Source organism: Juglans regia, chromosome 6 (assembly GCF_001411555.2).
Source record: "Juglans regia cultivar Chandler chromosome 6, Walnut 2.0, whole genome shotgun sequence".
Classification (NCBI taxonomy): domain Eukaryota; kingdom Viridiplantae; phylum Streptophyta; class Magnoliopsida; order Fagales; family Juglandaceae; genus Juglans; species Juglans regia.
Window position 1 is genome coordinate 35,923,164 of NC_049906.1, and position 142,292 is coordinate 36,065,455.

Here is a 142,292-nt window from a genome sequence, read left to right on the forward strand (position 1 = left end):
TCAATTGATTTTTGAAACATTGCGCATTGTGTCTGTCCAAGTCCAACACTTCACAAAATTATAAATCAAATTGCACTTGTGGAGTTTTGAACTCCTACCCTTTCATTTGAAACAACATACCCTTACCATTGAACCAATGCATCTCTTGGAGATAATAGTTCACTAAAATAAATAATAACCCACATTCAATAAATTCACATATTTAATATCACAATCTATAATAAATATAACAGAGTTAAAGAATTGCAAGAAACTTCAAGAAATTCCTGCACTGCCACCAAAAATAAAAGTCGTAAACGCAACTGGATGCATGTCATTGGAAAGATTTCCAGACGGATTAAAAATACCTCACTTCTTTAAAAGTCAACCACGAGACCCACGATGGACTAAGCTGGCACAAAATTCCAATGGTGGTATCTATCTTGCTCATTCGTCTCTAGCAGGCACAAAATTTCAACAATGAGGTTTTGTTGAAATTTATCGATATATTTTTGTTTTGAGATGAGATGGGTTGAGAGTCTTTGTTTTTGTTTTCTTTTCAATATTTTTGTTTTTGTTTTCAATTTAGTTTTGAACTTCTTTGAATCTAATTTCTCTTTTTGTTTTCCTGATCTGCAGAATTTTCAGAACTTGAAGTTTACCGAGTTTTTCTGATTGTAAAGTCCTAACAAAATTTTAATCCATCAAATAGTATTGTGTTTCAAAGGATACTGATCATGATCCATTCTGCAGAATCATCTGCATTTTTTGCATTATAAATGTTTCTGTGTGTGATGTATTCCAAGACATCTGCTGTTATGCTTTTCAAAAAGATGCTGTGTGAGGATTGTATATATGTTTGGTTGGATATATATATATATATATATATATATATATATATATATATATAATTTGGCCCCAAAAGGCATACTTTCTTGTAGTCGCTACTGATCATCAGCCTTATCACCGAGAGTTGCAAATCCAAAACCGTCAAGTTTATAAACATCATTCTTTACATAAATAAATATTATCAGATTGTGTAAACTGCAATCCTCTTTCATGTATAAACAACAATGTCTTTGCAATTGTGTAAATCAGGTATCAGAAATGACATAATAATGGTAAAAGAAAATTCATATTTAAGATGTTCTGATCAGTTGAAGATCAGTATGGAGCACCAAGTTCAGAAAAATTAAAATAAAAGATTGTGCATTTCAATAACAGGCCCTGCATCAAGATCTTCGGTCATAAAGTGGCGTACAAAATGGTACTGAGAGAAGATAACCTGATGCAAGGCTAGCAATACTTATTACTCAGTTAATAATACTTATTAATCTTTAAGCATATAATCACCACTTTAAGCTTTAGAAGATAGTCACGAATGGAGGTAAAATGGCTGTAAACAATCTTGCAATCACCATCTGTTCAATAACAGGGCCTGCAAAACAGACATCCTAATAACACAAAAAAGACACAAAAAGGCTTTATAAAAATTACAATAGTCCAAAACAATATTAAGAATCTCCAACCCTAGACAAAACAATAAAACCTGCAAAACAAAACACTCACAAGTAAAGATCAGAGGAAACAAATAAATAAGAAAATAGGAACTAGGAAAATCTTTAAGAGATCCGCAAATAAGAAAGATTAATTCTGTCCAGACGAAAAAGACCTCTGAGATTAATAGGCAACAAATGATCTCCAAACTAATTCATATTAGAGCCATCAGCTCCCCACTTGGCAAGAAGGTCTGCCACAACATTACATTTCTGAAAAATATGTTTTATTCTATAATTCATGCAATTCAAATATATATAAAATTCGTTCCAAAAATCCTCTAAGTTTCAAATATTACATTCACCCTTGATGATCCAATTAACGAGAATTTGAGAGTCACTCTCAAACTCAACCCGAGTAAAACCCAAGTGATAGCAACGACAGACACCTTCCAACAAACTTCTCATTTAAGCAAAATTATTGAAACCCGAGCCCAAGGCCATAGAATAAGCCACAAGAAGCCAGCCACAATCATCACGAATGACACCCCCTGCTCCTGCTAGGCCCAAGTTACCAAAACTACTGACATCCATAATAAGCTTAACCCAGTCCTGACGGGGCCGAATCCACCTGGCCACACAAACCTTCTTAGGTCTAGGTTCGAGAAAGGGGATTTTCAATCTTCTTAAAATAACAACATCCTTAGAAGAAATGGTAGAAACTTTTATGATCAAATCCATAATACGGCAAAGCCATAATTTAATAACATGCCATACCGACTCTACCGTTTCCTCCTTACCTTCGTGTCGAGCCTTGCAACGCCTGTTCCAAAGCTTCCAAGAAACAATAGACGGGAGAAGACAAAAAATAATCCGAACCTGGGTAGATTTCCCACCCTGCGAAATTAAAAATTAATTTGTTCCTGCCATGTATGAAAAACACTCATATGCACACCAAGATGGGTCGCAACCAGCCTCCAAGTACGTCTAGCAAATTCCCCAGTACAAAGCACGTGATTCAAATCCTCTATCTTGCTCCTAGAACAACAATTACACTTAGAGACCACAGGAATACCAACTCTTTTAATCCTCTCGCCGACACTCAAATAGTTATTAGCAGCCTTCCACATCATAATGAAAATTTTTTTTAGAAGATTATTGAGTCAAATCCACTCAGCCCAAGGTAAAGGAGGGGCTCTGACCCTAATAAAATCCCACGCACTTTTGGTTTTGAAAACCCCATCATTATTATTCACCCAAAGTAAAATATCTTGGCCCTCTTTTCGTCAAGCCAAAAAACTGAAACAGATCAGAAGCTTTTTGATGACCCAGAAGACTTTCCAATAACAAAGTATCCCACCCATTTTCAATATGATAGTCTTTGATTTTCAGTATAGGATTTCCAGTCATAGGAAAAAGTCCATTGAGAGGGCCTCCCTCCTCCCATTTATCATACCAGAAAGAAATATTGTTCTCTTTCACAATCCATTGCGAACCATTTAAAACATCCTGAATACTACGAACAATAGATTTCCAAAAATGGGTTCCCTTATTAAGCACCAAGTGGGATAAGTCATTATCTTTAACATATTTGCCTCTAAAGAAATCAGCCCATAAAGACTAACGTCCATGCATGAGCCTCCAAACAAATTTCATATAAAGAGCTCTTTGAATGTCCCCAAAGTCCCAAACACCCAATGGGCCAATCCCCCTTCATCAGTTGGTCTTCACACGACTTTGAGCCTTTGAAGTAAGAGTTGGCGGTTTGGTTACACAAAATTAAATCATTTCATCTCATATCATCTTATATAATTATTACAATTTTTTTAAATTCTCATACAAAATGTAATAAACAATTCAATTTATTCAAATTCTGAAATAAAACTAATATTAAAAAATTATATTATAATAATATTTTATTTAATTTTTAATAAAATATCTCATCCCATCTCATTTTAATTATGTAATCAAACAAGCCTAGGTGTGGGAACTGGTCCGCCCTAATGCCATTGCCAAAACTATCCCCCACACGCTCCCCAATTTCATTTTCTTAATTTGTTTTTTACAAAGTTTTGTATTGATAAAAATAAAATAAAAACGAAACGCAATGATCGCACAAGCTATGCGTACGAAAGATGTTGACATGTTTTAAAAATTAGAGTCAGGCTACTTTACCGTCCAGAGTAATCTGTTCATTTTCACAGATAATTATTTTGTAATTTTTCTTTTATTTTTTTATTCATATTTTTTTAATATATTTAATTTTTTTTTTTTAAAAAAATACACCAATACAAAAAAAAATATTTTTTTAATCACTAAGTAAAAAAAAAATTCAAGCGGTCAATTTGAGTGGTCAAATTAAGGAGGTAAAATAGTATTTTCTTAAAAATTATACTATGTTTCCCGTTTCTAACGCTGCCTCTTTCTCTCTCCTATGTGTTTTTACATCTTTTTTTTTTCTTCGCTTTATTTTCTCTTTTGGAAATATACTTTTTCGAGTTTAACTATACAGCTACCTACTGTTCATCCATCCTCCGCACTCCATCCGACGTGTATTTTTTTTTTTAGAGAAAACGTACATTTTGGGTTCCAAAGTTTTGTTTCAATTTTCCCCCCTCCCCCCGCGTTCTTCTTCACTTCTACTCTCAAAAATCATTCCCCCTCCTTCCCCCGCGTTCTCTCCTCCACTCCCCCAGCTCGTGTCCTTTCGCCGGCTTCACCCTCTGCCCGTCCCGTGCGTCTCCATCACTCCGGAACTGTGTGGCTCCATCACGCCGCACCGGGTAACAAATATTCTCCTCTGGGTTCACCATTTCTGTACAACTTCACCATTTCCTCACGGCTTCAGTCCTCTGCTGGTATTGTAGCTACTGAGAGCCACCGTATGTCGTCTTGCAAGGGTAGAAATTAAAGAAAAGAGGTTTCTATTTTTCTCTTTTCGTTTTATCTCTCTGATCGTCTTACAGATCCATTCCTGTTTGTTTGATCTATGTTTTGTGGGGTTTTTGGGTTTTTGATGTTGTATGTATGCCACTGATTTTTTGGTTGTTGATAACATCTGAAATGAGCCGATTTGATGTTTATTTGATTGTGTTTTGTGGAGTTTTTGGGTTGTTGATAACATCTGAAGATATTTATGAAGACACCATCGATATTGCAAGCAGTGGTCAACTGGTTGTGAATGCTAAATATATGGCCCTTATTTTTTCCAGTAAAAATAAACTATCTTTAGAAGTTCTGGAAAAAATTTGGTCCCATTAAGCCATCCTTATTGGTATGTATGAGGCTATATATGCTATACAATAGTTTGTGTAAAACAAATTGGTCCACTAATATTTAGTTGGATGGGGTTGTTTGTTGCCTTTGTGCAAGTAAATGAAGTACAGTCAGTAAATGATTTAGTTATTAGTTTGAACAAGCTTGCATGATTTCCTCCTAAAAAAGCTCTTAAATTTATGGCCTTTAAATGCCTATTTCTTAGTAATGTTATGGGGTTTCACATCAGAGAGCCTGATTCAAACTTGGCTTTATAATTTTATTATAGAAAATGTTATAAATTAGATGCTCTTTACAAACAGCTATACAACTCTGCATAACTAAATGAAACATGAAGCTAGAAATTACAAAAACTTCAGACCAGACTAGGGAAGAACCAAAATTACAAATGTAGATTTTTGAAATGCGCCAACCCAATAGCGTCCATTCGAAATTCAGCCAAGGCCGTTCTAGGCAGCTGAGAAGCATGAAAATTCCTGCGACTCCTGACTTGGATGGGCAATCTGTAATTTTGTCTGAAAAAATAAGTTTATATCAGACAAAATACACGGGGAACCTTGAGAAAGATTGAACTTTTGGAGCTATCCCAACTACAGTTTTCTTGTCCCTACCTTAATGTTTTAGGGAGAGATTCATGGACAGAATTACTTTGTATTGAAAAAAGTGGAACAAATAGATACCATAAGAAAGAAGAACACTATCCCAGAAAGGTTCTTGACTGAGCAGTACAAATACATGATGAGGTATCATCTTTGTTGAGCATTTTCAAGAACTTCTAAGATATTTTGGTTTTTTCATTGTATTTAGAATTCAATCTACAACCCTTATAAGTATAACTCTTCTTCTATTAAATGTTATATCAAGCAATTTAACAAAAGACTACTAATTGATACCTGAAAGAACAAACATTTCCATCTGATTGAGTGTTTTTCTTTTCCTAGCAATTTTTACTCTACAGGATGATTGTAGGAGTCTCACCTCACCCCTCCCTATATATTCTAACAGCTTTTTTTTTTTTTTAAATATAATAGTCCCTTGCCCAAAAAACGAAAGGAGACACAAACCAACATATTGCAGAACTCAATGAACAACATACAATGGGCTGTATTTAACCAAAAAATGCATGCTTTTTAGTTACTTTTTATGTTCCCTGTATGATTAAATGTGCATTTAGAACTAAGAAACGTAATGGGATTTAACCAATGACAGGTAATGATAAACACAGCCCATATATACATATTATATACATAATACATGTATGTATATATAATATATGGACATCTAGTTCTAGACTTCTAGTATAAATAGAACTTCTCCTAAAGTGAAAAAAAGGAAGAAGCAATCTCTGTTCCTTGCTTTTTCTTTTTCTTTGCTTCCTTTTCCTGATTTGATTTTGATTGGTTCGAGAAGTTAAGACTGGGTCCAAAGTAACTGAGATTCAAATTTAATGGCCTTTTTGTTGCATGGGATACGGATTTCAATCTCGGGCAGTTCCTTTTATATATTGAGGATAGATTTACACATAAATCTTAGATAAAGAAGTATATATACTAATTTAAGTTAATGTAATAAGTCAGATCTACTTTGTTATGAAAATAGTTTTATAATTTAATGGATCATATTAAATCACGTCATTAACTAAATTTGCAGAGACATTTAAATATTTTAACATTAACAGATGTCTACCACATGCAACTGAACATCGGATCCCAGTTGTGTCTTCCAGTCCTATAGTATAGCCCTTTATCTGATCTAAACACCTGCACTAACAATGAGCTAGCTTCCCATCACACAAAAATTGCATTGTCATCAAGGAAGAAACGGGATGATAAAAGTGGTTCTCTCGATGATCCATGTCCCTAAATATGGTGAGTGTAGAGAATATTATCTCGGATCCGATCCCATTTGAAGTCAAGCATAACATGCCAATATTTGGAGATATTTTATTTCTTGGGATTTAGAAGCTTGCGTTCGCATCCCACTGTGCCTTAAATATTTGTGAATGCATTCTAAATATCTGAGTCCGGTTCATTATATATGTGTAGGAATATGTACATGTTTCTCTTTGCATTTACTATCTTGTTGATAATCTTGCAGAAGCAAATGGGTGATTCCGTTTGGTCCTTATCAACTCTTCTGGCATTTGTATATAAGTTTTGGCAGAATCAACCTATAGGAGGTTATGGCAGGGCATACAAAGTGGGAAACTTTCAGATTTTGGAGGTGATGAATGAAGTTGAAATGAATAGTCAACATAAAAAGCGCACAGATTATTTACAAAGGGAGAATGACTTTTGTAAAGATATTTGTATAACCACTTGATGAATTGTGAAGTTACAATAGATACAATCTTGCTAAATCTGTAAAGGGATTTGTATATGAAGAGCCTTTGGTTTTGTTGAGGAAAAATATTTAGTACTAAATATATAATAATATATATATATAAGGATATACTAATAAAATAAATCTAGATTTGCGACCCAGGTATGCGATTTCCAGAACCTTAGAAGTGTAAAGAAGCATGAGCAATATGGATATTACCAAATTATAGATGTAAAGAACCTGTAATTTGAAGTGTAAAGAACCTGTAATTTGAGTTGTTATACATAATTTGAATAGACATTACCAAATTTGAATAGACATCGCAAGTTGAGACATAAAGCCAACTAAGTCCCAAAATATTGGCAACTCCAAAGATCAATAAAAACTGTCATAGTTATATCCTTCTGGGCTGTCATAATTATATCCATATAAGCTGTCATGCCAACAACACAAGCTGTCATGCCAACTATAAATGCAGAACATTGAAGTTAATATCCATATAAGTTGTCATATGAGTATTCATAAATAATATATCATACATGTAAGGATCCGATCTGTCATAATTACATTTAAAACTAACATTATACATCTACAGTCAAAACCAACCAAAAACTATAATAAGAGATACAATCCAATATAGACACAACAATATACGTACGACCCTATTCTCTACTATCCTACTTTGAAGGTCGTCTTCTTGCTTCTTCAGCGAATTCTCTCTCTCTATTAGTTTGTCCTTTTCTTTTTGAGCTTCGTACTCACACAACAATAAAGTATCCTCCCTCTTCCGAATTTCATTCTCTCTTGTCAGGTTCTTCTTAGATACTACAGATTGAAGTAGATCTGCCCAAATGAAGAATTGACATTTTGTTTCTCCTTGTGTCCAAAATAAGGAATGTTCAATCTTCATGTATGAATATATTTACCCATGCATTCAAAAGCAATAGAAAAAATGCAGATACTCTGAGAGATGCAGCATTGACACAAAGATAGACATTTTAAACATTCTTGGAAAAAAAAACATACCTTTGATGAAGATTTCTTCTACTAAAGGGGGTGAGGCAGATGGGTCTTCAAAGGTTGTGGTGAATTAGTTGTCTCCAAAAAAAATGCAGAAACTCCAAGAGAGAGAGACACAGTAGTCAAACAGAAGCCTTAATAGTAGTTTTCATCACCATAAACTTATGCCAGCAACAATAGCAGAAATATGCAACAGCTGCAGCAAGAATTTTTCAGCTTTCATACCTACACCTTGTAAGCTCTAAACCGATGGTTTAAGGCTTTCTCTCTTAAACAAATCCTCTTTCTTTCTTCTTAAGTAAGTGTAAAGTGACTATTATATGATAAATATTTAGTTATAGCTACAGATTTAAGAGCTTTTAACATTAGAAGCAAGTGAAAATAGAGGGAATCAATGCAGACATCAGTAAGCATTTTATACCTTTCAGATCTACTTTTTATAGTTTGGCCTTGCTAATTTCCTTTTAGTTTTCATCATCATCACTTTATTTGTTAGCCGTAATAGAACAAACGTGATATTTTTCCAAGAGAGCAAAAAAATCAAACAAAAAAATGAAGAATATGTAAGATTCACTCAAATACATGATTCATTCCGCTCCAAAATACCGAATGTTGAGAGGAAATTTTTTTCGAAAAGATGTTTACTTTCAGACTAAAAAGTAAAATTCAACTTCCAGGTCTTCCCGACTTCTAATCAAGCGGACTCAAGTTAAAATTAAACATTCCAGATAATTTTTCCTCCATTTCTGTCCACCTTTCTAGGAAACCAAACAAAGAAAGCAATTTAAGAATAGACCAGAAAATGCCTTCACACAATCACTTAAATAATGCATAGAATTCAAAATCAGATTCGCAGAAGCTTGGATTGACTACAAGTGCTTAACTTTTAAAACGAATTGGAAAAAAAAATCCCTTTGACGAAGATTCCTTCTACTGAAGGGGGTGAGGGAGATGGGTCTTCAAAAGTTGTGGTGAATCGGTCCAGTGGCTCGGGGCTGAAGGGGTGAGAGAGAGAATGGCTTCGGGTTGCTGAATTTTTCTAGGGTTCGGGACTGATTGGGGTGAGGGCGTCGGGGTGAGAAAGAAGGCGTGTGAGAGTTCACTCTGAGATTCGAGAGGGAGAAGAGGGAGAGTTGAGAGGTCTGAGGGAGAACGAGGGTGAGAGGTTGAGAGAGAAGAGGGAGATGCGTCGAGTGAGTCTGAGGGAGAACTGAGAAGGGTATGCGTCGAGTGAGATAGAGGGAGAAGAGGGAGATTGAAGCAGCTCGGGAGGGATATTTGATAAACCGTGACGTGGAGTAGAACCGGATTCGGCCACGTCAGGAGTGTGGCGTGCGGTTAGGGAACCGGGGGTTGGATAGAATATTTCTACTTTTTTGGTTCACACACACCAATAATAAAGAAAGAACCTTACCCATTCGTTTGATCGTAATACGCGCTCTCTCTCTCCCTCTCTCTTATGACTTTTCCACCGTCTGAAATCATCTTTTTAACACGTCTGAGACATTTGTCTATTGCGTAAAGAGTAGATACGTTCATATTTTTTTTCTATTATTATCTGGTTATTTCTTAATATGAGATAAGATAATAATTTTATAAGTAAAATATAATAAATAAATTTTAATTATTTAATGACATATCATAAAATTATAAAAAAATAATAAGAATTGAGATTATGAATAACATTACTTTTATATAAAATAAACATTTTTTTTTTCTTTTTAACAAATAGATGTTATTGCTCAACCAACAAACTACAAAGATTCTTGCAAAACAATAAATACAATCAGGAATAGATTCAACATCAATTAACGCCACTCTGTGAGATTGAGCATCTTTGGCAAGAATTAAGCGACAGTTTTGTGTCTTCCAGAAGTAATCCAACTGGACTCCATTCATGCACCTACTTTTGGATATCAAAATTACTTCAAATATTTTCAATATTTTTTATTATTATTTATTATTTTATTATTATTATTTATTATTTTATTATTATTTTTTATCTATTTTTTATTATTATTTATTATTATTTAATATTTTATTATTACTATTTTATTTTTTTACACTATTATTTATAAACATTCTAATACTTCTAAAATATTCTACCCAAATGCGTTTGTTTTCAGAGATGAGATTAGATGAATTGAAATTAAAGTTAAAAAGTTAAATAAAATATTGTTAAAATATATTTTTTAATATTATTGTTGTTTTAGGATTTAAAAAAGTTGAATTGTTTATTTTATTTTGTATGAAAATTTGAAAAATTTGTAATGATAAAATGAGATGAGATGAGATGAGATGAGACAAGATGTTTTTAGAAAACAAGGCCTTAGTATTTCACTACCAACTGCACTGCAATAGCAAACGTCCAGATCTGACACCCATTAGGATTATTCTGAGATATTTCATTTATGTATGGGGGAATTAAATTGAGACGAAGATCTGACATCGGGAAAATTGGTGAAGCCCACCTAGCCATGTGCATCGGTGTGTCCTATGAATTTTGATCGACATGCACGTAATAGCCGAGAAGTTACCGCGCGAGATGTTTTCGGGATGTTTTTTCGGTCAATGTAGCAGTTCTCTTTACATAATTTCATGATGCTCTGTAGACTTTGGATTCCTCTTTATCGATTTCCTGAAGGGAAGATTTAACACGTTTCCATCTCTCCTTTCTTTACCCACATCTCTATAATTGCACCTCTGTTGTGATCATTTATCACACATACAGAGGAGAAACCACTTCTTCCATGGCCTTACAAGGAGCTTCTTCCACGCTCTCTTCCGCTTTAACTTCTTCCATACATCCGTGGACTCACGATGTATTCTTGAGCTTTAGAGGTAAAGATGTTCGCCAAAAATTTATTTCTCATCTATATAATGCTTTGGATAAAAGAGGAATCAACACTTACATAGACGACAAGCTCGAAAGAGGAGAGGAAATTCCGCAAGCACTTTTCCAAGCTATCGAAGGATCAATGATTTCCATCATTGTATTTTCTAAAAACTATGCAGAATCAAAATGGTGTTTGAACGAATTGTTGAAGATCCTTGAGTGTATGGGTACAACAAAACAAATTGTTCTACCAGTATTTTATGACGTAGATCCATCACATGTAAGACATCAAAAAGAAAGTTTTGGAGATGCATTCGCTAAACTTAAAGACAGGTTCGAGGGCAAGGTAGAAGTGCAGAAGTGGGAGGCAGCATTAGAAGAACTAGCCAATATCGCGGGGTTTGAATTAAAGAATTACAGGTACTTCTGATTTCTTTGATTATATATATATATATATATATATATATATATATATGTTGTGTGTGTTTGTCTATATGATGTTAAAGCGAACTTTATGAAGAAAACTGAGACAATTACGGCATTGATAAAGATATGATACTACCATATTAATTTCACCTAAAATTTATTGGAGAAACCATGAAAAATTCAAATCTCTAAATAACTGAATGATAGTTAGAAAAAAAATACTTGAGAAAAAGTATGGGAATTTTTTATTATTTGGATTCTATATATAAAGAACAAGATTTGGAATCATAGTACCGGCCTGACAAGAAAACAAACAACTTTAAAAAAGTAGTGATTTTTAGTTTCAATTTGTTTCTAGATATAAAGACTCACAATTTCTCTCAAATTATAAGTTTCAGATTAAGTTTGTTATGAAACAATGTTCAGATTAAGGAAGTAGCAAGACTACCCTTATACATCGTAATCTATAGCTGTCACTTTGTTATGGAGAGAAAAAAAAATTGAAAAACACTATATATTTTAACTTAATTATATTCATATGTCATCTATGTAAAAAGTACTCTTAACTATTTCTGTTTGTCTTCTCTTTAATATTGATAGGAAAGAGTCAGAATTTATCCAGGAAATTATTCGATGGGTGGACTTAAGAATGGTAAACCAAACACTTCTAAGCGTTGCCAAGTATCCAATTGGGATAGAGTCTCGTATACGACATATTTATCAGCATTTAAGTATTGGAAAGAATGATATTAGACGCATTGTAGGGATATTTGGGACCGGTGGAATTGGAAAGACAACTATTTCAAAAGATATCTACAACCGGATTTCTTCTCAATTTGAAGGAAGTTGTTTCTTGAAAGACGTTAGAGAAACTTCAAAACAGGCAGGAGGTCTAATTAAGCTGCAAAATACCCTTCTTTATGATATTTTAGAAGAAAATTTGGATGTTCGTGATGTTGACAGAGGCATCAATGTGATAAGGCATAGACTTTCCTCTAAAAGAGTTCTACTAATTCTTGATGATGTGGATGAGTTGGTCCAAATAGAAAAGTTAGCTGGAGATCGTGATTGGTTTGGCTCAGGAAGTAGAATCATTATAACGACAAGAGATCAATGTTTACTCAATAAGTCTAAAGTTGATTCAAAGCACGAGGTGATGATTTTGGATGACAATGAAGCTCTTCAACTCTTTAGCTTGCATGCTTTCGAGGAAAAAGAACCATTGAAGGATTATATGGACCTATCTAAAGAAGTAACAAAATATGCTCAAGGTCTTCCACTAGCTTTAACAGTGTTAGGTTCGGATCTAAAAGGTCAAAGTATACATCAATGGAGAAGTGCATTGGATAAATATAAAAAAATTCCCAACTGTAATATTCAGAAAGTACTCTTAGTGAGTTATGAAGGTCTAGATGATACTGAGAGGGAAATGTTCCTTGATATTGCATTTTTCTTCAAAGGAGAATCCTTGGCTAATGTCATGAAAATTTTTGATGGTTGTGGTTTTTTTCCGGTTCATGGAATCAAGAGGCTTATAGACAAGTGTCTTATTAGTACTATTGAAAGGCATTATGAAGGGCGTAATGAATCATGTGTTCAGATGCACGACTTGCTACAAGATATGGGACGAGAAATTGTTCGACTAGAATCACCCAAAGAACCTAGCAAACGTAGTAGATTGTGGTTTCATGAGGATATCCGTGAAGTGTTGGAAGAAAGTACGGTAAGAGTAAAAACGAATATCTTGGGTTTTACATTTATTTCTTTTTCCAAAAGTGAAACCTAATGGATTTTTTTCTTTTTTGAGAAAATATAAATCATATGAATTTATACCTAAATAAATATATATACATAAAAGTACTAATTCCACAAATTGACGTAACTTGATATGGTTCATCAGATTATAAAATTATTTTTATTGTAAAATAGATCAAATGAACCAGATGAAGACACGTCAGTTTGTGAGATTGTTTTTGTATCATTTTTTTGTGCATATAGCATTAAAATGAGTCAATAAAAGTACCAAATCTAGATGTCCTTTTTTCGTTCCAAATATCCTATATTTTCTAATTTCATGTCTACTATCTCCTTAAGCTAGTGTTTGTTTTATTGAAAGTTATAGGAGAGTACGTAAGTTGGTAAAAAGACAATCTTTGATATTTTAGCATGCGACTATTATTTAGTATTGGAGATTTCAACAATCGATAAATACTACTTATTTTTAAAATATCTTAAAGAAAAATAGTGTGTAATATTAATTGATAAGTACATAGTACTATTTTTCGTAAAATATCTTAAGCAACTTCATGCACTTATATCAGGGACCAAACAAAATTGAAGGCATAGTAGTAGATTTACCTGAAGGCGATGAGGAGATAAGCTTGCATCCGGATGCATTTCGACATATGAAAAGACTTAGAGTCTTTATAAATTGTAATGCACATTTTTTTTGTGGACCCAGTTATCTCTCGGACAAGTTAAGAGTCCTTAATTGGTATAAATATCCTGTAGATTCTTTGCCACATGATTTCCAAGGAAAGAAACTCATTGTCTTTAACATGCGTGATAGCTTGGTCAAGGAGTTAGGGGATGGATTCAAGCCCAAGGTATGCACAAAATTATAATCATCAATGATTTTTTTTTCTTTAAATTATGTAGTAAACTCCATTAAACTTTTCCTCTTTTTCTTTTACAGAATTTGATGACTATGACTTTCTATAATTGTAAATTCTTAAAAAAGATTCCGGATCTTTCAATCATCTCAAATTTGAAGGAATTGATTGTCCAAAATTGTACAAGATTAGTTGAGGTGCATGATTCTGTTGGATCTTTGAGAAATCTTTCTAAGTTGGATTTTGGGGGATGCTCTGAACTCCAAATTCTTCCAAGAAGCCTCAATTTGAGATCTTTACGCGAGCTTCTTCTTGCTTATTGCTCAAGCCTTCGTTATCTTCCTGAAATCGAGTGTAAAATGGAATCTTTAATTTTATTGGATCTACTTGGCACCGCAATAGAAGAACTACCTTTATCCATCAGGAACCTCGTTGGACTCCAGAGTTTACGGCTATCACACTGCAAAAACCTTATTCGTCTCCCAATTGCTTGCATTCTATGGCAACATTTAGGGGAACTCGTGATTGGTGGTTGTCCAAATCTTGTAAAGAAGATGAGGAATGATGGGCTATCCCTTCTAGACATTGAGTCTACAAAAATGGAAGAGGAGATATCATTAGGTGAAAAACGACTCCATGAATTGGTGCCTCCAACGAATTCAAGTAATGGGAGCACTGCATTACAATTGTTGAATCTTCAACGTTGTTTCCAATCAGAAACAAATTTCTTTCCAATATCTAGTTTGTTTACCATGTTTAACTCCTCCACCAGTTTGCGTCGTTTAGATCTATCGAAGAGTAAAATTGTTAGCCTTCCCACGAGCATCAAAGAACTCGTTACACTAGCTACACTTTCCTTGTGCAATTGTGAGAAACTTGAAGAAATACTAGAGCTTCCACCAAATATAAGAGATGTAGATGTTGAAGGATGCAAGTCCTTAGAGAGATTTCAAGAAGTATCAAAAATATTGGAATTCAATGGAAGCCACATCAGATCGCTTGAACGTATTTCATTGGAAGGCTGCTACAAAATGCATAAGAATATATGGAACGATAAAGTGCAAAATCCTTTATTGTGGAAGGTATGTATGTGTGATCTCATTTTTAATAGCATGCATGACTGAAATTAAATTGATATTGATGATGATGATATTGGTTTAACAGGGACTCTATGAATATGATGCTACTTTGTTTCCGGAAAATCATGAGTTTTTAAAAGATAATGAAATAGTGAAGGGGCATGATGATTATGTCAGACCAAGGGGAGAAGAAGAGTGGGCAATAGATATCGAGGGGCCGCACTATTTGGAGGAGATAAGCGGGATTGTATTATATCTTGTAATATTTTTTAAAGATGCTGCAGGCTATGATATTGATATTGGTGGTGCTAAGATAACCAGTAACAGCTCAAATCATGTATGTTGTATTCAAGAAGGGGTAAAATTGGTTAATATGGATTGGTTGAAAGAGGAAAATATGACTGGATATGCTGTATGGGTGGGGTACTCCAATTTACAATCTTTTGAACTAAAGATTTTGGACAATTTGCTTGTTCAATTTGATGACTTCCATCATCCTTATGGTCCAATGGTGGAGTTTTATAAAAGTTGCAGAGCCAAAGTGGTATACAAGAATGAAAGGAGAGCAAATAAAAAAAGAAAAACTGATGAAGTGAGTAAGTCACCCCTGTTCCTTTGATTTTCAAGTAAGATTTAATTTCCTCCTCTCTGCGTATTATATTTTTTTCCCTTTCTTTTTTGATACCAAAAAAAAAAAAAGGTGCTGGTGTTGACATTATTGCTCTGACTAGAATACACATACATCATATCTAGTTTACAATCTTTTCACTTTGTACATTTAATTTTGTTTCTTGGATGATGATTTTACTTATAGCCATTCCATAGTCGATGCCATGGTGCTTCTTCGAAGATTCACAATGTATCGCCACCAAAATAACTTGCATCTCTATGCTGTTTTTGAGACATTGCCCTGTTTAGACCCCAATAAAAACATAGCTTCATTTGGTATTATTTTTTGCATTTCAACCTTGGTATTCTTCAAAGCCATATAATAGAAAAGCATGAAGAGAGAGTGAAAAATCATCCAGGTGTCCTGCATGAATATGGTTGTTTAGACGGAATCTTCAATTTTTGTTTTCTATTCCCCTGTTGTCTCAACAAAAAACTGTGTATGGAAAGATGCATGCACATGAGGAGATTGAATGAGAGCAATGAATGTATGGAATGAATGAAGTTGGGACTGTACTTTTGCCTTTTGTCTGGTAATTTTCTTTTGGGCTTTTCCTTGTTTGCAGCATTGGAGCCTTACCACCCACTATTGATGCTACAATGACACTAAGCTCCGTCCAGCATTTGACTGAGAACAAGTTTGTGCAGGGCAACCCAACTATTGAATGTCACCTGCAATGCCACATGTATGGTTTTGGTTTTGGTTTTGCTCCGAGTTTTGCACTATTTGTGTAATATTGCAAAGGCAAGTATTACCCTTAAGATCTCTTTATCATTATTTTTGCCAATGATATATATGGGCAATTTGTATAAGAAATTCTAACCACGTACATGCATTTCTTTCCAAATCATTACCTACAGTTACATAAGACTATGAGTATTCTTTCTATTTTCTGAGAAAGTAAACCAGATTTTGAGATTCCTGAGTACGTGTATGCGTAAAACACAAATAGTTGTTGCTATTGATGCTACAATGACAATTAGCTCCAGTATTTTACTGAGAACAAGTTAGTGCAGGGTAACCTAACTATTTCAGGCAGTTTCAGTAGCTTTAGTACTTGTGCTAAGGTTTGAATGTGACCTACAATGCTATTATATGCATGGTTTTGGTCTGTGTTTTGCAGCATTTGTGTAATCTGGCAAAGGCATTTAAATCTTAGATATCAAGCTAGTGGCTTTACTCTGCAAGACCTCTTTTTCATTATTTTTGCTAATGATATGGTCACTTTGTATATGCAATTCTGGCTATTGAGTCTATGTGGTAAACTCCTTTTAAAATTTTATTGTCTTTTTAACCGAATGTGACAACTATGACTTCAAAATTGGTATTCTTCTGAATTTGCAGTTGTTGGGGCTATTTTAAGGAATGAAAAATGTGATGTCTTATTTGCTTTGAGTCTGGAAGGAATTTGGGTTGTTTGAAGTAGATGATATAGAAGCTTTGACAGCTTTAAGGGGTCTTTACATGATCTTGACTTTAGGTTTCTCAAGTTTGTTATTGGAAAGGGATTCATTGTCAGTTATTGGGGCTATTGGTTCTAAAGAACCTAATTTTTCAAGCCAAGAGAATTTGATTTCTGAAATTCAAAGTCTCATTTCTCGGTTTGTAGTGTATGATGTGATTCATGTTGGTAGACAAGGAAGTGAAGCAGCTCATTTACTTGCAAGACACGCTCGCTTTGTGGATGATACTATTCAATGGTGTCATCAATGTCCAAATTTTATTCATTCTAGGGTCTTGCTTGATTCTAATTTGTAATTGTCTGGTATTAACTTTGTTATTGTTTCTAATAATATGAATGCCAAAGGTTCATTTAAAAAAACAAAAAAATTGGTATTCTTCAAAATTTGCTAGCTGATCTTGTTAAACATTTATAATTTTTTTATTGTAGGGGCATCCTAAGCACCATAGATTTGGCAGAATCTTTGTGGGAAACAGGATTCCAGATTCAATTCCGTCAATTCAGATCATGAAATGTGTTCAGAACATGTCTGGCTGGACTACTTTGTTGGAGAATCTTGAAGATAGAGGGAGACAACCTCCAAGTTAAACTTTTTTGCACTTCAAAATTGGTGTTCTTCAAAGTTTTCATAATCCATATGATACAAAAGCATGAAGAGAGAGTGAAAAATCATCCAGGTGTGCTGCGTGAAGATGAATGTTTAGGTGGAATCTTCAATTTTTGTTTTCTGTTCCCCTGTTTTATCAACAACCAAACTATGGTTGAGGAGACGGATGAGCATTGAATGTATTGGATGAATAAAGTTGGGAATGTACTTTTGCCTTTTGTTCCAGGGGTTGAACTGTACAAGTTTTTAGGTAAATATTGCTCTGCTATCACTATCAGGGTCTTGTTCCATTTTATAGTTTTTCTGCATTCTAGGCACTAATTCATCACCAATGATAAATGATGTTGATGTTGGAAATTCGTAGTAGGCATATTCCAAGGGTTTCATTTTGTCTTCGGATTGTGTATTTTGTAGAATTTGTGTGATTTGGAAATTCAGAAGGCAGCAACTTCCACTTTGAACACCATAGAGTTTCAAGGTTTATAGGGCATTTGAAATTAATGGGATCCAGTGTTCGAGTGAGATTAGAGGAATCGCCGTACGTGTGGTTAGTCATGTTCTTTGGAAAAAATAACCACACTGGTATTGGAAAGGAAAGAGATTCTTGGATTTCAACATTGAACAACATAATATATTTTCTCTGATGGGTGGATACATGAGATTATGAGGTTTCTTTTCTATTTTTGGAGAAATCAAACCAGGTATCTGAGTATAGGAATTGAGTACTCATGATACACAGCATTTTAATAGGTTCAAATACCATACCTAGCTACAATAACTTAAAAAAACTCATAAATCCATGACCTTTTGAAGGTCAAACTCATAAATCATAATGTGTACTTTTTATTTGTATAATACTAAAACAATATAAACATATTTTAAGATACAAATATATTTATCAATAAAGAAATATATTGCTCAACAATTTTTTTTAAAGAAGGGGATTGTACCCAATTTTATTGATTATCATCATTAATGGTAGAGGGATACCTTATACAAAAAGAGGAGACTTGGGGGTTAAATGCAGGGTAAAAAGAGAAAATCTCAAAACCAAGTTCCTATAAAATAACTAAATACTATATATAAAAACAGAAAACATTGATCTTAAGAATTAACATAGATATGTTAGTGCCGAATAGAAGGAAGACCTTCATGATCCATAGAGAAATGAACAACCATATGTTTAGGGAGTTGAAGAAGAGACGAAAAACTAAAATAATAATTGGGTGATTGTGCTATTTAACAGTCAGTGATGGTCATAAGCTGGTAGAAAGTACAAAGTTACCAATTATCATATTTAATAGGATGATGAATATTTTTGTTCTTTTTTATTAAATAAACTTGCACCATATTGGAATTTTAGACTTTGGATACTTCTTTATCAATTTCCAGACTAAAGCAGCAAAACAGAGTAAAGCCAACTAAATGAAGAAATATATAGTGCATGAGAATTGTAATTAAGCAGCAATTAATAGTACGAATTACATATAAAATGGAAATAAATGCTGCCATTGTATTTGACACAATATTCCCTACTTATTTCAACCAGGTAAGCTGCGTCAATCCACTCAGGCCCCAGCAGGAATAAATGCTGCCATTGTATTCACAATACCTCTTTTCCATGACCTGTTGTCTCACTGGATTTCCATGACATTTCATACACTACCTGTTGGAGTATAGCATCCCAAAGAAGAAAAGGCCAAGGCTAAAGTAGACAATATACATTAGTTAGTTATTTTCTATTTTCAGTATAAATAGATGTAAACACAAATGATCACTAACTTGATTCATTCAATACAATTCCTTTCAGATAGTCTACGTACATCATACTTTTTCTGTTCTTCATACTTTTCATTTCCAGTTTATCAGATGGGATCCTGTGTTAGAGTGAGATTAGAAGAATCACCATATGTGTGGTTAGTCGTGTTCTTTGGAAAAAATAACCACACTGGTACTGGAAAGGAAAGAGATTCATGGATTTCAACATTGAACAACATAATATATTTTCTCTCATGGATGGATACATAAGATTATGAGGTTTCTTTTCTATTTTTGGAGAAATCAAACGGCCAGGTATCGAGTATAGGAATTGAACAGCATAATATATTTTCTCTGATGGATGGATGGATTCAAAGTTACCGATTATCATATTTAATAGGATGATGAATAGAATGATGATTTTCATGATCATCTTTTTCAACATGCATCTGTGCTAAAACAGGAAAACAGAGTAAAGTCAATTGCATATAGCAGAGTGAGAAAACCATTGGGCACATAATTTTGCGATGACTTGAAATTATGTAGTTTAGTGGTCGATTTGTTTGGGATTTTGTTCACGGTGTGGCTGGTTTTTGAGTATTTCACTTATTTCCTCAAACTGTTCAGAGTGCCTAATCGACACCTCAGAGTCAAAATGCAAATGCTTATTGAGAGTTTAGTTTTGTTGGATCCATTTGGGAGTATTGGTTTTTGAGAAATGAAATTGGTCCTCAACTGTTCATTAAATGTTGAGGACAATACAAATGTTACTCCCATGGAAATAGGCAACAGGCCTGCCATAAATCAGTGAGAAAAAAAGACAGAAAAAAGTAGCAGCATTAAGCCTATTTTTATTTTTTAGCCCTCCTTCGGAAGTAGTCCTTCCCACCCAGCAAAACAAAACAAATTTTGACTTCAACTATCTTCTTGGTTTATGCCTTTTGTAATTTTGAATGAATGTCTCAGCCTTGGCTGTACTGTACTGTGTTCTCTAGTCTGAAAAGCAGTGTTTTTGCTTCTCTGGTCTGGAATGTAGTAAGAAACGTTGGCATTTTATGTAGAGCAGTCTTAGGTGCAGGCAGAGAATTAAGATCCGATGGGCGAAGTTCTGAATCCCAAGATGTAATGGAAGATGCTGAAAGCTACAAGTTAGAAACCGGTAAGATTCACATATGAAAATTATTTTCATATAGTCTTTTCAAATGAAGAATATTTTAAATGAGGTCGATTGAAGATTACTTGAAGTACTTTTGGACCAAAACTAACTAATCCAAGAGTAAGACCATTACATTTTTATCTTTGCTCGTCATTTTTGCTTGCAAGTTGCTGTGATCAGGAGAAATTATTTAGTAGAATTGGAATAAGACACGACTATATGAAGATAAGAACAAGAGGGACCAAATGCCGGTTGATCCTTTGGCCACAACTCACAAGGGACTTTGTGAGCCACATAAATAAGATAAATTGGCAGGATCGATTAAAGATATGGAAGTTGCGCTTGTTTCATTCTGTACAACTATATGAAGGAAAGACACAGCCTGTTGGACCCAAATGTCCATGAGCTGCCTAGCAAAAGAACTTGTGGTTCGTATATCTATACCTGTGTGATATTTAAAATTATTACAATTAAGAAAGGTGGAAAGAAGAAAAAAAGAGAGAGAGACACTCCCCCTTGAAATTTACATTTGGGTTTTGTGTTGTCTACAGACTGCAGGCAACTTACTCTGTATACGTCTCTGCTTCTATTTCTAGCATTTAATTAATCAGTGCTCTCTATACCTGCTGTGGCCTGAATTTGACATGTAAAAAGTTAAAAACAGCCCCATATTCTTGCAGGCCTAATTAAACTCATGCAGTAACATTTTACCTCCCATTGAAGAGTAGAATGACAACTACTTCTCAGGAGAACTTTATAGTGTCCTTATCTGGTTAGTTTTCAGTTTTCAGTGATGACAATTTGCTGTATCATGTAACCAGCTATCCTTGTACAGTTATTTTCTAACCTTATCTTTTACAATTTCAAAATTCTCACAAGCTAATCCAAGAATTGGATTTTCTAGAGCAGGGAATCTTGATGTTAGTGGAAACAGAGTGAGGCCCTTCATTTAAAACAAGATGCAACAACAGCTCTCTTGTGATAAAGGTTGTGATCAAATGAAACCGAGGCATGCAGGCCAGCAAGCATGTCCAACTTGACCTCCTCAGAATCCTTTATATTAATACCTGCACATCAAGAAGTTGCCTTTCAGGATTGATGGTGGATTTCCGGCTTACGTCATAATTGATGGTGGATTTCTATGGATTGTTGCTCCAATTGGAGAGGGCTTAGTTATGGATTTTCCTTGTGGATCTTTCGGGATTGATGTAACTAGGATATTGCTCTTTTTGCCCTTTGGTATAACCAGGAAGTTGCCTTTGGTTGGATTTTTCTTTTTGATGTAAACAGTTGTTAATTGTGTGTCGAATGCTTTAACAAACAGATTTGTAAATGGATTTTTTCTCATTGAAATGTACAAATGATGATTTGGAATCTATCGAAGCAGGCCAGGAAGTAACATGAATCATTGACCAATTATCTAGAGTTTTGTGCATGTAATTAACAAAAAGAACTGATTTTTAACTGAGAGAGACATGCAATGCATACAGACAGAAGTGTCCCCATTTGGGACCAGCGAAAGATGGGAGATTTCTAATACCTCCTGACCAATCCCATGTTCATGCCGAAGCATCGCACTGGGCGCTTCCAGACAATGTTATTATCGTTCAAAATCAAAATGCCAAGAAAACTGAAAAGCATTTAAAGATCTTCCTTCTAGTGATTCAAAATCAAAATAGTTTTCTATTTTTCTAGATCATAAAGAATTTATATATATAAAATATATATATATATATATATATATATATATATATCGAAATACTCGGTATTTCAAAATCAAATTCGGGTTGGGTAATCAGGTATTGGGTAAATGGAAGTGTACTGAATCGTGTCGAGTCGGAATAGCTAATTTTGGGTCGGGTCGGGTCGGGTCAGATGAACAGTCCTACCGACGATGGACTAAGTTGGCAAAAAATTCCAATGATGGTATCTATGATTCTATCTTGCTCATTCGTCTCTAGCAGGCACAAAATTTCAACAATGAGGTTTTGTTGAAATTTATTGATATATTTTTGTTTTGAGATGAGATGGGTTGACAGTGTTTGTTTTTGTTTTCTTTTCAATATTTTTCTTTTCAATTTAGTTTTGAACTTCTTTGAATCTAATTTCTCTTTTTTTTTTTTTTTTTTTTCCTGATCTGCAGAATTTTCAGAACTTGAAGTTTACGAGTTTTTCTGATTGTAAAGTCCTAACAAAATTATAATCCATCAAATATGTAGAAGCCGACCAGGTATTGTGTTTGAGAGGATATGAAAGCCACATATAACATTGTTTATATGCATTTTGAATATTCATCAATCAAATGATCATCATCTATTAGCATTAGGATTGATCTTTAAGTTCCAAGAATTCCAATTAGTAAAAAAGAAACATCCAAACATTGAAACCGACAAAAAAAAAAAAAAAACAAGTACCGGATTGTAAACCCGGGTTCCGAGTTTAAAGCCCGGTATCCACACCAGGCGTACCCGGATTTTTCTATGCGTTAAGAGCATTCAATCATATCTACTGATATATGTTTTTTGAAAAACTCTATTTGCACCCGGGAGGTGTACCCCCCGCGTACACGGGCCTCCACGTGGATGCCAGAAATGCTGCGTTTCATTTGCAGCCCTCAACTGATAGCCCCTCCTCCGTCTTCGTCATAGACACCCAACAATAAACGAGCCACTGCAAGTGTTGGTGAGGCACGAAGAGTCTGAAATCAAGACTAACGAAACGAAATCAACAGAGCTTCAGACGAAGATGATTGAACTCGCGAATGACCCATGGAAGAACGCTTCGGTCTCCACTCTTCACCTCACACCGTTCAAACCTCCAAGCTTCCCACGGCCGTGCTGCCAGACGAAAGACGAAGGGACTAAAACAGAGCATACCCACACTCCACATTTGCGCTGTGTTTGCTTCTGAAATCATATTTCGGCGAGGGAATCTGCTTCCCACAAGCCACGAAAATAGATTATGCTTCTTAACTTCATCTCCTCTTCTTCTTCTTCGTTTTTTGTCTTCGCATTCGTGGACCCAACCGTGTACCTCCCTGCCATCGTCTTTCGCAATTTTTGAAAGCCCGGAACCCTAACCCACGAAGAGCTTCATTTCGATGAATGTGAAGGGTGAATCTGCTTCCCACAGTCTTTGCATCCGAGCTCGCTGCCTGGTTGTTCACTGGCACTGCATGAATCCAGTTCCTCAGTTTTTCAAGAATTTTTTGGATAATAAGAATGTTTGTTTCGTGGGAATGGAAGATGAACTGAGAAAATTACTAGAATGGCCAACTAAATGTAATCATTTTCACACGAGAGCTGTAGGACTGGGTCATTTGGCTGCTAGGGTTCTTAAGGATCCCGACCTTCAATGGCTTGGTTTGGCTGGGTTAGCAGCTGCAGTTGGGCTGCGCTATAAGGAACCAAAAAATGGAACTTTCTCCGACTTGAGTTCTTATACGTTTTTTTCGAAGGAAGAGGTCGAGTGACTAAGGAATGAAGAGGACGAAGAAAATTTCTGAGATGAAAAACAGGGATGAGTTGTTTGGCGCTAGATGATGAGATGATTTCTCAAATCGAGTTTTTTTTTTAATTCATTTATTAAAATAATAATATAAAAGTGACGTGGCTAATACCACGTCACACGATTCCGCAACAGGTACCCAATGCCGGGTACCTGTAGCAGAATTGATGTTTTTTAGGGTAAAAGACAGGAAAGATATAGCAGTAGACGTATCTTCTCAGTCATATTCTTCAAAAAGTATTCTAGATTAGAGGTCCATAATCATGTTCCTTTTGCAAAAAAAATAATAAATAAAATAAAATTAATACAACGTACACTGTTCTATGTGGTCAGTCTAGTTATGACTTCAGGTACTGCATGTGCAACGTGTTATATGGCCATAATATATTTTCAACTGTAAGGTTGGCGTACAAAATGGTACTGAGAGAAGATAACAACCTGATGCAAGGCTAGCAATACTTATTGCTCCGTTAATAATGGAGAAGAGTTAGTCATAATCATTATTATCTGTAAGCATATAATCCCCAGTTTAAGCTTTAGAAGATAGTCACGAATGGAGGTAAAATGGCTGTTAACAATCTTGCAATCACCATCTGTTCAATAACAGGCCCTGCATCAAGATCTTCGGTCATAAAGTGGCTTGTTGCACCGATCGATTTCACCCCGGCGTCAAAAGCCTGCCAACATAATCTAGCTAGTTAAACATTAATCAACAATTATGAAGGAAGCACAAATGATTGCAAGGTGAGAAAACATATAAATTATGGATAAGACAATCATCGAACATGTGTAGATGGATTCCCACCTTTGAATGATGCCAAAAGGCCGCGGTGAATGTTTATTATATCATCTCCAGAACTCTTCAAGAAATTGCCAAAAAGTATCTACAAAGATAATCCTAATACTAAAATATCGACTATTGAAATGATCGTTCACTTACATCTCTCCATGAGCATTTCTAGTTCTGGTCTTCATATTTGATAAAATGAACACCAGTAAAGAAACAAGTAGAAGAAAATATTGATTACGTCAATTTTCCACCGACTCGGAGACTGAAAAATTGGACAGGGCAAATTATACCCTTCAAATCAGAAAATGGAAAATAAAAATAACACAGTGAAAATCTAGAACCACAAAAATTGATTTACCTGCATATACCAAGCAAGAACTAAAACTTGAGTATTCTGAACCAATTCCAGGTTGTACGTATATGATGATAGAGAATACAATGCCTTTCAAGCAATCTAGTTATATCTCAAGCAACAAATCACACATCACTCATTAAGCCAAATTACCCACACACGTAGAGCTAAAAATACAATTAATATATTAGTATGAATTATATATTGACAGATGAAAGGAGCTTATTTTCTGCACATGTTTATTTTTCCCGCATGTTTCATTTTTTATTTCCTTCTCTTTCGGTCTTTTATCTCTTATTTCCCGTAAAGTTTTTTTTTCTCTCGTTCACGTCGTGCATGCTCACACACAACACAAACTTTCATCCGCGCGCACGACTCTCTTCCCATCCCCATGCATGTCTCCTACGGCTCTAGGGTTTCCTTTTTTTACGTTCAATCACCCTTATATATATATACATACTTTCTGCAAAACAGCAAGCCGCAACACCTCCTCATAGTCACCACAAGAGAACCCAGACCAACCAACATTTTTTTTCCTTGCCATACACGCAGAGCTGCCTTGCACCACCACTAGCCACCGTGACTGCCTCCCATTACTTGCTAGCACAGCCACTCCTCACGTAGCAACTCCTCTTGCAAACAGTCCAGCCCGGTCCTCATCCACTCGGAAAACACCCTGCCAACCCACAGGAAGCCTCTGCCTTCCTACTCCGCATAATGTGCACCGCGTTGCATGCCGCATGAAGCCATCGTAGTCGCCGTGACCCACTCAACCACCAAAACCGTAAGATAGCCACTGCAGAACACTCCTCCGCCTTGGTCTCGTAGAACCACCCCAAGCCGTGCAACACCCAATCACTGGCCAAGCCCGTAGCGCAACATGGGTTGATTCTCCGTGACGCTGTTGCCCTGCCACCCGAACTCACTGACAGCAACTCCTCTGTGCAACAGCGCACCACCCTCCAGCCGTCCTCACCACCATGGAAAGCCAACCACCGTCGCCAGCCGTTGAAGGAGGAACACACGACATACTCTGTTTTAGCTCCCGAAAACAGAGCATCAACAGCTCAATGTTTTTCTCGTCCGGAGCCACCACGCGTCGCCACCGTACAGCCCTCTCTTCTTCTCGGTATTATCTTCTTCCTCATGCCGTGATCACTCTCTCTCTCTGTTCTCCCATCACTTTTTCTTTTGCTTATCACCCTCTCACTTCCTCTCGGTTGCTCTCTCTCTTTCTTTCTTTCGTGCTCAGCCCAACTCGACGGCATCTCCGTCGCACTCCTGCTCCTCAGCCGCGCCACTGCAGTCCCTCCAGCCAGCCCCGTCGCGTCTCACCCTCGACGCTTGCCTCGGTTTCCCTTGGGTAAGTTCCTGTCGTCGCATATATGTTAATCCCGTGTGTTTGTTTGTTTGGTTTATGCTTATAAATTTTATATACGTACTTTATATACAGATTATATATATGGAAAGTTTTAACCTAAGTTGGGTACTTACTAGTTTTGACCTATTATATATATACTAGTTAAGGGCAACATGCGCTGCACGTATATCCAGTTGTCTACCATTAAATATTGCAAGATATATAATAGGCAGTAAAATATGACCAACTTCAGATAGAATCATCGTGTAAAACAAATCATCATATTATCACAAGCAGCATATGAATAAGGATTTTTAACTAAATCATTTTCTTTTTTATCTCGTATTATAAACCATAATATCAATGCTTATATCCAATAGTATTTTTATGAGTTCCAGATAAAATAACATATAATGAGAATCTTGGATCTTGTTAGGCAGCAAACTCAAGAATTGAATGCATTTAAATAAAATGTAACATCCATAAGCAAATTAAGATTATTTCTTTTACTAAAAATAAAATATTGTTAGGTTAACCTTACCAAAATCTCTTGTTTAAAAGACTAATGTTTCTATAATATTAAAAAATAATATTCTAACAATATTTTATTTAACTTTTAATTTTCATTTCAACTAATCTCATCTCAATTAGGATCTAAGCTATCAAAAAAAAAAAAAAAAACCTCAGTATCCAAACTCACCTAATCGGCAAAAGAGCAAAAACATAAGAGAATCGGATTTGATGAGAAAAAAGGAAAAAAGAGAGAGAGAAATTGATAAGAACATTGTTAATCCCTTCCTTATTTTCAAAGAAAAGTTTATTTGAAAATAGATTTTATTCCAAAATTTTCATATCATATCCTATCTCCTTTTTAAACATAACTGAAATACAAAATTTTAAAAATAATCATTACAACTTTCTCAAAATTTCAAATTTTAAATAAAATATAATTTATCTTTTTAAATTTTAAAATAAAAATAATATTATAAAATTATAATCTAAGTGTCTGATAATATTTTAATTTTATAATATTTTTTATTTAACTCTTTCTCTCTTTCAATTATTTTTTATAAAATTTCATGTCATCTAATTCTCTCCAACATTATATAAATTTTCAGAGAAGGAAAAAATTAAAAATGTTCTAATATATATTAACATATTCTAGACCATATTATTTAACACTACAAATAATGTTAAATTATTACGTTAGTTCAAAGGCAGTTTAGCTTTTAATTTAAAAATGCAAACCAGATTATCTTAATTTACTTTAAAAGTTTTCATAACTCTTTTTAATATTATTAAAACAGAAACACTATAAAAAATAATAACAATAAAAAGCATTAATTTATTTAACATTTTCACATTTGGCTAAATAAAATAATAATAATGACATATTATATTTTTAAATTATTAAGAAGTTATAATTTATTTCCTTATGAAAATTTGTAATTATACTAACCAATCTACTATTATTACTCTTAATAATTATAGTTGGATGCGCATGTTGTATATTTGTTATTTTCAAAATAAATATATAATGTGTCAGTTTTAAAATTCAAAACTACAGTGGTAAGTATTAAATAATTTAATCATATATTTTATAAAGTCTCATCCTTTACATTTAAAAAAAGGTAATGATAGGGTTACTACCCTATTACTACCCAATTACTACTCATAGTTAATTTCAAGTTTTTTATTTTTTTATCATTTTCTTTGAAATATTTTTTTAACATCCTTAATCGAAAAAATTAAAAAATATATATAATTTAATTAATAATCACTTCCTTAACCATTAAGTAAAATAAAAAATTTCAAAAAAAATCAAGTATAAAAAGAATAGTAAATGAGTAGTAGGAGAGTAGTAACCCTATCATTTTCCTTTAAAAAAAATTAAACAAACTATAGTACATTAAAAATTATAGATCTACTTCAAATAGTGTAATTAATTTCAAGTTAATTAATAAACTATTCAATTTATCCAAAAATGAAAAAAAAATATTTAAGTTTATTTCTTAATAAATCATTTAACAAAAACCATTAATAAAAGAAAAAAATTAGATTTATACTGAAACTGTAACAATTCAATTCAATATTTACATAATTCAAAATTAAAGGAAATAAAACACAATAAAGACACAACGCTCCTATCAATAAAATAAAATTAAAAAAAAAAATGGTGCCGCGGCGGCTTGGATTCCTCGTGGCGGTTAACGGCGGCACGATAGGAGCTGATATTGGAAGGGGAGGAACGCCGGACGGAGGGGAAGAGAATGGGTGGGGCGGTGTTAGCCACGCCGGTGTGCGGCGGAGCACTGGAGGCGACGAAGAATCGGACGGGCCGCGGCTTCGATTCGCTCGTGGCGGTCAACGGCGGCACGAGAGGGGCTGAGATTGGAAGGGAATGGACGCCGGTCGGAGGGGAAGAGAATGAGAGCGGCGGTGCCGAGCACGACGACGTGCGGCGGCGCACCGTAGCAGATGAAGAAACGAACGGGGGAGAGGGGAGGAGGGGCTCGCGCGCGGGAGAGACAGGGGCAAAATGGGAAAATTTTCAGTGGCAAAACCGTAATTTTGGAATAAAAGCAGGGGCAAAATTGGAAATGAAAATATTAGACGAAAACACTGTTCATGAGCGATTCGCACTTTTTATATATATAGATATATATGTATATGAAAGGTAGGTTTAACCTAATGTTTTCGGATGAGAAGTTTTATTTTTTTTTTGGGGTTTATGTTTAAATGAGTTTTGCTTCAAGTTTCAATAAATATTATATTTGTATTTTAATAATATTGTTAATTAAAGGAAGTAAACCTATTTTTTTAAGAGAAGAGTTTTTTTTCATGACTTATTTTATGGAAATTTTAGAAACCAATGTATTCTTTTTATTTATAAAATGTTGCTGGTATTTTAAATATTTTGAATATTAATTTTTATTGAGTTTTATATCTATTTTAATACTTGCTCGATTAATCTCTTATTCGGTACGAATTCGATTAAGTGGATATTGATGGTTTTGGAAAATGATGGGATTTTGGGAATTATGAGAATTTTAGGTTTTGAGGAATAATAAAATAGGTCATTTTAGCATCTTAGGCTTAAATATTGAAATACGTGTTTGATTGGAAATTTATGAAAATTATGTGATTATGTTATAGGTAACGATCAATATTTGTTTCGACATTTCTTGAGGAAAATTCTGAAAAGCTAAGAAGTCCAGGTAAGCGGGGTTCCTATGCTAGACTTTGCATTAAAATAAAATGAGCTAAGGTTGATTTTGGAAAATATACATATTTGGTTGTGAAAATAAATTTGAACTACCTCAGTTATTTGTTCTGCATTACTCATGAGATTCTGTATAAGAAGAAAGTATTTTCTGTCATGACTGGTGTAGACACACTAGTATATGTCCTCTGCTTACTGAGTTGTTGATAACTCACCCCTTATCTCCATATATTTTTCAGATAATTTTGATGATTCAGCTGGAGAACAAGAGTAGAAAGTTTAGCCAGGTGTGATGATCGTAGTGAAATAAGTGCCTGAGGGTACAAATGCTTATTTGAGAGTCGTAGTTAGTAGATTGATTTATTTTTCGGGTATTTGATTTGATGAGTTGAGGATGTTTTCGAGTTTTTGGAGAATTTCTAATTTATGTTATTGGGGATTTCTTTATTGTTGCCATAGAGGAACTTAGATTTTTGGTTTGATTAAGTGGATTAATATTTTATGGAATTTCTGGATTTTATAGTTGTGTTATTTAAGTAAATTTTAAGTATTATGAGCTAACTCTCCGGACCTATGGGATCGGGGCGTTACATTTGCAGTATTGCTCATGTTGGAAGGGAAAAAGCACAACCACATTGATGCAAAGAATATTATTGCTCTAATGGTGGTTTACTTTCGAGTAAGGTTGCATTTCTTCAATATCTGGTTTCTCTCTCTAGAGTATATGTACTTGGAAACTGAGATATAGATTTTTGGAGTTACCTCATACGGACTTCTTTTATAGATTTTAATAATCTGTCTTGTCTAGGATGCTTTGGTGAGACTTAATGATGTCATTATACAAGAGAAATCAGATGGGAAATCCAAAATAATGTATCTCAGTTATTAAAGATTTTAATGATGTCATTAAAGAAGTGCCAAGATGAGACTTAATGATGTCATTATACAAGAGAAATCAGTTTCTGGTCCATTCCTTTAGTTCAAGTTCTTACCTGGGTTCAATTTTCATTCAGATGGAAAAAGATATTGAAGTTTCATGTAGCAGTGAGAGAACATACAAGCACTTGTGCAGCAGTGGGACGAAACAACTCTGGGGGGCCTTCATATTTGCCAAAACCTGTCAACTCCATTCAATGCATCCAAATCAGAGTGAAGAAACTCTTCCAGTAATCACTGAAGCAGTCAACAGAAAACTGGATAAGATGATCATTGAAGGAGATTTTCTAGTGCTAACCACAGCATTTCAAAAACTCCCCCATAAATTTCGTTTCTCATAGACCATATATGTTGATACCAATCACTGTCATTTGCTAATTGCTGGAATTTCCACCGACATATTGAGTCTATGTGGTAAATTCCTTTCAAATTTGTTGCCTTTTTTAACCGATCGAATGTGTACTTGTGCCTTTTGTCTGGTAATATTCTTTTGGGCTTTTCCATGTTTGCAGCATTGGAGCCTTACCACCCACTATTGATGCTACAATGACACTGAGCCCCGTCCAGCATTTAGCATTTGATTGAGAACAAGTTTGTGCAGGGCAACCCAATAGTGAATGGCTTTGGTTTTGGTTTTGCTCTGAGTTTTACACTATTTGTGTAATCTTGCAAAGGCAAGTATTACCCTTAAGATCTCTTTATCATTATTTTTGCCAATGATATATATGGGCAATTTTATTATATTTTATTTTTGATGGTAAGTCAAGTAGCACCCCTGCAATGCTAGTATATGTATGGTTTAGATATCAAGCTTGTTGCTTTACTCTGCAAGACCTCTTTTTCATTATTTTTACTAATGATACTGTCAATTTGTATATGCAATTCTGGCTATTGAGTCTATGTGGTAAATTCCTTTCATTTTTTTTTTTATTTTTTGAAGAAAATACGGTAAGATGCATGACTTTCAAAAATTATTTTAGAGTAAAAGGTGATGAAGAAATGCATTTCAAAGTGCATATATAAACACGCATGAACATCCGCCTGTCATAATAAACCAAAATAGTAATTAAATATTTCACCTTTTGTCGTACAAGCTGTGAGTAAGATAGTAAGTTGAAGAAGTAACCATGTTTGATTGGTTCACACAGAGATCGCAAAAAAAAATATATATATATAGTAGGTGAAAGTGAAAAAGTCGGTGTTTGAATTCCTGTCCCACATGATAATAAGCTCGAAAGAAGTTGCCATTCTCATATTTCTTTTTACCAATTTTTTTTTTTTTTTTTTGAAGAAGCAAGGTATATATAAATAATAAGTAGAAGAATTTAATTAAAATAAAAAAATAATATTTAAAAATAAAAAAATATTATACATAATATATAGTGTGTGAGAATAATATACATTTAAAAGAATTTGAATTTAAATTTATTTTTTTTTTAAATTTAAAAAAATTTAAAAATATAAATAATGAGAACAATGACTTGATAATAAGGAAGTTGCCAACAACTTTCTTCTTTTACTTATTTATTTTTAGGAATTGTTGCGTGACAATCATCATTATTTGTATTTTCTTGTTTTTTGTAATCATGTCGACGACTTCAGGCACTCATTGTTGACCGCAAAAGGCATACTTTCAGCTTGTAGTCGCTACTGATCAACCTTAATTTCATACACTGTAATTTCTTCCATGGCTATTGGAGCAGCATGCATCACCTACTTCCACTACCTTGGAGCTGCAGGATCAGAATAATTCCCTCACTCGTGGTAACAACCCTGCACCAGATTTGCTGCAGCACGCACCACATTCAGCACCAACAAGTGAAGATTCCTTTGTAAATAAATTACTAGAAAGTCCTTCAAATGGATGAGGTGTCATGTACTTTTCTGTATTTACAAAATTAGTCAGTAAATTGTACAAATATTTCTATTCCTAGTCTGTTAGATTACTTGCTATATATAGATAGCAGTACCTTGTAAAGAATATACGGAATGAATGAAAGATAGTTGCATTTTTCATCAACTTTTCACTCTTGGCAATCCTTCCTTCTATCCTTCCTCTTCTTCTATTTTTTGCTTTTCTTTTTATTCTTATATGGTACTAGAGCCATAAGAGTGAATTTTTTTTCCCATGGCTGAAGACTCAAACACCTTATTTACAGACTTCACCAACATCATCAACCCTTACAGATTTGACCATGGGGACAACCCCTCTATTTCTCTGGTTAATGACCACCTCACCACAGAAAACTACACCACCTGGTCTAGAGCTATATGCAGAGCTCTTCGAGCCAAATATAAACTTGGTTTTATCAATGACACTTTGTTAAAACCACAAGACCTCACTGACCCTCTACATGAAGCATGGGAGCGTTGTAATGCTCTTGTTGTTTCTTGGCTTCAAAATTCAATCAACTCCTCTCTGAAATCTAGCATTGCACTTGTTGATGATGCTAGACATATTTGGGTTGAGCTCAAGGATAGATTTACTCAACAAAATAGCCATCGTATTTTTCAATTGAAAAAGGCCTTGACAGGTTTGAACCAAGAAAATGATTCTGTGAGTATTTATTTTGGCAAACTTAAGATATTATGGGATGAACTCCACATATATGATCCTTTGCCTGATTGCACTTGTGGAAAGCTCACTGTTCTCCTTGACAGATATCAAAGAGATTGTGTTATACAATTCCTCATGGGTCTTAATGAGTCTTTTCATGCCACTCGTGACCAAATCATGTTGTTAGACCCTTTGCCTCCCATCAACAAAATTTGCCTTCCACTCGTGACCAAATTGCCTCCCAGCAACAGGAAATGCAGAATCACATGCTTCATGTTTTGCCTTCCCCTGACTCTATGGCACTTGCTGTTAGACAGCCATATATCCCATCCAAAACACCTTTCAAACCACCCAACTCATACAAATGTGATAGACCATTTTGCACACATTGCAAAATACAAGGCCATAACCTTGAAAATTGTTTCAAAGCAGGCAATGCACAACCTCCGCTTTGCACTTATTGTCACTTAACAGGTCATGTGGCTGATAAATGATATAAACTTCATGGGTATCCACTTGGGCATAAATTTCATGCTAAAAATAACTCTCCCAATTTTTCATCTGCTCATCTCACCTCAGTTGAACCAGTAGCATCTGCAGATGAGAAACTGGCATTTACAAAGGACCAATATCAGCAACTATTGTCTTTATTGCAGACAAATGAGGCCTCCATTGCCAACCACTCAGTTAGCACTGTCCAAACAGATTGTTCTTCTCCATCTCTCATGAATGGTACTCATTTTTGCCTCACTTCATCTACTCAAGCACACAACAAAGCACATCAAACACCATGGATAATTGACACTGGTGCTACAGACCACATGGTCTGTAACACATCTTTTCTCTCAGCCATAACTTCCAATGTCTCTTTTGTGGTCAGACTTCCCAATGGTAGCACAGCACCTGTTTCTCACATAGGCACTGTCAAACTCACCAACACCTTGGTATTACAAAATGTGCTATGTGTTCCACCTTTCAATTTTAACTTGATTTTAGCAAAACAATTGACTAACTCTCTCTCTTGTTGCTTCCTATTTTTCTCACAATTTTGCTTTATTCAGGACCTTTTATCATGGACCACGATTGGCATGGGTGAGATAAAGAATGGTCTATATCATTTGGTTACTGCTGCAGTTCCACCAACAGCTCTTCTTCATCATTTTCTTGTTCCTCTATCTTCAAGTTTTTCTGTTTCCACTACTTTCAACAATGTTGATTCCATTTAAGATATTTGGCATTGTAGAATGGGCCACACACCCATTTCAAAATTACATGTAATTTCGGAGTCCTCTATCAAAAATCACTTATCTTCTATTTCTAGTGATAAACCTTGTCTTATATGTCCAATTGCTAAGCATCATAGACTTCCTTTTCCCATTAGCACTCATAAAAGCAAAAAAATATTTGAGCACATACACTGTGACATTTGGGGACCCAACTCAATTACAGTTTATGATGGTTCCAATTACTTTCTAACCATTGTAGATTATTTTTCTAGAAGTACTTGGATCTATTTACTCAAAACCAAGTCACATACTAGGCCTTGTATAGAAGCTTTCTACAACTTAGTAGAAACTCAGTTTTCTACCAAAGTTCAAATTTTAAGAAGTGATAATGAACTTGAATTTCAAATGACAGATTTCTTCAATAAAAAAGGAATTATACACCATAAAACCTGTGTGGAGACTCCACAGCAAAATGGCATTCCAGAGAGAAAGTACCAACATCTCTTAAATATTGCTCGAGCCATAAAAATACAGTCCAATCTCCCACAAAAATATTGGAGTGACTGCATTCTTACTGCAACCTACATTATTAATAGGGTTCCTAGTCCATTGCTGTCCAATAAAACACCATTCGAGCTCTTGTTTAATTTCCCTCCCACTTATTCACACATGAGAATTTTTGGTTGTTTATGTTTTGCCTCAACCCTATCTCAAAACAGAAAAAAGTTTGATCCTCGAGGCAGGAAATGCATTTCCTTGGCTATCCTTTTGGAGTTAAAGGATATAAACTACTTGATCTTGACACCAATGCAATTTTTCTTTCTAGAGATGTCACCTTTTATGAGAATATCTTTCCTTTTCATCATCAAAATTTTTTCTCACCCACTTCCTAGCTACCAGTTTTTAATGATCCTTCATTTTCTCCTTCATATTCTTCTAATCATATCCCTTTACCTTCTCTGACTTCTCCTCAAACAACCATCAATTCTATCTTCTCCATTATCACCTCCATCCCCTGCCCCTAACTCCTCCTCTCCACCTGCTCTCAGAAGATCAACAAGAACCAGAAGAGCTCCTCAATATCTTCAAGATTTTCACTGTCAGCAGATTTCTTCTATCTCACCTATTCAATCACTGGTTTCATTACCTCCTTCCTCAGGTATTTCATTCCCTATATCTGCATCTCTTTCTTATGATAAATTATCACCTACTTTTCCATTCTTTTCTGCCACAATCTCTTCACACACTGATCCCACAACTTATAAACAAGCTGTTAAAGACTCTGACTGGTGTAAGGCAATGGAGACTGAGATTGAGGCTCTAGAAGTAAACAAAACCTGGGTCCTCACTGATTTACCCCTGGAAAAATTCCCATTGACTGTAAATATGTCTACAAAACTAAATACCACTCAAATGGTACTGTTGAGAGAAAAAAGGCTAGGTTAGTTGCTAGAGGTTTCACTCAACAAGAAGGTATAGACTACCATGAGACTTTTTCACCCGTTGTGAAAATGGTTACTGTCAGAACCCTTCTTGCATTAGCAGCAATCAAAGGATGGCACCTTCAACAGTTTGATGTAAACAATGCTTTCCTCCATGGTGACCTCCAAGAAAGAAATCTATATGAAAAGACCCCTTGGCTATCACAAAGGCTCTCCAAATCAAGTATGCAAACTGCTCAAAAGCCTTTATGGCCTCAAACAAGCTTCACGCCAATGGTATGACAAGTTTTCTCACTCCCTCATTCAGTTGGCTTCATTCAATCTAAGGCAGATTATAGCCTTTTTACTTATAGAAATGGTGACATTTTCACAGCCCTTCTAGTCTATGTGGATGACATAGTCGTGGCTAGTAATTCTCTTCATTCTATTTCTGTTCTAAAAGCTTTTCTCAATCACCATTTTAAAATCAAAGACCTTGGGCCCTTAAGATATTTTCTTGGCATTGAGGTTGCAAGATCACCATCTGGTATCCACCTTTGTCAAAGAAAATATACCTTAGACATTCTTGCAGATTCTGGTCATTTAGCCTCCAAACCTTTAAAAATCCCAATGGATCAAAATCACAAACTTAGCAAGTCCTCTGGTCTTCCTATACCTGATCCCACTGTTTATAGGCGCCTCATAGGCAGATTGCTATACCTAACATTAACTAGACCAGATATCTGCTATCCCACTCATGTTCTTAGTCAATTTTTAGATCATCCCACTTCCACTCACCTTGCAGCAGCCTACAAAATTCTCAGATATATTAAAAATGCTCCTGGCCAAGGCATTTTTTTATCTTCAACATCTTCAATCCACCTTAAAGGATATTGTGACTCAGACTGGGCATCTTGCCCTGACACAAGAAAATCTATCACTAGTTATTGCATCTTCTTAGGCCACTCCCTCATTTCTTGGAAATCAAAAAAACAAACTGTTGTATCTAGATCTTCTGCTAAGGCAGAATATCGTGCTATGGCCTCCATCTCCACAGAATTTACTTGGCTTAGACAACTTTTTTCTGACCTCTCTATACTTCATCCACAAGCGGCTGACTTATATTGTGACAATCAAGCTGCAATTCATATAGTAGCCAATCCTATTTTCCATGAGAGAACCAAACATATCGAAGTAGACTGTCACCTTATCAGAGACAAAATTCTTGAAGGCAGCATCAAGACTGCTCATGTTTCAACAAATTCTCAACTTGCTGACATATTCACAAAATCCTTACCCTCTTATCTTCTGTACTTACACCTGTCCAAGATGGGAATAGTAAATTTATATTCTCCATCTTGCGGGGGGGTATTGGAGCAGCATGCATCACCTACTTCCACTACCTTGGAGCTGCAGGATCAGAATAATTCCCTCACTCGTGGTAACAACCCTGCACCAGATTTGCTGCAGCACGCACCACATTCAGCACCAGCAAGTGAAGATTCCTTTGTAAATAAATTACTAGAAAGTCCTTCAAATGGATGAGGTGTCATGTACTTTTCTGTATTTACAAAATTAGTCAGTAAATTGTACAAATATTTCTATTCCTAGTCTGTTAGATTACTTGCTATATATATAGATAGCAGTACCTTGTAAAGAATATACGGAATGAATGAAAGATAGTTGCATTTTTCATCAACTTTTCACTCTTGGCAATCCTTCCTTCTATCCTTCTTCTTCTTCTTCTATTTTTTGCTTTTCTTTTTATTCTTACAATGGCCTTGCGAGCAGCTTATGATGTGTTCTTGAGTTTTAGAGGTGAAGATGTTCGACAAAACTTTATTTCTCATCTATATGATGCTTTGTGTCAAAAGGGAATCAATACTTACATTGATAAACATCTTGAAAGAGGGAAGGAAATTTCACCAGGACTTCTCAAAGCTATTGGGGAGTCAAGGATTTCGATTATCGTTCTTTCTGAAAACTATGCATCATCCACGTGGTGTTTAGACGAGCTGACGAAGATTCTCGAGTGCAAAGAAAAGAAACAACAAATTGTTATACCAGTATTTTACAAAGTGGATCCATCAATAGTACGGAACCAAAAGGAAAACTATGGAGAGGCATTGGCCAACTACACAGACAAGTTGAATGATGATACGAAGGTGGATAGCTGGAAGTCTGCACTGAAAGAATTGGCCAATTTGTCTGGGTTCCATTTAAAGAAGGATGGGTATTTGAACCACTCTAATGCCTTTCAACTAAGATTTTCGAATATTTATTTTATATCCTCATACATCTAAATCATAGATACATACACGTGCGTGGCTATGTATGTTTGTGTGTGTGTGTGTGTGTGATATATATATATATATATGCATGTATGTATATTAACTCCAAACTCTTATTGTTTGTTAATCTCATTGATCTCTGTTTATTTTTGTGCCTTTTTCTTATGTCGTTATAATATGATAATTAATTATTTCTATTAAAAGGATCGCGTTAGTAATGATCATATATAATAGCTCTTGTATGTTTAATAATTTCGTAATAAGTATAACCGTTAATAATTCTTATTTCTCTTTTGAATTGATAGGAATGAATCTGAATTTATCCTTAGAATCATTCAATTGGTGGACTCAAAAATAATAAATCAAACGTACTTTGAGGTTGCCAATCATCCAATTGGAGTGGTGTCTCGTGTGCAGCATGTATATTCCCGTTTAAGCATCGGAAAGAATGATATTGTACGTATGGTAGGGATCTTCGGAGTTGGTGGAATTGGAAAGACAACTATTACAAAAGCAGTATATAACAGGATTTCTTCTAAATTTGAAAGTAGTTGTTTCTTGAAAAACATCAGAGAAACTTCAAAGAGCGAGTATGGTCTAGTCCAACTGCAAGAGACTCTTCTTTCTAATATCCTAGGAGCATCTTGGGTTCATGATATTGGCTACATTGACAGAGGAATCAATGTGATAAAGAATAGACTTCGTTCTAAAAGAGTTCTTCTAATTCTTGATGATGTGGATGAGTGGGGACAGTTGAAAGCTTTGGCTGGAAATCGTGATTGGTTTGGTTTAGGAAGTAGAATCATTATAACAACAAGGGATCGAAATTTACTGAGTACTAATGAAGTTGATGCAACATATGAAGTGGAGGAATTGAACAATGATGAAGCTCTAAAGCTATTTAGTTTGTGTGCCTCTGAAAGAGAGAAACCGCTTGATCATAAGTACTTGGAACTTTCCAAACGTATAATACGTTATGCAGGGGGCCTTCCTCTTGCTTTGGAAGTGCTTGGTTTGGATCTACGTGGTAGAAGTATACATGAATGGGAAAGTGCTTTGAAAGAATACAAAAGAATTCCTCACAAGAAGATTCACAAAATACTTAGAATGAGCTATGATGATTTGCGTGAAAGTGAGAAGAATATTTTTCTTGACATTGCATGTTTCTTTAAGTGAGAGAACGTAGATTATGTTGTGAAAATATTGGATAGTTGTGGTTTAAATCCAAATATTGGAATCAAAAAACTGATGGATAAGTGTCTCATTACCATTGATGCTTGTAATAAATTTGAGATGCATGACTTGCTACAAGATATGGGTAGAGAAATTGTTCAAGAAGAATCACCAGCAGAGCCCGGTGGACGCAGTAGATTGTGGTATCATGAAGATATTCGCCATGTACTTGAAGAAAATACGGTAAGAATAACTTCCAAAAGAGAAAATATACTTACAACCGTGAATTGTGTAACCACCGCGTAATCACTTTGAAAAAAATGAATAAAACATGAGATCCACATGAAAAAAATTAATTTTTTAATAGTGAACCCCACTTTTTTTCAAAGCGATTACGTGGTGATTACGCACTTCATAATTGTATGTAGAATTACTCAAATAATTATAAGAAAAATATACATTTTTCTAATTGGTTTCACTGCAACATAAATGAATTTTGTGGACAAAGTTTTTGGTTGCAAAAAATCCGTATTTTCTTGTAAATTACCAAATATGCTTAAACTAAAATCATTTTTGGTAATTTAAGCATATTTGGTAATTTACAAGAAAATACGGATTTTTTGCAACCAAAAACTTTGTCCACAAAATTCATTTATGTTGCAGTGAAACCAATTAGAAAAATGTATATTTTTCTTATAATTATTTTCGAGTAAATGGTGATCATGAAGAAATGCATTTTTTGTAAGTGCATATATTACAATTCTAGCAGTTACTGAACTATTATATAGAGGATTTAATGCTTTACTGTATTGTCTCACCATGCAGGGAACAAACCAAGTTGAAGGCATACTGATAGATTTACCTAAAGAAGACTTGATACGCTTGAGTTCGGAGGCATTCATGAAGATGAAAAACCTGAGATATTTCATAAATCGTAATGCACGCTTCTCTGAGGCTCCTAGTTATCTTTCTAACGAGTTAAGGGTGCTCAATTGGGTGGAATATCCTTCACAATCGTTGCCATATAGTTTCCATGGAAATAAGCTAGTTGATCTTCGAATAAGTGATAGCCTCTTCAAGGAATTGGGAGTGGGATTGCAGGTACAACCATTAATTAAAATATTTCTTTCCTTAATTTTAATTATGTTGTAATCATATTTGAAGTGAACTTTATCTCCAATTTTGCTTTACAGAATTTCCAGAACTTGGCCAGAATGGACTTCTCTCGTTCTGAATTTCTGACAAAAATCCCTAATCTTTCTCGGATTCCAAATTTAGAGTGGTTGGATTTTGCTGATTGTACAAACTTAGTTGAGGTGCATGCTTCTGTTGGATCCCTTAATAAGCTTGAGCATCTCTCATTTGCCCGTTGCACTAAGCTTACCAGTTTGCCAACAAGCCTCAAGTTTAGGTGTCTTAAATTCCTCGCCATTGAAGGTTGCTTAAGACTTCAAAATTTCCCTGAAATCGAGTTTGAAAGGGAATGTTTAAGGAAGCTTAGTTTAGCATACACAGATATAAAAGAATTGCCTTTATCCATTAGGCACTTCTCTGGGCTTGAAGTATTAGATCTAAGTGGCTGCAAAAATCTTGTGCATCTCCCGACTGGCATTCTTCGATTTCAACATCTGAACGCTCTTCATCTCACTGGCTGTTCAAAACTTGTTTTTGTTCCAAATATGTTGAAGGATGATTACTGCTCAATAGACCTTCCGGAGCTGGAATGTTTGGATCTTGAAAATTGTCACCTGCCAGACCCAGATATCCTGATGAGCTTCAATGGCTACTTTACTCTGCAGCGTTTAAATCTATCAGGGAGTGATGTTATTAGGCTTCCTAAAAGCTTGAACAAGTTTGATGAGTTGAGGACCCTTGAGTTAAAGAATTGCAAGAAACTTCAAGAAATTCCTGCACTGCCACCAAAAATAGAAGTCGTAGATACAACTGGATGCATGTCATTGGAAAGATTTCCAGATGTATTAAAAATACTGCACTTCTTTAAAAGTCAACCACGAGACCAACGATGGACTAATCTGGCACAAAATTCCAATGAGGTATCTATCTTGCTCATTCGTCTCTTTCTTATTTGATATATTGGTTGTTTTGTTGAAATTTATTGATATATTTTTGTTTTGAGATGAGATGGGTTGAAAATATTTGTTTTTGTATCCAAACGGGACCCAAATGAAGAAAAAAAAGACTAATTTTACTCTTTTTTATGAGCATCTTCTGTTTCATTTATGAACAGTTTTTAATGATATGCAGATTTTGAAGAGACATTAATTTTTAATATTTTGAATGTGATTAATATCTTCTGGAAACTCAAATATTATAAAAAATTACTCAATTTGGAAAATATTAGCACTCTAGATGTGAGTTTGCTAATAAATGTTGTATATGTTGTTGCATCCTAAAGCATTTCGACATATGAGAAGACTAGAGTCTTTATAAATCGTAATGCACGTCTTTATAAATCGTAATACGTTTTTCTTGCGGACCCAATTATCTCTCCGAGAAATTAAAATCTTATTTGTTTTCAGGAAACATCCCATCTCATTTCATCATTACAACTTTTTCAAATCTTCACATAAAATAAAATAAACAATTCAACTTTTTCAAATCCCAAAACAAAAATAAAATAAACAATTCAATTTTTTCAAATCCTAAAACAAAAATAATATTAAAAAATATATTCTAATAATATTTTATTCAATTTTTTAATTTTAATCTCAACTCATCTCATCTCATCACTGAAAACAAAAGAGCCCTAAGAGTACTTGATTGGCCTCAATATCTTGGAGAGTCTTTGCCACGTAATTTTCAAGGAAAGAAACTCATTATTTTGAGAATGCGTGATAGCCTGGTAAAGGAGTTGGGGGATGGATTGAAACCCAAAATACGTACACAATTATAATCATCATCAATAATTTTTTTATTCTTTGAATTATGTAGTAAAGTCCATTAAACTTTTCCTCTTTTTCTTTTACAGAATTTGACGACCATGACTTTCTATGATTGTGAATTCTTAGAAAAGATTCCGGATCTTTCAAGCATCTCAAATTTGAAGAAATTGCGACAAAATGCATGTGAATATATGGAATGATAAAGTGCAAAATCCATTATTGTGGAAGGTATGTATGTAAGTGTGATCTCATTTTTAATAGTATGCATGTATTGCTTAAATTAAATTAAATTAAATTAAATTGATGATGATATTTAACGTTTAACAGGGAGTCTATGAATATGATGCTACTTTGTTTCCAGAAAATCAGATTCCAGAGTGGTTGAGTTATGTTCATGAGTTTTTAAAAGATAATGATGATGGCAGGCGGAGGAAAAAAGAAGAGTGGGTAATAGATATTGAGGGGCCACACTATTTGGAGGAGATAAGCGGAGTTGTATTATATCTCGTAATGTTTTTGAAAGATACTTCAAGCTGGACTGGTGGTAAGTGTGATGCTAAGATAACCACTAACGGCTCAAATCATGTATGTTGTATTAAAGGAGTACAATTGCTTAATATGGATTGGTTCAACTCAACGGAAAAGACGCCTGGATATATTGTATGGGTGGGGTACTCTAATTTACAATCTTTTGAACTAAAGGTTTTGGACAATTTGCGAGTTCAATTTGATAGTTTCCATGGGGGAAGGTGCCGTATTATAAAAGTTGCAGAGCCAAAGTGGTATACAGGTGAGAGCAAACAAAAAAAGAAAAATGGATGAAGAAAGTAAGTCGCCCCTGCTCTTCTGATTTTCAAGTAATATTCGATATCCTTCTCTTTGAGTATTATATTTTTTTCCCTTTCTTTTTCATTTTGTACATTTAATTTTGAATCTTGGATGATGATTTAGTTATAGCCATTTCATAGTCGATTCCATGGTGCTTGTTTAAAGCATCACATTGTATTCTTTTTGAAGAATACCAAAATAGCTACATTTTGGTATTCTTTTTTGCACTTAAATTGGTATTCTTCAATTTTTGTTTTCTATTCCTCTGTTGTCTCAGAAACCAAACTGTGTATGGAGAGAGAGACGCATGCGCATGAGGAGATTGAATCAGAGCAATGAATGAAGTTTGGAGTGTACTTTTGCCTTCCGACTGGTAATATTCTTTTGGGCTTTTCCATGTTTGCAGCATTGGGGCCTTACCACCCACTATTGATGCTACAATGAATGAGAACAAGTTTGTGCAGGGCAACCCAATATCAATCAGAGCAATGAATGTGTGGAATGAATGCAGCATTTGAGCCTTACGACCCACTATTGATATTGCTGCAATGACATTGAGCTCCGTCCAGCATTTCACTGAGAACAAGTTTATTTTTCGGAGAAAGCAAACCAGGCATCAAGAATACGAACTGAGTACTCATTATACAGAGCCAAAATTCGGTATTTTATCTGACCGCTAATTATTAAAAATAATTTAACATTTTATTATATTTTATTTTTTATGGTAAGTCAAGTAGCACCCATATATACAATGCAAGTATATGTATGGTTTTGGTCTGAGTTTTGCAGCATTTGTGTAATCTGGCAAAGGCATTTAAATGTTAGATATCAAGCTTGTTGCTTTACTCTGCAAGACCTCTTTTTCATTATTTTTTCTAGTGATACGGTCACTTTGTATATGCAATTCTGGCTATTGAGTCTATGTGGTAAATTCCTTTCAAATTTTTTGTCTTTTTTAACCGAGTGTGACAACTATAACTTCAAAATTGGTATTCTTCTGACTGAAAAATGTGATGTCTTACTTGCTTTAGAGTCGGGAAGGAATTCTTGACTTTAGGTTTCTCAAGTTTGCTGTTGATAAGATTATGAGTATTCTTTTATATTTTTGGAGAAATCAAACCAGGTATCGAATATAGGAATTGAGTACTCATAATAATTTTGTTCTTTTTTAATTAAATAAACATGCACCGTATGGGAATTTTAGAGTTTGGATACTTCTTTATCAATTTCCAGACGAGGGAATAGCACAGAATGATTTTCATGATCATCTTTTCCAACAAGCATCTGTGCTAAAACAGAGTAAAGCCAATTGCTGTGGGACCAATTAATTGATCATTTTAATTTAAAGTTCTATCTTTGTGGTATATTCTCATCTATGAAAACAAACGAGGCGTCTCTTATGCCTACTGTTGGAGAAACGGGACAGTTGGTAGGAGTATAGACCATGTGGCTTGGCCTATACTCCAACCAACCATCCCAAGCATAGACTAAAGCATTTTGAAAATTAATCCAAAGCCATATCAAACAGAACAATCAGCAAAACAAGCCATTTCACACCATGTTGATAACAATTTATATTTTAGTATAATGACTTTATCATAGAGCTATATATACTCTAGCAATGAAATCTGATCTTGAAGAATTAATTTGACCTTTTTGGTTCTGGGACACTGTCTGCAAAAACAATTTAAACTTCCTCGTTTTTAGAAGATTTAAAACTAGTTGATACAGAGTAGTTAAGGATCCGCTATGGGAATCTAATAGGCATTTTGGGGTTTTCTTAAGGGTATGAAGGCTGCAGCCAAATAATGTTGACTTGAAATGATCTTCATTTCGACTCGCACTGCTTTTAAAAATGGATGAATTAATGATATCCCAACTCGCCCATGTTGGTCACTGATGATGACCTTGGATTGCAGGTAGGATTTCCCATTAAAATGTGTCCGTTCTCTCTTTTTTGTTTTTGTTTTAGTTTCTTTCTAGATACCAAAAGAGGAGAAAGAAACCGGCGGTGGCATTTTCCAAAATTAGCTTGCATATCTGTCCTTTTTTTGACATTGCCCTATTCTATGCCCCATGAACTTGGTGATGCTCGATATAACATATTCCTTCACATATTGACTTCTGTGACCTTTGCTTAAAGCAATATTGACTTGTTATTGGAGTATTGCTCATGTTGGATGAGAAAAAACACAACCACATTGATGCAAAGAATATTATTGCTCAAATGGTGGTTTACTTTCGAGTAAGGTTGTCATTTCTTCAATATCCGGTATCTCTCTCTAGAGTATGTGTACTTGGAAACTGAGATATAGATTTTTGGATTTACCTCATACGGACTTCTTTTATAGATTTTTTTAATAATCTGTCTTGTCTAGGATGCTTTGGTGAGACTTAATGATGTCATTATACAAGAGAAATCAGATGGGAAATCCAAAAAAATATATCTCAGTTATTAAAGATTTTAATGATGTCATTAAAGAAGTGCCAAGGTGAGACTTAATGATGTCATTATACAAGAGAAATCAGTTTCTGGTCCATTCCTTTAGCTCAAGTTCTTACCTGGGTTCAATTTTCATTCAGATGGGAAAAGATATTGAAGTTTCATGTAGCAGTGAGAGAACATACAAGCACTTGTGCAGCAGTGGGAGGAAACAACTCTGGGGGGCCATCATATTTGCCAAAACCTGTCAACTCCATTCAATGCATCCAAATCAGAGTGAAGAAACTCTTCCAGTAATCACTGAAGCAGTCAACAGAAAACTGGATAAGATGATCATAGAAGGAGATTTTCTAGTGCTAACCACAGCATTTCAAAAACGCCCACATAAACTTCGTTTCTCATAGACCATATATGTTGATACCAATCACTGTCATTTGCTAATTGCTGGAATTTCCATCGACAAAAACTCATGATATCTCAGTTGGAGTTGTTTTAGCTATAAATTATTCTGAGGGGTTCTAGCTGATTATTCATATCAAGAGCATTTGCATAATTTCAAGATGATCCCAGGCATGTGGAGAACGTACGTTAGACCAGATTTAGAACAAGTTAGTGCAGGGTAACCTAACTATTTCAGGCAGTTTCAGTAGCTTTAGTACTTGTGCAAAGTTTGAATGTGACCCCTGCAGTGCTAGTATATGTATGGTTTTGGTCCGAGGTTTGCAGCATTTGTGTAATCTGGCAAAGGCATTTAAATGTTAGATATCAAGCTTGTTGCTTTACTCTGCAAGATCTCTTTTACATTATTTTTGCTAATGATACTGTCAATTTGTATATGCAATTCTGGCTATTGAGTCTATGTGGTAAATTCCTTCGATAATAATTTTTTTTTTTGTTGTCTTTTTTAACCGAATGTGACAACTATAACTTCCAATGATTGTCATTCCTTAACAAATTTGAAGGAATTGATTGTCGAATGGTGTACAAGTTTAGTTATATTATATCTCGTAATATTTTTTAAAGATGCTTCAAGCTCGAGGAGAGATATTGGTTGTGATGCTAAGATAACCATAACCAGTAACAGCTCAAATCATGTATGCTGTATTAAAGGAGTACAATTGGTTAATATGGATTTTGACAGAGCAACGGAAAATACGCCTGGATATATTGTATGGGTGGGGTACTCCACTTTACAATCTTTTGAACTAAAGGTTTTGGACAATTTGCAAGTTCAATTTGAGAAGGTGCCATTTTATAAAAGTTGCAGAGCCAAAGTGAGAGCAAACAAAAAAAGAAAAGTTGGAGGTACTCCAAGCACTGCAGAAAGTGTTCAGGAGAATGTTAGGATGCTTTCTGAGGTACTCCAAGCACCAGAACCAGCAAAGTTGGAGGTTAGTCATATATTTTTTTCTGATGGGTGGATACATAAGATTATAAGGTTTCTTTTCTAGTTTTGGAGTATAGGAATTGAGTAGTCATGATACACAGCATTTTAACAGGTTCAAATACCATACCAAGCTACGGTAACTAAAATAACTCATAAATTCATGATCTTTTGAAGGTCAAACTAATTTAACATTAACTACACAATCTTTTTTTAACTAATGCGTACTAAATGTTCTTGACTTTAGGTTTCTCAAGTTTGCTATCAGTGTTAAAGGGAGATGTAAAAGTAAAGAATGGATGCATTTGAGCTATCAGTACAATAAAGAGCACACATTTCTGTAAATGGGATTGAAAAGGTAAAAAACAGCATTGAAGTTATAAAACTCTTTTGGCATCTCTGAAGGATATAAAAATCCAATACCTGAAATCTGTATTCGTTTCGTTAGGTATTGGGCCTTCTAAGTCAAATCTTTCTGGCACAAACTCTTCAGCTTTCTCCCAGACCTAGAAAAATAACAACGAGATTGCCAAAATGTGGGTTTTTTTTTTTTTCCCGATAAGTACCAAAATGTAGAAATGTGGAAAGACAAGTAAATCAGACATCTCAGGTCCGTTTCAATTATGCATTAAATTACTGAATTGCACAATAAAAGAAGTTACATTTGACCATAAAAAGGGAAGTTTAAACAACATAAGCCGATACCTGTGAGGAATGATGGATATTATATACAGAAATCATAATGTCTTGACCAGCATTAACCTTGAAAGCTCCAGGAAGCACGTCAGCAACTTGAGCTCTTCTTAATAAGACCTAGAAGATTTGAAAGAGTGAAATAAGCAACAAATTGAGTCAGCAGAATTACCACATACTCTTTCTATTTCATATTATTTTGATATAAGTGGAAGAGAAAGAACGCAACTGACAGGAGGATGTGGATATAGACGGAGTGACTCAATTATCCAGCGGGTCAAGAACTTTAGATCCTTAATATCTTCATAAGCAGGAGGTTTTCCTTGTAGAACTCCGTCAACTTCCTCTTGTGCTTTCACCAATGAGGTCGAGTCCTGCAAAGGATGATGAACAATAAACAGTTTCTCCACATACCACATTCAAGGGAAAAGATAGTCTGAATCACGTCCAAATTTATTACTGCAATCAAAGTAGCATATCAATATTTTACACATGTTCTATAGTTCACCAGATCCACAATACAAATCATAAGAACTTAAGCAAGGGTCCATGAATCGGTAAGGATCGGGCTGTGATAGTAACTTAAGGGCTACAACCTCTTATAAATTACTTCTTAACACATATATTGGACCCATTTGAATAGCAACAGAACCCAATTACCTATGTTGAGCCAACATTTCGAGCCAACAGGCAGTTTAGGGGTCAAAACATTGGTACAAGGCATACACGGACCACAGATGAGAACGGTATTGTTCAATTAGGACAAAAAAATCAAAAGAAATCTTTCAAGTATCGAGAGATGGGTATAAATCGGTGTGATGTTATATATTTATTCTGAATCAGCAACACAGAGCCTGCCTATGCAGTCAGATGCTAAAGTTAGCATCAATTTATCATACAAATGGCAGACTCAAATAATAAAGAGAGAAGTGAAGATGGAAAGGATACCTTACTCAGAAGATAGAGTGTCCACGTCAACACTGAACCATTGTGCTAAACTAAAATAATAATTGGGCCATTGTGCTATTTAACAGTCAGTGTCGGAATAGCATAGAATGATTTTCATGATCATCTTTTTCAACAAGCATCTGTGCTAAAACAGAGTAAAGTCAATCGCTGTGGGACCAACTTGATCATTCTAAACAACTTTGAAAGTTAAAAGTTGTATCTTTGTGGGATATTCTTCTGTCTTTTTACAACAAAGTCATCATCTAATCGAAATCAATGGACCAAATTGAACATTTTTTTTTTTTTTGTCAATGTTCAGAACATGTCTGGCTGGACTACTTTGTTGGAGAGTCTTTGAAGATAGAGGGAGACAACCTCCAAGTTAAACTTTTTTGCACTTCAAAATCGGTGTTCTTCAAAGCTTTCAGAATCCATATCATACAAAAGCATGAAGAGAGAGTGAAAAATCATCCAGGTGTGCTGCGTGAAGATGAATGTTTAGGTGGAATCTTCAATTTTTGTTTTCTATTCCCCTGTTTTATCAGCAACCAAACTGTGGATGGGGAGACAGATGAGCATGAGGAGATTGAATTAGAGCAATGAATGTATTGGATGGTACTTTTGCCTTTTGTTCCATAGGTTGAACTGTACTAGTTTTTAGGTAAAGATTGCTCTGCTATCACTATCAGGGTCTTGTTCCATTTTATAGTTTTTCTGCGTTTTAGCATTCTAGGCACAAATTCATCACCAATGATAAATGATGTTGATGTTGGAAGTTCCATATGCCAAGGTTTTATTTTGTCTTTGGACTCTGTATTTTGTAGAATTTGTGTGATTTGGAAATTCAAAAGGCTGTAAACTTCCACTTTGAACACCATTGAATTTCAAGGTTTATAGGGCATTTTCTTGTGGTGATTTTGACTTGTCTAATTGCAACAAAATGCATGCTTGTAGGGAATCATGTAAAAAATCCTTAATTGGATGATCAGGTATGTCTCTGTCCATGTTTCTGTCTCTTTATTATATCTCTCTTTTATGCATATATATGATTTGGTTTATTGGTTACTTTAGGTGGCATTATATTTTCTGGAAATAGGGTTCCAGACTGGTTTAGCCATTGCAAAGAGACCTCAAAAAATAATTCATTTGAAATTAATGGGATCCTGCGTTCGAATGAGATTAAAGGAATCGCCATTGGAAAGGAAAGAGATTCTTGGATATCAACATTGACCAACATGATATATTTTTTTTCTGATGGGTGGATACATAATATTATGAGGATTCTTTTCTATTTTGGGAGAAATCAAACCAAGTTTCGAGTATAGGAATTGAGTACTCATGATACACAGCATTTTAACAGGTTCAAATGCCATACGAAGCTATAGTAACATTAACTCATAAATTGAGTGCTCATGGTAGGTGAATACCTTATGCAAAGAGAGGAAACTTGGCAGTTACATGGATGAAAAGAGGGAGTCGTTCCTATAAAATAACTAAAGACTACATATAAAAACAAAGAACATCGAGCCTAAGAATTTATGTATATATGTTAGTACCGAATAGAAGGAAGACTTGCACGGATAAAAAAAAGGAGATGGTATCCAATTTTATTGACAAAAAGAGGAGAGGAAACGTGAGAATTGTTTTTTATAAGAAATGAATTAACTTCATTAGAGATAACAATTACAGACATTTATCAAGTCAAAGGGCTTGAGAAAGAAAGTCTAAAATACAATCTCACCACATTTGAATACTCTCAACACTCCATGCATAACGGGCAAGCTTATGAGCTGTCATATTCTCCTCTCTATACACATGGTTAAAAATACAAGAGCTGAAACAACTCTTAAGTTTATAAATTTCAGTGTATAGAGCGCCTTTAAAAGAGTCCACCATATTACTTTATTGTAGAGATTGTATCAACAGCAAGCAATCACTCTCAACAATTATATTAGAAATACCCATAGTGGAACACAGTTGAAGGCCTCGAAATACTGCCAGGAGCTCTATTACTTCTGGATTTTCAACCTCAAACTCAACTTTACTAGCTGCCATTAAGACCTGCCCATGTTCATCTCTCAAAATAACACCAGTCCCAGCTTTCTGAAGATCCATGAACATTGCCCCATCTGTATTAAGCTTCAGACTAGCCTCTGGGGGTGGTTTCCAACCAAAATGTGCTCAGAGCTGCACCTGAACTTTAACTAACACTGCTTTATAACTGTGCTTCAATGAGATCTTGAATCACCATGAGAAATGGGGAGGTCGACCTAGACCCGAGTGTCAACTTTCTGCATTTAGGGAGGTGGTTGATGTGTGTTCTCTTAGGGATATGGGGCATCGAAGGAATAAATTCACTTGGAACAACCGAAGGGAAGGTTCTCACTGTATTAGATGGATAAAATGACAAAGTCCTAAAACCAAGTTCCTATAAAAATAAAGACTAGATAAAAAAAATATTAATCATAAGAATTAACTTAGATATGTTTGTGCAGAATAGAAGAAAGACAGAAATCAGCAACCATATGTTTAAGGAGTTAAAAATGAGACGAAAAACTAAAAAATTGGGCGATTGTGCTATTTAACAGTCAGTGTCGGTCATAAGGTGCAATGTGCGAACAGGATGATGAATATTTTTGTAGACTTTGGTTACTTCTTTATCAATTTCCAGACGTGGGTATGGCAAAGAATGATTTTCATGATCATCTTTTTCAACAAGCATATGTGCTAAAACAGAGTAAAGTCAATCGCTGTGGGACCAACTTGATCATTCTAAACAACTTTGAAAGTTAAAAGTTCTATCTTTGTGAGATACTCTTCTTATCTTTTACATCAAAGTCATCATCTAATAAAAATCAATGGACCGAATTGAACATCTTTTTTTTTTTTCAAAAAGTATCAACTTGCTTTGAGACCAAAGTGATTACTTTAAGGACGGCAATGGGCCAACGAAATGAAAACATACATTGAATTGTGATTAAGCAGCAATTAATAAAATGAAAATAACTAATATCCCTACTCATTTCAATCCACTCAGGCCCCAGCAGAAATAAATGCTCCCATTGTATTCACAAAACCTCTTTTCCATGACCTGCTGTCTCACTAGATTTCCATGACATTTCGTACACAACCTTCTCATGATCTTTTGTTTTACCACTGCGTGTTAACAACATCATGCATTAGAGAATCGGAAGTACTGCTGAGTTGTAATCAGGCTTAATTGCGTGAATACTACGTTACTTCTTCCATGGCCTTGCAAGGAGCTGCTTCTTCTTCTTCTTCCTTTTTTTCTTTCACCGACCGCTGGGCATACGATGTATTCTTGAGTTTTAGAGGTGAAGATACTCGCAATAATTTTACTGCCCATCTATATGATGCTCTAGATCGAAAGGGAATCAACACTTACATAGACTATGAACTTAGAAGAGGAAAGGAAATTTCACAGGCACTTCTCAAAGCTATTGAAGAATCGAGAATTGCGATCATTATACTCTCTCAAAACTATGCATCATCCACATGGTGCTTAGACGAGCTGATGAAGATCCTTGATTGTAATAAAACAAGGCAACAAATCATTCTTCCTGTGTTTTACAACGTAGATCCATCAGAAGTACGACATCAAAGAAAGAGTTTTGGTGAAGCATTTGCAAAACATCAACATAGGTTTAATGATGACATGAAGGTGCGGAGGTGGAAGGAAACACTCGAAGAGGTGGCCAACTTGTCCGGGTTTCATTTAGGGAACAGGTACTACTTAATTCTAATGTAATGATCATCGTGTGACTTCAGAATTAAACTCTTCTTTTTCTTTTTTTTTTTGCAGTAGATGACGAAATACCTTATATATATATATATATATATATATATATATATATATATATATATATATATATATATATATATTAGCAATTTCACTATATTTATTTGTATGTTATGTTACTGTCTCTTTTCATTTGAAGAGTCCATCTCATTAATTGTTTCTTATGATCTTCTCTATTGGTAGGAACGAATCTGAATTCATCAACGAAATTGTTGAAGAGGTTTTGAGAATAGTAAATCGTATATACTTAAGCGTTGCCAAGTATCCAGTTGGAATAGAATCTCATATAAAAGATATTAATTTGCTTCTAAGTATTGGGATGAATGACATACGCATGATAGGGATCCTTGGAGTTGGTGGAATTGGAAAGACAACCATCGCCAAAGCAATCTACAACTCAATTGCTTATCAGTTTGAAGCTAGCTGTTTTCTTGCAAATATTCGAGAAACTTCAAATCGAGAGGGTGGTCTAATGCACCTGCAGGAGACACTTCTTTATGAGATCTTAGGAGACTCTAAGAATTTCAAAGTTGGTAGTGTTGATAGGGGAATCAATGTGATAAAGCATAGGCTTTGCTCTAAAAAGATTCTACTGATTCTTGACGATGTGGATAAGTTGGTCCAATTAGAAACTCTAGCCGGAGATCATGATTGGTTTGGTTTAGGAAGTAGAATCATCATAACAACAAGAGATCAAAATTTATTGACTAGTCATGAAGTTGATTCAACATACATGATGAATGAGTTGGATCACGACAAAGCTCTTCAGCTCTTTAGTTTACATGCCTTCAAGAGAGAAAAGCCTATTGATGATTTTGCAGAACTAACAGAAGATGCAGTAAGATATGCAGGGGGTCTTCCACTAGCTTTAACGGTTCTAGGTTCAGATCTAAAAGGTAGAAGCATACATCAATGGAAAAGTGCATTGGATAAGCTCAAGAGAATTCCTAACAAAGATATTCAAATGATACTTAGAACAAGTTATGATGGATTGGATGATAATGAGAAGGATATTTTCCTTGATATTGCTTGTTTCTTCAAAACAAAAGATGTAGATTATGTCATCAAAGTATTAGATAGTTGTCGTTTCTTTCCAGATGATGGCATTCAAAGGCTTATGGATAAGTGTCTCATGAGTGTTGATGAAAGTGGAAAATTGTGGATGCATGACTTGCTACAAGATATGGGTAGAGAAATTGTTCGACAAGAATCACCTAAAGAACCTGGAAAACGTAGTAGATTATGGTTTCATGAAGATGTTCGTTCTGTACTAGAAGAAAATACGGTAAGAGAGTAAATGAAGAAAACACGACTAATTTTACTTTTTTTATGAGCATCTTCCATTTTCATTTATGAACAGTTTTCAATGATATGCAGATTTTGAAGAGACATTATTTTTTTATATTTTGAATGTGATTAATTGTTTTTGGAAACTCAAATATTAGAAAAAATTACTCAATTTGAAAAATATTAGCAGAAAAGCAAGATATAAAGACAGTCTAGATGTGAGTTAATTTGCTAATACATGTTGTATATGTTGTTGCACTAGGTAACAAACAAAATTGAAGGGATATTGATAGATTTGCCAGAACGAGACTTGATATGCTTAGGTTCCAAAGCATTCATGAAGATGAAAAGACTCAGAATATTTATAAATCGCAATGCATGTTTATCTGGAGGGCCTAATTACCTTTCTAATGAGTTAAGCTTGCTTGATTTGGGTGAATGCCCTTTGCAATCTTTGCCATCCAATTTTCATGGAAAAAAACTCATCGACTTTCAAATCCGTAGTAGCCTCATAAAAGAATTAGGGGAGGGAATCAAGGTAAAACTTATGTTCTCAATATTTTTCTTTTCAATTTAGTTTTGAACTTCTTTGAATCTAATTTCTCTTTTTTTTTTTACTGATCTGCAGAATTTTCAGAACCTGAAGTTTATGAGTTTCTATGATTGTAAATTCCTAACAAAAATTCCTGATATCTCAAGGATCCCAAATTTAGAGGAACTGTATCTTCGTAATTGTGAAAGTTTAATTGAAGTTCATGATTCTGTTGGTTCCCATGATCATCTGACCTCTTTATCATTCTTCGGATGCTCAAGCCTTAAAAGTTTTCCAAGAAGCCTCAGGATGAGATCTCTAGAATCTCTTGTCCTTGAAGATTGTTCAAGCCTTCAAAGTTTTCCTGATATTGAGTGTCAGATGGAATGCTTAAGATTCATTAAATTCGACCAAGCTCCTATAAAAGAATTGCCTTCATCCATTGGGTATCTCACTGGCCTGCAGGATGTATACATAAAAGGCTGCAAAAACCTTATTCATCTCCCAACTAACATTCTTGAGCTGCAGCATTTACGCAATCTTTGTGTCGAAAATTTTTCAGAACTTGTTAAGCTTCCAAAGAAGGAGAAGGAGAAGGAGAAAAGATGCTCCACGCCCTGTGTCATGTCAACAGAAGAATGTGAAATTTCATCAAATGAAGAACTGCTCTCAAGGCTGCCACCTCCATTGCCAGCACTAGAATATTTGAATCTCTGTGATTGTGTCCTATCAAAGTCTGACTTCTTTACAGCATTTAATTTCTCATCCACTTTGGAAACTTTAGAACTGTCAAGGAGTGATATCGTTATTCTTCCAGCAAGCATCAAAAGATTTGTTGGATTGAGGTGCCTTATGTTGTTGGATTGCAAGCAACTTGAACAAATTCTAGAACTTCCACCAAATATAGAAGAGGTGTTTGCCAGTGGATGCATTTCATTGGAAACCTTTCCGGAAGTATCAAAAAAATTTGAGTTCAATACAAGCACCTTACCATCACTACATTGGATTGACTTGTCTGCATGCAATAAAATGCTTGTGAATATCAGGAATCATGTCACGAATCCTTCATTGGTTGAGGTCTCTCTCTCTCTCTCTCTCTCTCTCTCTCTCTAATACGTATTTGTGTATGCCATTAATATTTATGGGTTGTATTACTGAAAGTTATAATAATATTCATTCAACAGGGACAACTTGAGGAGGCACTTTTAGGTGGAATTATTTTTCCGGGGAATAGGATTCCAGACTGGTTTAGCCATCGCAAAGAGGTTTCAAACAGTGAATCTTGTGAAATACAAATTAATGGACCCTTGTATCTGGATCAGATCAAAGGAATTGCTTTGTGTGCTGTTATTGGACCCATTATTGGGATCACCCAGCCAGATACACCCCCTGCTGATATTAGTGCTAAAATCATTGGCAATGGAGTCGAAAGGTTCCTTAGAGAAAGAACAATTCCTTCAATGGATCATGTTTGGCTAGAGTACTCCATGCTGGAATCTTTTAACCAAAAGGAGAACAGTTTGCGAGTTGAGTTTTATTGTGAATCAAAGATGGTGTTCTTTAAAAGTTGCGGGTTGCATCTGATAAACAAGCTCGAAGAAAATGTGCAAGTTCATCCAAGTGTGCTCCCTAATAGTGTTGATGTCGAGATTGAAGATTCAGTGGCCTCAATGGCTGGTATTCAAGTTACTAAGAGACTCCGTGATGGTGATGATTACAGCTTGGAATCCAATTGGTACCCACAACAGAAGAGTGTAAAATCCACTCATGATGCCGCTGATCTATAGAATGAAACTGATTTTGTCATAGAATTGTTGGTTGTTTTAAGAATGTCATTAACGAGGATGAATAACTTTAGCCCCCTCATTATCTATGTTGATCAGATTGCCTAATAATTTTCTTTCATATAGAGAAATGCTGGGCACCAGCCGGAAGCCGCAACACACCCTTAACAAAATTTTTATTTTTTTTTTCAACCCAGCACGTTAGGTTTGCTGGGGCTTCTACTAACAGTAGAGTGTTATCAAGATTTTTTCTTTCGTATAACCCAACAATGTTGACAAAGCTGCGCACCAACCTACATCCTCTGTCAGCAACTGATATCAACTAATGGCAGAAGTTTGGTGGATGACTCTTTCTATAACATATTCCTCCGCTATCAATAAAGAAATAAAGAGTAATAGTTTATACAAATTTCGAACAGTCTCTTTCTAAAAAAAAGTGAATCCTATCATGAAGTGTTAAAAAAATCTTTTTTTTTTTAATAGACTACTTTTTTAATAAAAGATTTAAACAAGACTTATCTATTTGAAATTTTATATTTATAAATTAGTGTGCAAAGCACACCTTTTATTTAATTGACACGATAAGACTTGATTTGTCAAGAAAACTTAAAATTAAAATATCTAATTAATTTGGCAGTTTGGATTTGGCAATTTGGAAGAGCCAGGAAGTACTGACAAAGTACTAAAACCAAGCATCTAATTAAATTACTTTTTATGTGTAATTTATTCCAAGACATCTGCTTTTATGCTTTTCAAAAGCATCTGCTTTGTAAAAGGTTCTGTTGATGTATTCCAAGACATCTTCTATTAGGCTTTTCAAAAGCATCTGCTTTATAAAAGGTTATGTGGGTGATTTATTCCAAGACATTTGCTTTTTTGCTTTACAAAAGATGCTGTGTGTGATTTATTCCAATTAGTTTTCTTTGAAAGGAAGTTGCTGCGTTTTTGTATATATATTACTAACTAGTATGACCAAGTTGTTCTACGAGGACTACTTCAATGGCTTTCCATGGTGGCTCTTCCTCTTCCTCTTTCCCTAGTTCTGCTTCTTTAAGTCCTCAGCAGACTTACGATGTGTTCATTAGCTTTAGAGGTGAAGATACCTGCAATAATTTTATTGCCCGTCTACACAATGCTTTGCATCGAAAGGGTGTGATCACCTACATTGATGATAAGCTTAGAAGAGGAGAGGAAATTTCACAAGCACTTCTTAGAGCCATTGAAGAGTCAAGAATTTCAATAACTGTACTCTCCAAAAACTATGCATCATCCACTTGGTGCCTGGATGAGTTAACGAAGATTCTAGAGTGTAGAAAAACAAAATAGCAAATGGTTTTACCAGTATTTTATAACGTAAATCCATCGGAAGGACGACATCAGACAAAGAGTTCTGGAGAAGCATTGGCGAAACTTGAAGAAAGGTTCAAAGATAGTGCGAGAGTGCAGAGGTGGAAGGCATGCGTAAAAGAAGTGGCCAATTTGTCAAGGTGGCAGTTAGAAGGGAACGGGTACTTCTAACCATTCTTGTCTCTCACACAAGAAATTTACATATTCTGTTCAATTTCACACCATGCATTCATACAATGCATGTCCGCTCTTGGACTAGAGAGCAGGAAGTTAAAAAGAGATTAATTCGATTCAAATTCTGAGACAAATCCATCCTTCATCCTGGATCGGGGGGTCTAAGTTTCCTCTTCTCTGTTTTTTTTCCTGTCTTTTTTGTTTTGCCTTTCATCTATTCACATTTTCTTGTGGAGGCGTCAACAAAGTGAAGTTTAATAGCGCATATAAGACTACCATTGTCATCTATTATTGGAGAAAAGATGACACTAGATCATGTTCTTATTTCTTTTCATAAGTGTTATTCATTTGATGTTTTGGTATTGGTAGGAATGAATCCAAATTTATTCAAGAAATTGCTCAAGCAATCACAAGAATAGTAAATTGTACATACTTGAATGTTGCCAAGCATCCGATTGGAGTAGAATCTCGTGTACATGCCATCAATATGCTTCTAAGTGTTGGGATGAATGACATACGCATGATAGGAGTCTTTGGAGTTGGTGGAATTGGCAAGACAACAATTACCAAAGCAATCTATAACTTGAATGCTTATCAATTTGAAGATAGTTGTTTTCTTGCAAATGTAAGAGAAACTTCAAAGAGGGAGTGCGGTCTTGTCCAATTACAAGAGAAGCTTCTTTATGACATCTTAGGAGACTCAAGTTTGAAGGTTGACAATGTTGATAGAGGAATCAACATCATAAAAGAGAGGCTTTGCTGTAAAAGGATTCTTTTAGTTCTTGATGATGTAGATCAGTTGGCCCAGTTAGAAGCATTATCTGGAGAAAGTGGTTGGTTTGGTTTGGGAAGTAGAATCATCATAACAACAAGAGATAAACATTTACTAACCAAACATAAAGTTGATTTAACATACAAGGTGAAGGAAATGGATCACGATGAAGCTCTTCAGCTCTTCAGTTGGCATGCCTTCAAAAAAGACAAGCCCATTGATGGGTTTGTACAACTCTCAGAGCATGCATTGCGTTGTGCTAGAGGCCTTCCACTGGCTTTAGTAGTGCTTGGCTCAAATCTATATGGTAGAAGTTTGCATGAATGGAAAAGTGCATTAGATAAGTGCAAAAGGCTTCCTAACAAAAATATACACAACATACTTAGAATCAGTTATGATGATCTGGATGACAATGAGAAGGATATTTTTCTTGACATTGCATGTTTTTTCAAAGGTGAGGATGCAGATTATGTCGTTAAAATATTAGACAGTTGTGGGTTTTTCCCTGATATTGGGATCAGAGTTCTTACTGATAAGTCTCTTGTAACTATTGAAGAGAATAACCGATTGGTGATGTATGACTTGATACAAGAAATGGGTAGAGAAATTGTTCGTCAAGAATCACCCAAAGAACCTGGCAGACATAGTAGGTTATGGTTTCATGAAGATGTTTGCTATGTACTAGAAGAAAACACGGTAAGAGTTTAACTCTTCTCTTAAAAAAAAAAGTTTAAAATTGTTTCCTTTCCACAAGAGAAGCTTACTAGAAAAATCTACTGGTTGTGTGTATATCTATAGACATTCATTCTTGTATATATATACTGCCATTTTGGAAGTAATCTTACTTTGGAGTTTGGTACATGCCAATAATAAAAACAATATTCCCTTTGTGAAAATAGGAAAAGAAAAAGAAAAAAAATACAAACTGTTTAACTTTATGTTTCTGTATATAAACAAAACAATAGTTTCAAGCACATGATGAAAGGATGGAGAAGTTAAATGTTTTGATTTTGTTAGCTTTTATTTTGTCTTACTAGGGAACAAACAAAATTGAAGGCATATTGGTGGAGTTGCCTGAACGCGACTTGATACACTTGAGTTCCAAAGCCTTCACGAAGATGAAAAGGCTCCGGCTCTTTATAAATCGTAATGCATGTTTTTCTGAAGGGCCTAATTATCTCTCTAACGAGTTAAGATTGATTGGCCTGAATATCCGTTACAAGCTTTGCCATCCAATTTTCATGGAAAGAAACTCTCTGTTTTTAGGATCAGCAATAGCCTTTTCAAGGAATTGAAGGAGGTATTCGAGGTACATTCAATCTTATTATCGATGTTCTTATCCCCTAAATTTTGATGTAAACCACTTTGAAGCTAATTTATACCCCTTTTTCTTTACAGAATTTCCAAAACTTGAAGATCATGGAATTATCTGATTGTAAGTTCCTAACAAAAATCCCTGATATTTCAAGGATCCCAGGTCTTGAGAAATTAACTCTTTCTAGTTGTGAAAGTTTAGTTGAATGGAAAAGTGCATTAGATAAGTGCAAAAGGCTTCCTAACAAAAATATACACAACATACTTAGAATCAGTTATGATGATCTGGATGACAATGAGAAGGATATCTTTCTTGACTTTGCATGTTTTTTCAAAGGTGAGGATGCAGATTATGTCATTAAAATATTAGACAGTTGTGGGTTTTTCCCTGATATTGGGATCAGAGTTCTTACAGATAAGTCTCTTATAACTATTGAATAGAATAACAGATTGGTGATGCATGACTTGATACAAGAAATGGGTAGAGAAATTGTTCGTCAAGGATCACCCAAAGAACCTGGCAGACGTAGTAGGTTTTGGTTTCATGAAGATGTTCGCTATGTACTAGAAGAAAACACGATAAGAGTTTAACTCTTCTCTTAAAAAAAAAAAGTTTAAAATTGTTTCCTTTCCACAAGAGAAGCTAACTAGAAACATCTACTGGTTGTGTGTATATCTATAGACATTCATTCTTGTATATATATATACTACCATTTTGGAAGTAGTCTTACTTTGGTACATGCCAATAATAAAAACAGTTTTCCTTTTGTGAAAATAGTGAAAGAAAAAGAAAAAATATACAAACTGTTTAACTCTATGTTTCTATATATAAACAAAACAATAGTTTCTAGCACATGATGAAAGGATGGAGAAGTTAAATGTTTTGATTTTGTTAGCTTTTATTTTGTCTTACTAGGGAACAAACAAAATTGAAGGCATATTGGTGGAGTTGCCTGAATGAGACTTGATACACTTGAGTTCCAAAGCCTTCACGAAGATGAAAAGGCTCCGGCTCTTTATAAATCGTAATGCATGTTTTTCTGAAGGGCCTAATTATCTCTCTAACAAGTTAAGATTGCTTGATTGGCCTGAATATCCGTTACAAGCTTTGCCGTCCAATTTTCATGGAAAGAAACTCTCTGTTTTTAGGGTCAGTAATAGCCTTTTCAAAGAATTGAAGGAGGTATTCGAGGTACAATCAATCTTATTATCGATGTTCTTATCCTCTAAATTTTTATGTAAACCACTTTGAAGCTAATTTATACCCCTTTTCCTTACAGAATTTCCAAAACATGAAGATCATGGAATTATCTGATTGTAAGTTCCTAACAAAAATCCCTGATATTTCAAGGATCCCAAGTCTTGAGAAATTAACTCTTTCTAGTTGTGAAAGTTTAGTTGAGGTTCATGATTCTGTTGGCTACCTGAATAAACTTACCCATTTGTCATTTTCCAAGTGCTCTAACCTAATCACTTTACCAAGAAGCCTCAAGTTGAGATCTCTAGAATGGCTTGACATTAGAGATTGCTTAAGCCTTCAGAACTTTCCTGAAATTGAGTGTGAAATGCATTTTTTGAGTTCCATTTCATTAGAGCCTACACTGCTATAAAAGAATTGCCTTCATCCATTGGATACATCACTGGCCTTGAAGATTTATGTCTAGATGGGTGCAAAAGTCTTTTGAATCTACCAAGTTCCATTCTTCAGTTGCAAAATCTAAGGTCTCTTTCCTTCAAGGATCGTTTCCTATTGAAGGTGAGGAATAAAAGACAATCCATACCCTCTTTTGTGTCCACAAAGGGATCAGAAATTTTATCAGGTGTAAAACTACTCTCTTTGCAAACTCCAAAGAATTCAAGCGTTTCTAATGATGATTGTTCCTCAACAGTGTTTCTGGCATTGCAATTTTTGAATCTTGGGAAGTGTGTCCTATCAGAATCGAATTTGTTTAAGCTATTTAACTGCTCTTCCACATTACAAGATTTAGATTTCTCGGGATCTGATATTGTGAGCCTTCCTCCAAGCATAAAAAGATTTATTGGATTGAACTGCCTTATATTGCAAGATTGCAAACAACTTCAAGAAATTGTAGAACTTCCACCAAATATCAAGGAGGTAGATGCTAGTGGGTGTCTGTCATTGGAAATTTTTCCTGAAGCATCACAGAAATTTCAATTCAATGCATGCAACTTAAAAGCACTAGAATGTATTGACTTGTGTGGATGCCATAAAATGCTTGTGAACATAGGGAATCATGTGGTAGATCCTTTAATGGGTAAGGTATGTCTCTCTCTTTCTCTCTCTCTCTCTCTCAAACATTTTCTTGTGCCCCTTGGTGTGTAGGTTGTACTGCTGAAAAGCTTATGATATTTGTTAACAGGGTCAATTTAAGGACCTTTTAGGCGGCATAATACTTCCAGGAAATAGGATCCCGGACTGGTTCAGCCATCGTAAAGAGACTTCAAATATTAATTCTTGTGAAATGGATATTAATGGACTTCTGTACATGGATGAGGTCGTGGGAATTGTTCTATGTGCTATTATTGGACCCAATATTTTGATTGGCCGGGAAAGGCCGCTTCATTCTATTGGTGTTAAGATCAATGATAATGAAGTCCAAGAAAGAGTGGTTGATTTAATGGGATCAGATCATGTATGGCTAGAGTATGTCGTTCTAGAATCTTTTAAGCCAAAGGAGGACAATATGCAAGTAAAGTTCTATAGATATTTAGATGAACTGGTGTTCTTCAAAAGTTGTGGAGTCCATCTAGTACACAAGCATGAAGAGAATGTGAAAGATCATGATCCAGCTCTACTCCATGAGAATGTTGATGTGCATTTGGATGTACCCAATGAAGAGATTGAAAACTCTTGAGTCGGATTTAGTCGATGGTATTCAACTTTCTAAGAGGCATCAGGAGGATGAAGATGATGGCATCAGGGAGTCCATTATGTACCCTCAACACAAGAGGGGTCCTTTTGGGCGTGCAAATTTCAGATTTGTGAAAACCCTCTAGCATTTCTCAACTAAGGAGCCTCTATAGACTTCCTTCAAGCTAATATATTTTTCTTCTTTTTTTTTTTTTAACAGGGTTCTCAAAACTTAACAGTTATGGAATTCTATAATTGTAAATCCCAGATCTTTCAAGGGGTCCAAATTTAAAGGAACTGACTCTTTATGGTTGTGAAAATTTAGTGGAGGTTCATAATTCTGTTGGATTCCTTAATAAGCTTAGTTGTTTGCGTTTGGATGGATGTTGTAGCCTTAAGATCAGTTTTCCAAGAAGCCTCAATTTGAAATCTCTAGAATGGCTTGACACTGAAGGACACTGCCATAAAAGAACTGCCTCCATCTGTTGGGAACCTCAGTGGGCTTCGCATTTTGAATTTTGGAGGCTGTAAAGATCTTATGCATTTACCAAGCAGTATGTTTTAGTTTTAAGCACCTAAAGGAACTTTATGCCTATGATTGTTCAAATCTTACTCCATCTTCCTCAATAGTTTTTCCAGCACTAGAAATTTTCAATCTTTAAGAACTCTGCCATATCAAAATTGGATTTCTTTGTAACACTTAATTGTAATTCCACGTTGCAAGAATTAGATCTTGCAGGGACTGATATTGTTAGCCTGCCAACAACCGTAAGAACATTTGATGCTTTGAATATCCTGATCTTGGAGGATTGCAAGAAACTTAAAGGAATCCTAGAACTCCCACCAAATATAAAAAAAAAAAAAGGTACATGCTAGTGGATGCATATCATTTGAGATTTTTCCAGAAATGTCGAAAAGACTGGTATTCAATACAAGCAACTTGCGAGATCTGTGTTGGATTGGCTTGTCAGGATGTCACAAAATGCTTGTGAATGTAGCAGAGAATTCTGTGCCAAGTTCTTCATTTGTTGAGGTAACGACTTTGATCTCTGCTTGTGTCTCTCTGATCTCTCTCTCCTTTGTATAAATTTGCTCATGCCGAAAATTTGTTATATTTTTTTGGCAGGGACATCTTAAGAACTGTGGCATTATATTTCCAGGAAATAGGATTCCAGACTAGTTCAGCCATGGTAAGGATCAGACTTCAAATGGTAAATCATGTAAAATAGATGTTAGTTTTGATGGGATCAGTACTAGAATTGCTTTATGTGCTGTTATTGGGCAAAATCCCACGATCTCTCGGGAAAGACCCCTTCCTCATGATCATGTGGAAAGTGATTTCCATGTTGTGTTCTGCACTCTTAGTTCACTGCATGGAATCCAAAGTGTTGCAGAGAGAGAATGGTTGGAGAAAGAATAGTTTCTTCAAGGGATCATGTATGGTTAGAGTACTACAATGGAGAATATGTTGGAATGGAGATGAATGATTTGATAGTACTTGAGTATCCTCCTACTATAGATTCAGTGATCCTTAAAAGTTATGGAGTTCATCTGGTACATGACAAGCATGATGAGAGAATTAAACATCATCCAAATGTGCTCATGAGGAAGAAGATGATGATGATGTCAATTTGAATGTACCTGATCATGAGAAAATTGGAAATTCAGGAGATTTGATCGATGCTATTCGACTATCGAAGAGGCCCATGATGATGATGATGATTACAACTTTAAATACACCTCGTACCCACAACAAGAGAGGTGTTCTTCAACCTCGGGTGTCAAAGAAACAAAGGAAGATTTGGATTTACATGAGAAGTATACTAATCAATGGTTAGTTGGATGAATACTCATGGATCATGAATAGTGGTGCTGGTGGTTGTGATTTTCACTCTTGCTTGTTCGGCACCATGGATTACGTCTATATATATGTTTGTATGGGACTTTGGAAAAAAAATTGTAGTATGAAATAGATGTAAATCCAAACTTTGGGCTCTCATTTTTAGCTCTCTATTACAGGGTTTGACATAGAGAAAGAATGAGATGTTCAAGAAAAAGAAACGCAGCTAGAGGAAGAAACCATTGCCTCTATCTTTGCCTTCCTTTTCTTGTCTTTTCTACCCATTTTTGCTCCCTTCCCCGTTGGTGCCTGTCTGTTCCTTATACTAGGAACATTGGCAATGGTTTATATATTTTCATGTTATCTTCATATTTGCATAATATCTTTCTAAATTAATCTGTAATAAATTATGCATATTTAAAATTTGAAGAAATACTATTCACTCTCCAAATATTATTTTACTATTTTTTTCTCTCTCCTACCCATTTCAATAGCAGCTCTTAAAGCATAAAATTTATATTAAGTTGATGATACAAAGTATTTTTAGCACATGTTAATATTTATTGATAAAATTGCTCATTTTAATATATGAAATTGGTAATATTTGGATATATGAAATTGGTATTTTTGAGCACAGGTTAAATAATAGAATTTACTGTGGTTGCTAATTGCAAAATATATAAAAATAATAATTTTAGGAAAAAAATAAAAAATAAAAATATTTTTTTATTATTTGGTCCAAAAATACATAATCTAATGTATGAGTTTTTCTTTATATGTAAAATCAATATTCAAAAGATATGATTTTGAAGATGCATACAGAAAAACTAATGTTAGTGCTCTCGAGTTCTATTTGCAAACATCTAATAAGTCAGGTTTTGCCTCCAATATCTTGGATTATAATGTTTTGCTTTTTGCATTATAACATAACAATTAGAGTTCAATTGTAAAATTGCCTCATTTGGTTACAGAAAAAATTAGATATTTTGTTGAAAATTTAATAAAATATTATTATAATATAATTTTTTAATATTATTATTATTTTAAAATTTAAAAAAGTTGAATTATATATTATATTTTATATAAAAGTTTGAGAAAATTATAATAATTATGTGAGATGAGATGAGATAGTCATGAGTTTTCACGTTATAATAATTCAACGTCTCAATTTTTATAAAATTGATATTTAGATTTTCAAAAAACTCATAATTAAATACTTTTATTAATCTTCCCTTAGAAAATTAACTTTAAAAAGCACTAAATTAAAGCTGTAGATTTACGCTAAAAATCCACTATAACTAACTTTAATAGCACTTTAGCTATATATTTATCAAACAAACATAACTTTTTAATGGTAGAATATTATAACAAAACTCTACGATAAAAATAGAGTAGTGCTATTTAAAGGCATTTATATCATATATTATCTACATGTCATAATTTAATTTGTAACATTCAAATTTTAAAATTTATCTTTTAAATCAAATTATGTCACATGAATTGTGTATGGTATAAAAGATTTTAAATACAATTATTCATTTTAAGGCCCCGTTTGGATTGAGAGATGAGAAATGATTTTTTAGATGAGTTGAATAAAATATTATTTTTTAATATTATTATAATATTATTTTTTAATATTATTATTGTTTTCTGATTTGAAAAAATTGTCTCGTATTTTTATTAAGTTTCTAAAAGTTTTTTATGATGCCACTTTGAAAATTTTCGGCTCATTGTATGTGACCTCTAATTTGTTATTTCAACAAATTTGTATAATTGAGAACACTTTGAACAACATGGGTGAGAGTGAGGATGGTATGTTGAAGGGGATGAATATGGAGATAGAATTGAGGCCAACGTAAGATTGCTCATGAATCATTTGATTGAGCAATACCACAAATTTCATGGGTTAGGTAGTGGAAGATCAAATATGGCCCATAAAAGTTCCTCAAGTATTATTGGTGATGACCTGAACTCTGATATTTTGATACAGCTTTAGATCAATATCTTGAGAAGTAAAACAGTTCGGTACTTAACTCAGACATGGATAGGTATTTATCTGATGTGATTGAACTAAAAGTATCCGAGTTTGATATTTTGGATTGGTGGAAGAAGAACTCATTTATATATCTCTTCCTTGCGGAGATCGCATGTGATGTATTGGTCATCCTTATTTCCACCATCGCATCCGAATCCGTATTCAACACCAGTGGACGTGTAATAGACCCATAACCAAGTTCATTAGCGCTGGAGACTGTCCAAGTACTAATATGCACACAAAATTGGTTGACATGTGAGCCACTTAGTTCTTGGGAGGTAAATGAGCATGTAGAAGGCATTGACATCGAAGGTAAACACTTTTATTTGTTAATTTTATTTTTTATTACTAATTTATCCATTTAACTTAACCTTTACATTTTTTTCCTGTTTAAGATAACCATCTTCCTTCAACTTCAGCAACTTAAGCAACTTCAACTTCAACTTCAACTTAACTCTCTTCTTAAGATTCCCTTTATTTCTATAATAATTTATTGGAATTGATATTGTGCTTAAAATTTTTTACATATATGAAACTCATTTGTGCATTTAATATTTATAGTATGAGCCAGTCATGGAACATGAATCTGAGAGTACTCCTAGAAGAAAGAGGAGGCTTTTTCTTGGTGGTGAGATAACTGAGATAGAGGGAAAAATTAAGGATGTCTACGATAAGTAAGTCTGTATTGACCTTGACTATTTTGTGATGGATAATTTGTGAAATATTGTTGGGCTTTTTTATTAATTTGATCAACTTCGAATGAATTCAGTAATGATATTTTACTTTAGACTTTTGAACATATTTTTAGTAATGCGTGCATACTCATATAAAGAGAAACCACATAAATCAACATGCCCTTTTACATTTCATGGCTCTGCCATTGTGCATATGAGTACTCATGATATATCAATTTGGTATCATTATTGTAGATCTCTCGATCAGAACTGAATATTTATAAAATATATATATATATATATATATATATATATATTGCTCTTAAATGTATTCTTGTAGATCTCTCGATTTGGTATCATTCTTGTATTAAATTTGGGTTGTGGATATGCAGGAGGAACACGCAAAAATCCAAGCAAACAGAGAGGTTAGAGAATATCTACATGGTCTCACATGCTCTACTTGATGAATACGGTGAGATTTCATGAACAGAAAGAAACCTAATTTTCTATTATCTTTGTTGATTATCTCCTCGAATAACTGTAGAAGAATCAATCATCTTTTCTGCTTGGTTGCGTTTGTTTGTTGATATAGACCCAAGAACTAAAGTTGTAAGACAATAATAATTGTAGTGTCTTTGTGAGGTTTTGTTTCAAGTTTTCCTCTCTTGTTCTTTTTGACTTATTGTTTCTAATCATTATAGTTTTTATTTTTTTGTTGTAATTGATGTTGTTGGCAGTTTATAGAGACTCAGTCCAGCAGAAAATTTCCTAAACTGGTCATCACCAGATCAAGGTGAAAGAAATCAATTTTTTCCCTCAATTCCAGATTCAAGATATGAAGACTAATGCATACTAGAATCGACCAGAATGATCTCGAAAATATTCAACAATGTTATTTATTTTGCATTGTTTTGTATTAGTTTAATTAGTTGTGATGTATTATTATTTAATTTGTTCTTTGTAAATTTATGTTTTACATTGTAATGTAACAACAATATTATCTATTTTGTATTTTTATTTATTTTGTTATTTAATTTATTTTTTATAAATTAATTTTAGAAATTGTTTAAATTATTTTTAAAAAATAATCTAGACAATTTAAGCATGATTTAATCAGATTATAACCCGATTTAACCCGGATATCCGGCAATTTAAGCATGTTTTAAAGTTGTAAAGTCTTTAAAAAAAATTAAAAACCGGATTATAACTGGATTTAACTCGCATATCCGAATTGAATCCAATTATCTGTCCGGATTAAATTTTCGACAAATAACCGCCCAATTTTTTAAATCTGGATCTGAATCCTGTTATGACTAGATATCTGAATCCGGATTCAGATGCACGCCCTTAGATTGAGATGACTTCTCAATCTCCCCACTCTATTCATGGTTTGTCCGTGGGATGACAATCTCTAGAAATAATTTTATCAGAAATAACTTCAGCAATCAAACAAAACTCTCCTCTCCTTAAAGAGACGTATCGACCATTGATGTGAAGATCTTCAGTTTCCTCGTCAGTCAAGGAAATACAACTCTTCATCCATTATTGACCTTGTCCCACCCAAACTCAACTTCCTCTCGCAGTAGCCTTGAAGAAGACTTCCAACTTTCTTTTTGTTACTATGTTTTTTAACTGCAAAACAATGCGTGCGAAATGCAGTTGTTGTCAATTTTTTAATTACAAATAGATAATATAAAAATAAATTCATAAGTTAATATGACTTAATGTAATTATGTAATTTCTTTTTGAAAAATTATATTTATAGTCATGTAACACGAAAGTGACATTCAATCCTTTTAAAAAATAAATAAATACGAGATTTACATAAAAATAATTAATTTTTTATGATAAATTCTATTTTTTTTTTTAAAATTAAACGTTACATACTTCGCAAATATCTAACATTATTATTATTTTTTTTTTTATGCAGGTAACAATTCACTTTATACAATCCTTCTGGTTTTCACCGTACAATGAAACAAGTCAAAGTCCCGACAGACGCCCACCCATACCTTTTACATCGGAACATTTTAAAAAAACAGCAGACGTATATATAGCGGAACCTTCCCACATCGTGTTTATATGATACCCTTTTCCTCTCTCTCTCTCTCTCTCTGGTTGTTTTAGTTTATTTTTTTCCCCTTTGGTTTGTAGGTTTCTCAGGGCCCCCAAGGAAACGCAGGTATTTCCTTTCCCTTCTCCCGATTCCTTCAAATTCCCTACTTTTAATAAAGTTTATTGATCCAATTATCACAGATTTTGTGGCGACTTTCCTTTTATTTGGTATATTGATTTGATGAATCTGATTTCTGTTTCTGGTAAATTATGAATTTTAATTCATCTCGCCTTAGGGATTATAAGCATACATGTAGATGTTATGGGGTTTTACTCCGTGATCGTTTAACTAGGGGAAAAAGAAATCAAATTGTGAACCAGGTGCCGATTGGGGTTTTCATGGCCTCCCCGATCTCTCTCTCTCTCTCTCTCTGAACTTTGATTTCTCGCGGAGGAATTTAATTAATAGCGCCTTAAGTCTCAGGTTGTTTGCCTATAAAAATGGGTAAAGAGCATAAAAATTGAAACGTTAACGCCAGGCTTATGATATGTATATATATTGGGCATGTTATACATGTTATATGAGAATCCTTCATCTTAGATATGTGATTCTGTTTGGCATGCTTAGAGGAGATGTTTCTTCGATCAAAAATCTGGGAAAGAAAAAAAGAAGATATTAAATATAAATTTAAATTTGTGTTCTCCTTTAGCTTTTGATAGTTTTTTTTCCCCCTTATCTCCTTTCTTTCCAATACATATTTGAATTCCTGGGTCTCATAGTCTTGTGCGTTTTTGGATTTGATTGTAGGTATATACGAGTATAGGAGATGTTAGAGCAGTTACTGATATTTACTCGAGGAGGATTAATCCTCTGGACATGTAAAGAGCTCGGAAATGCTCTTAAGGGATCACCAATCGACACCTTGATCCGGTCTTGTCTCTTGGAAGAGCGATCCGGTGCAGCATCATACAACTATGATGCCCCAGGTGCCGCTTACACACTCAAATGGACCTTCCATAATGAGCTTGGCCTTGTATTTGTCGCCGTATATCAGCGGATTCTCCATCTGCTGTATGTGGACGATCTGCTTGCAATGGTGAAACATGAGTTTTCTCAAATTTATGATCCGAAACGGATGGCCTATAGTGATTTCGATGAAACTTTTAGGCAACTGAAAAAGGAGGCTGAGGCTCGGGCTGAGGATTTGAAGAGATCAAAGCAGGTGGTGGGCAAGTCTCTAAATAATAGTAAGAAGCAAGGATATATGCAAAAGGCTGGATTTGAAGGAGTGACTAACAAAAAAAGCAGTGAAAGTAATTCCTCCAATGATAGTGAAGACGGTGATAATAGGAAGGGCCGTAAATTGGAGAATGGGCACTCCAATGGTAATTATGTTCATAATGAAGAGTCTAAGTTTAATGGTCGTGCTAATGGTATAGAAAATGGGAGTTCGAATGCTGGGGCTTTTGATGTAAATAAGCTTCAAAAGCTCAGAGCTAAAGGTGGGAAGAAAACTGAACCTGCTGTTAGCAAGGGCTCCTCCAAGGCAGAGCCAAAGAAAAAGATAACAAAAAAGAACAGAGTTTGGGACGATTCACCCCCTCAGGCAAAACTGGATTTTACAGATTCTGTGGGTGAGAATGGAGACAATATAGAGGTTGTTGCAGCAGATCATGGTGAAAGTATGATGGACAAGGAAGAGATATTCAGCAGTGAAAGCGAGGGTGAAGAAGATGAGGAAGTGGGGAAGGACAGCAAGCCTGAAACTAAGAAGAAGGGATGGTTTTCATCAATGTTTCAAAGGTTAGTTTATTTTCAGTCCCTTGGTTATTTTTATGCATTTATGACCTTAAGTTAGAGTGTCTCTGTAATTTTGTTCTTCAAGTTTGTGCTCTGCAGCTTCAGCCATACTTAGGAGAAGGATCTTTCTATTTTCTCCGTGATTTTTTGTCTCCTGAAAAATAAATACATACTGGTTGATCACATCCAGGAGTTTTTGTTTTGACTATTGAAAGTGATATTTGGGCAATTATTTATATATGTTTATAGATCACTTAATGTACTTCCTGTGAATCTACTTTTTTTTTTTTTTTTCCCGATTCAGATTGCTCCATTGACCCTTAATCAAGTTTAAATGCCTATGTTACCCCTGAGGAGTTCAACCTCCCCTTCCTCTCCTTCCTACAGTTAATCAGTAAAATAAATAAAGTTTTCGTTGATATATCGAGGGAATTAATTGTTTTATTTTTTTCATTTACTTATCTCTTTTTTCCCTTTTCAAATCTTGGAGTTTTTGAGGAGTCTTTGTTAAGGTTTATCTTGTTGATGGCTGTAATTTTGCTCTTTGCTTTTGTATTTTAAAAGAACCCATGGATCAACTGTCAGCTTTAGGTCTTTAGCACAAATCTGTTGCACTGTTGTCTTACCATTTTCATTTTCATTGAAATTATCAAATACATGCTTCATTAATTTATTCACTTTTCTATCCTCAGTATTGCGGGCAAAGCAAATTTGGAGAAGTCAGACCTGGAACCAGCTTTGAGAGCTCTCAAGGATAGGCTTATGACCAAGAATGTGGTATGGTTCTCTTTCAGCTTCAATGATCTACCTGAGTTTCATGTCTATTTTTTATGTACTTCTCAATCGCACTATGCCTGCTACTTAGAGTTCCATGTTCTGACACTTATAGGCTGAGGAGATAGCAGAGAAACTCTGTGAATCAGTGGCAGCAAGTCTTGAAGGGAAAAAGCTGGCTTCATTCACAAGGATATCTTCGACAGTGCAGGTTTGTGAGTCCATCACTTTTTCTTATCTTACCCATTTGCTTGTGGTCATCTGTAACAAGATTAATATCATGGGCTTGAACCAATGACTGCAGGCTGCAATGGAAGAAGCTCTTGTACGTATTTTAACTCCTAGGCGCTCTATTGACATATTGAGGGACGTGCATGCTGCAAAGGAACAAGGGAAGCCTTATGTCGTTGTTTTTGTCGGTGTTAACGGAGTTGGGAAATCTACCAATCTAGCAAAGGTAAAGCCATCCTTTTTTTGAAATGGTAAATGGAGCTGGGAGATTTATCTGAATTATTTAAAAGAAAATAAAAACATTTAGTGCTAGTTAAGATTAAGCTTAATCCCTAGTTGTCTGTAGTAGATGATGCTTTTTTTTTGGTATATACATACATTGGTCCTGTTGACGACACATTATATGGAATGACTTTTGATCAGAGTTTCTCTCAAAACTCACTTTGCAGGTTGCCTACTGGCTTCTGCAGCATCAGGTCGGTGTCATGATGGCTGCTTGTGACACATTCCGATCTGGAGCTGTTGAGCAGCTGCGGACTCATGCACGAAGGCTCCAGGTATGACATTTGATGTTTCAGCCAATGGTTATCAGATATCTGGCTTCTTTAATTGGAAAGGGTTTTTGTTTCTGCTATAATTGTACAAGTAATACAACCTGGATGGTGATAACTGAATTTTTTATATTTTCCTTTTTAAGGTCCCTATATTTGAGAAGGGGTATGAGAAAGATCCTGCAATTGTAGCAAAAGAAGCAATCCAGGAGGCAACACACAATGGTTCTGATGTGGTTCTCGTTGACACAGCTGGTCGAATGCAGGTATCACACTTATCTAGGATTATCGCTTAAATATTTTATAGTTATCAGCTTCATGTGCTAGTAATGAACCTTATTATTAGTACATGTCTGTTCTTACCCCGCTGTCTACCTTTGATACATGTACTAATGATGAACCTTTGATGCTTTACTTTTCAGGATAATGAACCATTGATGAGAGCACTCTCAAAGCTTATTTACCTTAACAATCCAGATCTGGTCTTGTTTGTTGGAGAGGCACTGGTTGGAAATGATGCCGTTGATCAACTTTCAAAGTTTAATCAGGTTTAATTTTCATGTTTAGGATGGTCTTCTATTCTGCCAACTTTTTATTTTCTTTTCCAGATTATTTGCTCCTATTATATCCTCTAACTTAGTTATTGTCATGTATGCTTCTTTGTGCTTGCAGAAATTAGCGGACCTTTCGCCTTCACCCAATCCAAGATTGATAGATGGGATCTTGCTCACTAAATTTGATACTATTGATGATAAGGTAGATACTCTTCACACGAAATGGAGTTATGGAACTTTGGATGGCTTGATTGCCTCCATCATGTTTAGTGGTTAAGTCTGATGTATGGATTGAAATTCATGTTGTAGGTTGGAGCTGCACTTTCAATGGTTTACATATCTGGTGCCCCGGTCATGTTTGTTGGCTGTGGACAGTCATATACAGATCTCAAGAAACTCAATGTCAAATCGATAGTCAAGACCCTCCTTAAATGACCATATGTGTTAGTTTCATCCTTCTTTGTGTTATCTGTCTTCTATGAACATGTATGGTGTTGCTGAACTTCTGTGTCATTCCTCATGAGCCCATGAACTTGTTGGAGGTGAATCGGTCGCTTGCATCTGTTGCTTATATTATAGTTATCTCATTTGTTATACCGTGTCTCTCCCTCCCTCCCTTCCTCCCCGACAGGTTTTTTTTTTTTTTTTTTTTCTCTTTTTTTTAAACCCCTTAAACATTTTTAATAAATAAATAAAAATCACTACTTTAATCATTAAGCCAAAAAAAAAAAAACACAACAATAATCAGTGAGAATTTTCGGTAGCCACTTTGGTGAGAGTTGCATTTTCCTTCAAGTGGATAATATCCATTGTGTAAAATATAGGGTATCTTGGACATTCACATGCCTATTGTTTTAAGAGTAATGCTAGAGAGAAGCCACTATAGCAGTACACACTTTGCACTCACTGCGTAGCTATTTCTAGTTGCTTGTTCCCAACACTCACTTGGGGAGATGTGTGGTCTAGATGATGCCACATCATGTGTGCAAAATGGATATTACTAATAGTGGCTTCTATCTATATTTATTCTTGTTTTAATTATTAGTGGCCCATTTCAAGCAAAATCCACGGGTTTGAAATTTGTTCTTTTATTGCCACGGGTTGTCTAAGAACAAAGTTGCTTGCACTCAAGATAATTCGAACTTTAGACATGGAGAAAGCAAGGCTAATGCTTTTATCACTTGAGCCAACACTTAGGGTTGGGTTTGAAATTGAGTCATCCTCCCTCCCTCAATTACTATAAATAAATTGAGTTATTGCCGCACATTACTAGAACCAGACCTCGTTTGCTATCATAATTTTTTTCAATTCATTTTATCTAATCATTACAATTTTTTCAAATTTTAACACAAAATAAAATAAATAATTTAACTTTTTTAAATCTTAAAATAAAAATAATATTAAAAAAATATATTTTAATAATATTTTATCTCATTTTTAATTTTTACCTCAATTCATCTTATCTTATCTGAGAAAACAAGCGAGACTCTATCATCATCTCCTCCTTAGAATCAATGCCAATTGCGGGCCCCTCCAAAACCACCTTTAAATTACCATCAAACCTCGAACCAAAACTTGTTGGAGCCACTGCAAGAAAAAAAAAAAAAAAAATCCCTGATAATGAGGATGCAGTTTTTCAAAACAAATGAACCAGACCTAGCCGTTGTGGCTTGTTCTGAAAGTATGTTCTGGGTCGACCTGTCATTATAACGTTCGAGTTCTGTTGGATGCCCATTTTCTCACGGAACCAGTCTTCTTTTTGTTCATAATCGAGAGAGAGAGAGAAGAAAAAGAAAAGGCACCTTCAACTAATGAATTCAACTCTTTGTGCATGTTATTGATGTGTTAGCCTCAAATTTGGAACGTATAGAGCTAATGTGATGTTGCCTAGATACCTCGAGAAACTCAATATCCCTTGTTTGCAAGTTTACTGGCCATTTCCGACTCCCATTTCTCCATCTTCGGAAGTTTTCAAACTTTCAACCTAAATATAAAGAAAAAATATTGTATCCACAAAGTATTTACACAAAAGTAATCTTATAAATTGATATGACTAGATGTGATTTGTCAGATTGTAAAATTACTTTTATTATAAAATAAATCTGACGGATTACATGAAAATACGACATTTTGTGAAATTACTTTTGTGTAATCTTTTTGTTAATCTATCAACTATTCATGTAAAAAAAAGGGGGCATCCTTGTTTAATGGCCTCCCAACTTAGGAAATACATATTCATTGGTGGCTCCATGTTCTGTACTTATCCAGTTTCATCGTTTGCAGTGTTAAGACTTTTTCTATGAATTGCTTACAACCATACCAATACCTTTGAAATATTGAAATGGATCTATCTATTGATAGAAAAATTAAGGCTTCTAGAGTGTGCGCTTTTTTTGGCAAATCTAACATGCAATTAATGGTATTCCAATTCCTCTACATGATCTGTAAAATGTTATTGGGAATTTGGCAATTTGTAAAATGTTTTTGGGAAGTTGGCCAAAACTTACAGTTGTCACAACCCATAGTTAATTTATTGCCAGTTGAAAGGGTCAAATCTACATTTTCATTTGTGGCAATATATGTGTGACATTGCTTCCCTAAAAAAGGGCAACTTTAAGAGCATGGTAAGGTACATGGAATTTACTATATATTAATTACTATTCACTTTCGTATCCTACACCTATACTTTTTTTTATAGAGTATAGAATATTTTTCATAGAGTATGGAACTGATTTTCGTAAAATATGAGGTGTGAGATGGTGAATAGTTACTAATGAGAATAACTTTTAATGGTACATTATTATTGGAGAAGAAAACTTTGAGATGGGTTCAAACTTATTTTAAATGTTTTGGATTGTGAATATCAAATTTAAGATATAAAGATGAATCTTACGAATTAAATCTTATCATTTAAATTATATGAATGGTATACTCTACACACCGATTTGAAAAAAGAATAACTTAAAAATATACTTCTAGCGATGATCCCTATGCCTATGGGTTATTGCTATCAAAGATCAAGACAAATTTGATATTAATTATAATGTTATGTTAGGCTTTCTAATGCTATTCATCATATATTTTACTATCATTCTCTCATTATCTCATGATGTGACATTAAATGATTGGAAATTAATTTTTTTATTGTACTTGTTGGCCTATCATCATTTAATGATACATCAAGGGGTGTTGAGAAGATGATAATAAAAAGGTTGATAAATAAATTTTTCCTTTCTCCAAATAAAAACATGAAGATAGTGAAATTGAAAATATCCAATAAAAGCATTAGAACATTTTGTTAAGATGCTTCTTTACGATTTTTATTGGGGTTTTTCAATGGTAATCCTTTAATCCACTCTCTGAACTTCAACAAACTTCTTTTTTTCATAATTATTTTCTCAATAAATAAATCAATATGGGTGTAAACCGCAGCCTTTAATCCATTTTTTTTCTCATTATTTCTTCAAGGGTAGTGCTAGTGTGCTGTCCAGTTTTGACCGTTGGGCGTGCCTACTAGTACAAATTTCACTTTTTAATTTTTTTTTTGTTTTTTTTGTTCTTTTCATTTTTTAACATATTTAAATATTTTCAAAAAATAAAAAAATATATCAATACACTAATATTCACTTCTTTAATCAGTAAATAAAATAAAATAAAATAAATATACAAACGATTTAAAATGAGCTGGCATAATAGCATTACTCTTTCTTCAAATAATGCTTCCAATTCAATAAGATTTTTATTGGGAATTTTCAATCTATTTTCTTGTACCTGTAATTTTATTTGAATAACTCAATCCAAAAAAGTTAATTGCATGGGACACGAAGATAGCTACCAGTAACGTACTACCTTTACTTGAATTCCCTAAATAACGCTTGGATTTTCTTTGACTGATTTTTCAGCATTAGGTTTGAGATGTTATAGAATTTTTTAGGGTATTTATCAGATAAAGTTTGTAAAATCTAAACCATTTTTTAATTCAAATAGATTATATATATATATTTTTAAAAACATCATTTCAATTCAGTGATTTCATTTTAGAAATATTTTACTTAACTTTTGATAAATTTGTGTTGAAAAAAGCAAAACTTTTAATATGTCGAAAATAGAAAGAAAAAGGAAAAGAAAAAAGAAAAAGATTAATCATATTTAAGAGAATCGGCTCTGTTTAAGCAGTTGCGTTTTTTACACGTGGCACCCATGAACAGCTTCGACTACTCCGAACTGACACCACGTTCCCAAGTCTCGAACCGAACCTAAGGGCTATAAGAACGTCAAAGCCCCGCCTCTGTCTCGCACCAGTATTGATTAATCAGTTTCGTTGTTTGTGAGTGCATCAATGGCTTCCTTGAGAACTATTCTTCCAGTTCTGACTCTCTTGTTTTTGTTCTGTAGCTTCTCTGAAGCCAGAGATTTTCTGGTTGGAGGCAAGGAAAACTCATGGGCTAGTCCATCTTCTGCAGACTCTCTCATTCAGTGGGCTGGGAAAACTCGATTCAGAGTTGGCGATTATCTCGGTGATTTCTCATCCCAGTTCTCTTTTTCCCTTTACTTTTTGTACTTATACCGTCGCTCCAAATTTAGCTCCGTCTTCTTTCCTTAAAGCTTGAATCTTTGATGCCATTTCCGCTCGTTTTCAACAATTTGTTTGCGTGATTTTACATCTGGGTTTTGATTTTCTTGTACATTTTCCTGCAATCTATAATTTCTAACACAACTTGCAATATGACTTGTTTGCCATATGGGTTTTGAAGGGAAATTGTTTTCCATCTTCATCTTTATTTCACTCCTAAAATTAATTTCCTGGGTTTCTTGACTTTGATCAGTCTTCAACTACGATCCCAACACTGACTCAGTACTGCAAGTGACAAGGGAGGAATACGAGAACTGCAGCAACTCGAACCCAGTAAAAGAATACAAGGGCGGAAAAACCAAGGTTGAGTTGGACAGGTCAGGACCATTCTATTTCATCAGTAAAGCTGAGGGGAAGTGTAAGAAGGGCCAGAGGCTGACTGTGATTGTGCTGTCTCATGGACACCGGGCCCCAGCGCATTCTCCACTGCCGGCACCGGAACTAGCTCCGCCATCACTTCCTTCGGAACTAGCTCCGACCGCACTGGCTCCAGCACCGCTGGGTGGCGGTGCTAATGGAGTAAGGTGTGGGTTTATTGGTCTCCTCGTTGGAATAGTGAGTTTGGTGGGGATGATCTTGAATTGAGGAAATGGAGAGAATGGGCAGATGAGAGGTTTTAGTATTCTTAATAATATAATAGGATTTAGTTTTATTATTTTGTGTTTTTTTTTTTCTTTTTTTTTATTGGGTTTGAATGATGTAAGTAGAAGAGTGATGTGAACTTTGATCAGTAGTGTTTTGAAGTTACAATATGTGAAAGGAGTTTCAGCAGTACCCATGACTTGTTTTGGTTTTCTATATATATATATATATATATATATATATATATATATGCATATTGTCTTGGAATTTGAATCATGTTTGAGCATTTGATCAAACTTTATTTTGATAAATCTTGTTATATTCTTCAATATGTGATGGATGAAGATCTCTCCAACTCTCTCCAACTCAATTAATTACCCTCAGAGAACCAACGAAATCTCCTAGAAAAATGGTTAAATTGGCAACAAAATGAGAATAGTTCATTTTTATGTAAAAATGAGAATAATTATTATGTCATCTTAAAATATGGAAATTTACACTTGTTTTATATCAGTTATTATATCAGTATATAATTTTTAATTTTGTAAAATTTCTACGCGGCTAAAGCATTTCTAGTTTATTTTTATGAAATTCTCGAATATTTTTATGAAATCTCTTTATAATTAAAGTATTTTTTTAGATAAATTAATATGTATACAAATGGTATTGATATTTCTATTAGTGTCATTTGGTAGTATGCATGGTTGCATTCATTACAGCTGCAACTAAGTTAATTGTTGCGAGGAAAGAGAGAATAAAAACTGACTCAAAATGAGACCTTTTTCATTTTTTTTTTTTTAGATAATGAGTCAGCTTTGACGGTCTCTTTCCTTGGGTCAAAATCAAAACTATAAGATCGAAATATTAGCAACTAATCATTTTTCTCATCTAATATTATCAGATATGAGTTATGTTTTGCAAAATTTTCAAATGATCATGAAGACTGATCAATTACTATGAAATGTGGGATACTGCTCCATGTTTGTTTTTATAATTCTGAACAGTTTTTGACGTCCCAGATATAAGCTGTGAAGATTTTAGAGTGAGTAATGCTAGGTTGCCGGTCACTGCTGGGCGGCAGCTGGGCAAAATTCAATGTATTTTATTTTATTTTTTATTTTTTTAATATTTTAAAAAATAAAAATATATATTAATATATTAATATTCACTTCCTTAATTAATAAATTAAAAAAATTAAAAAAATTTAAATACATGAGCGGTCAAAATGAGATATCAAAATGAGTGGACAAATTAACATTATTCTTTTAGAGTTTAGTGAAGGTTGTTAATTAGTGATTTATTATTTTTCTGGAATAAATTAATTTGAAAGGGTTGTACACCTAAAAGAAAACACTACAATTCTCAGAAATTTCACTTAAGACTCGCTTAGATATTAAGAATATCTCAAAATATTTGTGTGAATCTAAAATATTTTGTAAATAATAATTAATAATTTATAAATAATAGTGAAATATTTTTGAAAATATCTAGACAATTGTATTCTTAATAAATTTGAAATGTTGCATCATCCCATATGCATGGATTAAAATATCTGAGATTACTAATTTGTATTCCAGTTGGGGGATGTCATTGTAAATCAACTTGGTCTCTTTCGTGCTCGACTTTTTCAAATCATCTGATGTCAATCTGCATATCCATACGGTAATTAACTACCAGCTATTCTTATTCTTAATAGAAGTTTATCTATTGCCATCAAATCAACCACAACATTAGCCTTAACAAGTCATCCACAACTCCATTTTCTTGGTTAAGATTAAATTTAAATTTAATATAAATTTAACTAAGAGAAATAAATATTTTAAGACTAATAAAAATACAAAAATTAACACTGTAATTGTGATAATGTTAACAAAAATTTTATATGTAATTACTTTTACGTATTCTTTACATACTTTACCAATGTGATTGGTTGGTCTGGATGTAGTCACTCCCAGACGAGAAATGCTTTGAGTTCCGAATTTGTGTTCCGAATTTTTTTTTTTTTAACTTAGTGATTAATGAAGTGTTTTTTAATAATATTATGAATTTTTTATTTTTTTAAAAATATTTATGATAATTAAAAAAATACATGAAAAAAAATTAAAAATTAAAATACAAGACATTTCTTTGGATCACTTTTCGGTGGCCGTAGCGGAACTCCTCCCAGACCAGCTCCCCCCTCTCACGACTCACCAAGAAAATCGCACGGCCATTATCTGACCAAAACCCAGAGCATTCCTCGTGCACGGCCACGCCCAGACCAAACACAATATCGGAGCCCCACTCTCGCACGGCCACGCCCAGACCGAAGGAGGTATCTTTCCACCATGAACTCCCTTTCTTGTATTTCTTTTTTCTGATAATGGTGATTGCAATTTAGAATTATTTTTGGGTTTGGGTGATTTTTGTGATATTCCGTGTAGTTTGGATTTGGGTATTTCTTGTGATAAGAGAAATTGGGAGTATGTAATTGCTTGCAGAAGACTGGATTGTAAGAGAGACCCATAAAGCAAGAGGACACTGTATTGGTTAGACGTTTTAACTGTTTACCATTTACCATTTTGATAAATAGAGAACTGCTTGTAGAAGACTGGGTTGGGAGTATTTTTTGATAGCACTGTTTACCATTTACCAACCATGAATACATGTGCTAAGAAATTTCCTACCAAATGAGTTATCGCAAAGAAATTTCATGTAGACTAATACTGTTTTTTTACCCCATTCTTTTATAGTTCATATAGAGTAAGGCAACTTATTAAAAGAATGCTAATTGATCTGGATTAATCAATCATATGAATCTGAAAATTTAAAGAGCATCTGCTAGTCATGCATGCAAAATTTTGTTTGAAAATTTGTCACCTCATCTTGATTTGTCTTGACATGTAATAGCTAGCTAGCTGATCAGTACCAATAATTGTCTCAAAATGCACGTAGTACTACTACTAGTGCTTGCACGCATATATGCATATGCAGTTCAGGGATTTTGAATTTGAAGGTGGTACTGCCACACCAATGATCACTCGTGAGAAAACTTGTGTTGTGTTTCTGTATTGGTTCATATACAACATAATGCATAATTAGGAATCAGAACACACAAAAATTGAGAAGCTAGTTATAGCTTAAATGTAAACCATCAGCATAGGCATATTGAATTCAATGAGCCATGCGAGTGATGAAAACTTGTGTGCTGTTTCTGTATTGTATGCCAGGCTTGCTTCAAGAACTGATCAATACACTAAGCAACCTGCCATTGTATTTCTGTATGGTCAATTTGCAAACTTGGAGGCAGATTGACCTTGTATGCTTGGCCCAACTCTCTTTATATGTTGTATGCTAAATCCCATTACCGGATGACCTTGTTTGCTTGGACTTACTTTCTTCTATATTTTCCAGCAAATAACAAGTTCGGATTTTCATTCAGGTTCAAGTTCTTGGATTGCAAGAGGAGAAGACAAAGCTAGTTTGGAGAGACCTAAACAAGCAAAACTACTTTGCTATTGTGGCATTTAAGCAAAACTATGAATTTTTGGAAAAGCTAATAATTTCGGTAGAAGATTTTACAATTGTTTAAACTATAAGATCAATAAACAATGTAATTTTTTGAATGGATTGATCTTTAAAGTGATCAAAACAACTGTTGTAAGATGCAATGGAGAGGAAGTACAAGGGAATCTTGAAAGTATTGTTCTTGTCATGGTTTATGTTTATTGTAATTTGTGATGTGATGTTTATGTATCCAAAAAAATTACAATGTCCATTGGGCAAAACTATTAGCCATGTAACCCGTTGGAATTTTTAGGGCACTTTTTTTCAGCTTAATGTAATGAACATGTGGTTAATGCAACAGACTTGAAGTGAATCTAATGGACGTGTTTTGAACATGTTGGAATTTTGGACATGTTTTGTTTCAGAGTCCGTCTAAAACATGTAGTGTTAAGAATTTGCCCAAAACATGTGGTCAATGTAACGCCCCATGCCATGTACTATTCAGAATCTGTTTGTAACATGTAGTATTCAGAATCTGCCCAAAACATGTAGTATTCTATTACGCCCAAAACATATACACTTCAAAACACATCCAGAATCACATAAAAATGAAGATTCAACATATTCAGTTAGAATTACATAAAAAAAACTCATAGTTTCAGAATCACATAAAAATAAAGCTTCAATATATTCTTTAGAACTACATAAAACATCTCATTTTCGGTACATTCAGTTACATCCACTCAAAATAAAGAAAGAGAACGACATAAAAGCAACGACCACTTCAAAGCTCACAAGCTACTGCATTTTACCTGTCACAATAAAAGAAAGACGGTTTAAATTAACTTTACGATAAATAGAGGCTAAATTAAATGTTCTTAAATGTCCATGACATGACAAAAGACAAAAAAATACATACAACGTATAAACAAATTTGCACTATGAATCCAAATGTTGCGATATGTTGGGGGTTGTTGGCCCAAGATCCCTACATAAACCACAAGTAATTTTAAACTTGATTAACTTTTTCGATTAAAAACCAATAAAACAGAAATACTTATAAGCTACTATACCTCATTGAAGGAGAGTTATTTCTAACATGTCCCTCATTTTTGCAAATGCCACAACATTTTTTCTTTGTTGAAGCTGTTTCTTTTGGGTTCTTTGCTCTCAAAGACTTTGGTCGTCTTTTTGTTGGCACCCGTGGATGATCTTGGACCGTTTGTAAAAAGTTCGATTCAACTTGACATCTTAACATATAAGAATCATTGGTTGACTCCCTATCTACATGATCGTCCATTGCAAGTAATTCTTTGTAGACCTTCTCTAATGCAAGAGAGAGATGGTTGAATTTTCCTTTTGACTGCGACCCAAGTTCGACAATGTCATAAAATTGCATCATCAACTTACTTTTTCTCATCGTAGGATCATCAAAACATGATATGTCGGGAATCGGTCGACTTTTAGCATTAATAGCCCATCTTTCTAGAATATAATGTTGTGACAATCTATCTAATTTAGATTTCTTGCCAAAAACACATAGGACATGCCTACAAAGAATTCCCATAACCTCCCACTTACGGCATGTACATGTTGCATCTCCTTCACCACTCTCAAATGTCACATAATAAATAGGTGTTTCTTTGCCATGAGGTGCCACTCTATATGTTCACCCTCTTTGAAAATTTTTGTTGATTTGTACCGTTGACTATTGAAAAGCTCATCTTGAAAGATCATGAAAGACTTTCTTGTATAAACCATAGCAGCCTCCTCTTCAATTTTATGACATGTTTTCAATATCGCCCTCGTAGATTTTGTCCGCACATCCTTCTCTTTCTCTTTAAAATAACGTGCATCTATAGCTTTCTCATACTGATGCACAAAGTCACTAACCATAGTGATTGAACGAACATAATCCTTGAAAAACGTGTTCATGCTTTCACTCCTTTGAATTGTTAACATACTAGCACAGAATGTTGAACGCAAGTAAGTCGAAACCCACTTTTCCTTTCGGCTATAAAGATTTTGTAGCCAAGTATTTTCTCCAAGCTCATACTTCACTAATATCGAAGTCCATTCCTGCTCGAACTCATCACTTGTAATTGTCTCATGGATGCAATGACAAAAATCTTTTTGAAAGTTCAGAAATTTATTATATACATGAGACAAGTGTTCGGGAAACTTTTGTAAAATGTGCCACAAGCACAACCTATGATTCGTATTTGGGAGAACCTCTACAATAGCCTTTGTCATTGCTTTGTCATCATCGGTAATTATAGTTGAAGGGGTACGTCCAAGTATTGCCTGTTGCCATGTTCTCAATAACCATATATATGACTCAGCTGTTTCATTAGCTATCAAAGCACAACTAAACATTATAGTTTGATGATGATGGTTAACTCCAGAAAACAACACAAATGGTATCTTATAAATATTTGTCAAGTGCGTGGTATCAAATGTTACAACATCTCCAAAATATTGGTATGAAGTTCTTGATCGAGCATCGGCCCAAAAACAACTTCCCATACACCCATCCTTATCAACTTGCATGGAGTACACAAACCCAGGTTGTTTGCATTGTCGATCAAGAAAGTAAGCATATAACTTTTGTGCATCCTCCTTTTCAAATAATTTTCTCATTTTGTTTCCCAAATAATTTTCAACATCCTCACCAATACAACCGACATTAAAGTCGCCACCTGATTTTTTACTCAACATCGACATTATCTTTCTTGTCGGTACACCAGACTTACTCAAGTACAATAGTTTCAACTTCTGGATAGTTTCCACATGTCGTTATCTCAACTTCATCACTTTCAAAAGAAGAAATTTGATCCTTCCATACAAAATAAACACATTATAAATTCAATAGTTATACATTGAAATAAACATGGATTCTCATCATAGAATCCCAATAATGGCAATGCAAATATTAGTCATTATTTTGTTGACTATTCCCAGCACAAAAGGAGGAAAGAGATAAGAGGAAATGAGTTTTTGCCTTATTTTAAATAACAGTGTCATGATCACAACCAGGGATGGATGGGAAATCAGATGCTAATGTGGAAATTCAAAAGAGTTAAAAGAGTTTCTGTAAACATGCATGATATAAATTAATCATGTAAATGATTGCAGAGTGCAGCACTCATAATTGAAAAATAATTGCTCTTTTGTGATTACCAAGAGAGTGCATATAGAGATTACATGCACCATGGCATGCAACCCTCGAAATGGAACTTTTAAAGCATGCTTTCAATATCGTATTAATGTCAAAAGGTGGTTTGAATGTGGATGGCTTCATCTCACACTTGTTGACTTCACACGTGTTGTTTAAGATAATTCCAAGTTTAACATTCAACCATTCACCGCAAATGCTTTTAATTGATGACCACATTGGGACACTTCAAAGGGAGGAAATTTTAATTACCAATAAAATAAATGCTCATTTATGAAAAACGTGCTTGTGATGAAAATTGGGTCATGATCGAGCACAAAACTCCTTTAGACTAAGCAATTACTACTAATTGATTCATTGCTCAATCTTTGTACAGCGGTTCGGCTGTCCGATCTTTTTCTAGCACGCAAATGAACTACTGCATTTTATTAGAAGAAAGAAATATTTGATGAAATGTGTGCATGCTAGGCATGCATCAATTATGTGTAGTAGTAGAATCCTGGCACCTACCATTTACAAGTACAGAAAATGCAAGTATCTGTTGAGCAAGAAACTTGAAGAATAAATCACAGTGACATCAAACATATGATATAATATAAATATTCTGTCAAATATTTTCTGTCAAACATACTGTCAAACACCTTTCATGCTGTAATAATTTCACATTTTTTTCCATGTCATGTTCGGCTCAGCTTTCTTAAAACAAAGAAATAATAAGCATTGCACCTCTAGTACTTTAGAGAGGGAGACATAAACACAATATGTGAACAACAACTGTGCTGATATCAGAAGAATGAACAACAAAACGGCCATGTGAATGCCGAGCTCGAAAACTACAGCTTGTGAGTGGGAAAGATTAAAAAAACTACATGATCAACACCAATGCCACTAATGTGATCCATTAAAAACGACGGTATCCGACGCGGCGGTGGGCGACTCTAGATGGTTAATAGAAAGGTTTTGGTTGATTGACAAGATTTTTCCAGAATAACCACCCGGAAAGTGATTTTTTTTCTCACAAAATATGGTGCTGCAAACTCTTCTCAAATGATGTGGTTATTTTTTCACTTTTCTTTCAGGTCCAAGGATAGTTATAGTGGTAATGGGTTGTATTATCTTTAGGGTGTGATATATTATAAGCAGTTCAACACTGATTTTGCAGAGTGGAATCTTGCTGCTATTAGTACCAATATTTCGATGACAAGCTTGATATGGCTAGTCCTATCGCTTAGCTGATCTATCCCGTTAATCCTTTATTATGCAACATCAATTTGAATCATCTTCCTCCATGACAGATGTTATCCTCAATTTCATGCCCCTGAATGATTGCTTTTTGTTTAGTAATTTTAGAAAATACAACTTCCTTTTGGTTTTGATTCTGCTGTCATTTATTAAATTTTGCTTCATGGCTTTTGTTCTTATGAACCTTCTTCTTACAGACATGCACTTATAAAGGACTGTATACTGCATGCTCTCCAAATAGACGTGTGATTTTGAGAAATTATACTGACTGTAAGTAAATCTCTCCCTAGCATACAATCTTTCATCAGATATGCTTCATGCCCAAATAAATGATCAATGAGGTGCTGCCTTTATAGTTTAATATTCTTTTAACAATGTTTTGTTTATGATTTATGTTGAGATTCTATCAATGATGTTTCCCACTTGCCATTTCTTGCTTAATGGTAATCATTGATGTTATTGGATGCTTCCCTTGATAGGGTAAAGCGGTGCAAAACAATCTAAGTAGCTAATTCCAGTTTGCTGGGATTAAGACCTAATAGAGTTTGAAGTGATTTATATCAATTAGTGTACCGTGTTGCGGAACTAATGAGGCGTGATCTATATTAACTATGGGTGGTGGAGAATAGCACTGTTGGTTCAGACCCTGGTCAACTTGAAAGTGAAAACTTGCCTTATGTTCTTGGCTTAAGTAGGAACCCTATAATTTCTTCCCTAAAATATTATGATTTTGCAGAAGAGAAGTGCTACAAACATAAAAGGATTATACAAAAGCAAACTCATAAACCGACATGCCTTCATGTGATCCGTTAAATCTTCATCTACTTTATGATAAAAGTAATTTTATAATCTGATGTACCATATCAAGCCATGTTACTTCGTGAGTTTTTTTTTTTTTGTAATCTCTTTGTGGCTAAAGTATTTCTCTTTGCAAAAAATGTGTTCACTATTTCCTTTCTATGAAGATTGATCCCTTATTTGGTAACATAATCTTAAGCCTTTTTGCTTGGACTCCTTTTCTTCTGCAACTGCTCAAAGTAGCTATTTATGCCTTCCAAGGAAGCATGTTGTTGCATCGTGGCACTATTTTGAGCAAAAAGAGGAGTTAAATAGACCTTATTCTGGGAATATATTGCATAATAGAAATAGATTGTCTGTATGCGTGGTTGTAAGATCTCAACTCATTGGAACTGGAAACTCTGATCCTGGGTACCCATTGTCAGGTTTTTCCTTGAATCTTTTTCTGATATTATCCATCTTTATAATCAAGCTTACAAGCCTAGTCCTTTCGCTCTTAACAATATCTGAAGTGCAGACCTTAAGTTGGGCTCAAAAGTTAGAGGAATATGCTTTTATGCTGTCACTGCTTTCCACACCATCTTTCTGTTTGTGCTAATGCTGTTGGCTCATCCATTTGTTCTCTTGTTTGACCGGCACCGAAGAAGATTTCATCATTTCATTGCCAAAACTTGGGCCACTTTAACTGTCGCTCCATTTGTCAAAATCAAGTATGAGGGATTGGAGAATCTGCCACCTCCTGATATTCCTGCAGTATATGTTTCCGACCACCAGAGCTTCCTCGACATCTATACTCTTCTCACTATTGGAGGAAGTTTTAAGTTCATCAGCAAGACTTCAATATTCCTCTATCCAATTATTGGGTGGGCCATGTTTCTGATGGGTGCTATCCCTCTGAAGCGCATGGACAGTAGAAGCCAGTTGGTAGTTCCTTTCCTTTTCTAGATTGTTTCTGATTGCAGTTGTTTTCATTTAGAATATCTAGGTTAGATGGAAATTCACCACAGCTACATTATGGTAAATTCCTTCTCTCTTTTTTCCCCATTTTGCTGACATGAAGTTATTCTCTTACTCTCAAGAGTGTAATTCTTAAATTCAGTTGGCTTTTCCTCATGTAGGAGTGTCTTAAGCAATGCATGAATCTTACAGTGAAAGGGGCCTCTGTGTTTTTCTTCCCTGAGGGAACACGGAGTAAAGATGGAAAACTAGGTGCTTTCAAGGTGAGTTCATATCAGGACTCTTGTCATCTGTGTGGACTGATTTGATATTATCATTTAGGGAAACCAGAGATGTAAAGGTCATATGTTGTGTCCAGCGGTTTAGGATCATGGAGAAAAAAGATAGAAATATAGTTCTTTCAATTTTTCTGCCACCAAAATAAAGCATAGATTACAGTCCTATCACATTTACAATACACCTGCATGTGTTGATTTGCTTTTATGCTTCTTCTTGCTGAATGTGAAGGGGTCATGTATGTGGCTGTTATAAGAACCACTTAATATTTTTTCAAGATATGCAGTTATTATTTCCAATTTGACCCTAGTCTGTTCTTTCAAGTATTTTTTTTTCCCTGAATTTTATTGTTTTATCTTGCTGTTGTATGTAGAAATGCGCGTTCAGTGTTGCAGCCAAAACCAAGGTGCCAGTAGTACCTATTACACTTAAGGGAACTGGGAAAATCATGCCTCCAGGAATGGAAAGTATCTTGAATTTAGGTTGTGTTAAAGTTGTTATTCATAAACCTATACAAGGAAGTGATCCAGAAGTACTATGCAATGAGGCTAGAAAACAATTTCAGATGAGCTTGATCGCCAATGATGGGATATCAACTGCGGCGAGTTCTGTTTGATTTCAATGGCTCATTACTTAATCCGAAACGTGGAGAAACAGGAAGGTATAAATCAATTATCCTTACTTCTTGTCTGATTTAATTATTACCATCACCCAAGGCACTGCTTTGAATTAAATCTGAGGGTGCTTTGCAAACTTCTAATTTTGCCTATAAAAAAAAATTAAATTTGAGGGTGCTGCTTCTTTCCTACAGACTAATGCCAAAACGCTGTCATCTTACCGAGTTGGAACTGGTTGTGCCTGTAATAGTTCCTATCTGTGCCTGTCAGTTCAAGCATTTTGAGATTGCTTTCAGAGCGGTCTGATACATATATGGAGCTCATAACGGGTGGCTTTCTTCTGCTGTATCAATTCAAGCATTTTGAGGTGGTTTTCAGAGATATCAGATACATTTATTGAGTTTGTAACAGCTTTTATGTTGGAAATGATCATTCAAAAAAAATGCAGATATATCTAAATTTGGAATTCGCGTTTTAGTTACCATCTTTGCTCTTCTTGTTGATAGTTCAATTCTGTGACCTATTGCAGATAAACATTTGGAAAGCTAGCCCAAAATTATTGACCATTATATTTGTGTTGGTCATTGTGAATACAAGCTGTGCCTGCAAAGATATACAAATGGACAGCTGGAGATGTGGGGCTAAGGTGCCCTGTACCCACCAAATAAACACAATCCAATAAATATCGATCATGAAATCAAGAAAATTAAATAGATATAATTATTGAATAATGCGAGATAGGATCATGAGTTATGGAAGTACTGTGCATTTCTTTTCAAAAGGCGTTTGGTCTACTAATAAAAAATTTGTATTTTTCATATAGGTCTCATATTTGTCCTTTAGTCGACGCTTATGTATTCCATAATTGTAAATATTCTCTCATAATCATTTTCTCCCTTCTTCAGTACGAAACATATATGAGATACTTGGGTCGAATTATTTAATTGAAATATGTTACTTATAAGTTGGTGTATAAACGCATCACTTATTATTGAGATTTATTACATTTATATAAATTTAAAATGCATATTTATATATATATATATTAGTTAATATATATAAATATATTTTTTTTATGTCGGGAACCTCTCTAAGACAGGGCCCTTTGGATCCACTCCTGCATAGTAAATCTCGATCTCGTGCACCACACTCTCGAAAGTTTCTCTGTACGGAATTGGTTAAATTGTTGGCTTTTTACTATGAGCATGGCTTCAAAAGATTGTTTGCATCTATGAGGTGTTAAACCTTAGATCTTGAAGGGAGTGATATTCCAAGACTAAAGTCTTCACCACTTGGATCAACCATTTGGGTTTTGAAAGGAGTGATACTCCAAGATAGAATTGTTTGCAATATATTAGCTAATATTGCAAGCTTTTAAATCTGTAATGTCTTTTATGTTAATAAACAAATTGGCAAATATATTTTTTCTTCATTGACCTCATTGTTGGACTATTTGACTCTTATTTATATGTAATATTATCGAGAGTTTGCCAACCCTTGAAATTAATCGAAACTTTATTCTCAAACACTCGGTATCAATAAAAAATTATGATTTTATGCAACACTTTGAGAAATCAAGCTGTGGAAGAAAAGATCATATTGTTCAAATCTTCTTAAAAAAGTTGCTCCTTTTTTCGGTTATTTTATTACAGAAGTTTATATAAAAAGTGACCTTTTGTGTCCCTTTTAACTGTCTGATCAAAACTTCCTTAGTCATCCTTTAAGCTTTAATCATTTAACTCGATTTTTCAGGTTTTAGTAATTATGTAGTAATGCTATATATAAGGTTTAAGATTTGCAATTCGTGTACAGATCTTTTAAAAAAACAAAGAGACCTCTACTGAAAAAGTGCATTTTTTTTTGGGGTGAAGTATATTTTCTTTTTTCAAAAAATCTACATCTTGCACACTTTAAACCTGTGTCTAGCATTACTCTTTTCAAAAGAATCTGATTTCTTTATTTTAAAAAGAGAAATATTTTAAACACAAAGAGATCATACAAAATAAATCTAAAAACTGACACGTTAGATTGTAAAATAGATTTAACGAATTATGTCAGTTTATGAATTTCTTTTTTCAGGATCTGAGATTACTTCTTTTAATAGTCGGCATACATTTTTTAGATTTCTCTTCAACTGTCCTAAAATTTTCAAAAGAAAAATATCTATTTTATCATTTTTATGTTATCAATAAATAATTATTTGATATTTTTGAAGCACAGATATATATATATATATTTCTATCATCTTATTATATAATGTAATCTTAATTCAAAATTAGTACATATAACAATAAATTTTAATTACATAATATATTACCTTAGAGCATTGACATTGACATCATCAAAAATCAATACATCTTTCATCAAAAGTCAATGCCTCTTCAAAATTTGAAGAAATGTAGATAAAAGCATCTACATTGACTTTATCAAAATGTAAAAGTTTAAACTTTAAACTACATTGATTTTAAGTACATCTTCAAATTTGAAGATGTAATATTCATCATCAAAAGTAATATTTTATTATAAAAACTAAAATCAACTTCTTTCATGCGTAAACAATATATAGTAATATAATAGTTTATTTTTTAAATAATAACTTAATTAAATTCGTATTGTGTTAACACTATATGATTATAGCTACAGTAATTTTTATTTTTTATAATAATATAATATAATATTATTAGCTAAAAAATCCGATACTTTTATCTAATTCCATGCCAGCAAAAAAGTTATCGATGCTATCTAGGATGCCTTCCGTTTAATTTTTTATTAATAATCATTAAGCTTTATTTGGATAGTGTAATTATAAAATATGAAAAAAAAATATTATTATTAAAAAAATTATATTATATTATTATTTTAATGAATCTAATAGCTAATCTAATATAGAGTTATGGATAAAGAGTTTTTGAATTTATAAAAAATATATACTTTTTATCAAATTTTAAAGATAACTTTGATGAAACTAGAATCGAAAATATTATTTTCATCCTTATTTCCAAAATATCTAATAATTTTTTCTAGTTTAAAGTATGTTTCAACGAAATAATTATCATTAATATGAACAAGACAATATTTAAGGTAGTAATTTCCCACTTCTATAGAAGATCCTTTGACTCCTTCTCGGTTGTTTTCTTTTCTTTCATGTTTATTCGCTTACAAATATCTCCCTCTCTCTCCATCCAAATTTTGTGTTTTTCTTTTCCCACTTCAGAAGATGAGCTAGATTAGCTCGAGAGGTTCACAGTACGCCTCTTTAACCCCTCTCTCCGTCTCTCGATTTTCCATCCGATTTCAGTTGCTATCATATATACACGTGTATATGTTTTTACTTCTATATATAGTTTTTCAAAATGGAATTTTGCATCGCATTTTAAGTTTTTAGTGTAACTTTATTGGGTGAGTATTAGAAGTAGATTAGTTTTTGGAGCTGTTTTGGGAATCTGGAGGTTTGGAAAGTATAGTCGTAATCTTAAAGACAATTTTTTTGGCCATAATCACTCTTGTTCATGCCCTTTTCTTTTTTATTCTAGATGTAATTATTGAAATCCAGTGGTCAACGTAGTGCCAATAATTGGATATGCTTTTAAGAATTGCAAAGCTAAAGGAATCGACTTTTGTAAGCATATGATTGAGGTTTATTGCATTTGAGTGGCCCTATTTGAATGTGTTGGAAATGATTTTGTAAAAGTTGCGGCTTTTAATTTGATATGATTTTGCTTTGACTTCAAGGTAATTTGTATCTTGTATAGAAAAACATGTGAACGTGTTAATTGGACTATCTGGTTTCAATGCTTGATAACTTTGGCTTTGGAAATCGAGAAAATAGATATTTTTTTCTTTTACTAGATAGCTAACTGACTTTAGTTCCAACACTCGTAATGTATGATAATTAAAATCGTGATTTATCTAACTGGATGCTCTTATTCGCTGTGGAAATCTATCAAACACATAGTTTGGGCGAACTTTTGAAACACTATTATATAAGAGTCCTTGAAGTTTTCATCTCCCTATGCTGCATCTCTTATTTCTTCCACTATAGATGCAAGGCATTTGTGTCAACTCATTAGCTTAATTAGCTTGAAAGTTTTAGGTTACCAAGAGGTACAGAAGTCCTGAGTTTGTGGTTGGAAATTAAAGAGTTTCTAGTGTCATATTTCCCTGGCCGCTTGGTTTAAACTTGTTGTACAGCCCAAGCTTTTAGGTGGATTTGATTAATTTGATCAGCTGATCAGTTTGCATTTTAATATGAATTATTTCATTGTTTGCAGGTTTTTTAATGTTGTAAGGAATGTTGGATTGTGATTATTAGGTCAAATTACATGGGTGGCCAGCGCGAGAAGTTTGTTAGGTACCAAATTAGTTCTTCGCACAATTATTGCTGTAAATTTATGAAACAGAAGAAAGTTGGTCTGTTTATATATTGAGAAATGATGTGTACTTATAAAAGAGAGTATGTTTTATTTTTACGGGGTTTTTATATCTTCTGAAAATATCTTTTTGGGAAGTATATAAAATGACCATGCAAGTTAGCTATCACATGTTGGTACATATGCAAGTTTTTCTTTATGAAATTGCTGGGTATGAGATCTCTTTGCCAGTTATGTCTGTTTTTTATGGCCATAATTATGCATAAATTGCGATAGTAGAGTTAAAACTTTTTTAGAGCAGAAGTTGTTTTCAATCACTTGTAACTCGTAGCTATTTTGTAACTCGTAGCTGTTTTTACACAGGTAAGTTAAATCTTCCCATTTTTTAAAAAAACTAAGTAAAGTTTTATCCAAAGTTCTTGTGGTTCATGGGATGATGGGAAGGCTTTGAGTTTTGTTTGAAACTTCCAAATTTATTTTCAATTCAATCATTTTTTATCTGTTTATTGCTTTCATTTGTTGACCAAGGCCAGTATCAATTCCATTATACAACTTTTGATACTCGCCTTCACCGTTGTAGATATTTTTTTGTAAGGTAAATTTTAATCAAAGCGCAAAGGAGCACAATCCAAGTATACCGGAATTATACAATAGGTTGTAGATATACTTAATAGTAATAAAAGGAGAAAAAAAAAAACGTAGATGTTGCTTAAGTCATACAATGGATTGTGATCGTGTAAAAAACCAGGGTTATTGTATCCCTACTCGAACCTCTCCCATTATTTATTGAAAATCACTCGTGGTTAGAGAATGCTGCAAGAGTTAAAATACCTTTATGCTCCCATCTTCTTATGATTAGCCAAACGCCCACAACAACACTCTCTTCTAATGTTCTACAAATCTTTTGAATGCTTGTTCTTCTTGCTTGTCTTGGCTGGGTGTATCTCCTTTGCATACTTCCTGTGAATTTGGGTTGTGCCGGTAGGCCGTAGTGCTCTTTTTAATGAAATTTTTGGTATCTACTTATCAAAAAAACGTTGTTGATTGTAATTGTGTATGAGCTTCATTTTTTTCTGCTATGGTATGAGAAGCATCTTATTTTGTGCATGGTGGCCCTTTTTTTTCCCAGGTTGGATGACTTGGATTCTACATTATCATCATCTTCTAATACTGGAGTAAATAAATGTGGGTTTGATGTTGATGGATTTCGCCATGCTGCTCATCCAAGAGATGGAACATCTAGATCGTTTAAGAGGGGAATGAGAAAGGGATCTGAAGGGCTTAAGTCAATTGGTCGATCACTTGGATTTGGGGTTTCTCATGCCGTGTTTCCAGAAGATCTTAAAGTTTCAGAGAAGAAGATATTTGATCCTCAAGACAAACTCCTCCTTTTCTGGAATAAACTCTCTGTCATATCATGCATTTTGGCTGTATCTGTGGATCCACTTTTTTATTATCTTCCGGTCATTAATCGATCTTCAGCTTGCATTGGTATAGATCGAAAGTTAGCCATCACAGTTACTACATTGCGGACAATTTTCGACACTTTTTATCTCATTCACGTGGCCCTTAAATTCCGAACAGCTTATATTGCCCCATCGTCCCGGGTTTTTGGACGGGGTGAACTTGTGATAGATCCTGCACAAATAGCCCGGCGATACCTGCGGCGGTTCTTTATCATTGATTTTATTTCTGTGCTACCCCTACCACAGGTTCAGAAGTTCATCTACTTTGATTCCATTTATCTATTCACTAGGCTGCATGCTTCCACCCCATTCATACTTTCTCCCCATGTACTTGGATAGTGCCTTTTCACTCATTAATAAAACTGATCTGCTTTATCAAAAAAAGGGAAAAAAAACACTGATCTTCTTTGTATGCTGTTGAAATTATACAATTGTGATGCAATATACAGCAAAAACAGTTAAGCTGACTGTTGTTTCAACATGATTTCCATGAGAACCATGTAGTGTATTACTCAGTTATTTAGTTTTCCTTGTTTACCTTAATTTTATATTTGGACTGAGTGAATTTGCAGTGATGCACACTTTATTACGTCAACAGTGTTCCTTTTATTTTACTTTGCAGTCATTCCCAATACATCACATTTCACTTTTTGCTGCTGAAGTGTTTTATTTTATGTAGGGTAATTACTATTTCCACCTTTTTTTGCATAATTAATAATATTTTCATCCATCTGCAAGACTCCTATTCGAAAAATATAATGGAGAGATATATGAAAATGATTGCTTTTACTGAAAAATTTTGTTTAAATCTTTCAATGAGAGAAGCTTTACAATGATTGAGTTTTTTATTTGATATGGGTATATGTGCTCTTTGTGCCTCTAACATTGTATTAGAGCCTTCTCTGTTTATTTTGTTTATTTGTTCTTTGGCTCCACTTGCTAGTCTTGTTGGTCGCTGTTTCATTTGATCCTGTTTGTTTGTGAATTCGTTAGATTCTATATGTATTGGGCCTGGGTGTGAGGGGAATGTTAAGAGAAGTCTTATATCGCTCAAGTTTCATATTTGATATCGGTTTATGTACTAGCTGGGCTTCTTGACTGAATAGTTCAAGGTTCTGGGTTGGATGTTAAATACCCTCACTCGAAAATTATGGAGCTTCTCATATGTCAAACACCTAAAATTAAATGATATATAGTCCTTTTTACTTGTGTCTACTGGCATGCCCCAATGACATATGATCTCACTAGATTTTTCAGCCAAGATGTAGCTGGAATTGTTGGCCCCATTTTCATGAAGTGTTGTTTACCTCAAGTGAATTTTGGTGTCTGTATAGGATGCTTTTTCATTGCTCCTTTAAGATGTGCTAGAATAGAAATCAGTAGAGTTCTAAAAAGTGTGTTGCATTGTAAATTTATAACTTCCTACTTGAATATTTGCAGTGTTAAAAGAACATCAAGACTAAATCCTTTTTTTTCATCATTTCTCAAACCGTGCAGATTGTGGTTTGGAGATTTCTTCAGAATTCAGAAGGTTCAGATGTAATGGCTACAAAACAGGCCTTGTTTTTCATTGTCTTACTTCAATATTTTCCCAGATTTCTTCGAATATTACCTTTAACTTCAGAACTTAAAAGGACAGCCGGTGTATTTGCTGAAACGGCTTGGGCTGGTGCTGCATATTACTTGCTACTATACATGCTCGCTAGTCATGTAAGTTTCTTTTTGGTTTGGTATTGTTTATCTAATTGATTTTAGCTAATATCAAAATATTGAAAATATATATTTGTAAGAAAAAGCATGGTTTGGCATGGAAAGAAAACTTTTTACTGCAGAAGATACATTATTTTCAACCGGGTACATATTTATAATCGTACGGGATACAGCAATTGCATCAGCCTGTTACCCCGGCGTACCTTTGATCCGTTGAGCGAGAGACCTTCCACGTGGTGCATTTCCTGCTTTATTTGACATTTAAGAAGTATTTTAGATCAATTATTCTATGGAATATGTTGGAAAAGATCTCATGAAATTCTCAATGTAAAAGCAAACAGTGGGAATGAAGTAGGACCAGCAAATAAACATATCTAAACAAACAATGCATCGATAGAATTCTGGCAGAATTACAGAGTGAAGCTAACACCCATTATGATTTATCAAACAAAGAAGGCAAAACAAAGGCAATTGATTCACATCCAATGTAGCAAAAGAATCATTCTTGGATTTATAGCCAAGAAGATTTGCCGTTAACTCAGAAATATTAATTTAGTCGAGGCCATATTGTTAAGTGACTTCTAAATATAATTGCACAGCCCCAGGTCAAGAAAACTGCACCATAATTTCGTCCTTCCCTAAGTGAGACCAAATTAGCTGTTTTATTGTAGAAAGTGTTGATTTTTTTTGTCAAACAAGCAACAGAGAAAAATTGTGTCTAAAATTTTGGGAATCATACCCCAATGCACCAAATTTTTATATTAAATACTAACTATCCAATTTATATAGTTTTATTCTTTTATGTTCGGCAATTTGTCCCAGAAAAAAAACAAGACGACAGGTTATGTAGTATATGTTTGAGAAAACATTTTTATTTTACATATAAAAAAAGATGAGTAAAATATGCAAGAATGATTTTATTTGTTAGGACTTTTTTTTTTCTTCCAGGGCTGGGATTCATTTTCATAGTGACATGTGTCTAACTTTTGTAGTAAAAATTTTTTCTCTCCGTACAAGCTCCTCTTTTTTTCTGTTCCATCTTCTTTTTCCTGAAGTTTGGGGGTGATTCGTTAATGGCTTTAGCTCTATCTGAAGCCTAACTTATCTTGGTGCATTAGTTAGTTTTCATTCGATAGGTTGTTACCCATGAAGTGCATCAGTATTGAGTCTAAAGTGTTTGAGGTGGCTGGGGTTGGGAGGTACGTAAACATTACAGAGAGGGGATGGAAAGTTGTAAAAAATTTGAGTTTGGGGTTGGGGACAGTACGTTGGTTCTCTAATGCGTTGGAAGAGTGCTTGTTGTTAGAAGGAAAGGGATTCTATACTGCTTATCGGGATGGGGACAGGGGATACATTGCTCAAAGGTGTTGTAACTCAAGGGGAGAATATATGGCGTTGGTGGAGTATGGTGGGGGGGGACGTCGAAATTTCATCTTCATCCTAGGTGACAAGGACAGAATGGGCTGGAGAAAATTAGTGGAGGTGCTGAAGGAGGGCAGCAGTGGTGGTGCTTCAAGGTGGTCGTTACCATTAACGACGACACAAAATTCAAACTTTCCTTCGTATAGAGACATTTTGCAGGGGGCAGAGAGTTGGTGAGGACTAGAGACGGGAATAGTGTTGAGAAAGTAGACCTGTTGAAGTCAGGACCCGTCACTTCTTTGAGGAATGCTTAGTTGCGGGATGGAGGTGGCAGAGTAGTTGCTGGGATGAAAGAGGAAAATCTGCTGCAAGTGTTGTGCGAAATGGAGACGCAGCTGGGAGAGCTGACTTATAGGGTGGAATACTTAAAACGCTGCGTTGAAATTAATGAGAGGGAGGGATTGAGTCTGGGCCAGGGGAGGAAAAATTTAGCCCAGCCGAGTGAGCCCAAAGGGAAGGCAACGTCCGTGGGCTGCGATGGGTCTCAGCCCACTAAGGCCCAACAGAACGTTGGAGCCTTTTGGAGGAAGAAAAGCCCCCGTTCCCTGATGGAGGACGATGGCCCATCAGCGGATGGGGCCGAGCCACCGCCGGCGGTGAAGGGTCGGGCGACCCCACGGGAAGTTGCCGTGACGCCGATGGATGGCTAGTCGTTAGAAAATGCATTCTCGGAGCATGGAGGAGGATTTTCTGCTGCCTCGAATGAACACGAAGACCCAAACAGTACACAAACCATAACGATGGAAACCATCGACGCACAGACAACGTCGCCGAAGCCATTGGCGACGTCCGCGAGTGAAAAGGCGGGGAGTTTCACCTTAGAGAAAGGAGAAATTTCGGGACAAAAAGGGTCGACTGTGGGCGAGCCCTCGCCTTCTAAACAAACACAGATAGTGTCGACTGAAGTGGAGGAGGCTATGGGTGGGTCAAACGAGGGGTTTTTGGGGCCGGAAGTGGAGAAAATGGTCACATCCATGGCGGGAGGAGACTTTGTCGATGGACAGGAGATGGGTACTAACTGTTTGGCTCTGGTTATGGACTCCGTGGGCAGTGAGGAAGAGAATATGGGAAGCCCATCACCCTTACAGATGCTCCCACCGCTAATAGCTCCTCAGGCATCAGATTGGATACTAAAAAAAGTAAAGGAGCTTCATAGTTGGGTGGGAATTTCCTGTGATGGGTATGAAGACCAATTCATGGCCCTTCTAATAGCCATGGAAGCTGGTAGATCCACAGTAACGAAGTCAACTGTTAAAAAAGAGAGAGAGCTGAAACGGTTGCAATGCTCCATTAATTATGATAATAAGGAGGGCGCTTCGGGCAGAGATAGAACAAAAGGGAGGGATGTTTCTTCTGTTAATGAAGCCTAAAATAATGTCTTGGAATGTGAGAGGGATCAATGAAGTGAATAAAAGGCTATATATTAGATCCCTCCTCCGAAGTTGGAAAGTAGACATTGTTTGCCTACAAGAAACTAAGTTGGAAGTTATTTCTCTTCGCATCATTAGGAGCTTGTGGAGCTGTGTGCAAGTGGGATGGCATTACTTACCGTCCATTGGAGCATCCGGGGGTATATTAGTTATGTGGGACAAAAGAGTGGTGGAAAATAAGGAAAATTTCATGGGGGATTATGTGGTGGCATGTTCGTTTATGAATGTCATCGATGGCTATCAGTGGGCTTTTGCAGGCGTTTATGGGCCTAATCTTGATCGGTCTCGAAGTTTACTTTGGGATGAGTTGGCCGGTATTAGCAGTTTTTGGGACTTACCTTGGTGTATTGGAGGTGATTTTAATGTAACCCGTTTTCCGAGTGAGAGATCGGGTGGAGGGGGCTACAACCAACCTATGGTAGATTTTTCTAACTTCATTTCTGAGCAGAATTTACAAGATTTACCTCTTGCAGGCGGTTCTTTCACTTGGTCTAACAACCGAGATCTTCCATCTTGGTCAAGGATAGACAGATTTTTAATTTCAACGGATTGGGAGGCACACTACCTGAAGCTTATTCAGAAGAGACTACCCAGGTTGTGTTCAGATCATTTCCCTATTCTGTTGAATTGTGGGGGCATTAGAAGTGGTCCAAGGCACTTCAAATTTGAGAACATGTGGTTGAAGTCAGAGGGGTTTCTGGACAGAATAAGACAATGGTGGTCTTCTTACCACTTCCATGGAACTGCTAGTTACAAAATGGCTTGCAAATTAAAGTCGTTGAAAAAAGACTTAAAGGAGTGGAATAGATAAGAGTTCGGTAATGTGGAAAGCCAGAAATCGGTTCTAATGGAGGAGCTTAAGGCTTTGGAAGGTGTGGAAGAGGTGAGGATTTTCTTTGAAATCGAGCGGGCCCGCAAATCCCAAGTGGTTGCGGACATTGAACGGCTATCTCTATTGGAAGAAATATCATGGCGTCAGAAATCACGGGTGTTATGGTTGAAGGAAGGGGATAGAAGCACCAAGTTCTTTCACCAAGTGGCCAATTCACATAGGCGGAACAATGCGATAGATACCTTATTGATAGACGGGGTGGTCTCATCCAACCATTCCGAGATCTCAAACCACATTGTTCAATTTTATGATACATTGCTTTCGGAACAATTTGAGTGGAGGCCGAGACTTGACGGGATGGCCTTTGATGTTCTTGACCCACAAGTTGCGGAATGACTTGAAAGGCCTTTTGAAGAGGCAGAGATTCGGTCGGTGATCAAGGGTATGGCGGGTGATAAAGCTCCAGGTCCGGATGGTTTTTCCATGGCTTTTTTTCAGACGTGTTGGGATGTGCTTAAAGATGATATCATGGGGGTTTTTCAGGAATTTTATGGAAGCGGGCGGTTCGAGAAAAGTCTTAATGCTACTCTCTTAGTTCTCATTCCCAAAAAGCCAGGCGTGGAAGAAGTGAAAGATTTCCGCCCCATTAGTTTGGTGAGTGGTATGTACAAAATTCTATCTAAAGTATTGGCAAACAGACTGAGTAAGGTGATGGAAAGATTGATTTCGAAGCCTCAAAATGCATTTGTTCAAAGTAGGCAAATCCTTGATTCGGTACTGATAGCCAATGAATGTTTGGATAGTCGAGTTAAATCCGGAGAGCCTGGAATCCTTTGTAAGTTAGACATGGAGAAAGCTTATGATCACGTCAATTGGAGTTTCTTAATTTATATGTTGGAGAGATGTGGCTTTGGTTCTAAATGGTGTTCTTGGATCCTTCATTGTATTTCCACAGCATGCTTTTTAGTATTGGTGAATGGGATGTCCAAAGGTTTTTTTAAAAGCTCCCGAGGTTTGCGACAAGGAGACCCCCTTTCTCCTCTTCTATTTGTTTTTGTGATGGAAGCGTTCAGCAAGATGATTGGAGGGGCAGTAGAGAGAGGGTTCATATCAGGATTCTCAGTAGGAGAGACAAGTTCAGGTTCACTTAACATTTCCCACCTTTTGTTTGCTGACGATACTCTAATCTTTTGTGAAGCCAGACATGAGCAAATTCGAGCTGTAAGAGCTCTTCTATTATGCTTTGAAGCTGTGTCAGGTTTGAAGGTGAATTTGGCTAAATCATAAATAGTGCCAGTGGGACATGTACCCAATGTGGAAAGTCTGGCGTCCATCCTGGAGTGCAAGATATCTCAGTTGCCTATGAAATATCTCGGTCTTCCGTTGGGGGCAGCATTCAAATCGAAAGCTATTTGGGATGAAATAATAGAAAAAATGGAAAGGAAACTAGCTGGTTGGAAGAGGATGTACTTATCTAAAGGGGGCCGGTTAACTCTCATAAAAAGTACTCTTTCTAACTTACCAACATACTTCCTTTCACTATTCCCACTTCCCGCCAAGGTGGCTCATCGCATGGAGAAAATTCAACGTGATTTCTTATGGGGAGGGATCAAGGAAGAGTTTAAATATCACTTGGTGAAATGGGCTACAATTTGCTCCCCCATTAAGGAAGGAGGTTTAGGTATACGGAATTTGAGAGCATTTAACCAAGCCTTGCTTGGCAAATGGTTATGGAGATACCACCATGAACGGGAGGCCTTCTGGCGAACCGTCATTGCCTTGAAGCACGGGGAATCATGGGGAGGGTGGTGTTCCAATGAGGTGAGTGGTCCCCACGGAGTAGGGCTTTGGAAACATATCAGAAGAGGATGGGACATCTATGCAGCACACACTTGCTTCAAAGTCGGAAACGGTGTTAAGGTAAAATTTTGGCATGACTTATGGTGTGGTGATCGGGCACTCAAGGATGTATATCCAGGAGTCTACAGCTTAGCAAGACGGAAAGATGCATCCATTGCCGATCTACTTAGCTTTACAAATGGCTCCTTCCAATGGAACCTTACTTTCAATAGAAATGCACAAGATTGGGAGATGGATGACATTTCGGCCTTTTTTGACCTTGTGTACTCCACGCGGATGTCGGGGGAAGGAGAAGACAAGTTATATTGGCGTCCCTCTAAGAAAGGAGTTTTCACGGCCCGCTCGTTTTATCATTCCTTACATGTGCACAACTCGGTCCCGTTCCCATGGAAGAGCATCTGGAAGACGAAGGCACCTCTAAAGGCAGCCTTTTTTGTTTGGACTGCCACGTGGGGAAAGATTCTTACCATAGATAACCTGAGGAAACGCGGCATCATAGTTATGAATTGGTGTTATATGTGTAAGAAGAGTGGTGAGTCCGCAGACCATCTCTTACTACATTGTGAGATTGTCAGGTCCTTATGGTCCGAGGTCCTAGCACGGGTGGGGTTAGCATGGGTGATGCCAGAAAAGGTAAGTGAGTTTTTAGCCTCTTGGAGAGGTATTAGGGGCAACTCTCAAATTGCCTCCATATGGAAGATGCTACCTATTTGTCTATGGTGGTGCATTTGGGGGGAGCGGAACGCAAGATGCTTTGAAGATCAAGAGAGATCAATGGAAGAGCTTAGAACTTTGTTTTTTAATACTTTACTCCATTGGTCAATTGTAATTGATTTTCAGGGCAGGTCTTTTCACGATTTCCTTGTATCCCTAAGCTAGACTTAAATTTGCTCATGTATATGTCCCGTATACTTGGGCATCCTTTGTATCACTTTTGATCAATAAAATTTTGTTTACCGATCAAAAAAAAACTTTTGTAGTATTTGATTGCATGCATTTTCAATTTAGGCTGAGAAACCCATTATAGAACTTATAATTTGCCATCTTTGAACCCATTTCCGAGAAGAGGCCAAGGAAGAGGACCTACAACATTACATTGAACTTTAAGAACACTTTATGTGGTTCTTCTCCCTACCCACTTTAGTTATTTCATTTGTTTATTGCAAACAATCGAAGAACTAACATTTAGTGGTAAATCAACTTTTGCTTACAGACAATGGATTCTAACATAGAATGAGAATCTTATGACACCCACATTTTGTATCCAGCTAAAATTCTGTAAAGGCGGAGAATATCTTTTATATATATATAATTAATAAGAGTTTTATTACCAAAAATAGGCATAGCCCAAGTACATAAGAAGTACACAAAGGAAATACCTACATACAGAAGCTAAAAAGATAGAAAAAACTAGAATAACTCCAACACATCATCACCATTCATTACGAATATCTAGTCATCCTTCAGATATTTTGTAGCATCTGCACCATTATATGGTTCAATAATGAGGTGTGGCCAAAGCTATTAAAGAGTTTAACTTCTCACAATGTCGTCTTATTTGAGTTTTTCATGTTGGATGTTAAATTTTTTGTACTTTTAAGAACTTCACCACCAAATTACCAGTACTTGTTTTTTGATAAGTAAATAAGTAGTTTTATTGAATAGAATGAAACTAGGCAATGTCCAAGTACACAGAAAGTATACAAAGTGAAACACCTAATTACATTTTAGTGAACTGAAAAGAATATAGAAACTCATGGACATTCCCACCCTTCAATACAATAGCAGAAAACCACTGTAAAAGAGAGAATATAAAAAAATTCCAAATTTCCCCCACTGCACGCTCCTTGTTGTTAAAACACCTATCATTCATTTCCAACCATAGACACCATATTAAGCACAAAGGTATATACGCCACGCTGCTGCCAATTGTGTACTGATATGCCTCCTGTTCCAGCATGCTAGTAATTCTACCACACTCTTAGGCATTACCCAACTCAGTCCTGCTCTATCAAGGATACCAGCCCATAATTCCCCCGCCACTTCACAATGTAAAAGCAAGTGATCTATCGATTCTCCATTCCTTTTGCACATGTAGCACCACTCCATGACCACCATACCCCACTTCCTTAAATTATCAACCGTCAAAATCTTTCCAAGCATAGCTGTCCAAATAAAAAACAAAACTTTAGACGGAGCTAGTGCCTTCCAAATACTCTTCCACGGGAAGAAAGTGGGCTGTTGTACTGTCAAAGCCTTGTAAAAGGATTTAACAATAAACTTTTTTCTCCCCGTTTGAATCCACAACATACGGTCGCCCCCATTTCCTCCTACCTTTGCTAAATACAAGTAACTATAAAAGGCTGCCATCTCATCAAGTTCCCAATCCTGAGCATTTCTAGTAAAAGTGGCATTCCAAGTTACCGTCCCATTGGCACAACACAACAAATCTGAAACTGCCTCTTGCCGATTTCCAGCCATGTTAAATGCGACTGGAAAGTCAATGGAAAGAGGGCTCTCCCCACTCCAAGCATTGAACCAAAAGCAGAGTCTTGCTCCATCACCCAATCCAAACCTAATATGTTTTTCAAAGGTGTTCTACCCCTTTCTAATAAATTTCCATAGGCCTACCCTCCTTAGTACACCATCCCCCCCACTCACTACCATACTTGTGTTCAATTACCTCTCTCCACAACGAGTTCCCTTCCATTTGATACCTCCACAATCACTTATCAAGAAGGACCTTGTTGAAGATGCTCAAGTTTCGCACCCCTAATCCCCCATTCGCAATCGGACAGCACACCCTTTGCCAACTTACAAGATGAAATTTGATTTCCTCCCCCATGCCACCCCACAAGAAAACTCTAAACAACTTTTCAATACGGTTAGCCACTCCCACCGGTAATGGAAAGAGGGAAAGATAGTAAGTAGGAAGGTTGGAAATGGTACTTTTAAGAAGTGTTAACGACCCCCCTTTTGATAGATATAGCTGCTTCCACCCCGATAATCTTTTCTCAATCTTCTCTACCACCCCATCTCAAATGTTCTTTGCTTTCAATGACGCCCCCAAGGGGAGTCCAAGATATTTCATAGGAAGTGAAGCAATTTTACAGCCCAACAACTCTGCTAGAGAAGCAATATTACTCACAACCCCCCACTGGTACCAATTCCGACTTCCCCAAGTTCACCTCAAGATTCAACTCAAAAATCAACTCTGAAATGTTTTCCATTACTCTTGTCGACGTAGATGACTCCGCCCTCTCACTAGGGAACCGAACAATGTTGAAATCACCACAACCATAAAGAATATAGACCCGCAAGAGCCCACCTCCACCCATCCTTAGCATTCCTAAAAGATACAACCATAGAAAAGGACCCAATGCAATTCTCTACCATCTCCACCACTCTCCTGTCCCACATCACCAACACACCTCTCGAAGCCCTCGACGAAGCTAAATAACACCACCCCACAAAGGAACAACCCCACAACTGCGGATTATACTTCTATAGACACCACACAATTTAGTCTCTTGTAGGCAAATAATATTAACTTTCCAACTACGGAGAAGAGATCTAATGCGAAGACGTTTTTTCACGTCATTAATTCCTCTTACATTCCAAGACAGTATTTTAGGCTTCATTAACAAAAGTAGAGTCCCTCCCTTTTGTTCTATCTCTCCCCGAAGTTCCCTCCTTGTTATCATAATTGATAGAGCATTGCAATCGTTTCAACTCTCTCTTCTTTCTAACAGCTGACTTCATGGCCGTGGAGTGGCCAGCTTCAATGGCTATTAGGAGAGCCATGAATTGTTCTTCAAAGACAGCATCATACTTCCCTCTTATGTACACCAAGACTCAAGTAGCCAACAACAAAGTAAAAGCAGCCCTCTTTCTCAATTAAACTACATTTTATTTCTGTCAAAAACTAATTGAGCAATGTTGGGCCTAACTCCCGAGTCCCAAACCAGATATCTCCTCAATGTTCAATAACAGATAATCAACTTCAAACTAATAAAATGGAGGAAAATGGAAGAAGTTAAATGACTTCGATCTGGGAGAATCTTTTTGCTAGAAGTGTGATTTTTTGTTTGAAGCATATGAAGATGCTTTTGTCATGGTGATCGATTGTCTACAGTTGAAAGATGTGTGGCATGGTAATTGTTGATGTATGTGTACAATGAGTGGAGGTTGCTTGATCATAGGAATTGCAGATCAGCTGCAAGTTTTATATAAGTCCCTAATATGTCCTTTTCTTTGAGCTTAAACTACAAGCATTAAAATTTTAGCTTGTTTTTGCTTATCTGAGCATGATTCTAGTATTGATCAGCTCTTTAAGTTGCCTTTGAAAGTTGGTATAAAATTGAGGTAAAAAAGAAGGAAACTCTTGGATTGTTAGAATGTTTTGTTCCATGTATCAAGTAACTCTGGTTGCTAACATGCTGGAAGCACTTAGTTGTCGCAAAAGCAGTAAAATTTGGAACTATCCAATTTTTCCTCCTAGGGACTATCTGGATTGAGTTTATAATAATAATGACGATGACGACAGCAACAATACTTACAATGCCTGTTAAACTTGGCCTGTGATCTTGGCTTTGTTTTTGTGATCCTTATATGATTGGATCATAGCCTTCAGCGGTGTTCTTCATCCTTTCTAGATTTATGGACTTTTTAAGTTCAAATTGTGCATTTAATAGGTACATTTCCTGTGGTACCTAAATCTTCTTCCTTTTTTCTTCCAATTAAATCATATTGAAGAAAAAGAATGACATTTCCTCTGACATTCTTTAATAACTTTTTTTGATACGTAAAGTTATAACATTTATAAGCTTTAATAACTTATCATGTAATTTATTTTCCTGTTAAAATAATTCATTTTAGAGAAGCATCTGCAATCCTATTTAAATCTCTCATATGTTTTCAGTAGACTGTTTGATTTTAATATTGATTCTATAAAGAAAGAAACAACCCATTTGTTGGACACATTTTCTATACAGTCATACAGTGTATGAATCTTTGCAGATAGTTGGGGCATTCTGGTACCTCTTAGCTGTAGAACGCAATGATGCGTGCTGGCAGCAGGCTTGTTCAGATAGAGAAGATTGCAAAAGATCATTGCATTGCAACAAGCAAACCATGGGAGAGAAGAGCTGGCAGACTCTGCTCAATTCAAACTGCTCAGCAGATGATAACTCACCATTTGATTTTGGAATATTCAAAAATGCTTTGTCATCTGAAGTCGTCTCATCCATGAAGTTTGTCTCTAAATACTGTTACTGTCTGTGGTGGGGGCTACAGAATTTAAGGTATGTTAATGTTTCTTTTTTCCCTTCAGGAGGTGCTCTATAAATGAAAGGAGAGTTGGTTATTTTGCCTGGTGTGGAGTCATTTCAGTTTTGGTATTTCCCTTTTTGGAATTTTGCTTATTTGTGCATTCAGATTATTGATGCCAATTCTTTGCCGAATGACGTAGTAGTAACAGTGTGCTGCCACTGCTCATATTTATTTGGCATTTGGATGCATAACTTATTTTTTTATAATTATTAGATATTTTATTGATAAGTACACAGAGTATACAAGAGGTACACCAATCTAGAAGGTGAGAAAGATACTAAAAATTCATGCAAGTTGAGTTCATCAAAGTTTATAGATACAGTGCAAAGAGAAAGATTATAGATAAGGAAGTTCTTGAGCTCCTCCACCGTCTGCTCACGGTCTTCAAAAGTTCTAAATACACAAAATGAGGCAAATAGGGACTTTCTCCCATTCCAAATACACCAAATGAGGCAATTAGGGACCATCTTCCATACAGCTGTAATTTGCAGGCTGCCACCTAGTTTTCTCCAAGCAGAAAAAGCTCTGCAATTCCTCCAGGCATGACCCAAGCCAATACCCAGTTTGGTATTATCTTTTTGTTGGTTGATCTTAGTCACATGACATTGATTGACCATAGTCATCTGAACTTATATATTCATTGACCACCATAAATTTTACACAGTTGAAACCATTGGATTACAAACGCATGTGGTTCCACACTTCCACTTAGATCCATGCATCTAAAATGGCATCTGTTGTTTCTGCCACACCTTGCCCTCTGAATGCAACAATATGTCCACGTAAATTATCAGCTGCAGCCTCAAACCCATGAAACTAAGAATTTGGAATTTGGATAATGAACATTGTCTAGGTTATCCATTCAGCATAATAATACACTCGTGATTTGTCCTTCTTAATGAATTTTGTCTAACATCCATTCAACATGGCAACATTGTCTATCCTAGCTGAATCACTTGTGTGAATGACAAAATAAAAATGGACAATTAGTTTAAAGTTCCCAGTCTATTTAACTTCATCCAATACTAAAAAATGCAACCATGGTTCCTCATCCACTCATTATCATGAAAACTAGAGCTATAATTTGAAGTAAGCTTTTCTAATGTTCGAAATAATTACATTTAATTTTCCACATTTTGACTACATTTCCTTGTTTTTTCTGTAGTACACTTGGCCAGGGACTTCAAACCAGCACATATCCTGGGGAGGTTATATTTTCCATAGCACTAGCCATACTTGGACTCATCCTCTTTGCACTTCTGATTGGCAACATGCAGGTAAACATGTTGAATCATATGTTTTGCTTGGAGACTACTGATGTTTCTGGTGATGGTGCGGTGATGGTGCATTTTCATATATAGGCAGCCTTGAATTTGGTCAACAAGATCAATCCTTGTTGGAACCTCATTGGAAACAAAAATTGTGCTTGTATTTATTTAGAGATGAACAAAAGATGTGAACTGCCCAATAAGAACAGAATTCGAAAAAAATAACAGTGTAGCTACCCCCATGTAGTAATTATAATCTTCAATGCCCAAGTTCTGCTGTCTGCTGCATTTGTTCTCTCTTTTTTTCTTGGAATTTTCATTTAGAGAGAGAGAGAGAGAGAGAACATGGGAGGGGAGTGAAATTTTCTATATACTGTGGATATTAGCTTCCTTTCTATTTCTCTAGATGCATGTCTTTCGAAATCTTGACACTGTGGAAGAGACTGGAATGAAAAGCGGAATATGAAATTCTGGATATTGGTATTGTTGCAGACCTATCTTCAGTCGCTTACCATTCGACTCGAGGAGATGAGGGTTAAAAGGCGTGATTCAGAGCAGTGGATGCATCATCGCTTGCTCCCACAGGACCTTAGGGAGCGGGTTAGACGGTATGATCAGTACAAGTGGTTGGAAACACGTGGGGTGGACGAAGAGAGTTTGGTCCAGTGTCTACCAAAGGATCTTAGGAGAGATATCAAGCGACACCTCTGTCTGGCGTTAGTGAGGAGGGTAAGATTGTTAATCCTTTTGGTACACGTATCTGTCCTTTTCATTGGTGGGGATATAAACATATAAATCGCACAAGATACAACTGAGCATTGTGACAATTTTATCCATATCAAAAACTAGGAAAAAAGATCATATTATATGTTGCAAAACGTTTTAATCCCAAATCTTTTAGCATTCCACTTTTTGTTTGCATCACAAGGATCCAGAAACTTGTCATTTACTTGATGAAAAAAAATATATATTTTTTGAATGATAATAGTTTCTGTTTTCCATCATATTGTGCATAACTTTCTACCCGTTAATTATTGAGTTTTTCTCGATTAACTCATGAACCCAAGTACTTCATCAAGGACTTTCAAGTTGTCATATCTGCCAAAGAAAGAACTTGAGGTCATTATTAGGATACTAGGTGTTCTTGAGAAGTTGGTATCTGTCTCTGTGTACATTCTCTTGTATCTGTTCTATTTACTCAGGCTATGCATATTTCTTGTATTAATAAAATTCTGTTTTTTTATTGAAAAAAAAACAGAAGAAGTTGCATCTGTCTTTGTCATCTCTCCATGGGATCTGTGCTTGTTTCAGTTTCCCATCCAACTGGCCAATGGTATTGGTGTTGTGGTTTGTAAATATGGTAAATTGTTTTGTTGATAATTGTAGGTTCCGCTATTTGAGAGCATGGATGAGAGGTTGCTTGATGCCATTTGTGAGCGACTGAAACCCTGTTTATTCACAGAGAGTACTTACATTGTTCGTGAAGGAGATCCAGTTGATGAGATGCTTTTTATCATACGCGGTCGCCTTGAGAGTGTAACCACTGATGGTGGGAGGAGTGGGTTTTTCAACCGCAGTTTACTGAAAGAAGGTGATTTCTGTGGGGAGGAGCTTCTGACCTGGGCACTGGATCCCAAATCAGGATCTAACCTCCCATCTTCTACTAGGACAGTGAAGGCTATAACAGAGGTTGAGGCTTTTGCCCTAATTGCTGAAGAGTTAAAATTTGTAGCAAGTCAATTTAGGCGCCTTCACAGTAGACAGGTTCAGCACACCTTCCGTTTCTACTCACAGCAGTGGAGGACTTGGGCTGCATGCTTTATCCAAGCGGCATGGCGTCGATATTCCAAGAGGAAGATTATGGAGCTTCAGCGCAAGGAAGAAGAAGAGAGAGCAGAAGGGTCAGCAGGGACCCACAACAATGTTGGTGGAGGTTCATATAGTCTTGGTGCCACTTTCTTAGCTTCCAGGTTTGCAGCAAATGCACTTCGTGGTGTTCATCGAAATCGGAACGCAAAGACTGCCAGGGAACTGATGAAACTGCAGAAGCCCCCAGAGCCTGATTTTGCTGTTGATGATGCAGAATGACTAGTTAGATAACTCGTTTGATATGGCTCATGGCTGAATTTTTAGGACTTCATTTAAATACAGGATGTCAAACTTTGTATAGAAGTTGCAAGGCTTTTCTGGGAGAAAAGGTGAAAGGAAAAAAAAAAAGTAAATATGTTGTTTCCTCGTTTGCCCTTAAATATTAAGAGCCAAGCTGTTGGAAGATTGAACTTTAGGCCTGCCAGACGTTATGAAGCCTGGTGAATAGGCTTTGTGGTTGGTAACATGCTGTATATATTGTAGCAGAAATGGCACTCACCAAGTTTTCCTTTCCCATATTTCATGGTTAAAGTGAATTATAGGCACGCGAAGATGAAATTGAATAAACTAATTCAACTGGACAAATCAAGGGGGGCAAAGAGCAAGAAAGAAGGATGAAAGCTATGTTTCCATCACAAGTTCATGTTCCAGTAATGGATGATGCTATAAATGTTCATTTACCAAGCAGCTGTGGTTGGACGCAATTACTAAGTATTGCTTCCCAGCACGAGACCTGTTCATCAATTATGCCATAAGACTGGTACCGCAGTAGGTAAACTTGAAGGGGAAAAGAGAAATCACTTCACCAGTTAGAATTGAAATATTTCCATGAACCTTATAAAATCAAGGAGGAAAATGGTCCAGAATTGTAATTACGAGTCACATTCAACTGCGAAATAAGTCATTTTTCACGGGGAGACAGGATATCATTTAGAACAGAGGAATATAGATATGATAATAATACTAACTAGAGTGAGGCAGGATATCACTTGGAACAGATTTTTTTTTTTTTTTCAAGACAACCGGAACGGATCAAGCTCGAATCAGAGATATCGGAGTCGGTGTCAGTGCCGTTGTCGATGATCTATCTTGTATCTTCTTTTACTAGCAAAGCATCAATTGATTGGTTTTTATTAATGCCAGAAACAAGGAAACAACCAGCAGCATGGACACAAGAACCCCAACGTTCTTAAATAGGCATGTGGACAAGTGGTTGCTTAACAATTCCCTCAAATGTCTCATACAAAACAAAAAACGGACACAAGAACCCCAACGTTCTTAAATAGGCATTTGGACAAGTGGTTGCTAAACAATTCCCTCAAATGTCTCGTACAAAACAAAAAACAAAAAGAAACAAAGTCGGGCTTGGGGAGAGAGGAGAGAAAGAACCTGTATAGAGAAGACTAAGAATAATAACATTTTCTATGAATTAAAATTCAAAAAACTGAACCCAAATGGTAAGTTCTCCCACGTTTTCATCCCATGTAAAACTCTGCGTGTCCACTGGTACCAAACAGGAAGTCCCTCACTTGGCAAAAATTAACTAATCAATCTTCACTGATGAGTAGATGAGCCTTGTGAACCAGAAGCAGGCATAGAAACCAATTGTACCAGTCAGCACGAAGAAAGCATATGAAGCGATTAGCATGTAGCCGAAGTACAGGATCCCAGACACTGGCTTAGTGATCTCAAGCTTTGTAAAGAAGTAGAAGGCAGCATAGAGGAAGAGGTAGAGTGCTGAAGAACCTGAAGTCAAATACGACCTCCACCACCAAAGGTAGTCCTCACTGCACAGCTGAAAGTAGCACAGTACAATTGTAATCTCGGCACAAGTGACAATAAGGATGACGAAGACAATGAAGAGGAAACCAAATATGTAATAAAACTGCTGCAACCATATTGAAGTGAGGATGAAAAATAGTTCAATAAAGACAGCACCAAAGGGGAGTATGCCTCCAATCAGGATAGAGAATGCTGGGTTCATGTACCAGGCCTGTTCTGGGATCTGCCTAGGGATCTTATTAGTTTTCACAGGATCCTCAATTGCAGGCTTCTTAAAACCAACATAACTACCCACAAAAACAAGTGGAACTGAGATGCCAAACCACAAAACAACCAGAGCAAACATGGTTCCAAATGGCACTGCCCCAGAAGACTTCTGCCCCCAAATTATAGCATTCAAGACGAAAAAAATGGCAAAGACAGTTGCGGGAAATGTGACAGCTGTTTTGAGAGTAATTTTCTTCCATTCTGTTCCCTTGAACATCTTAAAGAGACGGACAGATGAGTATCCAGCAAATATTCCCATAAAGACCCAGAGTAGGAGCATAGCTGTCATCAAACCACCTCTGTTTGAGGGGGAGAGGAATCCAAGGACAGCAAAGATCATAGTCACAAGAATCATACCAAAAAACTGAACTCCTGTCCCAACATAAATACAGAGTAAGTCTGAGTTTGATGGAGGCCTGAAAACATCCCCATGCACTAGTTTCCACCCTGTCTCTTCTTGGGCTTCTTCTTGGGTCTCTAATTGGTTGTACTTGGAGATATCCCGGTAAAGAGTCCGCAACATGATCATAGCCACCATGCCCGAGAGGAAAAGAACAATCATCAAAGAATTAACAATTGAGAACCAGTGAATCTGATCATCAGCCATCAGGAGATAGGTATCCCACCGAGATGCCCATTTCACATCACTCTCCTGCGAGGGTTAAACAAGGGACAAGATTTCCATAGAGAATGTCAAAATAAACCCAATGGAAAACAGCAAAATATTTTCTTTAGAAAGAGGCATGATAACTTTTTTTTTTTTTATCTGTAACAAAGAGGCATGATAACTGACCTGGAATTCCACATCATATGTAAATATAATTTCCTTCTTAGCTTCAACCTCTTGAGGGGATTCAGAGTTGGTAACTGTGCGTTTTGCATGGGGATCACAGGTTTTTAAACGGGTTTGTTCCTCTTTCCATTGACCGTCATATTCATGTTTGATACTGTATTAATCAAAATAATAAAATATCTTTAAACAGGCACAAACTATCAGTTTTTTTTTTTGAGAAGTGAACAGGCACGAACTATCATTAAGAGTTAAATTTGGAGAAATTAGTGCAGTAATAATAACATATAAAGGAATCCTGGAATAATAGACTCTAACCTAAATGGTTTGACCTCAAACCCAACAATCCTTGATAGGTCTGTCACTGGATCTTTGTGATATTTGACTGTAAATATTAAGTGATTGTGGATAAAATGCTTTTCTTCCTTGCTCTGCAAACAATTAAGTTAAAAACTCAAAATTGCTTGTAGGACTACATAACTAAAATTTTTGGCTAGCTTGTTAAAACAAATGGTAATTGTGCCAGCATTTACCCCTGCATATTGTCCTCTGAGACCCACATGGAATCCATGTTGATAAACTATTGAATTTTCCTGATCAGGCCTTCTTATAGGAACAACCAGAGGAAGATTATCCAAAATCCTGAAATTCAGCACAAAGATAATAAAAACAAATTATGCCATACAAGTCAGTCATTTCTGTTCACATAAGATTACAATTCACATTCAAACTCCTCTAAAATACTTCCTCACATGTTCACCCGATACTCATCATCTATCTTTTCCTTGAACTCCTTGGCAGTTTTCGCATCAAGAGTTGTATGACATACAATATTGCACATCTTGGGTTCTCTCATTTTAAACTGAAACAAACAAATTCATTTAGCAGCTTACCAATCAAACATAAGAGACTGAACAAGAGGACCTGTAAATTGCCTGAAAATTCTAACTTACTGCATAAGGAGAGTTTTCAATGCGATCACCACGAAGAACTTCCCCAAGATTTTCAGCACTGTCAACTATTTTTCCAGGACGACAATAAGGAAGGGAATAGTAGGAATAAGGAAGTTGGGTTTTGATAGACGTCAATTTGTTCACTTTCACGTTCAAATCATCCCCCTGCAACCAATGTCACATAAAACTTAAAATCTACATCAGATCAACTCATCTAACTGGAAATCATTGCTAGTACACGACAGTAAAACATGACTACACAATTAGAAAACACATACAGCACACTTGATAAACAACTGGAGGATTGATCTCATTATACACGATTAAAATAAAAAATTAAACCTCTACGAATGAGGGAGTAGACCAGGTACACGGTGAAAGTGAACATCTACTTTCATACATCATATGCTCAAGTAACTCAACAGAGATTCAAAAAAGGAGTATTCTTCTCTGTATGTGTAAATGTGTATGGCCATTTGAACTTCTGAAGCAAAGCTTAACTTCTCTCTCATTCATATAATGAGGTTTCACAGAGAGTATGCTTTATCTACATGAGTTGTGGAAACCCCTTTCACTAAAACTTGGAGACAGAGTCACAAAGGGTACCTATAGGAACTAGGAAGCAATGTGAATCGCAGGAGTCAAGATATAATTTGTTACTAGGCTGCTTAAATCTGCATATTTTAAAGAGCCAATATATATCCCACCTTGCAAATACAGAAAAATTTTGGAAGTACCCAGGAATTGGAAAACTTCAAAACAGATATCCCAAAAAAGAAAGGAAAGTTCGGGTAATAAAATCTCAGAACTTTTTCCAAATATAAATACTGTGAAAAAATGAATTCCATTATTAATTTTTATTCCACTTTGTTTCATTTCATTTTTCTCCATGGACAGCCAAATCTCCATCATTTTCGTCTAGATTCAAGAATTTTTCTTCTTTACTTCCTAAAATTTAGTCTAGAAACAGAAACGCATGATTAAAAACAACATTTAACACAAATGAAAGCAATAGCAAACCACCGACAAATTGAACATCCGTCAATACGTAGCTAAGCATAAGCGAAAAAACACGTTCAAAAAATAAAATTAAACAAAGATTAAATCAATTATAGAAGCAATTATTTTCTCCAGAAAATCAAAATTTAGAATAACTCGCACGCAATTGCCAAGCCTACACAAAGATCCAAAAAACCGCTACCAAAGATCCAGCCCTAGATGCAACCAAAACACAGGTATACATACACATATATAAAACACGTACATTTTTGAAATCTTGGGGAGCGACACCAGGGAGGTAGAAGCAGTGAGCAGCATGGACGAAGAACAAGACAAAAAGACTCAGACTCAAAGAGATCCACCGGTGAAGAGCGAGAGGTCCTCTCGCCATGGCTTCCGCAGAAATCTGAATTCTAGATCCACCAAAGGCCCGACCTTTCTCTCTCTAAAACCCTCTCTCTCTCTCTCTCTCTCTCTCTCTCTGAGAATCTCACTGGGGACTGGTATATGTGGAAGCTACGAGGCACGACCTGACCATATTGCTCCTTTATTGCCGTCCGATCTTTTACAAACCACGCGATATGTGGTCGAGATTCGATCACCATAAACTCTTTCGTTCGTCAACGTTTGCTTCCTTCACTTATACGGTTCTAACTTCTACACGTCTTTAGAGTACTTTTTTTTTTTAATTCTTTTGTGAATTTCTTAAACTTCTTAATTATTAAAAATAATTTATTTTCATAATTTTTATTTTTTATAATCTATCATTTCTAATCATTCCCCTTTTTTTTTTTCTTTTTTTTTTTTGAGTTATACGCAAAAGTGACGAGATCAAATAAATTTAGGTCCTCTTTGTAGATATATATGATTTCATCTTATTTTATTTTATTTCATTATTATAGATTTTTTAAATTTTTACATAAAATATAATAAATAATTCAATTTTTTCAAATTTTAAAGTAATAATAATATTAAAAAATAATATTCTAATAATATTTTATTCAAATCATCTAAAATCATCTCATCTCATCTCATCTCGTTATTAAGCCTTAATTGAATATGACTATTAGGATTTTTAGATAATTATCATAAAATATCTTAGGAAATATATGGAATCATAATCCTAATTAAATGTTAAAACATCTTAAGATATATTAATTAACTAATTACGTAGGATTATAAATTATAAATAGCCTTTATTTATTAATTAATAGAATAGATTTTGTACGACTGATTTAGTATATTTTCAAAGCAAATCATGATTATGCAATATAGGAGTTACTTTAGTTTGATATGTCCTATTAAACTATTATTTTGAGATCAACATATAATATAATGTTATGTCTGAATTTTATGTAAAATTGGGAAAGAGATAAACACAATAAATAAACTTTATAATATTTTGTTATACTAAATTTGTAAGATCTTGTGAATGATTTGATGTCACCATCTTAATGAATAGACTATATTTCATGTACTTATGCTTTGTAACTTTTTTGCACTCACATATAGAACCATAGAGACTAGAGTGCAGCAAGAGACTGTTGAAACTCCATACCCCAATTCCATGCAACCAAACAAGGCATATATATATATATATATATATATATAATATATGGTAGGAAGGAGTTGATACAAGAAAATCTCAATTCAATAATAAGGTTTTAAATGTGTCCTGTTAATGTCAAGTAGTCACTTTCAGGGCCATTTTAAAATGTGTATAAAAATCGAGAAAGGTAAGTGGGGAATATGTGCCCTACTTGAATTTTTATAATAAAGGGGGAAAAGGTGGGGAATTAGGTCTCTTGTCCTATATTCTTTTGAGACACAAACTCTCAAGGGGTCCTTCTAAATGTGTACTACTAAATTGCACCTATCTATAATAAATCTTGAATCATTTGTAATGTTCCTTCAATTTGTAAATCTTTTTTAGTCAACATCTTAATTAGAAATTAATTTGCAATATAGTCCAAATAAGTAATTAACATATTAATAGATGCCTTGAATTGCAGGGTATAAAAATGAGTCAAAGTTACCTAAACTTAAGAGTCGGGAGAGAAACAGATACAACAATCGAGTCTTATAATAGTTATTAAACATTTGTGTTGTTCAAAAATTCCACACGAACAATCATTTGAAGGGATTTCTCTTTTCGAGCATAACTAATTTCTAGTTTAGATATGACATTGGCCTGTTTGGATAGTGAGATGAGATGAATTGAGATAGTTTATAAATAATAGTAAAATTATTAGTTAAAATTAGATGAGATGAAGTGAGATCTTCTATATTCAAGCAGTTAGTTAACCCTTTCAAATGTCCTTGAGCATAACATTTTATACCACATTAGTTGGTAGATTTAAAAGCATAATACAGCTACACACCAAACAATAAGACGCAAAGGAAGAGTGGGACAACCTAACAGAAGATTGCAAGGTGCAAGAGGGACCCCAAAATTTTGTCACTGCAACCACCACCTAAAGGCACTACACACCAATAAAATGGAGGTTTATTCCCAATTGTAGCTTCTTTATTTTGGAGGGTCTTTGTATCATAATAAGATAGACTAAAAATACTTGTTTTTTCCATTCAATTTCCAATTGCCTTTTTTCTGGGTACACTACATGATGAATATTCTCGGTTGCTTCATGAAGGGTATAGTTCAAATTGAAGCCGTACGCATCAGCCAACCTTGATCTGAGTTTACTTTACACAAACTATGTCCATTTCCAGTATCCATAGGAAATCTCAAACAGTTCTGTTTTCAATCCAACCTGCAAGCACAGCCAAAACAGTTATCCCTTTGGTTGAATATTTTGGACAGAATTCTCTTCTGCAACTGTATTTGGTCAATTTTCATTTTTCAGTAACTCGTTGTTTTCTTGCTTCCATTGGACTTGAGGATTAAGCCACTGCAAGATCCAAAAGGGTATATAATGCTTATGTAAAGTCCAAGTTTTCTTATTCATCTTAAGTTCTTGAAAATAGATGTTCAGCATCATTGTAGTTCATGAAACCGCGAACTCTCTCAGCCACCAACCCCCCATACATGAGCTGTCCCTGCTCAACTACTGCACTGAAAACAAAGCGTGAAGGGTTTTGGCTTTAGAATATGCTAATAACAAATCTAAGTTTTAGTGCTCTTGTTTTCCTATAGGATTTCGACACAGGTTTTTTTTTTTTTTTTTTCAAAAATAACCAAAAAAGAGATCAACTTGATACACAAGTCTACCCAATTCACTTTTAAGACATCCATATAAAATCATCTCAAGACAACAAGCAACAGTACACCCGCCACTCTCACCACTTTCAGTGGAGGTTCCACCGCTACTAATGGTGGTTCCATTATTTGCAGTTTTTTGCGAACAACTTATTTCCATCTTTTAAGATAATGTCCTCTTTGCAGAACATGGGTGAATATCAAGAAATTGGTCACAAAAATCCTTTTTTTTTCTTTTTTTTTATCCACCACTTTGCACCATTGTTATTGTTTTGGAGTGTTTGTCGGGAACCCCATCCCCTCCTCTTGTATCATATTTTCTAATGAAATATACTTGCTTGCTTAAAAATATAAATAAATATATATATATATATAAAATCATACGAAATTACATCCATGCATTCTCCAAGCACCTCAAAAATTAGTTGAAGATCCAACATAACCAACAAAAAGTGCTCAAAATGGCTATCTAATCTTGGCAAGAATCAGTTGTCCTTGGCGCTCTAAGTAGAAGGCAAGGGCTAGGACTCAAAACAACTAGCATTTTAGTTTTCCTCTTGAGTGGGTGGTTCTGGCATTCTCACGGTACGAGGAAGCATGAACTCAGCAAATATGGGATAGTGAGATGATGGATAGTACCCATCAATGTTATCATTCACCACTTCACAAGAAACGGGAATTAGAGATCTACCCCTGAAGAGAATCCAATCTACGTGTAGATCCTGAGTTTGGCGATCCCAGCAAAGGCATAGAGCTCTGAAAATCAATTTCAGGTATTCAAGGGTTCCCTGTTTGTCACCTGACAAAATAATATCGAATGAGGCAATGGCTATAACATGTCCAAGGAGCAGTATACAAAGAGTAAAGTGATACCTTTGAATCCATGGTAAGTGCGTATGAGAGAAACATTTTTCCTCACACGGGCATTGGGCCACACATCCCTCATATCCCCTACCACACCATGCTCTCTGCAGGCAAGAGACAACAGTAATATAGTTATACTTTTAACGGAAAAGGACTAACACATTCATTTTGCAATAAAATGCAAGAGGACACGTTAGGTGTTAACAACCAATACTGGACACGTTAGGATTTGCCAGGGGGTTCTTTTACCCTTCTTTAATGAGTTCTTTTACAAAAACCATATTAACATAGAATTGTTGTTCAAGTAGCATTATATTGAATAGATGAGACAGTAATGGCAGCGCCAACAATTAAATTGACTGCCCAGAAGAAATGAGAGGTTATGGCCCTTCACCCCAGGAAATATGTATACTTTTTGCTCTTTTCTTTTCCCTGAAACATAAACATTGCATTCCAAACATAGAAGTAGTTGGATAATGCCATCCCAATGTCATATTAATTACTTCATATTCCTAGTTCAGTTTTCGACACAGAGTATTCAAAACTCATAACTCAGTCATGAGTAAATTGGGGTAGCATGGGACCATAAAACATCTAGAGATCCATATGTCAATGACTACCTTGATCTCCCAAGAAGAAAACGCCCCGTAGTTGATTCCTTTTGTGTGTTGAAACCTCCACAGTATACTACAGGTAGGCTAGGAGGTAGGGATGCAATGTGCTGCCATGTAAGTAAAGCACTTCGTCTACGAGCACGAGGACTGAACTCATCGATATTTGTATTGACTATCTGAAATGAAAACCCTGGTGGCTCGACTCCTTTCAGTTGGAATGTGTGGACATCACATGTCAAAGAAGCAAAGAATACAATACTCTTGGATAGAAGAATGAAACATTACGTAAAAGGCAGTTTATTTAAGATAAAGTTGACTTATAAGGATATCACCCATGTTGCAATACATGGAACAACAGAGCCCCACGACATGCTTCCAGGGACAGAAGGCGACTCTGACAACCAAAAAGTTCCACCTTCTACCAGCTCTACCTTCATTATTAGAAGAGAGAAGTAAGGCCGATTGTTTTCTGACAAACAGCAATAGAAGGATATGCCACATTGGAAAATAGAATCAATCTTGTACCTTCTCCTTGTCATAGAAGATGGTGCAGTGTTCATCTGAAGTATCTTGGGATCCTTTCCTAGATATTCCAAATTGATCATAACCTAATATATAATATGAAAGAAAGATAAGAGTCTAGTTATAAGCTGATTTCCATATATAGAATGGTGATAGCTTTTATGTTTTTTCAAAAAATAATGATAATAGCACAGAGAGATTTGATTGCATCTATGGATACATATGGATATGGTAGATACTGAATGCATCTAATATGACAATGCTAGATCCACACTTGGTCTTGATTAATAATCTTTCCATCAGAATGAACAAGTATATATGTAAACATAGCTATTCCAGCCATAGCTATATATAAGCAAAGGCATGGCATATGTAAGCTCAATGCCATCAGACATCTCAGATGTTTGGTGATCGGGCACCAAATGGAAATGCTTTATATTCAATGTAAGAATAAATGCACAAGCGATGAATGTATCTAAGTAATACAAGGACAAAATCTGTCTTTATTCCATACTATCAGAAAAAATATTTAAAGCCAACTTCTTTGACTATAAACCTAAGTTCATAAGTTTTATAATAACTAACTCCTGAGACGAGAAAATAAATTACCTGGCAAGCCCTGCTGAAGGTAATCCAATTGGGATTTCACTCCTGAACCAAGATAGAAAATAAAAACGAAATGAATTAGTAGAAAGAAAGCCAAGCCATCACCATCTTAATGGGAAGGAACTTAGCCCAAACTATATGAGGCAACTCAAGTACCCTAAGGATATTTACTTCAACCCAATCCAATGCATCTGTCCTCCAAAAGGAGTATGATTTCTAGAGTACGAAGTAAGCAGAAAGAACCCTTCAATTTAAGAAATCATTCACCCAAATCTTTGTTCGCTAGCCAAGTATTTCAAACAGTGAGACCCAACTACATCCTATAAGAAAAAAAACCCCACATCCAAACTGCCAATCAATGAAGACCCAGAACAACCACTTCAAGCAAATAACGATCACAACCAAGATCCACAGATATAGAGACACGCACAGAGGAAGAGAGACCTTGTTGGGTACAGAGGATCATTGGGGAGTAGCTGGTGATGACGCTGAGACACAAATCCCTCCTCTTTTCCCATGAATTAAGACTGTCTGGTGGCTGATCTTCGTGTAGGTTGAAGGTCATCACTGTTAAGGAAACACTCATTTTTTTTTTCAAATCTGTCTTTATCTCTTCCTATACTTTCTTTTTTGTTACATGATCATCATTCAAATAATGCTCCACAAAGAGGAAAGAGCAAAGTGAACAACTTTATGCATATCCGTTTCTGGCCTCCAACAGAAGATTGAATGGTGCACAGTGCAATTTTGAAGTGAGAGCCGAGAGAGAGTCTCGCACCTCAATCATGTCTGAACTGTGAGAGAACCTGCCTAGGATTATTGTTGGGTTTTGACTTTGCACGTGCGAGGTCAAATATATGGACCCCTAGGACGCATGTGTCATGACGAATGCTTGGTTTAAGAAACAAGTACGCAGCCTGGGACTAATGGTTTTTCATAAAAGAACATTAGCGCATGTTATGTTGTTTATAATATGAATAATTCTACTTATTATCTTCACATATTATATATTATATTATTTTTATTTTTATTTTTTTTCTATAATAAATATGTAATATATGAATAATAAGTAAAACAACTCAATTAGTTTAATAAGAATAAAATAAAAGAAAAAATAATTTTAAAATATATAAAATATATAGTGTGAGATTATGAATAGCATCCCTATTATAATATTCTTAATTCCTAATTGGACAGAAGATTCAAATTATATAAAGTAATGTTAGATATTATCTTAGAGTGTGTAAGTCTCGTACACCATTTTTTTTTTAAAAGAAAGTAAGATTTAATATAATAATATTTATTTTTTCATATGAATCTCAAATTTTTACTATTTTTCTCAAAATGAGTGTTCGAGACCTTTTTTTTTTTTTTTTTTTGAAATGAGTGTTCGGACTTGTATACTCTATCTAATATTAAATAAAAGACCAGATTTTTACAAATCGGGGATGAATAAATACAGATATGATATGGGGTGTTTTTTACTTTTCAGTCCAAAAAAGATGGAAGGAGGCACCAGCTATCTGTTAGTTTTGCTTTCAAAGTCTGCTTTTTATGCATTTGATTTTCTTTGTAGGAGAGTAGGATTAAAGACTAAATCTCATCCATTACAGAAAGTGTGATGGATGCACATATATCACATGATTACCTTAACATATATGATAAACATAATGATTACCTTCAAATATCTGTTTGTTATTACATGATTACCTTAACATATATGATGATACTGGAAGATATCATGCTTTAGCCAACTTGTTGCATCCCTTCGGAGCAAAGATTCTTTACACTTTTTAGGATAATCTATTTTATAGGTATATTTTTAAGATAAATGCTTTGGATCCTGAATTTGGGTCCCAAAGCTGTCTTGAATCTTTTTATTTATTTATTTAATGATTAAAGAAGTATTTTTTAATGATATTGTGAATTTTTTATTTTTTTAAAAAATATTTATGATGATTAAAAAAAATAAAATACATGTTCGGGATATATTTTCAGATTACTTTTACAATAGTTATAGCAGTTTTCTATTTTTAATAAATTCTAATCATTACTTTCCAATAATGATGTATATATATTGTCACACCCACCTTTTAATAAATCTCGAAACAACCTTTGAAAATGTTGTCAATTTAAGTCAAATTATAGAAATATTATAAAAGGATTTGTGTCTTTAATATTGTGCTTTGCCGGAAGAATAGAACTGCATTTAATGAAAAAAGTTCTTTGTGAGTAATTTTTTAAATGAGTTTAAGATTACATTATAAACTTCATCCATTAATTTCCTTATTTACTTTTTTTTTTAAAAGCAAACATTATCCATGTTGAAAAAACACGTGTTAAAAAATAATATTTACAGTAATAAAATACATAAATGCCGCGCACTAGTTTAAAAAATAATAATAAATATAAATCCCACATTAAAAATTATTTTTTAAAAAAAAAATTGCGTGAATTTCGTTCGAATCTATAACTATTTCTAGATCTATAACTATATCTAGAATTATTCACACAGGAAATGATTCCCCGTTCAAAGAGATTGATACTTTGATTGTTGAAAGAAAACAAAGAAATAATTATATAGACCATTCAAATTTCAAGCAGATTGAAGTTGTTTTCATTTACTGCAACCAACTCAAGCAAGGATGTGCCTACAGCTTATCATTTCTCAACTCCTCCAACAATTTATTCATTTCAACTACTCTCATCGTTAGAAACTCAAGATGCACCTGCTTCATCCTTCCCGCTAATTGGCAGATGTGTATGAGATTCCAATGGTATATATATATATATATATATATATATATACTTCAACCTCTGTATCTAAGAAGAGTTCTTCAAAACCCACTCCACCAAAGTAGAAATGCCGAAGCCTGTTGCACTGCGTTTCTTATCGTTCCAAACCGGGCCAGCCATGTCAATATGCATCCACTGAACCTTCTCATCAACAAACTGCAAAAGCACAGCACACATTTCAGAAATCCCAAAGCAACTGCTGATATTGAAGAGAGAACTTTGGACAAAATAAAGGAAGCAAATTGCATCGGGACACCATGATCTTCCACCTAAACACCCCCTCCTCCTTTCCTTTAAGGGAAGGAATAAAAAGATACGGATGAAAGCCCCACAATTCTCAGAGAGAGAGAGAGAGAGAGAGAGCCCACACATTGTGTTACTATCATAATGAGTCACTGAGCAACACATATCAAGCAGAAAACATTTAATAATTCACCATGAAAAATCATGGAATCATATACCTGCTTCAAGAAGAGAGCAGCAGTGATAGCACCACCGGGACGACCGCCGGTGTTGACCATATCAGCTACACCCGATTTCATTGACTCCCAATAACCTTCCTCCAAAGGCATTCTCCAAAGTTTCTCCCCACTGACCTCCGAAGCTGCCAATACCTCCTTGGCCAAGTCATCGCTGGGTGTAAAGATACCTATAAAGAGAAAAGGTTTGCTATCAATTAGTAACTGGTATTCTGATTACCTATCCAAAAAAAAAAAAACTGACTGGTATTCAAAGGACTCAAGTTGTCAAGTAGTTCAGAAGTAAATGTAGGTAGTAAAAGCAGTCGTATTAATAGCTCTAGGCAAATTGCAAACATACCCTAAATGTTTTGACACAATTCAGAATCACCAACGTATAATAATTTCTGATACACTGCAGCTAAGGATTTTTTTTTATTATTATTATAAGTGGAGTTGAGTAAATTTTCATACACCAGTGTGCTATTCTTCCCCTCTTTTTCTTCTTTTACACCACATGCATCAAATTCATCTTTCTATTTCCATTTAAAAAAAATAAAAAAGAGTGATTCTCAGAACTCTAATCCCAGCAGGAGCACAAACCTCAAATACATAGTTCATCATCATGATTATAATAATATGTAGATACCTGCAATTGATGGGCCAAGAGCCACTACGCAAGCCCCTGTTAAAGTTGCCAGGTCAACTATCTGTACAACAATTAATGGTAGTGTGAGCACCAAACACAAAACAAACATCTTAACAAGGTTAGAACTCCTTAAAAGAGAGAAAAAAGAACAAGGTTCCACAATGACATGTATACTTCAATTAGATTCAAACAGGTTATAGATCTACAGAGTACAACTGCTCTCTAGTTTCCAAAAAAAAAACAGAAACATTTTATGAAGCACAGCTTTCTATGGTTGATACCAGGCAGAAATTTGACACTCAACTTTGTTTTCTGCAACAAAAACTAGAGGGCAGCGAACCGCTATTATTTTCCCTTGGAATCAGGATGAGAGCATCAGCGATCGAACATCAAACAAACACAAATTCTTACATTCTTTCAAACAACAACGATAATATAGTATAATTTTTTTCAAACACAAACACCACACTTTTTTTAATTTTTATTATTTTTTTCTTTTATCAAATATTTAATATATGAATAATGAATAGAATAATTGAATTAGTTTAAAAAGAATAAACTAAAAAAAAATTTAAAAAAATATTAAAAATTTTAAAAAAATGTGGTGTGTGGAGGTTGTCTAGCATTGCTCTATAAGTATTACCTTCTCAACACCTTGGTTACAAGCATATACCAAAGCATCAGCCAGTGTAAGCCTGCCCTCAGCATCAGTGTTATTAACCTGCATTAGAGATTGAAGGCAACTAAAAATTATCTGTTTGTAGAGGATCATCTGAAAATGACTGGAAAATTGTCCTGCCAGTCCATCTAGCAATCATTTCATTACCTGTACTTGCATTCTTTATTGGATAACAAATACAGTATGATAATCTTCAAGTCGAGGCACTCTAGCATGTAACCAATGAGCAGATCCAAACAAATGTAATTTGATTCAAGTGTATTATTATTATACTCCACATATCTTTCCAATGCATTTCAGAAACCTTTCTAATGCATTTGAAATATTTTTTATTTCAGAACAGCGCAATCATGTTCCATATACAAAGTCATCACTATGATTGGGCTCTAACGACTCAAGAAAAGCTCAAATTATGTCTAGGCTTATACTCCAAAATGGCTTAGTAAAGTTACAACTCAGGATTAGATCTCATGCCGACCAGAAATGTGGGACTTGAGAAACCTATATAAGGTCATGAAGATTGCAACATCTCAAATTAGTATAAGAAGCCGGTGCATGAGATCTCATATTGCCTTAGATGGGGAAATTCTTGCAGCTTATAATGATTACAAGAGGCTCCAATTGTAATTTGCCTTTTTAGAGTATAAAGACAGATATAGCAAGAGCTTTCTTTGGATAGTTACACGAGCTACTTTAGAAAATAATGGATGTCATCACCTATGGTGTGAAGATTTAATAGTTTAGCCCGTGCTCCTGTCTGTGCAATTTGCACCGCTCTTAAGATAAAGGCATTTCAAGACATCCAAAAACTGGTGTTGAACACCCATAATGAATATTAACTTTTTTTATTGGTTATATACAAGAGCAACGCCTAAGCATGCTACTTTAGTGATACAAGGAATTCATGAAAAGTCATGCTGTGAAAATCAAATACAATTGACCGATGGAGTAAAGTATTACAAATAAGTTTCTAAGCTCATCCATTGATCTATATGAATTATAAGTTCATTTTTACAAAAAGTTGACATATACTATGAAGAAACCAATGGGGCTGATCAAAATTAGATGGAACATCCAAACACGCCCCTGCATAAGTTTTATTCATAAAAGAAAGGCCCCTGCATAAGTTTTCATCATTTTGATGAGTTCCAGATACTGCAATTTGGGGGACCCAATTAAGCTTGACCCAGTTAAATTACTGCATTCAATACCCAATCGGGCCTGGTACAAGAATGAATGAAGGACTTTAAGCTGACACAATCCAATGAGTCAAATAGACCTCTCACAAGTTCATTATCTCATTACCTCTTCACAAACCAAAGAATCCATACCTCAATGGTCTTTCCATTTGAGGCCGTAACAATGTCTCCAGGCCTCATGCCTGTTCCACTTATCATGTTCTCACAAGCTGCCACAATGAAATGAACCTACATAGACAAAACAGTTAAGATAAGGCTTAGATTTCACTGCTTAAAGTACTAAAAAAATATAAATTAAGAGGATGAAAAACTCATCAATTTGTATAATGTCCATTGCACCAACATATGGAAAAAACATCAAATTTCTGACCTCTACTCCTGGTGGTTTAATTAAACCAATAGCTTTTGCCGCCCCTAGAACTGCTGCTGAACCCCCCATATCAAATTTCATGAGCTCAATGGAACAGCCAGGTCCAGTTTTGATGTTGTAGCCACCACTAATATCATAAATGGATTAAAACTCAACAACTGATATAAACTAAAAGCCAGCAAAAGCGAAACAATAACACATTAGATATAGTCCAACAACTTCTTCATAGAAAATCGCATGTCCATCACCATCAGAACAGGCAAGGAAAGAAATTGCAAATAGAAGAAAAAAATACAAAATTATGCAGTGCAATGTCCTGCACTAGTGAGAAGACAAAGGAGTCACTTGCCAGTTGGGTAGTCATGCTCCAGACATATCGACTACTACATAAATCACAAATCACAACTAACTTTCAATTTCAGTGTGGGCATCATACTTTGGACATCCGAAGAATTATACGCAATGAATATTCATTCTTTAACTCTTCTTCCAAGTGATGAATGAACCGGTAAGATGCACCTCGATGTTTAAATCATATATTCACCTGTCAAAGGTCAACCCTTTTCCAACTAAGGCCAGCTTGACTTTGGCAGGTCCACTTGGAGGTGTGTAATGCAAATGTATGAAGTGAGGGGGATTTGCAGAGGCTGCAGCGACACCCAGATACGACCCCATCTTCAATTCTTTGCACTGCTCAGCATTTAAAATTGTAGCAGAAAAAACATCACCGTACAAGGAAGCAATCTTTGAAGCCTCTTCTGCCAGCACCGCTGAAGTATAAAAGTCATAGCATACAATTAGTACCAATTATTAAATCATTTTGTAATAAACAAAAACAGATAAAACAAACTGATAGCTGACAGAGTAGAAGTTTTCTACCTGAATATTCTTTAATGCAAGATAATCTAGAACTTCCTAAGAAATAACTGCAGGATGTCAGAATAAGGTATCATTCATAAGTGTAAGTCATACGAACCAGGGGTGAGGACATTAGCCGGTGAATTCACAAGCTCTCGCCCAAAAATCACTGCAGAAGAAACATCTTCCGCTTGCTTGAGCTTCTTTTCCAGATCAGGTCCAGTTCCAAGACCAAGAATGTCCACAGACTTAAGAGCTGGTTTCTTGGACTCTGACCTGTACCTATTATCTTCATATAACCCGAGCACAGTTCCTAAGACAATTCAACCATTACACCAAGATAAGCAATGTTTTAGCACAAATATGTATATGTTACCTAGACAATTATGAAGTATAATTCAATGAATCATAAATTTAGAACCAGATGCTATTGCTGTAGCCGTATAAAGTTTTGATTCAGCAGAGAGCCCCTCAGAAGAGGCCAGAGCGACAGCAACATCACTTGCTTGAGCAGCCTTGGCTGCTGCTCCAACAGCCTCACCAAGACCCCGAAAAGCAGCCGTAGTTGATGCAGCCTGTCCAAGACCAATCAAAACCACCCTCTTCGAGCCAAGACCCGGAAGCCTAAGAACCGTTGACTGGCCAGTCTTTCCTGTAAAATCCTCCTCAGAAGAGACTTCAGCCAACAAACCACCCAACTGAGAATCTAGCTTCCTCAAAAGTGAATTCTCAAACTTTGAGTTATCATCCTTCGACATGTCTTTCTCTGTTACTCCCACTGCAAGCATGTCTCCTTTCCATTCCGTCACATCAATCTCTTTCGCAGCAAACGAGATCTGTTAGCAATTTTCACAAACATATAAAAGAAATTTCAGCATTCATCAATTCCAAGCAAAACAACCAAAGCCTATTATTCACGGAATTGCGTCGCTAATAACTAAACCAATGATATGTTGAGAACGATTCTATCAAGTATATAATATAACGAGTTACATTTAAACAGATAAATTGAAACATGTGATTTTATCAACAACACGTGGGTTCAATTAGACGGATATAACCCCGCAAACAAAGATCAAACTTTTAGAAAGTTAGCCCGTATAATCCATCAAAATAGTTTAACCAATGAAGCAAAAACAGTGAAAATTCCACCGAGTTCAGACTCAGAAACCCATGACTATTAACTCAATTATCCACAAAGAAATTAGCTAAAAACGATCAAGATGAAAACAAAAAACAAACTGGGTTTCAGAGAGAGAGAGAGAGAGAGAGACCTTTGGGGCTTCGACGTTGGCAGGCAAAGTGAGCCCGAGAGTGTCCGGGGCGAGCGTGTGAGCCATGAACCGATCTCTGCGAGAGCAAAAGGGTGAGACCGCAAAAGAAACCCGAAGAGCAGTCGAAGACCGTAGCCTGGTGAAAAACAAGGACGACGAAAAAGAACGAGAAGACGAAGCAGCAACGAGTGTGGTAGCCAAAGACACAACAATGGTAGCCATTTTGGGGCCTCTTTTCTATTTATAGTGACACCCCCGAAGAAATAGAGTAGTGTTGAGTGTTGACTCGGGACCGAAGATGATGGGGCCGTGTGGTAGATTGACATCACCGACTAGGTAGACAATCGAAGCCCCTGCCACAGTTCCCCTGCCAGTTGCAAAGCACTACGAGTCTTGCTTTTTCTCCATTTTAGTTTTTAAGAAAGAATGCTTTGTCCCTTCAAATCTTATGCTAAAGCATTAAAGCTTAGTCCTTTGTGGGATTAAGGTTCAGTTTAGTTGGTACTATGGCATGAACTAAAGCATATGCCATTTACACTCTTTTTAATTTTTCAAACTATAATCTTTCATGGAATTCCTGCATTTTCAATGTAATAGATGTGTAATATTCTCCATCATTATGATGATGGCACTTAATTTTTCTAACAAGATTTACAAAATATGGACTCGCGACATCGTGATTAAGCACAATCCATTTTCTAATCTTGTGATATCAAAACATATATATATATATATATTATAATTTTAGGAAATGGGCGATTGACAAAAATTTGTAAATTGTTTTTAATTATCATCCTTTGAATATGAACTAAATATTTAGAATCTTTTTATAATTATTTATGATTCGTTTGGATAGTGAGATGAGATAAAATGAGATGAGTTGAATAAAATATTATTAGAATATTATTTTTTAATAATATTATTATTTTGAGATTTGAAAAAATTAAATTATATATTATATTTTATATGAAAATTTAAAAAAATTATAATGATGAGATGTGATGAATTGAGAGTATTTTTATATCTAAACAAGACTTAATATTTAATATTTATGCAATGTCGTCCAATTTTACTTGAAATTTGTGTAGCTAAATAATGAGATATTATTTTTTTTTTTTTTTTAGAAATGATAGAGTTACAACCTCTTTATAATTTTTCTACCATCTTTAAATAAAATAATATTTTTTAAAATATTTATTTTAATTTTGATTTGATATATTTGAATTTTTTTTAAAAAAATATTATTTTATTGATAAATTGATAATAAAATATAAATAAATTGTAACTCCATCACTATTATTATTATGATTTTTAAAAGCCCATTATGTCTCGTACAAAACATGCTTATAGATGTTTAGATGTGGGCTACACCAATTTATTATCTACTTAATTTCTTATTTACTCCCAAATCACTTTAATTTATGTATATGAAAATAGTAAAATACAAAAAATTACTGATTCCAAGTTGTCTTCCATTTTCGAGACCTTTTATGGCATTATTCATGGCACACTCACCAAGAAATGTCCAGTCAAGACCCTTTTCTTTTCGGGAAATGCTTTTTCCACAGGAGTAGTGTACCGAAATTTTTTTTAATTCTTATTTTTTTTATTTAATGATTAAATAAATGTTTTTAAATAAATATATAATTTTTTTAAATATTTAACAATATGATGAAAATAAAAGTAAAAAAATAACATCTCGGTAGAGGATTTGGACGTAGCAACATCCTTTCTTTTCGGATTGGTAATATTTTCGTGGAGTGTATTCACTGTATTAGATAATTATTTTTAAAAAGAATGGAACTTATTATTAAATTTTTATATAAATTTTATATTTATTTTTTTTTTTTTAAATTATGTGATATTTACATATTCACGAATGTAAATATTATTTTTTATTTATATTTACCTTTCATCTTACTGTATATTTCTTTATTTGTTTAATCTAATAAGAAATTATTTATACGTTTTAAATCTCATATTTTTTTATAAATAAATAAATAAGTTTAATATTCGTATAAAAAATAAAATCTACTTTTTTAACAATCGGTTACAAAGAAATTGCATACTTTAAACTATCACTACTACTATAATCAAGTTCAATAATATGCATTAATGAGATGAATTTATTACTGTCGAATGGGTAGTTAAGATCACTCTTGGATTTACTATATGAATTTTAAGATTTAAAATAAAATAGCGATACACATCAAATATATTTATAATATTTATCATTATGTGATAATATTTAACCATATATTATATATATATATATATATATCTTTTTATTGTAGATATATATATATATATATTTATCATTACTATATATATCCGCATTAAACAATCCTACACAACCATCTATATTATTCTTTGTCCCAAAAAGTAATCTTGGGTAGGATTTTTATGCTCCATGTTAACTTAAAAAACTCTTATCCGTGCTTGGCATCTTTCATGGTGAGAGTAGTACAAAACACATCTCACCCAGTTGGGAATCTATATATATGAACTTTCACATGAATTTCGATTGATGCAATAGAGAATAAAAGACTAAGAGCAAAGAATATGGATTCGATATCAAAATATTTTAGCTTAAAGTTATGGAATCGATACTTATTTTCCTAAAGTTTTAAAGCTTAAATTACAATAAAAGATAGTTATATGATGTGGTTGTTCTTGTTTTAAGTTTTCTAAATAGATTGAATATTTAATAAAATATAATTTTACAAAAGTCGAAAGGTAATAGGTATGTAAGTTTTGCGGACTCTCTTCAAGAAAAATTGGGGTTTGCCATTAAAGAGTTAATTTTTTCACGTGGGTCCTAAATTTATTTACTTTTTTCAAAGCGAGTACAATGAAGAATGAACTAACACACATTAGAACTGGAAATATCATTTCTATTTAATAAATACAATGAAATTAATTTCATATACTTATCTGACTCTCACTTTGGGTTTAGAATTTGAAGACAATTTAGAAATAATCTTGATTAACTTCACATCAAAATAATGAGCAATTTAAACTATTACCAAAGTTAAAGATGTGTCTTTGAGAATTCATACCCATGGTCCCATGTTAGGTTGATGGGTTTTCCATCAAATTAAAAAAATATTATCCATAGTTTTGTGCTTTATTCTCATATATTAAAAAATCTACAAAAGCATTCTAAAATCAGTTTCTCTTTAGAGCGGCATATTCTATGTAATGGGTATATCGAAAGCCAATAAGGAGCTGACACATTAGCTAAACACATATTAACAATTTGAACCGCATCGCACTATAGGGAAAAAAATAAAACTTGGGAACCCACTTCGACAAAAAGGAAAGAGAACTGTTACAGACACAGAGATTATACAAAATAAACCCACAAACTAATGTACCACTTCAAGCTACATCAGTTTGTAGATTTATTTTTGTGTAATTATTTTGTAGCTAAAGTATTTTTCAAAAGGAAAATAGTTCCTCTTTACACTACTGTCCATTCAACAAACAAACCCACTCGAAAGAAAATCCACTTGCTTCAAAAGTCTCACCTACAACTCAAACGCATCATTTCCCCGAAGTGTAAATGTAATTTATGTTTGGCAAGGATTAGATGAGTCTGTATTTAATTCGAATTATGAATGAATGTAATTTTAAATAGGACTATAGGATTGCATCCGATAAGAATGAGTATTTATCCGATAAAGATAAGTGCTTGAATTGTAACTCTTATCAAATATTGCTAATATTATAAGATAAGAGTCTACAAGAGTCATATATATGTTTCGAGTCTAAGAGTTAGCTGAAAAGATAAAAATGCAAGCTTTATTGAAGAAACTGAAGCTGATCTGAACTTGGCACAATCGAGAAGAAGTGATCTAGTCCGAGATGTTCGCAAATAGTAAGCAACGTATCTGACTGAGATTCTGGATAAACTTTTTAGCAGAATCTTTGATGGGAACTAAGGTGGGCCTAATCTTAAAGATATTTTGCAAGTTCCAGATGGGCCAATTACAAGTTCAAGGGCCAAGAAAATCAAGGAAGAGACAATGCAATAATTGATGCAATCCACTTGGAACGTGTTTAGCAAGAGCCTAACATTTAAGATGGGCTTAAAGAATAAAGATTCAGTTTTGATTCATTTGATAAGTTATGGAAGATGACAACAACATGACTTGAAGGCTTTCAACTTATTTAATTCATTTAAATGACCTATTTTATTAGTTTAGAATAATTGAGATTATTATGGGAAGCACTTAAGGGGTCTATGCAAGGGCATGTTAGAAAAGTTATTATTTTATTGAACTAGGATTAGGATTTTACTATAGCATTACTGTAGCCGTGCCACTGTTCATCCAGGGACATTTTGGGTAAAAGGGGTTTTATTTTAGTTATGGTTTTAATTAGGTTTTAGTTTAAATACTCTTTGTTGCCTCATGTTAAGAAGTTTTATGAAATTTGATGAATTTATTCATTGTGAGTTGAGTTTTACTCATCTTGTTCTTGATTAAACTTTTGAACTTATCAAAAGTAAATCACAACCTTTGTGGCGTTCCTCCTTTATAATCTGGGTTCTTGAGACGGATTCTTAAATGAGTCTAGATTTTAATATAATCTAGGTTCTTGAAACGAGTTATTATCGAATCTAGATTTTTCATCCATTGACTTGATTTTGGCTTTCTTAGGTGAGTTTTCAAATTGATTGCGGGTTCAAGGGATTTCATTCTCGCGGGTTCATATCATTTGGTATTCAGAGTCAGGTTTCCAATTAAGTCTGATTCTATCTTTTATTTCTTGCAGATATAATTTTAGAATTTCATTGTTCTAGGATTGATTACAAAAGAAAAAAAAATAGAGGTGGCTGCTAGATTTCTTCACTATTGTTAGGGTTGCTGAATTTCATTGTTTTAGGTTATTTGTTGGCTGAAATCTCTTGTTTTAGGGGCTGCCCTATATCACTTGTCTTAAGGTTTTTGAGTTATTGTTAGGGTTTTCTCAATTGCTTATTCTTGATTGTGATCAAATCAGTTGGTGAAAAGACAAGAAAAAAAAATCGTCCAAAAAAAAAATCAAAATTTTTTCTTCAGCCTTATCATCAAAGGGGCTGCATACATTACTCTAGTTGGTATCTTGTCTTATAGTTACTGTTTCATTCGTATAATTTATTTGATTCACGTGTCATTTTTTTTTCATTCCTTCCATATTTTTTCTTGTTCTTGTTTATTGGACCTAATTACTAGTTGGGATAAAACAAGGTTGCTTTGTCTTGATTGAGTTCAATTAGTTCTTAAAGAACTTGAGTGGAAAAACTCTTGAAGTAAAATGCAAGAAAGTGTGAGACTATTATCGGGAAAAAACCAATTAAGAGTGAAACACGAGTGGAGTGCTATTATTCGAGTGTAAACACGTAAGGGAGTGTGTGAAGTTTTCTTTTTTACCACTAACATTCTTTTGTGCAACACCTTATAATGTCTCATCGAAGTAGCTCATCACCAATGGGAGAGTAGATAACTCATCATTTGTGTTGCAAGCCATGCAACAACAGTTTGAGCGGTTGAACTTTGTGTTGGTTGAAGTGAGAGATAAGATTGATCATCAAGAAGCAAGAATTAAAAATCTACAAAGTGTGAAAGATAGGAGGCGATGTGAGTCTAGTGTTGAAAATGGGTATGAGAAAGAAGAGTATGGTGATTCTCTTGTTACTAGATGTGCACTCAATACACAAATTAAAATGGATGATACAGAGCAACAGAGTGAGAACATTTTTCATACTAGATGCCACATCAACAACAAGGTATGTAGTATGATCATTGATTTGAGGAGCTGTATTAATTTGGCTAGCACTACTTTAGTTGAGAAATTAAATTTACGTACCTTGAAACACCCTAGACCATACATGTTGCAGTGGTTGAGTAATTGTGGGGAGGTTAAGGTAAATAAGCAAGTGCTAATATCTTTTTCAATTGGGAAATACCAATATATGATCCTTTGTGATGTAGTGTCTATACATACTGATCATATTTTGTTGGGGAAGCCATATCAGTATGATAGGAAGGTGATCCATGATGGGCCAATGAACCTGTATAGTTTTGAAAAGAATGGAAAAACAATCAAACTTGCTCCTTTAACTCCAACACAGATCCATGGGGACCAATTGAAACTGAAAAGTGAGGTTGCTCAAAAAAGAAAGAGTAAAAATGAGAGTGATAAAAAAAGAAAGAGTAAAAAGAGAAAAATGAGAAGGAAAAAAGAAGATGGTGAGACTAAGACCTCAAGAAAAAGAGAGAATAATTGAAAAATAATTGTGAGGTCGAGAGTACAAAAAAAGATGAAAAAAAATAGGGAGACAGAAAAAAAAAAAAAAAGAGTGAAAAAAAATATAGTGTGAAAGGGGAAAAAGAGAGTAAAAAAGAAATATAAAGTGAAAAAAGTGAGAGAAAAATAAAGAGAAAAGTGAGTTTTTATGCTAAGGCGAGTCTTAATACTAACGACATTGACGTATGTTTACCTAGTATTGTTATCTCTTTGTTGCAGGGATATGAGGTCGTGTTTTCTACCAGTGTGTTTAGTGGATTGCCACTTATTAGGGAGATAGAGCACTAGATTTATTTTGTGTCAGGTGTGACAATTCTTAACCGATCTTTTTTGGAAGAACATGAGTCGTTGACACACTTAAATGGATAATGTAAGTTGTTGACTAGAATACGTGCTAAGCGAGATGATTGTATTGAGACTTTTTCTCATGTATTAATATATACACATAAGGTATGAAAAATTTTGTGGTTGATGCTTTAGCAAAAAGTATGTCTTTGTCTTCATTTTAGATGCAAAATTATTGAGACTTGAATATGATAAGGAATTGCATGCTAATGATGATGACTTTGCTAGTGTATATGGAACATGTGAGAAATCATCGTTTGGTAAGTTCTATAAAGTAGATTGATACTTGTTTAGAGAGAATAGATTTTGTGTGCCTACCAATTTTATGCTTAAGTTGCTTGTGTGTGATAAACATGGTGGTTTGTTGGATAACTTTAATGTAAGGAAGACTTTTGATGTATTGCATGAACATTTGTGGGAATATCATTTGTCATTCATTGACATATTGCATGAATGTTTGTGGAAGTGTCATTTTTCATTCATTAACGTGTTTCATGAACGTTTGTGGGAGTATCATTTGCCATTCATTGAATTGTTACATGGACGTTTGAGGGAGTATCATTTGCCTTTATCAGATTTTGCATATAATAAAGCCATGGAAACAACTATTTCATATTCACATTTTGAAATTGTATTCAAGATGGGCTTAAAGGATGAAAATTCAGTTTTGATTCATTTGATAAGCTATGGAAGAGGGCAACAACATGACTTGAAGGCTTTCAACTTGTTTAATTCATTTAAATGACTTATTTTATTAGTTTAGAATAATTGAGATTATTATGGCAAACACTTAAGGGGGCCTATACAAGTGCATGTTGGGAAAGTTATTATTTTATTGAACTAGGGTTAGGGTTTTACTGTAGCATTACTCTAGCCGCGCCACTGTTCATCCAGGGGCATTTTGGGTAAAAGGAGTTTTATTTTAGTTAGGGTTTTAATTATGTTTTAGTTTAAATACTTTGTGTTGCCTCATGTTAAGAAATTTTATGAAATTTGATGAATTTATTCATTATGAGTTGAGTTTTACTCCTCTTGTTCTTGATTAAACTTTTGAACTTATCAAAAGTAAATCACAATTTTTATGGCGTTCCTCCTTTGTAATTTGGGTTCTTAAGGCGAGTTCTTCAACGGGTCTAGATTTTAATATAATTTAAGTTTCTTGAGACGAGTTCTTATCGGGTTTAAATCCTCCATCCATTACTTGATTTTGGTTTTCTTAGGTGAGTTTTCAAATTGACTGTGGGTTCAAGAGATTTCATTCTTGCGGGTTCATATCAGTCATTCTCCAAATCAATCACATAATTGCCTATTTGTAAAGGAGTCGGCTAAGGGTTTCAAATAACACTTGAACAACACATTCACAAGTATTGAGGGCTTGAATATCTGAGTAAAACTTCAAGAGATCGTGCAAGAGAAAATTCTTGAGAAAAAGATTTTCCAAAAGGCTCAATCTGTGGGATTGAGTGAGAGCATACTCCAAGGGGAAGTTGCCGTGTTCAAGTTCAACCACTGGAGGTTCCAGTAGGAAAGACAAAAATTGGAGAGTGTCAGAGGTTCTGACTACCTACTGCGGTAGAAGACAAGTGAGTCGCGTGTCTAGTTACAAAGATTTTGTAAATGTTTTACTTTTAATACTCTCAATCGATAAAATTGGCTTTCTTGATTTTGGTTGCCTTGCAAGGTTTTACCTTTGAGAAGTTCTTCAAAGGGTTTTCCTTCATAACCAAATTATTGTGTTAATGTTCTTAATATCTTATATTGGTTACTAATCCATACTAATAGCTTTTGTTTACCATTAATGTGAATAATCAGGAGTACTTAAGTAATTTCACGAAGCATGTCGCAAACCCATGTGACTCCGATCTTCATTGATTCCTGGACATTGTGGAAAATATTGCAAGACTATTTTAAGCACCATGTACATACACAAGCTACATTTATTAAGATGCTATACAACATAGCAACAAGCACAACCTTCTTGCATAGCTACATTTATTAATATACTATAAAACAAAGCAACAAGCAGATCCTTCCTTTCTGACTTGATAAATTAGAAACTCATGTCTTGAACTATGATGAAAAAAAAGTACAAAAATTAACTGTCAGGATGGCACAAACCAAATGAAACCAATCATATTTACCATCTCTCTGAGTACACGACTTACATCACTTTCGAGAAGGATAAAAAAGGAAAAAAATATTGCTGCAGATGCTGCTGAGTCTCATCACCAACCCAGCACCAACCACATGCTCTTTCTTTTGTTGGACTCCAACTAGAGCTAGCTTAACCTCATACCCCTTTTTTTTTTTTTTTTCTTTGCAAAAGTGCTTGTACGAATTAATGTTTCTCTATACCTACCTCCCACACCACTTGGGACTTCAAAAAACAAATCCCAAAGGGTTTCGGTGGCCTGAGCTGCAGAGAGGGAAAGGGTTTCTGTGGCTTGAGTGTTTCGGTGGCCATTGGATCTCAAAGGTTTTCGTGCGAGAGAGAGAGAGAGAGAGAGAGGGGAGGAGACCAATGAGGCTTGAAAATTTTTTGTTCCTCTAAACCGCACCGCACCATTGGGAGGATGTGGGGTCTATGTGGCAGGCTACTATTAGAGGCTGTTGTTTGGAGAATATCGAACATACCTATGTGAAGATATTCTCTTCTAAAATTTTGTTCTACACAATAATATGAAATATCCTTTCATTGTGGTCTAATTCATACACAATAACATGAAATATCCTTTTTGATATTTTGATCTATCAAAATATGAAAAACCCTAGAGTAAGATCATTGCACAATCCCACTTGCCATGCCTTTTTCTATGAGCATGCCCATTATATATAATTATGTTAACTTCCTCACCTCCTTGACACATGATGGATACAACTTATACTGATCTAATGGCTAGGGTTATCAAAATAAACTGGAGAACCAGAAAATCGGCTCGGATTGGTTGGTTCGGTCCGATTTTGGACTGGTTCCTCCATTTTAAAAACCGATCATAACTAGTTCAGTATCGATTTTATATTTTCTAGGACTGTGCTAGATCAATTCACATATTTATATATTTTTAATATTATATATAGTTTTTATAAATTATAATTTTATATGAAATAATGTTATATTATAATTTTTAACATAAAATTTTAATCTTAAGCATGAATATTTATTTGATCATAAGTTTTAAATATAAAATATATATTAATTACATTTTATGGTTTAATAAATTCTCAATATATGTATTTTAATAAATATATTAGTAATACTAATACAAATATATTAGTAATATTAATACACATTAGTATATTAATTACTATATTTATCACTAACATATACTAATAGTACTATACTAATAGTATTACTATATACTAATAGTATTAGTGTATTACTAATATTTATATATATAAATATATATTAATATATATAATTATAAGAAATTAGAGATTTAATATATATTAAAAATTGAAAAATCAATCCGAACTGGATCGAAATCGATAAAACTGGAAGTACCGATTTAGGAAGATATTCAGTGTGATATCGGTTTTTGAAAATGTAAAACCGGTATATACCGGTTCGGTTTTAAAATTTGTCCAAAATCAGATCAAATCAGACCGATTACATCCCTACTTATACAACTTTTGTAGATTAATTTGATGTTAACTCTTTATTCTCGTTGCAACAAAAACAACAATTATAGAAATAAATTAGAAGTGACATAGATATATGATATAAATTGTACAAAATTTATTAAATATATAATACCGACATGACATTTTTTTATCGTCGTGAAAACCAAAATCAATAATATTGGTCCTAGCCAACTTATTTATTTATTTAAAAAATATTTATACAAAACCTTATAAAACTAAAACTTTTAAAAATATAAACTTTTCGTACATTTGAGCATTTTCAAATGAAAATATTTAAGCCACCTATAATTCTTTTGACAAATTCTCCCGATTTAACTTTTTTTTTTTCCCTTCATAGTTAAAGAAATATATTTTAATGAGTTTGTAATTTTTTTCCCTCATAGTTAAAGAAATATATTCTAATGAGTTTATAATTTTTTAAAAAAATTAAAATGATTTAAAAAAAAACTTTAAAAAAAGATACAAAATAAAAAAATATATTTTATATGGTCGGAATTTTCGAATATCTCTAGGTGGCCCAGCCCTTTGGAAAAAGAAAAAAAAAATATTCGGTCCGGGACCGGTTCCTCCATTTTAAAATCGATCTGATTCTGATTTTGGATTTTTCGACATTGGACCGAACCGGTTCGTATATATATAAATTTTTAATATTATATATAATATTTTTTTATATTGTATATCATTTTATATAATATATATAATTATATATAAAATAATGTTATATTATAATTTATAACATAAAATTTAAATCTTAAACATGAACATTTGTTTGATCATATGTTTTAAATATAAAGTATATATATTAATTACATTTTATGATCTAATAAATTTTTAACATATTTATTTTGATAAATACATTAGTAATACTAATACTAAAATCGGAAAACCAGACTAAACCGGACCTGAACCGGTAAAATTAAAAGTATCGATTTAGCCTTTATGATGGTAACGAGTGCGATATCAGTCATTGAAAATGCAAAACTGGTGTATATTGATTTGGTTTTAAAATTTATACAAAATGGGACCCAACCGAATCAATTATATCTTTACACACATGGATGATGCATCTGATACAAGTTTACCAAACTGCCCACCATGAACGCAAAAGACTGCACATGCCTCACTGTCCTGTTAGGGGTGTAACAGTCTAGTTTGGTTCGATTTTGGATAAAATTTAGGACCAAATTGGTATGCATCGGTTTTATATTTTCAAGAACCGATTTCGTACCCGTTACCCCCTAAATCGGTACTTCAAATTTTACCGATTTCGGTCCTTTTTTTATTTTAATATACTATATACTATATTATATAATATATATAATATAATATTATGGTATATAATAATATAGTGATAATATATTGTAGTATATTATAATATATATTATAATTGTATTATAGACTATAGTGATATAAGATTTTAAAATTTAATATTATATTAATTAATAATTTATTATATAATACAAAACTATTTTATATATAATTATATATTATATATAAAAATTATATATAATATAAAAAATTATAATATATATATATGAATCCATCTAATCTAATTTTAGAAAAAAAAAAATTAGAACGGGACCGATTTTAAAAAAAATAAAACCAATATCAAACTGAATGAAACTCGATACAAAACCGGACCGGTTCAATTTACTGGTTCTATCGGTTTTGTTTTTACACCCCTGACCCCTGGTATATAAACTCGCTACTCAAAACACAGCAGAAGGTAGTATTATCAGAAGGCGGTGATAAAATCATCCGCACGGAACTGGGAAGAGAATGGTGGCCACGAACCTAAAATCGGAGACGATGACTCTGATGGAGAAGAGGAGCTCCGTAGAGACCGAGATGAACTCCATCATCGACCGCCTCTGTCAGCCTGGCGGCCCTGGCCTTTCTGGCAATCTCGTCGATTCTGAGGTATTTTGTTTTTTCCAATCATTTTGATTACGCATACTGTCGTTTCGGATTTGATTTTGGGTTAGTTTTCTGTTTGATTGCCGAGTAATGGGAAAAATAAAGATTTAGTTTTTCCGTGTTCTGCTTGTTTTTTAACTGGTAGCTTGAGCTCGATTTTGTTTTAAATCAATCATTTTGACCGATTTATTGAGCTCTCTATTTGATTTAAGGAAATTTATTTCGACGAGAAAAGTGTTAATGTTGGTCTCAGTGTAGTTTAGCCTTTTTTTTTTCCCAAGTTACTGGGAAATATAAGTTATACGATGTAGGTGCTATGAACGTCTCTTTTTTTTATCGGGAAGTAAGCGTAGTCTTGGTGTAGATGCCGTTCAAAGAGACGTGTTGTAGATTTGACAATTCTGGGGCCTTTGTTGTTTGGTTTATGCAGGGGTTTCCTCGCTCGGATGTTGACATTCCAGTGGTACGAGCAGAGCGGCACCGTCTTTCTGGTAAGATGGTTGTTTTTTCTGTGTTGAATTGCGCAATGAGCATGCGTTTGTTATCAGCTGTAAAGGTCTTATAGCGTAAATACAAACTAAAGGTGGAGCATATTGAAGAGAAATAACGCATACATAACGCACATATAGGAAGAAAAATATATTTTACACTCACCAACTAATTGGCATTTTACAATTTGCACTCCTAAGTAGTAACATTGACATATTAAATTTTCCAACTAT

General features: G+C 34.8%; 13 protein-coding genes, 2 long non-coding RNA genes and 1 pseudogene across 26 annotated transcripts in view; 11 read left to right on the forward strand and 5 right to left on the reverse strand.

The window, feature by feature from the left end:
* Positions 1–7,561: 7,561 nt before the first annotated feature.
* Positions 7,562–9,504, reverse strand: LOC108979777. The gene is made up of 2 exons (XR_001994275.2): positions 8,100–9,504; positions 7,562–7,977 (listed from the first exon to the last, which is right to left on the reverse strand). It is a non-coding gene; the product is annotated as an uncharacterized LOC108979777 (long non-coding RNA).
* A 990-nt stretch (positions 9,505–10,494) lies between these two features.
* LOC108979778 (disease resistance protein RPV1-like) lies at positions 10,495–31,418 on the forward strand. 5 transcript variants are annotated; one of them, XM_035691180.1, is made up of 7 exons: positions 10,495–11,349; positions 11,956–13,078; positions 13,677–13,788; positions 13,867–13,961; positions 14,051–15,049; positions 15,132–15,642; positions 16,282–16,423. In XM_035691180.1, exons 1-7 carry the CDS (start codon positions 10,844–10,846, stop codon positions 16,317–16,319), a joined length of 3,384 nt encoding a protein of 1,127 aa, XP_035547073.1. In that variant the 5' UTR covers positions 10,495–10,843; the 3' UTR covers positions 16,320–16,423. The 5 variants fall into 5 exon arrangements, with proteins under 5 accessions (XP_035547073.1, XP_035547072.1, XP_035547069.1 ...); XM_035691179.1 differs by lacking the exon at positions 16,282–16,423 and adding an exon at positions 31,380–31,418 and having other exon boundaries at positions 13,677–13,961; positions 15,132–15,672; XM_035691176.1 differs by having other exon boundaries at positions 13,677–13,961.
* Positions 31,419–37,846: 6,428 nt separating this feature from the next.
* LOC109020698 lies at positions 37,847–41,818 on the forward strand (annotated as a pseudogene).
* Positions 41,819–42,582: 764 nt separating this feature from the next.
* LOC109020695 lies at positions 42,583–43,232 on the forward strand. The gene is made up of 3 exons (XM_035690795.1): positions 42,583–42,666; positions 42,766–43,187; positions 43,229–43,232. Exons 1-3 carry the CDS (start codon positions 42,616–42,618, stop codon positions 43,230–43,232), a joined length of 477 nt encoding a protein of 158 aa, XP_035546688.1. The 5' UTR covers positions 42,583–42,615.
* Positions 43,233–44,895: 1,663 nt separating this feature from the next.
* LOC109020697 lies at positions 44,896–46,550 on the forward strand. 2 transcript variants are annotated; one of them, XR_002000969.2, is made up of 3 exons: positions 44,896–45,185; positions 45,645–45,758; positions 45,850–46,550. It is a non-coding gene; the product is annotated as an uncharacterized LOC109020697 (long non-coding RNA). The 2 variants fall into 2 exon arrangements; XR_004801766.1 differs by lacking the exon at positions 44,896–45,185 and having other exon boundaries at positions 45,231–45,758.
* Positions 46,551–47,455: 905 nt separating this feature from the next.
* Positions 47,456–50,855, reverse strand: LOC118348688 (carotene epsilon-monooxygenase, chloroplastic-like). The gene is made up of 5 exons (XM_035690796.1): positions 50,730–50,855; positions 48,735–48,779; positions 48,020–48,160; positions 47,799–47,906; positions 47,456–47,599 (listed from the first exon to the last, which is right to left on the reverse strand). The coding sequence occupies exons 1-5, from the start codon at positions 50,853–50,855 to the stop codon at positions 47,471–47,473; spliced, it is 549 nt and encodes a 182-aa protein (XP_035546689.1). The 3' UTR covers positions 47,456–47,470.
* A 796-nt stretch (positions 50,856–51,651) lies between these two features.
* LOC109007136 (disease resistance protein RPV1-like) lies at positions 51,652–56,246 on the forward strand. 3 transcript variants are annotated; one of them, XM_035691174.1, is made up of 6 exons: positions 51,652–52,481; positions 52,738–53,839; positions 54,104–54,379; positions 54,470–54,495; positions 54,664–55,450; positions 55,558–56,246. In XM_035691174.1, the coding sequence occupies exons 1-6, from the start codon at positions 51,982–51,984 to the stop codon at positions 56,158–56,160; spliced, it is 3,294 nt and encodes a 1,097-aa protein (XP_035547067.1). In that variant the 5' UTR covers positions 51,652–51,981; the 3' UTR covers positions 56,161–56,246. The 3 variants fall into 3 exon arrangements, with proteins under 3 accessions (XP_035547067.1, XP_035547066.1, XP_035547068.1); XM_035691173.1 differs by having other exon boundaries at positions 54,470–55,450; XM_035691175.1 differs by lacking the exon at positions 54,104–54,379 and having other exon boundaries at positions 54,470–55,450.
* An 862-nt stretch (positions 56,247–57,108) lies between these two features.
* LOC108979782 (disease resistance protein RUN1-like) lies at positions 57,109–63,500 on the forward strand. Of its 5 annotated transcripts, none has more exons than XM_035691190.1 (7): positions 57,109–57,665; positions 58,048–59,146; positions 59,488–59,759; positions 59,849–59,885; positions 60,681–60,956; positions 61,045–62,045; positions 62,146–63,500. In XM_035691190.1, the coding sequence occupies exons 1-3, from the start codon at positions 57,487–57,489 to the stop codon at positions 59,743–59,745; spliced, it is 1,536 nt and encodes a 511-aa protein (XP_035547083.1). In that variant the 5' UTR covers positions 57,109–57,486; the 3' UTR covers positions 59,746–59,759; positions 59,849–59,885; positions 60,681–60,956; positions 61,045–62,045; positions 62,146–63,500. The 5 variants fall into 5 exon arrangements, with proteins under 5 accessions (XP_035547083.1, XP_035547084.1, XP_035547085.1 ...); XM_035691191.1 differs by having other exon boundaries at positions 61,045–61,432; positions 61,473–63,500; XM_035691192.1 differs by having other exon boundaries at positions 61,045–61,081.
* Positions 63,501–69,245: 5,745 nt separating this feature from the next.
* LOC109020615 (signal recognition particle receptor subunit alpha homolog) lies at positions 69,246–73,745 on the forward strand. The gene is made up of 10 exons (XM_019003119.2): positions 69,246–69,367; positions 70,049–71,044; positions 71,734–71,818; positions 71,931–72,026; positions 72,120–72,272; positions 72,496–72,603; positions 72,744–72,863; positions 73,020–73,145; positions 73,270–73,353; positions 73,461–73,745. The coding sequence occupies exons 2-10, from the start codon at positions 70,068–70,070 to the stop codon at positions 73,584–73,586; spliced, it is 1,875 nt and encodes a 624-aa protein (XP_018858664.2). The 5' UTR covers positions 69,246–69,367; positions 70,049–70,067; the 3' UTR covers positions 73,587–73,745.
* A 3,703-nt stretch (positions 73,746–77,448) lies between these two features.
* Positions 77,449–78,562, forward strand: LOC108983609 (early nodulin-like protein 1). The gene is made up of 2 exons (XM_018955312.2): positions 77,449–77,668; positions 77,978–78,562. Exons 1-2 carry the CDS (start codon positions 77,491–77,493, stop codon positions 78,367–78,369), a joined length of 570 nt encoding a protein of 189 aa, XP_018810857.1. The 5' UTR covers positions 77,449–77,490; the 3' UTR covers positions 78,370–78,562.
* An 8,043-nt stretch (positions 78,563–86,605) lies between these two features.
* LOC108983607 (1-acyl-sn-glycerol-3-phosphate acyltransferase LPAT1, chloroplastic-like) lies at positions 86,606–88,916 on the forward strand. Its single transcript, XM_035690797.1, has 5 exons — positions 86,606–86,610; positions 87,311–87,492; positions 87,585–87,991; positions 88,186–88,287; positions 88,674–88,916. Exons 1-5 carry the CDS (start codon positions 86,606–86,608, stop codon positions 88,914–88,916), a joined length of 939 nt encoding a protein of 312 aa, XP_035546690.1.
* Positions 88,917–92,023: 3,107 nt separating this feature from the next.
* Positions 92,024–110,989, forward strand: LOC108983613 (probable cyclic nucleotide-gated ion channel 5). Its single transcript, XM_018955313.2, has 8 exons — positions 92,024–92,163; positions 93,189–93,268; positions 94,417–94,999; positions 96,251–96,463; positions 107,027–107,310; positions 108,504–108,615; positions 109,099–109,335; positions 109,993–110,989. Exons 2-8 carry the CDS (start codon positions 93,240–93,242, stop codon positions 110,692–110,694), a joined length of 2,160 nt encoding a protein of 719 aa, XP_018810858.1. The 5' UTR covers positions 92,024–92,163; positions 93,189–93,239; the 3' UTR covers positions 110,695–110,989.
* A 654-nt stretch (positions 110,990–111,643) lies between these two features.
* Positions 111,644–115,779, reverse strand: LOC108983614 (transmembrane 9 superfamily member 8-like). The gene is made up of 7 exons (XM_018955315.2): positions 115,532–115,779; positions 114,268–114,432; positions 114,067–114,176; positions 113,848–113,956; positions 113,633–113,745; positions 113,318–113,471; positions 111,644–113,176 (listed from the first exon to the last, which is right to left on the reverse strand). The coding sequence occupies exons 1-7, from the start codon at positions 115,655–115,657 to the stop codon at positions 112,019–112,021; spliced, it is 1,935 nt and encodes a 644-aa protein (XP_018810860.1). The 5' UTR covers positions 115,658–115,779; the 3' UTR covers positions 111,644–112,018.
* Positions 115,780–118,827: 3,048 nt separating this feature from the next.
* Positions 118,828–121,884, reverse strand: LOC108983615. Its single transcript, XM_018955316.2, has 7 exons — positions 121,534–121,884; positions 121,093–121,134; positions 120,487–120,569; positions 120,291–120,392; positions 119,968–120,182; positions 119,357–119,451; positions 118,828–119,282 (listed from the first exon to the last, which is right to left on the reverse strand). Exons 1-7 carry the CDS (start codon positions 121,673–121,675, stop codon positions 119,029–119,031), a joined length of 933 nt encoding a protein of 310 aa, XP_018810861.1. The 5' UTR covers positions 121,676–121,884; the 3' UTR covers positions 118,828–119,028.
* Positions 121,885–123,640: 1,756 nt separating this feature from the next.
* LOC108983616 (leucine aminopeptidase 1-like) lies at positions 123,641–129,704 on the reverse strand. Its single transcript, XM_018955317.2, has 10 exons — positions 129,373–129,704; positions 128,520–128,934; positions 128,217–128,411; positions 127,785–128,010; positions 127,241–127,367; positions 127,003–127,098; positions 125,636–125,713; positions 124,993–125,053; positions 124,347–124,534; positions 123,641–124,041 (listed from the first exon to the last, which is right to left on the reverse strand). Exons 1-10 carry the CDS (start codon positions 129,592–129,594, stop codon positions 123,913–123,915), a joined length of 1,737 nt encoding a protein of 578 aa, XP_018810862.1. The 5' UTR covers positions 129,595–129,704; the 3' UTR covers positions 123,641–123,912.
* An 11,601-nt stretch (positions 129,705–141,305) lies between these two features.
* LOC108983617 (26S proteasome non-ATPase regulatory subunit 9) overlaps positions 141,306–142,292 on the forward strand; it is a 4,935-nt gene continuing 3,948 nt past the window's right edge. The window contains exons 1-2 of the mRNA XM_018955318.2: positions 141,306–141,573; positions 142,001–142,061. Coding sequence (XP_018810863.2) covers positions 141,433–141,573; positions 142,001–142,061 — 202 coding nt within the window. The 5' untranslated portion in view covers positions 141,306–141,432. The remainder of the gene's footprint in view (positions 141,574–142,000; positions 142,062–142,292) is intronic.

Bases quoted from the DNA above. Each gene is read 5' to 3' on its own strand.
- LOC109020695 (XM_035690795.1), top strand. From the start codon at position 42,616: ATGCATGTGAATATATGGAATGATAAAGTGCAAAATCCATTATTGTGG. The intron at 42,667-42,765 runs GTATGTATGTAA...AACGTTTAACAG, and splicing joins AAAATCCATTATTGTGGAAG to GGAGTCTATGAATATGATGC.
- LOC109007136 (XM_035691173.1), top strand. From the start codon at position 51,982: ATGGCCTTGCAAGGAGCTGCTTCTTCTTCTTCTTCCTTTTTTTCTTTC. The intron at 53,840-54,103 runs GTAAGAGAGTAA...TTGTTGCACTAG, and splicing joins CTGTACTAGAAGAAAATACG to GTAACAAACAAAATTGAAGG. The intron at 55,451-55,557 runs GTCTCTCTCTCT...TTCATTCAACAG, and splicing joins CGAATCCTTCATTGGTTGAG to GGACAACTTGAGGAGGCACT.
- LOC108983615 (XM_018955316.2), bottom strand. From the start codon at position 121,675: ATGAGTGTTTCCTTAACAGTGATGACCTTCAACCTACACGAAGATCAG. The intron at 121,135-121,533 runs GTCTCTCTTCCT...ATCTTGGTTCAG, and splicing joins GATCCTCTGTACCCAACAAG to GAGTGAAATCCCAATTGGAT. The intron at 119,452-119,967 runs GTAGTCATTGAC...TCTTGCCTGCAG, and splicing joins TTTCTTCTTGGGAGATCAAG to AGAGCATGGTGTGGTAGGGG.
- LOC118348688 (XM_035690796.1), bottom strand. From the start codon at position 50,855: ATGTTCATGGATCTTCAGAAAGCTGGGACTGGTGTTATTTTGAGAGAT. The intron at 48,161-48,734 runs GTATCCTTTCCA...CATCCTTTGCAG, and splicing joins CACTCTATCTTCTGAGTAAG to GACTCGACCTCATTGGTGAA. The intron at 47,907-48,019 runs GTCAGTTGCGTT...CAAATCTTCTAG, and splicing joins GTCTATATCCACATCCTCCT to GTCTTATTAAGAAGAGCTCA.
- LOC108983616 (XM_018955317.2), bottom strand. From the start codon at position 129,594: ATGGCTACCATTGTTGTGTCTTTGGCTACCACACTCGTTGCTGCTTCG. The intron at 128,011-128,216 runs GTTCGTATGACT...TTTATACTTCAG, and splicing joins GGCTAATGTCCTCACCCCTG to CGGTGCTGGCAGAAGAGGCT. The intron at 124,042-124,346 runs GTATATGATTCC...GTGCTTTTGCAG, and splicing joins CTGCTCTCTTCTTGAAGCAG to TTTGTTGATGAGAAGGTTCA.
- LOC108983613 (XM_018955313.2), top strand. From the start codon at position 93,240: ATGGGTGGCCAGCGCGAGAAGTTTGTTAG. The intron at 96,464-107,026 runs GTAAGTTTCTTT...GAATCTTTGCAG, and splicing joins TATACATGCTCGCTAGTCAT to ATAGTTGGGGCATTCTGGTA. The intron at 107,311-108,503 runs GTATGTTAATGT...TTTTTTCTGTAG, and splicing joins TGGGGGCTACAGAATTTAAG to TACACTTGGCCAGGGACTTC.
- LOC108983607 (XM_035690797.1), top strand. The intron at 87,493-87,584 runs GTTTTTCCTTGA...TCTGAAGTGCAG, and splicing joins TCCTGGGTACCCATTGTCAG to ACCTTAAGTTGGGCTCAAAA. The intron at 88,288-88,673 runs GTGAGTTCATAT...TGTTGTATGTAG, and splicing joins GAAAACTAGGTGCTTTCAAG to AAATGCGCGTTCAGTGTTGC.
- LOC108983614 (XM_018955315.2), bottom strand. From the start codon at position 115,657: ATGGCGAGAGGACCTCTCGCTCTTCACCGGTGGATCTCTTTGAGTCTG. The intron at 114,177-114,267 runs GTAAGTTAGAAT...TGTTTGTTTCAG, and splicing joins TTGAAAACTCTCCTTATGCA to TTTAAAATGAGAGAACCCAA. The intron at 113,957-114,066 runs GTGAGGAAGTAT...GCTGAATTTCAG, and splicing joins GATGAGTATCGGGTGAACAT to GATTTTGGATAATCTTCCTC.
- LOC108983609 (XM_018955312.2), top strand. From the start codon at position 77,491: ATGGCTTCCTTGAGAACTATTCTTCCAGTTCTGACTCTCTTGTTTTTG. The intron at 77,669-77,977 runs GTGATTTCTCAT...GACTTTGATCAG, and splicing joins CAGAGTTGGCGATTATCTCG to TCTTCAACTACGATCCCAAC.
- LOC108979778 (XM_035691176.1), top strand. From the start codon at position 10,844: ATGGCCTTACAAGGAGCTTCTTCCACGCTCTCTTCCGCTTTAACTTCT. The intron at 11,350-11,955 runs GTACTTCTGATT...TAATATTGATAG, and splicing joins TTTGAATTAAAGAATTACAG to GAAAGAGTCAGAATTTATCC. The intron at 13,079-13,676 runs GTAAGAGTAAAA...CACTTATATCAG, and splicing joins AAGTGTTGGAAGAAAGTACG to GGACCAAACAAAATTGAAGG.
- LOC108979782 (XM_035691189.1), top strand. From the start codon at position 57,487: ATGGTTTTACCAGTATTTTATAACGTAAATCCATCGGAAGGACGACAT. The intron at 57,666-58,047 runs GTACTTCTAACC...TGGTATTGGTAG, and splicing joins TGGCAGTTAGAAGGGAACGG to GAATGAATCCAAATTTATTC. The intron at 59,147-59,487 runs GTAAGAGTTTAA...TTGTCTTACTAG, and splicing joins ATGTACTAGAAGAAAACACG to GGAACAAACAAAATTGAAGG.
- LOC109020615 (XM_019003119.2), top strand. From the start codon at position 70,068: ATGTTAGAGCAGTTACTGATATTTACTCGAGGAGGATTAATCCTCTGG. The intron at 71,819-71,930 runs GTATGGTTCTCT...TGACACTTATAG, and splicing joins GGCTTATGACCAAGAATGTG to GCTGAGGAGATAGCAGAGAA. The intron at 73,354-73,460 runs GTAGATACTCTT...TTCATGTTGTAG, and splicing joins TTGATACTATTGATGATAAG to GTTGGAGCTGCACTTTCAAT.